This window comes from Amia ocellicauda, chromosome 20 (assembly GCF_036373705.1).
Source record: "Amia ocellicauda isolate fAmiCal2 chromosome 20, fAmiCal2.hap1, whole genome shotgun sequence".
NCBI lineage: Eukaryota > Metazoa > Chordata > Actinopteri > Amiiformes > Amiidae > Amia > Amia ocellicauda.
The window spans coordinates 21,036,616-21,179,014 of NC_089869.1; the positions used below are offsets into that span (position 1 = coordinate 21,036,616).

The following is a 142,399-nucleotide window of genomic DNA, read 5'->3' on the forward strand; positions in this document are numbered from 1 at the left end:
TGCAAACGTCACCGTTCATAGTTTACGAGTAAAGTGCTTTTACTAGAGGGTTAACCTGTTCCACACAAGTAATATCAAATGCATAACAGTACGTTAAACTGTTAAAATATTTAAAAACAACTGTTCTGCATAACTTATTTTATATTACAATTAATTAATTTTATTGATTTTGTTTTGAAACTTCGAGGGTGAACACTGACGCATCTGTGAGCAGCAACCTGGGGAAGGTGTTCTGCAGTATCATTAATGCCCGGATACTGGCCTTCCTTACCACACAGTGTCCCAAGTAAGGGTGGCTTCCTACCAAAACACTACACTACAGTGTAGTGTACACTCATATTTACTGCTGTGGTCACTGAGAGAAGAGAGGTGGACACAGAGAGGAGTGGCGCTGTGGTTACTGAGACAGGAGAGGTGGACACAGAGATGCACTGCAAAAAATATTCCCAAATTAGTGAAATATTCTTTAATAAAATAAATACCATTCAAACAATTTTGGGTAATGAATAACAGAAGAAAACTGTCAATCCTCATGGGGGACACAATGTGACGCTGTTCACGAGTCTGTAGACCCTGTTACTGGGATGTATTCTCTTGTTCTTCCTTGTTTGATAAAAAAAAAAATGTCTATATTAAGATTACATTTAAACTTTTTTCTGTGTTGTGGTTTTTGTATTTTATAAAAACACTGACTTTTATTTATTATTATTTCTCTTCTTTTTCCATACACGCGTAAGGCTAATGGCTTTGGCAACACTGCAAACCCGTCTGGCGTGCCAATAAAGCACCTTGAATTTGAATCTGACAGACAGGGAGAGAGTGAGTGAGGGAGAGAAAAACTTGAAGACTCTTAACAGATCTCCCCAAGTGTGTTTAAAAGTTATTCAGTGTTCCAGCCCCGCGCTGACGAGCACCAGTGAGCGCAGGAGTCCTACAATATCAACAGCCCGGCTCCGGTGTCCTCACTTCTTGCCCTTCTTCGCAGCGCCCCCCTTCCCTCCTTTCTTGGAGTACTTCTCCTCCAGGTTCGCCAGGAAGGAGTTGAAGCCCTGCTCCCGGGATTTCTGCCTCTTCTGTGGTCAGGAAACAAAACAAACACCTCATTAGACTTGTGTGTAACCACACTCTCCGTCTCTCCGTCCAGATCTTCAGTGACTGTGAACCAGTCGCTGTTTTAGAGAAGTGTCCACCATGTGTGTGTCAAATTCCCAGAATGCATTGAGTGATTGACTAAGTAAGACCAGTCTAGCCGAGAGTCTATCGTTATCAATTATACCAAGACAAGGACTGTGTTTATGCAACCAGGCCCTGGTCCTGCCGTTCAGCAGCTCAGGGCCGCACTGCCGAGGACAGGGCTCTCACCTGCAGCATGGCCACCAGGCTGTCCTCGCCGTCCTGCAGCCCCATCTCCTTCTGGACCTTCTCCGCCTCCTTGCGCTCTTTGTCAGCCTGGCAATGCAAGACATGGGGCCATCACAACGCAGCTCTCCGACACACTGTTCACACATTACTGAAACCCCCCTATGGATCCCTAAAGCGCTGTTCCTGGTTACGAGCCCGTCTACGCCAACGCACCACTCTCTTGCGTGCCTTCTTCTTGCGGTCGCTCTCCTGGACGAAGGCGCGGTGGGCCGGCACCTCCCCGGCATCGATGGCGCTCTGGATGATGTCGCGGACGCGTGGCTCGTCCTCCGGCCCAGCGCACAGCAGCGAGGTCATGATGTGGTCCATGTCCCCTTCGGCCTGCGTGTACAGCTGCAGCACGTCGGCCTGCTCCTCCGCAGAGTGCTTGTAGGTCTTCTCAAACTGCAGGATGTCCGCCAGCGTGATCTGGGCAGGGAGAGAGAGAGGAGTTGAGACCAAAAGAGAATTTAAATATTGGGATACGTTCTCTGCCCTGTTTGGTACACACGAGCGGCTGAGGCAGGTCGGCACCTTGGGGAACAGCAGCCTCCAGTACTCGTCCCAGCAGCGCTCCTGGCTCAGGGCATCTGCTTCCTCGTCCACTGTGCCCTGCTCATCGTAGAGCGCCCTCTTCTCCTGGTCACTCAGCACCGTATACACCTGCCCCAAAGTCTGCAACAGACAAGGGCAGTGATGTTCAGACTGTACAATGCACTAGTTAGAGCTCATCTGGATACTGTGGACAGTTCTGGGCTCCACACTTCAAGAATGATATCGCTGCTCTAGAGGCAGTTCAGAGGAGAGCAACCAGACTTATTCCAGGTCTGAAGGGAATGTCCTACTGAGAGACTGAGGAACTGAACCTTTTCACCCTGGAACAGAGGAGATTACATGGGGTCTTGATTCAAGTCTTCAAAATCATGAAAGGCATTGACCACATCAAAGAGGTGTAAACTATGAGCACTCCCTGGCCGGCGGGGGTCCATGACAGCATCCGTCCTCTCACCCCCTTCCTACCTGGAACTTCTCAGTGGCCATCTGGTCATCGGGAGCCCTGTCCGGGTGCACCAGCAGAGAGACCTTGTAGTATCCACGCCGGATCTCGGCCTTGGACGCCTCCCTGGTCACTCCTAGCACCTGGTACAGGTCGGCCGAGCTGAAGAGCTCCTCACAGCGCTGCAGGAGACCCATGGCACTGGGCTGGAAGAGCACACTGCTGTCAGGAAACATGTACAACACACACACACATAATGAACCTACTGTAAGGAAAAGTGTGCTCCTTCCACCAGCTGCACAGAGAACACAGGATCAGTGCATCAGATCTGCACGAAGCATGAGCGCAATCCCGGAAACCACCCATGTATTTACATTTCTACAGCATGCACCCCCTTCGTGTTCATTTCTACAACATGCATCCCCGTCTGTGCATGTTCCTAAAACATGTATCCCCCCTTCGTGTACATGTCTACAGTATGGACCGCTTCTGCCGCTCCGTCCTGCCCTACATACTGTGGGCTCTGTGCTGCCGTCACACACTGATGTACAGGATCATGGGCTCTGACGCGCTGCTACCCGCGCACCGCACCGATGCGTGATGTCCGTCCCCGCATACGAGCACTCGGGCTAAAAGCGCCGCCCGGTCCGGCCCGCAGCTCGCCATCCCCACGACACGGGCAATGCGGCGCAGCGCTGGCGCACTCGGGCTGTTTCCAGAGCCTCCGCCGAGCTCCCGAGAGACGCAACCGCATCTATTGTGTTGTTTTCGGACTCTGTGCTGCTCGGAGAAGCCAAACATGGAGCCCCGGGCCTCGATGCGCTCGACTCACCGGCTTCACAGGGACGGGCGGGATGCGGCTCTGGCGCTGAATGTGATCAGACGGTGGATGTGCGGAGCCCGGTGTGTTTCTCTCCGTCTCCCCGGCTGCTCTTTTCCCGGCTCCGAAATTTGGCGCGCTACGTCACGTCTTCAGCTGTGCGTGCGTGCGTGCGTGCGTGCGTGCGTGCGGGCTCCCGCTGCGACGTCCGTGCGCGTGCTCGTGCGTGTGCTGCGACGTCACAGAAGGGGACTCGGATTGGAAGTGTGTGAAGGTTGTGTGTAGGATTGTATATAATTGTAACAATAAAAACTCTGCTGCTTATTGTTGGCATTTCTCAATCCAGGCTTCACTTTCCCCCCAGGTCTGGTGTTTTCCCCGCTGGAATGTAACTTAAAAGTGTGCCTTAAAGCGCCGGTGATATGCGACACCAATATTACAGCACTGGACACAGAAACAGAGTCAGCAGCTTTATTGATCCTACACACATAGCAAACAAAATATACTATTTTATACAATTATTTAACTATGACATTAAATACCTTTAAACCATCAAACACATCAACACATACTCTATAATAAGCAGAAGCTGCCGATAGCCACAGAGAGAGAGAGAGACAGAGCTCATGGAGTGACTTTCAGTCTAACTAATGCAGACTGGCTGGGTATCACATGTGCGAAGGAGTCCTCTTGTGTGTGAGTGTGTCAGTGTGTGACTCACAGTGTAGTGTCCAGGTGGTCTTGCTGTGCTGTGTCCAGGTGCTCGGACTCCAGCGGACAGGTTACAGAGGAGGCTGTGCTGAAGTAAAGCCTGCACAACACTGACTGTTCTCATTGGTTTGCATTGCTCATGCATGTTCTCTCTATGTAGCGTGTACACTGTGTATGTAACATGTAGTGCGTTATTGTGCGTATCTGTGTGTGTCATGCACTGTGGGCTGTGTATCTCTGTGTTGTGTGTCTGTCATGTGATGTGTGTGTGTGTGTGTGCATGGTCAGTGCACAGTCAGGTCCGGCTGTGCTCTCACCTGCGAAGGCGGCCCAGGGACGGGTGGATGGGGGTGACCGTGCCAGTGGTCAGCAGGACGGAGGGGCACAGGGGCACCTCGTTCCCAGGGGCTGTGGCCGGGGGCCTGAGGGGCCACACCAGACTGCACAGCACAGAGACCAGGACACAGCAGTGGCCGTCCACAGCCATGCCTGGTGCTGTCCACTGGGACACTGGGGGCTGGGAGACATGCACAGGAGGGACACTGTGAGACAGGGGAGCACAGTACAGCACAGCTCAGCAGAGCACAGTAGTGTGCTGTGAACACCATGTGACCCGTTGTCTCATGCCCAGAACACCACACTGGACCTGGTCTAGTGGGAGTTAGAGGCGCAGAGAGGGCTGCCGTCACTATCACGAGATCACACACTGAGCGCCCCTCACACTACGAAATGCTTCCTTCACCTCCTTGTGCGTGAGGAACTATGCAGTTCCAGATAACGTCCCTGCTGAGGAGACTGCGTGGGGAAGCCAAGTCTTTCTAAAGTATTAAATATGTAACAGACTGTCCTACGATTCCAAAACAGCCTTTTATTTAAATCCTACTTACCCACGGCAGTTGTAGTCCGTTTATCATCTCTTTAATTTCACCCCTTTTATTGAATACTGCATCACTCACTTGTTTGCACGGGGTGCGGTCATGTCACACAGACTGTCAGAACCAAACTGCGGTCAGTCAGAGCCAAACTGTGGTCACTGAGAGTGACACTCCGGTCAGTCAGAGCCACATTGCGGTCAGTCAGAGTGACACTGTGGTCAGTCAGAGCCACATTGCGGTCAGTGAGAGTGACACTGCGGTCAGTGAGAGTGACACTGTGGTCAGTCAGAGCCACACTGCGGTCAGTGAGAGTGACACTGTGGTCAGTCAGAGCCACACTGCGGTTGGTCAGCTCGAGGACAACACTGCACAAACAAGGCCAATTTGACTAAACCAAATTATACAACACCTCAAACACTCACAACACTAAAACACAGAACAAACAGGAGTCTATTGAGGGTTCGATAGCAAAATACACCCTGGCAGAATACCTGGTGACAGCCAGAAACACAAAGCACAGGCAGATCCTGACCAAATACCAGCTCAAGCAACCTGGAAGACCTGGATGACTAGAGAGAACCGGTGCTTTGGACACTGAGACAGGAGAGGTGGACACAGAAAGGAGTGGCGCTGTGGTCACAGAGACAGGAGAGGGGAACACAGAGAGGAGCAGCGCTGTGGTCACTGATAGACAGGAGAGGTCTTTGTCTAACTAGTGGAAAATATTCCCAAACAAGGGACAAATATAATAATAAAATCACTCTCATAATCCCACAATTACCACGAATGAGACAGAAAAACTATCAGTCGTGCTGGGAGAGGGATGCACAACCTCACTGGCTGCCCAATACGTGTCCAACTGTCACAGCCTGAGGGACAGTTTATAGACACCATGCCAACTAGAGGGAGGGAGGGAGTAGAATGGAAGGGAATCTGTTCTGTTTATATTTGGGTTGTGTGAGGGTGGGTGGAGGGATACATATGTGTATATATAGGAATCTATGTGGACTCCTCACTTTCTCCATCCAAACAATGTGGGGAAGCAATAAAAAAGGCAAGCAGAGTGTTAGGGTATATTGACAAAAGTGTAGAATTGAGAACAAGGGCAGTGATGTTCAGACTGTACAATGCACTAGTTAGAGCTCATCTGGATACTGTGGACAGCTCTGGGCTCCACACTTCAAGAAAGATATCGCTGCTCTAGAGGCAGTTCAGAGGAGAGCAACCAGACTTATTCCAGGTCTGAAGGGAATGTCCTACTGAGAGACTGAGGGACCTGAACCTTCTCACCCTGGAACAGAGGAGACTACGTGGGGACTTGATCCAAGTCTTCAATATCATGAAAGGCATCGACCCCATCATACCAGAGGAGCTTTTCCAGATCAGCAGGGACACTCGCACCCAGGACACAAATGGAAATTGGGCTTCAAGGCATTCAAGACACTTCTTCACACAGAGAGGCGTCACAATCTGAACAAACTCCCCAGCGATGTGGCTGAAGAGACAATTTGGGAACATTCACAAACAGACTGGATAGGATCCTTGATCACTTAGTTATTAATGGACACCAAATGAGCATGATGGGGTGAATGGCCTCCTCTCCATTGGACACTTTCTTATGTTTCTTAAGTTCTAATACCCTACACTGTTGTTATGCCAATAAAGCAAATTGAATTGAAAACGCAATTGAATTGAGATAGATAGAGAGAGAGAGAGAGAGAGAGAGAGAGAGAGAGAGAAAGAGAGCGAGAGAGAGGGTGTGTGTTTAAAATAGGGCTAAAGCACAATTATTGACACGTTATAATTTTAGAACGTAAAACAGTTTAATACATATTATTTTATTAAACTTGAAATTTGAAATACATCTTTTACTTTACTGTTACCAACACAAGTGCTGGTATAAAAATAACAAGGTCTGTAAAAACATACAAACTTAGATACACAAGGTTAATAAAACAATGTAAGAACTAAACATGAAAAATGTCCTAATGAACTCTTTAATAATAACAGGCAATGTTTGATATAAAAGAAAAATACGCAATCTATATTTTTCTTTGTCACATTTTGTATAACATTTGTTTAAAATTAAAAGCAAACAGCACAAGTGGAAATCACTCAGAATTCAAAGCAATAAGCTAATCCCACGCAGAGTCTGGGTGTGGGTGCGGGTCCCTCTCATGTCAGTGACCGGGTTTTATTTACTGAACCGAATTACGTACTTTGGAAAAAACAACTATGACTGCCATGGGGAACTCTGCAGGATTCAATAAAAGGCTGTTTCGGAACCGCAGGACATTAAGAAGTATTCGATCTAAACCAAAAGAGGCCGTGTGTCATTTGTTAACGAATATGCAAATTAGTAATGAATTGCCGTTGATGGACTGTCCCTGGTGATGAACTGTACCTGGTGAGGAATTGTGCGTGATGAAATGTTCGTGCTGAAATGCCGTAGACCCGCCGATACTGCCGCCGCTCCTGCTCCTGCCACCGCCGCTCCTGCTCCTGCCACCGCCGGTACCGCGCCTGCCGCCGCCGGTACCACTCCTGCCGCCGCTGGGTACCGCTACTGCCGCCGGTACTGCTGCTGCTGCTGCTGCTGATACAGCTGCTGATACAGCTGCTGATACTGCTGCTGCTGCTGCTGATGCTGCTGCTGCTGCTGCTGATGTTGCTGCTGATGCTGCTGCTGCTGCTGCTGCTGCTGGTACTGCCGGTACAGCTGCAGATACTGCTGCTGGTACTGCTGCTGGTACAGCTGCTGGCACAGCTGCTGGTATTGCTGCTGGTACTGCTGCTGATACAGCTGCTGGTACTGCTGCTGGCACTGCTGCTGATACAGCTGCTGGTACAGCTGCTGCTGGTACTGCTGCTGGTACTGCTGCTGGTACTGCTCATCCAAGGCCTCCGCCTCCTCGTCCGCCTCCGCCTCCTCGACCACCGTGCCCTGCTCGTCGTACAGCGCCCTCTTCTCCCGGTCGCTCAGCACCGCATACACCTGCCCCAGAGTCTGCAACACAGGGACACCAGCCTTTGGTCACAGCACCTCAATGTACATCTTTATTTTAAGAGAGGTGTAAAGCACGTGTAGATGGATACTGCCTGACCGGCTCTGGGGGGAAGCCGCGCGTCATTGTCTACATATAGTTTCAAATTTGGTGGTACAGGTGGAGAAGAATACCAAACTAAGCCCCAACCAACCGTCGGCGCCTCACGTAGGCCTGTGGCAATTATTACATGATTGCCTGTGCGCAATTATTTGAGCTGACATCAATCAATTTACACATCTTTAGATTCCACAATCATACGTTTCCTTCCAAATAAGCAAATTTTATGCCAATTTTAGAAACGTCGCAACAAATAGAATGCGTGTCGGGTGCGTTTCCATCAGTTGATGTCTCCCCTTTGGGGCGGCAATGCGTCTGGCAACTCTGGGGAAAGTTGTGCTGCAGATAATTTACAGACAGTCCTTTGCTGCTTAATTTCAGTATTTAAACTCAGTTTAGAATTGTTGTGCGATGCAGTCGGACCAAAAAGCAATAAACTTTGTAAACTGGTGTATAAATCGGTACTCACATATCTAAGCAGACTGATACAATTATAAAACATAAATAACCAGTTGTAAAAATAGCATAATAGCATAAATATAACATCTCTTGCAACGTGAAAGTGCTTTGAAATGGCAGCTGTGTATCAATGCAGAAAACGTGCTTTTCAACACTGCACAGCTCTACACCTAATACAACTGAATTAGCACATGATCAAACAAGTGACTGATCCAGGCATTGATCCAGAGAGCCGGGTTTGCAATGAGATCAAGACTGAATTCCACAGGAGAGTCAGAAACTTGCTGAGCCGATCCGGACGAGAGCTATAGCAGGTGTAAATCTAATACAATAAATATGAATATATGATGTGTAGAAAATCAACATGATTATAACTATTTCACAATGACTAATGTTATTACAAAGACCATATTGTCAGCTATATTATATTCAGTTTAGCCTACCGCAGGTCCGACGGTTAGATAATAAACTTATTAACGTATTAACTTATTATAACTTATTAATTTTGAAGTGTTTACAGCTGAAACGCCCTATATGTATTTAATTCAAATATTTATGCGGGAGAAATTCACATACGCAGAGATATTTACTTTTGAATTGCAAAAGCCAATTAAATCCTTAATCACAATTAATCTCTCTTCCCCTTCTTACCTGGTACTTCTTGGTGGCCAGCTGGTCGTTGGGCGCCCTGTCGGGGTGCACCAGCAGAGAGACCTTGAAGTATCCGTGGCGGACCTTGGCCTCGGACGCCTCCCTGGTCACTCCTAGCACCTGGTACAGGTCGGCCGAGCTGAAGAGCTCCTCACAGCGCTGCAGGAGACCCATGGCACTGGGCTGGAAGAGCACACTGCTGTCAGGAAACATGTACAACACACACACACACACACACACACACTCACAAACTGTGGGTAACCAGTAAGACCACACAGACACACACCTGTTAGTAACCAGGCGGACACACACCCACCCCTGTGGGTAACAAGGCAGAAGTAGGAACTGCAGCGAGAACTGTAAATCACATTGCTTTGGTTGCTCTCTCATTATGCTGCTCATCCAAATGCCACGATAGCCTGCATACACTATTACTACTATGAACCTACTGTAAGGAAAAGTGTGCTCCTCACTTCACTGAAAACACGTCACACCGCTGCTACAGCATCAGTGCATCACAGGAAAAGTGTGCTCCTCACTGCACAGAGAACACGTCACACAGGATCAGTGCGTCACAGGAAAAGTGTGCTCCTTGCTGCACAGAGGACACGTCACACAGCATCAGTGCATCACAGGAAAAGAGTGCTCCTCGCTTCACCGAGAACACGTCACACAGCATCAGTGCATCACAGGTAAAGAGTGCTCCTTGCTGCACGTCACACAGCATCAGTGCATCACAGGAAAAGTGTGCTACTAGCTTCACAGAGAACACGTCACACAGCATCAGTGCATCACAGGAAAAGTGTGCTACTAGCTTCACAGAGAACACGTCACACAGCATCAGTGCATCACAGGAAAAGTGTGCTCCTGCTGCACAGAGAACACGTCACACAGCATCAGTGCATCACAGGAAAAGCGTGCTCCTCATTGTACAGAAGACACGTCACACAGGATCAGTGCATCACAGGAAAAGTGTGCTCCTGCTGCACAGAGAACACGTCACACAGGATCAGTGCATTACAGGAAAAGTGTGCTCCTGCTGCACGTCACACAGGGTCAGTGCATCACAGGTAAAGTGTGCTCCTCGCTGCACGTCACACAGGGTCAGTGCATCACAGGTAAAGTGTGCTCCTCACTGTACAGAGGACACATCACACAGGATCAGTGCATCACAGGAAAAGTGTGCTCCTGCTGCACGTCACACAGGGTCAGTGCATCACAGGTAAAGTGTGCTCCTGCTGCACGTCACACAGGGTCAGTGCATCACAGGTAAAGTGTGCTCCTGCTGCACGTCACACAGGGTCAGTGCATCACAGGTGAAGTGTGCTCCTGCTGCACGTCACACAGGGTCAGTGCATCACAGGTAAAGTGTGCTCCTCGCTGCACGTCACACAGGGTCAGTGCATCACAGGTAAAGTGTGCTCCTCACTGTACAGAGGACACATCACACAGGATCAGTGCATCACAGGAAAAGTGTGCTCCTGCTGCACGTCACACAGGGTCAGTGCATCACAGGTAAAGTGTGCTCCTCACTGCACGTCACACAGGGTCAGTGCATCACAGGTAAAGTGTGCTCCTGCTGCACAGAGAACACATCACATAGCATCAGTGCATCACAGGTAAAGTGTGCTCCTGCTGCACAGAGAACACGTCACACAGGATCAGTGCATCACAGGAAAAAGTGTGCTCCTCACTGCACGTCACACAGGGTCAGTGCATCACAGGTAAAGTGTGCTCCTCGCTGCACTTCACACAGGGTCAGTGCATCACAGGTAAAGTGTGCTCCTCACTGCACGTCACACAGGGTCAGTGCATCACAGGTAAAGTGTGCTCCTCACTGTACAGAGGACACGTCACACAGGGTCAGTGCATCACAGGTAAAGTGTGCTCCTCACTGTACAGAGGACACGTCACACAGGGTCAGTGCATCACAGGTAAAGTGTGCTCCTCACTGCACGTCACACAGGGTCAGTGCATCACAGGTAAAGTGTGCTCCTCGCGGCACTTCACACAGGGTCAGTGCATCACAGGTAAAGTGTGCTCCTCGCTGCACGTCACACAGCATCAGTGCATCACAGGAAAAGTGTGCTCCTGCTGCACAGAGAACACGTCACACAGCATCAGTGCATCACAGGAAAAGCGTGCTCCTCATTGTACAGAGGACACGTCACACAGGATCAGTGCATTACAGGAAAAGTGTGCTCCTGCTGCACGTCACACAGGGTCAGTGCATCACAGGTAAAGTGTGCTCCTCACTGTACAGAGGACACGTCACACAGGGTCAGTGCATCACAGGTGAAGTGTGCTCCTCACTGTACAGAGGACACGTCACACAGGGTCAGTGCATCACAGGTAAAGTGTGCTCCTCACTGTACAGAGGACACGTCACACAGGGTCAGTGCATCACAGGTAAAGTGTTCTCCTCACTGTACAGAGGACACGTCACACAGGGTCAGTGCATCACAGGTAAAGTGTGCTCCTCACTGTACAGAGGACACGTCACACAGGGTCAGTGCATCACAGGTAAAGTGTGCTCCTCACTGTACAGAGGACACGTCACACAGGGTCAGTGCATCACAGGAAAAGTGTGCTCCTGCTGCACGTCACACAGGGTCAGTGCATCACAGGTAAAGTGTGCTCCTCACTGTACAGAGGACACGTCACACAGGGTCAGTGCATCACAGGTAAAGTGTGCTCCTCACTGCACGTCACACAGGGTCAGTGCATCACAGGTAAAGTGTGCTCCTCACTGTACAGAGGACACGTCACACAGGGTCAGTGCATCACAGGTAAAGTGTGCTCCTCACTGTACAGAGGACACGTCACACAGGGTCAGTGCATCACAGGTAAAGTGTGCTCCTCACTGTACAGAGGACACGTCACACAGGGTCAGTGCATCACAGGTAAAGTGTGCTCCTCACTGCACGTCACACAGGGTCAGTGCATCACAGGTAAAGTGTGCTCCTCACTGTACAGAGGACACGTCACACAGGGTCAGTGCATCACAGGTAAAGTGTGCTCCTCACTGTACAGAGGACACGTCACACAGGGTCAGTGCATCACAGGTAAAGTGTGCTCCTCACTGTACAGAGGACACGTCACACAGGGTCAGTGCATCACAGGTAAAGTGTGCTCCTCACTGTACAGAGGACACGTCACACAGGGTCAGTGCATCACAGGTAAAGTGTGCTCCTCACTGTACAGAGGACACGTCACACAGGGTCAGTGCATCACAGACGGAGCACGAGCGCGCCCTGCAGGGAGTGGGCTGCACGTGCAATCCCGGGTCTATATAAACACGGAAATGACATCGATCCCATGATGCAGTTCGGCAAAGGAGCTGGCGCCATTATTGACGTCACGTCGTGTGGGGAGGATGTTAAAAACACTCACTTCCGCTTCCAGGTAAATACTACTCGTTTACTCGGACTTTGGAGATATAAACCAACAGGGCGACCCATGATCGACTGCAAATGTAATGAAACGCGAATGTGTGAATTAAATCACTTTTGCCTACCACGAAGGTTCATATGTTTTTCAACTTGTTTTCACCTAAACTGTCACTAGCCAAAATACCACTAACTCACATCAAAGACAATACATTTTGTTTTATACAAAGTAAGTGGTTTCTACCGTAATTGCCACATGATGTGAAGGCAGGTTATTCGGTTCCCGAAGTGCGATAAACACACGTCACTTCCTAGCCGTGTGAGACATTCCCAGTTGACCCAGATAAACCCAGTCATTTCACACATTTCTAAGACAAAAGAGCCCGGATGGCCACAATCCGCCGAGACTTTGCACCACTTCTGTGTAGAAATCTATTTAAATTGGTATTGATTGCTAACATTCCGTCAGCTCTGAACTATTTCATTAACATTTAAAAATAAGACGTGCATATACAAAATGATTTAGTGTTTGTTAGGCCACTTTGACTTAAGTACTCGAATAATATTGATTCAGCTCGATCTCAAGGCATATTCATAATGTCAGTTTTTATGTGCCTTTAAGATTCTTATTCTGCATGGCTTTTTCTACTAAAACGTAACTTACAAACTATAAAGTAACTTTTGGTTTGACCAGTAATATTTAACAGATCAACGATGGCACAAGAGCGTGTAGCAAACCCTTCAGGACGAGGTTTGCATGTTAACTATTTTGTGGTCAATGACTTTTTTTAACCAGTAAATCCATGTTAACAATTATCTTGTTAAACAATACGGGGGTGTTTTATCTCGGACACTGTATATTGATTTACTTGTATGAAACATGTTAAAGGGGGAGCTCTGAAAATCCATGTTTTCTATCAGTAGAGATGTATGATGTGGAGTAGTGTGCTTGATTGTCACCTGACGGACCTCCGAAGGTTTATAAACGCATCCGAATGTCTGGAGAGCAATCGAACCTTCGAGCGTTCGGAGACTATGCATTCGAACATACAGGTACCTATTGGCTGTTACAGCAAGCCAGATTAAACCAGTCACGGAAGACTGTGTTATGATGTCGGACGAAACAATTGCCAAAATATACGTGACTTAGCTGCAAGGTTTTAGTTCAGATCGCCAAGTCTCGGCAAACTGTCTGCCAGAACTTTCAAACCAAGATGTTTAAGGCTATTGGAGTCCATCAGTCGGATCATCGTGTGTACTAATGACTATTTTGAAAATCTCTGATTGCTAATTACGTCTTACTATATATTTGTAAACGCACTTTTTACAGAGTTAATCTTGAAATTGATGTCTGGAATTGTTTATACTTGATTATCTAATTAGCCGTAGTGTTGGTTTGTAATGATGGATTATTCAAATACAAATGTTACACTGACCACAGTAAATGCTAACGAACCTAATTTCAAGTGTAACTATAGTGTGTGTATATCTATATCTATATTAATATCTATATCTATAGAGATATATAGATATATATAATCGTACCCTGTATTGTACATCAGGTTTATATTATAACTATTAAATGCATTTAGTAGCGTATTGCCGGTAATGTTTTAATTGAATGTTATGGCCTGTTTAATACTGCTTCATGTTTAATAAAATGAAATCGCACTTTGTGGTTAATGTTTTTTTATTCATAACCCTAATACATTTTATTTTGGTGAATTTTATTATTGTGAAAAAATCCATAAAAGGATTGTTACTTTAGGCTACTGCAGCCATTCTCAGATGGGACAATGTATTCATTACAAAATCACACTAAGTACATGGATAACACCATCTAAAATCCATGTTCTAATTTTCATTTATTTTTGGCAAACATTTCCGACGGTGAAGTTGTATTTCTCGGCCTTAAAATAAACCCTGACTGCCTAGTAGAAGTAGTCATATGCTTGCAGGCCGAAGTTTGTTTTTGTCCGTGGTTACACTTCTCCCGTTAGCTGTCAAGGTATTGTAAACCTCGGATTCCTACCTTTTCATTTACTTAAGCGGATGAAATCTGAAATGGGGCCAACGTTGGTTATATAAAGCATAAACTGCGAGTGTGTTCACTCTCCCTTCCGGGCTCCATTGTTAGCCCCGCCTATCTGTGACATAATTGTCCTTTCCTTCTTTATATAGTCCTAGGCGCAATCCCGGAAACCACCCATGTATTTACATTTCTACAGCATGCACCCCCTTCGTGTACATTTCTACAACATGCATCCCCGTCTGTGCATGTTCCTAAAACATGTATCCCCCCTTCGTGTACATGTCTACAGTATGGACCGCTTCTGCCGCTCCGTCCTGCCTACATACTGTGGGCTCTGTGCTGCCGTCACACACTGATGTACAGGATCATGGGCTCTGACGCGCTGCTACCCGCGCACCGCACCGATGCGTGATGTCCGTCCCCGCATACGAGCACTCGGGCTAAAAGCGCCGCCCGGTCCGGCCCGCAGCTCGCCATCCCCACGACACGGGCAATGCGGCGCAGCGCTGGCGCACTCGGGCTGTTTCCAGAGCCTCCGCCGAGCTCCCGAGAGACGCAACCGCATCTATTGTGTTGTTTTCCGACTCTGTGCTGCTCGGAGAAGCCAAACATGGAGCCCCGGGCCTCGATGCGCTCGACTCACCGGCTTCACAGGGACGGGCGGGATGCGGCTCTGGCGCTGAATGTGATCAGACGGTGCTTCCTCTCCGTGGACGGTGGATCTGAGGCAGCCCGGTGTGTTTTTCGCGGTCGGCCCGGCTGCTCTCGCTGTCGATACAATGGCTGCGTTCACGACACTTCTGTCCCGGCTGGCTTGCAGGCGTGAGTCTGCGTGTGACGTCACGGGCGGTGCAGACGCAGCGTGGGCAGGAAGAGGAAGTGCCCGAGCGGAAGCGCGATGGCGGTGCCGGGAGAATTCAGTCCTAAGCGCGGAAGTGGCTGTGATCGGAGTTCCCTTCGTAATTTACTGTGCAATCAGAAGAGTGATAATTTTAATCGGTTTATATCAGATTAAGTAGCTTTACGACCCTTTAATTATCTTTCATTAGTGTAACTATTACTGCTCATGGTTGGGACACTTAAGGGTTAAAGACGCACACTTGTAATTACAAGTTTTTGCGTACAATATATTTACACTGATTTACAATCTACATTTAAATGTTTGATTTGAGAGAAATACATATGTAAAACATGTTATATGTATTAAGGATTTCTTTGCCAGATGTGCAACTTATGAATGTGCATAATACATGGAAATGAGGTTATAATGTATCCGTACACCACTATAACAGGCATATCATTTTATTGTTGAACTGTCAACTTTAAAATATTTCTGTTGTACTTCGCCATATGAAACGCATACGCTCCTCCATGCCATGACTCGCAGGCGATCCACACCCCCTGGCTAGGTGGCGGTGCAGGCAGGAGGGCTGTCTGGGGCCGCCGCCCCTCTTTGTCGCGCAGCGCTCGTTGAAGCTGTGGATGCGTGACCGGTTACGTCATCTACGTGAAGTCACGGATTTGTCGCTGTGGCTGCACGCGAAACCGCGTACTACACGTATGACATGCCACCATGTCAGTAGTGTGCAGTATGCGTATTGCAAGTAGCATATGAATGTGTAGTATGGTAAAAGTACCCGGATGGCGTGCAACGTTCGCCAAAATATGCGGTATATACAGCTCTGGAAAATAAATTAGACCACTACCAAATGATCAGTTTCTCTGGTTTTACTATTTATAGGTATGTGTTTGGGTAAAATGAACATTGTTGTTGTATTTTATTCTATAAACTACTGACCACGTCTCCCAAAATCCAAATAAAAATATGAATGGAGTGAAATGGCTGCCATACATTAAGAACAAAGTGCAGTTGTCTCTTAATTTTCCGAGCAGGGCATCGGGTTGTGTGTTACTGCGGTGTGGTCAGTGGACCAGCGGTCACATCATTTCAGCCACTAAACCGGGAACGAGAGGCCTCGTGGGAGAGAGTGGGGTCTTGATATGTTGCAGCGAAGTTAAATCAATTAAAATAAATTTAAAAGATGCATTACTACATTGTTTGTATTGTTTTAAAGTTTGACATTGCTGCTGTAAAATACAATTAAATTAAACAAACGACCTCTAGTATACATTGTAATGCAGTCTAACACGTTCGTCTATGTATAGATCTATTTTGTATGTTTTAAGTATATAACGTCTGGCATGCGTGACAGTAGTCAGCACTGTATACATCACAGTCCTGTTGGTTTATTATCTTTATTTATTGGCAGACGCCCTTATCCAGGGTGACTTGCAGGATACCGAAGCAATACAAAAGTGCAATAGTACAGTACAATATTACACATCGTGCCTAATAAATTCAAAATTACAGTGCAGGTAAAATATAGTTAATAATACAAAATACAAGACGTATCGTCTAGTTCTAATACTAATAGCTAACAAGTACAGAGGAGATGCGCTGAAGTCACAGGTAAGAGCTAAAGGAAAGCGGTAAACCGGAAGCTTAGGGGAAAAACATGTATCAACTGCAAAATCACTGGAACACTCATAATTGCCGTAACTACCGATGGCCTCAAGTTCTTGGTCAAAGTTGGCTTATTCTGGTTGTGTTCAGGTCCAATCTGCGCCCCGCTCGCCACAGTGTATACCCAGCATGCTTCACGTTCGGTTGACGTGCCATCACGTCATTTTCCATTTGCGTCATTTTTTTTTCGAACGCAGTTGTGCCCAAACCGCGCCCCGTTTCTGATAGGTACTCGGCTGAGTCTCTCAGAGTCTATCCAATCAGCACTTTCAGGCTGTTGACCAATGAGGCGGACCTATTAGGCTAGAACACGCACCTAGCAGGAACGGGGCGTGGCTTTGGCAAACTGGAATTGGAATGTAACGACATGGTTAATTTTATTGTTAATTTGTTACTTTTATTGATGTTTCCTGATAAATAAAAGTAGTTTTCAAAGGCATAGTTGTTTCTAACTTTAAATGATTCATCTTCATGCTGCTAGTTGCTAAAGGGTGTAAAGTAACTGTACATAAGTAAGTTTTTATGTATTATTTGTGCCTACTTTTACACCAGTACATTTATTAACAGAATAATGTACTTTTAATTTCACAAAATGTCCCACAGAACCCGCTACTGTTATGATAATGGAATAGAGGAATTACATGTTTCAGGTTGGCTGGACACTTTTGTCCAATCACGCTGTAGCATAATGACCAAAGATGGACTCGAACCCGCGGCCACAATTGATACACTGCGCGATACAAGTTCAGAGCGCAGGGTCTCTGTCCTGAAGGACTCAGTAGAGTGATGTTTTGGTTGTTTCAATATGAGTTTCGGTCTCCTGCACCAGTGCAATATATTACATTGTAACAAACGCGATCTCTACAGGGGTACATATCTGACATTGTTTATTTTGTTTTGTGTTTTATTATACAGCTCTTGTGGGTGTATGTGTATTTGTGTGAACAGTGAGTTGGGGGTAAGAACTCAAAATGGGCTATTATATAAATGACAAATTGTATTCCGTTATTTCAATCAATAATCTGATTTGTTTTTGTAGATTATTTTTGGTAGAGTATTTTTACTTTTACTCAAGTATAACTTCCGACTACCTCTGGTAGTGTGTACTGTACTATGTACATGTACCAGGTATGAAAATCAGTATGTAGCATGTAGTAAGTAGTACTTATGTAGGGTAATACAGCCTAAATTCAAAACTGCAAACTACATACTGCAAAAGTACTTACTACATGCTATATACACTCACCTAAAGGATTATTAGGAACACCTGTTCAATTTCTCATTAATGCAATTATCTAACCAACCAATCACATGGCAGTTGCTTCAATGCATTTAGGGATGTGGTCCTGGTCAAGACAATCTCCTGAACTCCAAACTGAATGTCTGAATGGGAAAGAAAGGTGATTTAAGCAATTTTGAGCGTGGCATGGTTGTTGGTGCCAGATGGGCCGGTCTGAGTATTTCACACTCTGCTCAGTTACTGGGATTTTCACGCACAACCATTTCTAGGGTTTACAAAGAATGGTGTGAAAAGGGAAAAACATCCAGTATGCGGCAGTCCTGTGGGCGAAAATGCCTTGTTGATGCTAGAGGTCAGAGGAGAACGGGCCGACTGATTCAAGCTGATAGAAGAGCAACTTTGAGTGAAATAACCACTCGTTACAACCGAGGTATGCAGCAAAGCATTTGTGAAGCCACAACACGTAAAACCTTGAGGCGGATGGGCTACAACAGCAGAAGACCCCACCGGGTACCACTCATCTCCACTACAAATAAGAAAAAGAGGCTACAATTTGCACAAGCTCACCAAAATTGGACAGTTGAAGACTGGAAAAATGTTGCCTGGTCTGATGAGTCTCGATTTCTGTTGAGACATTCAGATGGTAGAGTCAGAATTTGGCGTAAACAGAATGAGAACATGGATCCATCATGCCTTGTTACCACTGTGCAGGCTGGTGGTGGTGGTGTAATGGTGTGGGGGATGTTTTCTTGGCACACTTTAGGCCCCTTAGTGCCAATTGGGCATCGTTTAAATGCCACGGCCTACCTGAGCGTTGTTTCTGACCATGTCCAACCCTTTATGACCACCATGTACCCATCCTCTGATGGCTACTTCCAGCAGGATAATGCACCATGTCACAAAGGTCGAATCATTTCAAATTGGTTTCTTGAACATGACAATGAGTTCACTGTACTAAACTGGCCCCCACAGTCACCAGATCTCAACCCAATAGAGCATCTTTGGGATGTGGTGGAACGGGAGCTTCGTGCCCTGGATGTGCATCCCACAAATCTCCATCAACTGCAAGATGCTATCCTATCAATATGGGCCAACATTTCTAAAGAATGCTTTCAGCACCTTGTTGAATCAATGCCACGTAGAATTAAGGCAGTTCTGAAGGCGAAAGGGGGTCAAACACAGTATTAGTATGGTGTTCCTAAGAATCCTTTAGGTGAGTGTATATATTCTGACTAATAGTACAGTAGGCAGTAAGAAGATGAGTTGTTCAGTGTGCTATATAGGTCATGCAATAGGTCAAAAGTGTGGGAGTTTTTGGAAACCAGTGCTGTAGACTGTAGCCAGAGGTCTTCCATGGCCAGATTCAAGCCTGTGAAAACTAAAATAACATACAAGGACACATTAACATATGAGAATATATGTGGTAACACAGCCACAAATTACATTAAGATATAAAAATGTTTCCTTTGTATTCACTGTGATAATCCGGCACCAAAGACAGTCATTTGGACAACTCTGATTTATGTGTAATTATTAGTATTTATTTAGCTAACACCTTTATCCAAATAAGCCATGTTAGTATAATAATACTGTATTCTTGTATTTTAATGTATACTTGTATGTTATTTCAATGGTTTCCTAATTATTTTCACAGGGTTTAATCTGGCCATGAAAGACCTCTGGCTGCAGTCCAGAATACTGATGATCGCCTGTGAAAATAACTTGCAAATTCCAGTATTCTTTTGTCCCCCGTTTTTTAACTTTAAAATAATTCCCACTCTAGGACGTAAATCACACGTTTGATTGGGTTATTACTTCTTGGAGGTGGGATTTAGGCAAGTAACCAATCAGACGCGTCATCCTGTGCTGCCTCAGTTTAAAAAAATTCCCGCGCTTTTGTATGGCCGGGAACAATTGACTGCGTTCGAAACTGCGTACTACACATTCTACATTCCAAGATTTCAACCCGTTTCCGGTTCTGTGCCTTAGCTTTCTATGGACATGCGTATTTTTCTTTTAAAAAGAGAGAAAATCTCTTCAAGAGTTTGAATCTTAAAATTAAAAACTCTGGGAATACATTGTAATAGTGGAAGGACACTGCTGTAATAATACTAAATGTTAAATTAATGCTTACACATCGAAATAGAAGACAATTTCTGTTCTGAGCAACAATTTTCTTTTTGTATTTTTTGGATGATTGAAATAAATATGTTCACACCATTAGTTTTGTGTATTAAATTCGATTTTTTTGATGCCATTGCATGTATAACTTATTTATATAATAATCAAATTGAAGGGAGGCAGGTGGGGTGGAGGGTTATATTTAGATGTACAATTCATTATTACGGCCACAGACATGCATGTGGAAATATTTAAATTAATTTGAGTATAATAACACCCATTATTCCTAATTTTACAAAAAGGTGTATTCATTTTACATATAACAGAAGTATATATTTTAGTTAGTAATCAGCACCCATTTTACATATATATATATATATATATATATATATATATATATATATATATATATATATATATGAAATAATATATTCTACTGTTGTGTGTTGCCATTTCTCAATCCAGGCTTCACTTTCCCTCCAGAGGGCTTGTGTTTTCCCCGCTGGAATGTAACTCTGAGAAATGTTACAAGAAAAAGTGCCGATGATATGCGACACCAATATTACAGCACTGGACACAGAAATAGAGTCAGTGGTTTTATTAGTCCTACACACATACCAAACAAAATATACAATTCTAAATCACCATTGTATAAAATCATTTAACTATGACATTAATTACATTTAAACCATCAAAAACATCAACACATACTCTGTATGGTAATAATAATCATAATCATGATGATAATAAGAAGCAGAACATGCATTCAACTTAATTATTATGGAACATTGGCTTAATAATTTACTTTCCTTGGCTAATGTTTGTCCACCACACATACCATATAGTTTTTGCTGCTGTAAGATATGTATTGCCTGGAGGGGAGGCAACCATTAGCCCTGAACCCCCAGAGATTTATTTTCTCCTATAACAATCTGTCATCCATAGGAGTTTGTTTTTCTCTCCTCCATGCCTAATGGTTTATTTTATGTTGGATTACTTTATTTCAGTTTACTTCAACTGTGCAAGGTTTATTCATGTATTTTGTTTATTTATTTTGTTGTAGTATGTTTATCCCTCTGTAAAGCGCACTGTGGCTACCCTGCGAAGGGCGCTTTACAAATAAAAACTGATTGAAAAATTGATACAGACTTGAAGCTGTTCGCCCCTGTGTGAGAAGCCTCTGTGTGTGTGTGTGTGTGTGTGTGTGCAGGTGTGTTTGTGTCTATGTTTGCATGTGGGTTTGTGTCTATGTGTGTGTGTGTGCGTCTGCCTGTGTGTGGGTTTGTGTCTGTTTTATGTGTGCGCGCGCTTATGTCATGAAGAGTGCCATAGCAATCCCTGGAGAGCAGTGTAGTCCAGTGTTGATAAGTGCTTACTGCCTCGAGCTGGGAGGGGATGTCAGGATACACAGGGACGTCCCTCCACACCAGTCCAGTCAAGTGACATTGGAGCTCAGCTCGCTTCCCGTCGGAAAGCCTCGGACTCTGTTCCACGTCTATTACAGTCCTCCCATTGCCTGCATGCCAGTCTACCTGTTATTATTTCCCCCAGCAACAGCGTACAGTTGCTGGTGCTGCAGTGGGTGTGGGGGGGGGCATCGGTCCAGGGGAGGGTGGGCAGGGGACGGGGTGTGGGGGCGGTGGCCGTGATGTCCTCAGCACTCCTGGCGTGTGCGCACGGCCCTGCTGTGGTAGCGGACAGGGATGCCCCAGGGCCGCATCAGGTAGACGTCGAACAGGTAGGCCACGCCTGGCTCCAGCCCCCCGATGGTAGCGGTGGTTACTGCTCGCCGGGGGTTCAGCTCCTGGAAGTACTTGCAGAGCACCCTCTCTGCGTTGCTGCGGGACTCCGGGCCGGCACAGCTGTCCTCGGCTCCCCCCCTAGCCTTGCCCTTGCCCAGCCGCCGGCGGTACACGCAGTACAGGCTCCTCTCCTCCGTGCCCAGCCAGGCCAGCGTCACCGAGCGGCAGCCCCGCAGCTTGTTGAAGGACTTGAGCTGCAGGCTGGCGGGCAGCAGGGGTGCGGTCTGGCGGTGGTAGGCAGAGGAGGCCTGGATCTTCACCGCGGCGGCCGCAGGGGTGGAGGCCGTGGGTGGGGTTTCCAGCTGCACAAGATAGGAGGGCATCCCCTGCAGCCACACCTGCGCCACCTCCTGGGTCAGCAGCTGCGAGGCCAGCTGCTGCCCCCTGCTGGAGATGGTGAGCTGCACCGCCCCCGTGCTGCAGCTCTGCAGGGTGAGGAGAGCGCTCTGCTGCCAGCCGCGCGGGCGGAAGCTGAGGAGTTGCACAGCCCCGCCCCCCCCCAGCGACACCCGCAGGAGCTCCCCCTCCCCCAGGGGCAGCACGGCGGGCCGGGGCTCCGGGTGCGTATGGGCAAAGGTCCCCGTGTAGGCCGCACTGGTGCCGTTGGCCCGGTCCACCACGAACACGTCAAAGTAGTATTGCGTGTCTGGTGCCAGCTCTGACACCGTGCACACGCTCTCCTCGCTGCTGCACACGTGACGCACCACCGCGGCACCCACTGATGAGGTGACAGCCAACCCTCCCAGGCCGAGCTCAGAGGCATCCCACTGCTGCCACCACCACGCTTTCACAAAGGGCTTCACAGTGGCTTTCTCCCGCTCCCTCTCCCGCTCCCTCTCCCGCTCCCTCTCCCTCTCCCTCTCCCGCTCCTTCCTTGCTGCCTCCTTGGCTGCGCACAGGCTCCGGTAGTTGTGCCTCTGGTTGGCCAGCACGCAATAGTGGTAGCTCTTCTGGCTGGGCCTCAGGACGGAGGGGCTGGGGCTCCAGGCCAGGGTGACGCTGGTCATGCCCACACCCACAGTGTGAACGCGTGGGTCGGGGGGCAACTCTGGGAAGGCCCCCACGGGCCCGGCTCCCTCCTGCAGGTAAACAAAGGCCCGGGTATCCAGCTCCCCAGACTGCAGCTTGAGGACGTAGAGGGAGCCGGGTGCGCTGTGGGCGGCAGTGTAGGTATCCATGCTGTTGCCTGTGTAGCTGTGCAGCCGCGTCTCGGACCCGGAGCTCTTCCACCACACCTCAGGCATGCTCTTCTTCTCGCCCCCTGCAGGGAGAACAGTGCAAGCACAGCTTCAGCAATTCGGCAACCAGCTTCAAGGCCAGTCTAGTCTGTGCAGTGAGGCAGTGAGGCCCCGTTCCCCCTGCGGGCTGCAACAGTGAGTTAGTGTGGACTCACAGGGGCCAGGGTTCCTCTCGGACCAGCGTCTGTGTTGACATCTACTACTGTGTGGGCATGAGAGTGAATGTAAATATAAAAATCTCAAGTGTAAATGGAGTAAAGAACAGGACGAGCCAGGTCATATTAGAGAGGAGGCTCATATCGCTCATTCCAATAACTAACTGCTCCCCCACTGGTTACAGAAACCTTTTAATAAAACATGGGAACAGGGGATGGACCTTTGTCCATAAGGAGCATATTGCAGGACACTACAGTGCAGTGTGGTGCTCTCTAATACTCGGCACATCTTCCCACACGGGCCCGACTCGTTTCATCTGTTTCTGCTCTGCTGCCGCTGGCTCCCTGACCCTGGCCGGGCTTCAGGGAATGGAAAAGAGCAAATGAAAATAAAAACAGGTCGAGAATCTCAGAGAAGAAAGCTGACGCCAGGCTCTCAGTGTGTGTGGGGGGGTAGGGAAGTAGGGTGAGGCTCTGAATTAAGTGTGCTCTCATCCTGTCAGGAGCTGTCAGTGCGTTACGCAACTGCATATAAACAGCGCAGGGATCGCCGACAGCACCCAGATTCAGCTTGCAGCTACTCAGATATTCTCTTAAATGATGGCTAACTGATTTCTAAACGGCTTCTTTCCCAGCCTCCTATCTGGCTCTGGTGTTGTGGCGTCACCTAGCGCAGTCCCTTAATTACCCCGGAGGCAGCTTTGATCTGCCAGTGAGCGCTGCGGGGTAAACAGGACATCGTAGACTTTTCTCTCATCCCCCAGATGTAAGCCGTGCCGTCTTTAAATATTATGATTTGAAATGCATGTGACTGGAAGCTCAGTGCGCCTCCGGTCTGCTCTGAGGATTGGCTACGCACGGAGAGAGAGATAGAGCATGCACGCTCATGGAGTGACTTTTAAAGCTTTCTTGGCTTGCAGGCAGGATTTGCTCCCCCATGTGCGTGTGAAAAGTTTAAGTTTTTGAACAATCCAGCAAGAGACGAGATGTGGGCTGGAAAGCAAATAAATGAAATATGATGTATCGTCTGGAGTTCACTTTGCTGTTAGAAAACTAGGGATGTTTGACGTCTAGTGCAAAAGGAAACTTTCTAGTCAGGTTCTCGGGATCTTCGTGCAGTGTGCCGGTGTGTGTCGTGACTCACAGTGCAGTGCGTTGGTGTGTCGCCGTGTATTGTGACTCACAGTGTAGTGTCCAGGCACTCTTGCTGTGTTGTGTCCGGGCGATCAGACTCCAGTGGACAGGTCCGTCGCAGGGGCTGACTGCTACAGAGAAGGCTGTGCTGTCCCCATGCAGAGTGAAGTACAGCCTACACAAAATACAACACTGGCAATCACTCACTGCTTTCCATGACTATTACATTATTATTATTATTATTATTATTATTATTATTATTATTATGAAGTTTACTTCTCTTGGTTTGCATTGCCCATGCACGTTGCACATCTATCTATCCAGTGTACACTGTGTTTGTAACATGTAGTTTGTTATTTTGTCTGTGTGTCGTGAACTGTGTGTGTCATGCGCTGCAGGAGTCCTGCTCACTGCGTATCTGTCTTGTGTGTCTGTGTCACGTGCCGTTTGTCTCTGCGTGTGCGTGCATGGTCAGTGTCCGGTCCGGTCCGGCTGTGCTCTCACCTGCGAGGGCGGCCCGGGGGAAGGTGGATAGGGGTGACCCTGCCAGCGGTGAGCAGGACGGAGGGGCGCAGGGGCACCTCGTTCCCAGGGGCTGGGGCTGGGGCTGGGGGACTGAGGGGCCACACCACACTGCAAAGCACAGAGAGCAGGACACAGCAGCGGCCGTCCACAGCCATGCCTGCTGCTGTCCACTGGGACACTGGGGACTGGGAGACATGCACAGGAGGGACACTGTGAGACAATACAGCACAGCTCAGTACAGTATAGTATAGCACAGCACAGTTGAATACATGATGTCTGTCCTACGCCATCATATGACATCACAGTTGGTCCAGAACTGTGGCTGCTGTAGTGTGTGTGAACTTCAAACACTGAGTGCCTCTCACACTATGAAATGCTTCCTTCAGCAGTTCCAGATAACATCCCTGCTAAGGAGACTGTGTGGGGAAGCCAAGTTTTTCTAAAGACTTCTAGCATTAAATATGTGGCAGACTGCAGTTACACACCTTTGACTTTACAACTCGCTGCTGCTGCTACTCACTGCTGCTGCTGCCGCCTCTGAGTCTGGGCTGAGGATCGGATTTGGGCTCTGCAGCTCCAGCTGAAGCAGTGAGGGGCAGGATTGTGTTTAAAACGCAGCAAATGTGAATCTGATCCCCCCCCCCCCTGGTGTCTCGGTCTGCACACGAGAGAGAGGGAGAGAGGCTGGAGGGATCAGATCTGTCCTCTGTCGTGTCATTCAGTGATGTGAAAACAAGAACAAAAACAGTTTTAATCTACTTGCTAGTTTAAACCTACTCCCCCCAACACACACAGCCCTGTCTTGGAGTTGAGGGATTTGTTGGGTATCCAGTGGCTGCCAGCCTTACTGTCAAATTCCTGACGCCACGGTCGTTCTCCTGTCTGCACCCCCAGCTCCCAGCCCCCCTGTCAGGCCCTGGCTAAGTCATTACTCACTTGTTTCACCCCCCACACCAGGAAGAGAGGGAGGGTGAGATGAAGATGGAGATGGAGAGGTTGAGGGGGAGGGAAAGGGAGAGAGAGGGAGATTGTGAAGGAGAATGATAAAAAGGAAGAGGGAGCATGCAGAGAGAGGGAGAGAAAGTGAGATGGAGGGGGAGAAGGTGCATAGAGAGAGAGGTGAGAGAAGGAGGGAGAGGGGAGGGAGTGAGAAGGAAGGAAAGGGAGAGACCGGGAGAAGTAGAGGCAGAGGGATAAATGGGGAGAGAGAGAGAGAGAGAGAGAGAGAGAGAGAGACAGGGAGCCTAGGCTACAGAAATACCCACTTCTCCTGTATGGCTCTTCAGTAAAGCCCAGTGTGAGAAAGCGCTCCTCGAACAAAAGCCCATCTTACCCTGTGGGGTAATCCCCTTCTCGCAGGCGCAGAGAGGAACACGCAGGGACAGATGAGGCAGGTGGAGCAGGAGGATGAGGAGCGGATGACAAAGAAGAAGAACAAGAAAAAGAAGAAGAAATAAATAGAACAGTAGAGTCTTCTGTCCAAAACTGGTCGTGCAGCCGCTGGGTTTAACTCCCGCGCTGGGTGCCCTGTCCTGGGATGAGCAGAACGACACTTGCCCAGGTGTCAGCTGTGCCGGACCCGAACGGTCTGGGCTGGTTTGGTGTGGCTGTAGGTCCCAGTCTCTGCGTCTGGCAAACTCGGAGCAACTCTGCGCCCTGCCTGCCCGCCTGCCTCTCTGGTCGCTGTGACAGTCAGTCAGCCTGCGAGCCCAGCCTGCCAGCCGCGACTCCCCCCGCGGTGCAGATCAGGGCTGTCTGGTAAGTGAGATGCACAAATCAAACACAGAGCAGTGTGCGTGTGCTAAAGGGGGGTGGGGGTGTTATCATGTAGCAGGGGGGTGGGATGTGTGAGGGGGAGAGTGAGAAGAGAGAGAGAGAGAGAGAGAGAGACAAGATTGTTGATGCACAACTTCTCTTCATTAACTGTTTCAGAACCACACTGATGTAGAGACCTGGGGGGGTGCTGGAGAGACTGGAGAGAGAGAAAGTGTGTGTGTGTATATGAGTGTGTTTGTGTGAATCTCCCTATCGGCGTTTTCATTTGCTTGTTTATATAATTGTTAATGGGATATGTGCGAGTGAGTGTGTGCATATGAGACACTGTGTATCTATATATATATATGTGTGTGTGTGTGTGTGTGTGTGTTCATCCAGTGTGTGCAGCGCAGGGGGAAGGGAGCCCAGGCGTGGTCAAACTGGTTGATGACAGAGATGCGATACGGGGCCAGTAGAGCTAGGGGGTCCCCTGAGCTGTGCTCTGCAGACAAGCAGCCATATATCATCCTTCCCCAGGGCCCTGTCTCTGACCACCCCCTACCCCAACTCCACGGACAAGCAGAAGTGTGATGGAGCAGCTTGCATAGAACAATTCCAGCTGCGACGAAATCTCACAGCAAAACAACCGAGAGGAAAAACGCACAACTTACTCAGAGTGACTCTCACCTCTCGACTTTTCCTGCAGATTTGGTTATTTTATATTTGCAGGAGTTGCCTTTGTGTGGGAAGCTGAGGAATCCGGCAGAAAGATTCCTACCTGACCAAGCACCATGACAGTCCAGTCCAGCTACAGACCAGACCAGCCCAGCCTGGACCTGGCACCATCGGGCCATGTTGCTCATCAACAGTATGAAGCCTCTGTATTACTCACACACACCTGAGAGGGGGACGACGTGGCAGTCCGGTCCCCCGACGTCTCCACGGCGGTGAGAGCCGAGCCTACCCCACTTCTCCGCCTGTGAGCGGAGCTGGCCTGGATAATTTCCTTTTGATCACTCAGTCTCCTTCTCTCATGTTAGCGCTCAATAATTAATTGAAGAGAAGTTACTGGACGCCTCCATCCTGGGAGGAAAAAAAAAGAAGAAATGTATTTTAAATAATGGCATGAAAGAAATGCAGAATGCAAGTGTTTATTTATAATTTATAGCTCATTTAGTATCATTCATAATGCATCTTCCTTTTTATAATTATCATGTATTAAATATCATGTTTACCCGTTTAGTTCCCAGGCGTGCGCGGGCGGTCGGATCTGCGCAGTCTGCGCTCTGAGGCGCCGTGCCGAGAGCCTCGTGCAGAGAACGCCTCGCGCTCCTCACAGATGACAACGGGTTAAGAGAAATCTTTATTTTTAAACCCATATCAGAAATGGCCCATCTGCTCCCCGGCACACTGTGCGATCCGCTCGGCAACCCCGGGGGACCCCAGCACGGCACAATACCCCACCGTCTCCGAGCACAGGAGAGGGCTGCAAATGTGATAAGGGGTCTGTACTGCGACCAGAGAAAGTGTGTGTGTGAGTGCATGTGTGTGAGAGTGTGTTTAGGGAGGAGAATTACTTGGTGGGGAGGGGGGCTGAAATGAATGTAAATCCATTAGCTGGAGAGGAGGGGGTGTGTGGAGGGGCTGGCTTAGGGGAACAGGCCCCAACATTTCATTTTGCAGGAATAAAGAGGCCGGGTCCCAGGGGCAGATTGGTATTCAAAGCCCCCATCTTCCAGAGACGCCCCTCCGCTCCCCCGCTCCCCCGCTCCCCCCGCTCCCCCGCCGTCCCTGAGAGACACGGGCAGCCTGCACCCCTCGGTCCTCGTGCAGCCGCTGCACAATGGAGCAACTGCTTTGGGGCAACAGTGGTAGTAATAATGACGATTATTGTAAAAACAACAATAACAGCAGAAACACGAGAAAAGCTGATGCTCGACAGCAGACAGTTCAGCTTCAGCAGCACTGGGACACAAGGGGACTGTAGGGAGAAACATCAGTGAGAAAAAGGAGAAACGCAACAACAGAAACAACAACAGCAACGACAACCATACGGCACCAGAAGCAGTATGTAAGCTGGGACAGGCAGAGACCCCATCACAATCCCTGCAAGTCGTCTGCCGCCCTCGGTAATGCACACATTGTCCTACATTGTCCCTTTATCTGTGGACAGGTGGAGTGAAGGGGACGTGTCTCATCACACCTCTAAGAAGGTCAACACAAACAACCGGTGGCATTTTCCCAACTCTCTCAGTGTGCAGGAGTGTGCTGTTCAACACTTCCGTAACGCTTACAGTAACGGAGTGGCATCAGAGTTGCCAGTAAGTTACTGTCATTCTTACAGTATTAAAATATACTGCAAATATTACAATTAAATATTAAAGTATTGCAGTGGCCTGGCCAGTTTCTTTTAAATATATAATGTCTTGCTCCTTCTCCCCTTGGTAGCAAGAGTTGCTCCCTCATTGGGCTCAGTTTGTTGCTTTTTTTATCTCGCCCTGGGAGATCAATCTGGGCTGACCAGGATTCAAACCTGCAGTCTTCCACACTGCAAGTTGTCGAAAACCCATAGTGAATTACTGAAATGCCAGCCAACCAGTCAATACTGCAGCAAAGCATTGTACTGATTTTTGAAACACACTCTGACACTGAGGTGCTCGACAGCAGAGCTTTGCACTAAGTTTCATTTTTATTTGTAAGTATAAAACAACGCATGCCGGACAGATACAGATTTAATACAGTCCCACCCCCACGCCTGTGCCAAGACTGAGATTGAGGAGCAGATTGTACTGCTAGAGAACTGAGACTGTGGGGTCTGCAGACAGACACACGTGGGGACAGATGGATGGACGGACAGAGACAAAGGGCTGAGCTCCTCAGTGTCCTCTCTCCTGGTCAGAGTGGAAAATCTTCAGTGGTTACTGTCCCCTGCTGGACACACCTTACTGGAGCCCATCTTCATAGCTGAGAGAGAGAGTGAGAGAGAGAGAGAGAGGGTCGCCTGGTCATTCCCTTTGCAGTAGAGACACCACTCTGTTTAGCAGAAACACACACACACACACACACACACAAACACACTCACACATGAAGTCCTGGTACCAGTCCTCAGAGCGGTCCACCAGACAGCCTGTCCACTCCTGCAGAGTCACCTTCCTGTTCCTGTCACTGTCACATGACCTGCCCCCCCACACACAGAAACACACCCAAAGACACACAGTACAGTTTAGTATATTGTACACAGCATAGTCTGTGGGCTCAGGCTGGTCAGAACAGTAAATTATTATTATTATTATTATTATTATTAATGTCTTGGCAAATGCTGCTACCACAGTTACAGATTTCGACTTTACAGTTTTCACTGTAGTTTACTGTATTACACTATAGTTAATGTTGTTTTATGTAGTACAGTAGTGTATACTATATTTCAGTGCAGTATTGTTTAGTATACTGTACTTTGGTGCAGTATTGTTCAGTATATTGTGGAATGGTGCAGTATTGTTCAGTATACTGTACTGTGGTGCAGTTTTGTGCAGTATACTGCAGTGTTAGGTCAGGGTGTGTGGGATGCAGCTGGTCTCTCACTGGAAGAAGCGCAGGGCGCACTGCTCCAGGGGCATCTGCTTGTAGTGCAGCTTCCTCAGGTCCCGGCGGCTCAGCTTCCCGTCCCGGTTCCGATCCAGTCGCCCGAACTGCCCCTGAGAGATGGGAATACGGGGTCCAGGCGGGGTCATGGACGATAAGTAGCTCCCACACACACATCAACACCAGCCTGCCTCTGGCCTCGCTCTCCCCATTGCCTCCCTCTCCTGTCTCTTTCTCCCTACCCCTGTGCTGTACCTCAGCCAGGTCTCTGCGCTGCGTGTGGCTCAGGCAGCTCTGTGACGCCGCACTGCTGTCGGACTCTCTCAGACGGCTGATGAGCAGGAACCAGTCCAGCAGGCGATAGGGGAACTGGCCATACTCTTCCTCCGAGCACAGTGTCTGAGGGACTGACAGACACACAGACTCGGTGTTGCGTTGTGCTGTATGCTTCAGTGATATGTGATAGTGATAGTGCTATGTGTAGTGTGATGCAGTGTTGTGTAATATGGTGGCCTACGGCCGCGTGGCACTCAGTACCCTTGCAGCGCCCGGGGTGGGCCAGTCCGATGCGCCGTCTCTTGCGACACGCCTCCTTGTGCAGCAGACATGGACTCCCATAGGACTTTCCCAGCACACTGCACACCGGTGCCCCCTGCCTGCGGACACACACACTGCGGCTCTCACTGCCAGGGCACCGCAGGTCACTTACAACATGCGAGTGCAACAGTGCAGGGATGGGTGGAGACAAGACCCCTGGGTTCCACTCACCGTGGGCAGCGCTGCGGACACACGCACTTGGGAACCAGGACCCCACTCTCCCGCACCACCTGACACCACGAGCCAGTTGGAGAGTGGCACCGCAGCATCCGGCACAGCTCCTCTGGACCAAGCCAGATAGAGGGAAGGAGAGAAGGAGGGGAAAGAGAGGGGAGCTCAGAGTCAGTGTAAGCTGCTACACACATGTTCAGTGTGTAAGTAGGCCAATGTTATTTAAACCTCAGTATATCAGCAACAAGAGGGAATAGGGAGAGGAAGCCAGGGAGAGAGGAAGGGAGACTGAGAGGGAGCTTCAAAAGTAATGCGAGAGAGAGAGAGAGAGAGAGTGAGAGAGAGGGAGAGGGAGTCTCAGTGAGAGATGGGGACTGAACAGAGAGACACACAGAGCCCATTAGTTTAGACTGGGGAGAGATGGATGGATAGCAGGAGGAGGTGTCCAGGAGGAGGAGGAAGAGCAGAGTAAGTCAAGCAGAAAAATAAGACCGAGGCAGACAGTGGGAGAAGCAGTAGACAGGCAGGGAGGACAGGCACACAAGGGACACTCACCCGAGTCAACTCGCCCCACGTAGGGCTGCAGTGTTTCCTCCGCCAGCCGCTGCCTGCGCTGAGCCCGACCTGCCTGCAACGCAGTACAGCCTCAACACCCTGCGTCACAACACAGCACACTCTCAAACACACTCACAGACACACACACACTCATTCTCTTACTCTCTCACACACCCTCCCCGGTGAAGCTCCTGCTCCTGAGCCCCACAGCCCCAGAGAGAGGAGGACACTGAGGGAGGTGGAGGCGCTGCTTTGTAGTGAGAGCCAGAGCACATGTGCCTGGACTGAGCCCAGCACAACGAGAAACAGCTGTGCAGGCTGGACATGGAGTGAGTGTGTGAGTGTGTGATTGTGTGTGTGTGGTTCTCAGAGCAATATGATGAGTGAGAGACCAGCTCACTCACCGCAGGGAAGAACATAATAATAATATTAATACTAATATATTATTATGAGTTAGTATTGGAAAACCCTGTGCCCTGTTGACTGTGTGCAGAAGGAGTGTGAGCTCTCTGCAATGAAGATGTGGGGATTGAGGGGGGAGGCAGTGTCTCTGTCTGCCCTGGAGACACTGTGTGTGGGGGGCCGTTCCCCCCCAGCAGCTGTGACCGAGTCCCTGTCGGTGTGGGGGGCTGGACACTCGCACCTGTCGCTGGTCTCTCTGCCTCCCCTGTACCCTGAACTGCACTGAGAGTCTGCGCTGCTCGCTCTCTGCAGTCACATGTGTCACACTGTGTTATAGTGCACCGTATTGTGTTGTCTCAGCGCAGCGTGTCTCGTGTGCAGCCCTGAGACCTTCCCCAAACACAGCTCACGATAAATCATTAACATTTCTTTGCTGCTGTTTGAAATAGCAAATGTTTAATTCTTCTAGCCTTTTTTATTGACAGCTTTTAAGCGTTATGAATATTGTATATTTTTTGGGGGGAATGCATTCATCTTACATAGTTATCTGAAGCTGTGCTGTGTGCGTGTGTCTAGGGGTGTGCTACTCACAGTGCCAGGGTCCAGGTGTAGTGCCAGCAGCAGCAAGGTAAGAACCAGGGGCATCGTGGGACCCATAGGCTGCAACTCCCAGACAGCCCTGCAGACACAGCACAACAACAGCATCAGCACAACACAACACAATTACAACACCGCAGTATCACAACAAAGCACTGACACGAAACAGCACTATCACAAGACAGTGCTAACCTCCCAGGGACAGACCTACTTCTGTCTGACACTTCCTCTTCAACAGTGGTGTAAGGGGCTCGTCATCGCTCTCTGGGTGTTTTGGCGCAGTGTGGCAGGATTGTCGTTGTGCTGGTGAGGCTGTGCCGGTCCTATACCTGACACCAGGTTTGAACCTCCTCCTCTCCTCTCTGTCTGCATTCGCTACATCTGCATTGCACATGGGTGCACTTTTCTCTGAAGGAAACGCGTCTTGTGATTTGTCTTCATCTCTTCCTCTTCTTCCTCCTCCTCCTCTCCTCTCGCTATTGCATCGTGCAGAGTCTGGCGTCCCCAAGGCATCAGTGTTGGGTGTGACGATGTCATTGTCCTGTGTGGAGCCTGGTGTCTACACACTGTCCCTGAGAATCACACCGTGCCACGAGTAATAACAGCCAGACCTCACCTGAGCCACAGAGGCGGTGTCTCTCTCCTCTCCGCAATGCTCTCTCTCCCTGTCTCCGTCTCACTGCGTCTCTCCGTCTCTCTGCTGGTCTCTCCCCCTGCTCTCCGTCTCTTTCCCCACCTGTCTCTCTCTCTCATTCCCTCTCTTGCTCAGTCCACGCCTCTTCCAGCCCAGTCTCTCCTCTTGTTTTTCTTTATATTTCTCCAACATTCCCTTGCCCCCCACCTCCCCTCTCTCTCTCTCTCTCTCTCTCTCTCTCTCTCTCTCTCTCTCTCTCTCTCTGTCTTCTGCATTCTCATACATCCCCCTCCTTTATTTGCGTCCTGAAACTCAACCCCCCCACACATGGTTATAACACTGAACGGGGTAACAGGTAACAGCTGACATTAAAATAAGAGAACTCGATAAATAAAAGGCGTAGGACAGCCAAGCCTCTGTGCTCCATCGTTCCTCCTCTCCCTCTGTGGTGCAGACAGGTCTCTGGCTCTGTGATGGAGTCCATGTGGTCCGGCCTGCCTTGTAAATTACTGCGTTTATGGAGCCCAGCCAGCCTCCTCAAATGAGAAGCAGCCCTCACCAGAGCCGGGCTCCTGTCCACGGCCGGCACCTGCACAGTAACCTACCTGCACGGATACCTCCCAGCTGGGCAGCCAGACACACTGTGCTCACCTTTCAAGCCTCTGAGTGGTCAGGTAGGGGTTCACCTGACGGGGATCTCACAGCAGGGAGATCGACATGGTGGCCATGCAGACTCTGGGGAGGGATTTTGGAAGGAGCCATGACAGCATGTGGGTAGTTACAGGCATGTATAGATTTCACTACAAATAATAGTGTGCTTATCTGTTCACCATTTCTGTAGCTTAAGAACATAAAGTGTCCAATCGAGAGGAGGCCATTCGCCCCATCGTGCTCGTTTGGTGTCCATTAATAACTAAGTGATCCAAGGATCCTATCCAGTCTGTTTTTGAATGTTCCCAAATTGTCTCTTCAGCCACATCGCTGGGGAGTTTGTTCAGATTGTGACGCCTCTCTGTGTGAAGAAGTGTCTCCTGTTTTCTGTCTTGAATGCCTTGAAGCCCAATTTCCATTTGTGTCCCCGGGTGCGTGTGTCCCTGCTGATCTGGAAAAGCTCCTCTGGTTTGATGTGGTCGATGTCTTTCATGATTTTGAAGACTTGGATCAAGTCCCCACGTAGTCTCCTCTGTTCCAGGGTGAAAAGGTTCAGGTCCTCAGTCTCTCAGTAGGACATTCCCTTCAGACCTGGAATAAGTCTGGTTGCTCTCCTCTGAACTGCCTCTAGAGCAGCGATATCTTTCTTGAAGTGTGGAGCCCAGAACTGTCCACAGTATCCAGATGAGCTGTAACTAGCGCATTGTACAGTCTGAACATCACTGCCCTTGTTCTCAATTCTACACTTTTGACAATATACCCTAGCATTTGTGCGCTCAGCCCTTTTTCCCTACCAGTAGAATTTAAAGTATCTGAAGATACTATGTCAGTTTCTTACTATGATACAGTTACATCTTCTGACCAAACAAGCAAATGAAGTGTCATCTCATCTGCCCTGCATTGAGCTGCTGACATGGTTACACAGCGACACCTGGTGGCCACTTGGAAAAAGGCATCTCTCTCCTTGTTTGGCTCCCTCTGTCTTTATCTTCTTACTGCTCTCTCTCTCTCTCTCTCTCTCTCTCTCTCTCTCTCTCTCTCTCTCTCCATGTCTTCCCCTGTTTTTATTTCTCTTCTCTCTCTCTTTCTCTCACTGACGCTCTCTCTGGCTGGGGGGGAGGAGCCCGGGGTGCCAGACGCCCTGTTGCCAGGCTGCTGCTGTCGGGCGCTGGCAGACTGGCAGGGCTCGGGTTTCTCTCCCCATTAAACTTTCATGGGCTGCAGCTCAGCGTGGCTCTCCTGGAACACACTGCGTGAGAGCAGGAGACGGGAGACACTGGGCTGAAAGGGATCAGAGAGAGAGTGTGTGTGTGTGTGTGTTATCACAGCTGTGTGTGACTGTCCATGTTTCCATCTCTCTCTCTCCCTGTGTGTGTGCTGTAGCTTCAGCTCTCTGTTGTACTGGGGTGAAAGATGCAGTTATAGCTGCGATATTCTTAGATTAGAAAGAGGAGAAGTGACATTTAAACTTATTCAACCATTGATGATTAAATTAATGATTTTGCAATTTAGTTTCCTTAAACAATCTCTTGCAGAAGGGGGAGCTTGAACCCCCAGGGTCCTGGGGACAGGGATAGGTTGGCATGGGGATGGGGACAGGAGGATGTGGGCGTAGGGTTGAGTACACAGCAGTGATAGGGGACAGGGTTTGGGGTGGCAGAGGACAGGCTGTGTGGTAGGGGACAGGGTTTGGGGTCATGGAGAGGATGTGAGGTAGGGGACAGGATAGGTGGTAGAGGACAGGGTGTGTGGTAGGGGACGGTGTGGGTTCGGGGACAAGGCGTGTCATAAGGTAGTGCCAGTGTGGGACAAGATGAGTGTCAGTTAAATTTGGCATTTGGAGACTGTTTCACAACCTGTTGCTGTAATGCATGTTTCCATTACTGTACAGCAGGGGGCAGTAGTACCAGAGCCCTGCAGTGGAAAGCGCCGAGAATCAGTGCAGTGCAGAATATATATATCAGTGCTCTTACAACAAGGGCTGCTGTGAAAACACAGGGCAGCACAATGGCCCTGTCTCTAGGTCTCTAGACTAATTACTGATGGACATCAAATCAAACAGCTGCCATTCTCAGTTCTTTAGACCTGTAACTTGTTTGTGTGATACGAGTTATTAGGATTGACAAGCTTCTCCTCGACGTCTTTGTACATTTCAAATGGTGGGGACTCCCTTTAAAATGTTCTGGCTCTTCAGAACCAAACCGTCCCGTCCCGTCCATTGCACCGAGGATACACCTATGCGACGTGCGCGCACCCGGTCCCCAGAGCGTAGGCGCGCACGTCAGCGGTAGCGCGGCGGCGCATGTGATCACGGGTGACGTCAGTGTCAGCTGTGGCCGAGAGAGAGAGAGAGAGAGAGAGAGAGAGAGAGAGAGAGAGAGGAGGAGGAGGAAGGGAGATACCGGCGGAGAGACGCGGCGCACAGCGGTACGAGCAGGGCAGGAAGGAGCGCAGAGACCCGCACAGAGGCGCCTCATCCACAGGAAACGCGCACGGAGAAGGCCCGGCCGCGCTGTGGAGCCTGGAGAGAGAGAGAGAGAGAGAGAGAGAGAGAGAGAGAGAGAGAGAGAGAGAGAGGGGCAGCTGCTCCCGAACCATCCAGGTGACTCTGCGCTCCGCCCTGCCGATGGGGTGAGAGAGAGAGAGAGAGAGAGAGAGAGAGAGAGAGAGAGAGAGAGAGAGAGAGGGAGAGAGGGGGGGTGCTGCTGCTGCTGCTGCTGCTGCTGCTTCACAATAACACTGCCATCATCTCACAGCCGCGCAGCCATGTGAACTGACTCTGCTTTCTTCTTCTTCTTCTTCCTTTTCTCCTCCTCCTCCAGCTGCTGAAGACACGAGGGTCGCGGCGTGGATCCCGCATCTGATCCAGGGGGGGCACGGCACCCTGGCACCCTGGCACCCTGTGACCCTGTGACCCTGTGGACGCCAGGGCAGCAGGCACGCCAGACACGGCACACAATCGCACTCAAATCCCGGTGCAGCATCTCCCACTCCTGGACATCCGCACATCTGACCCCGGAGCTGCCTGTGATCTGTGCTGTGCTGCTGGAGCGCCTCAGCCTGGCCCTCTCCTGTCTGTGGGCACACTGGTGCCATCCCTCCGGCTAACGTCAGTCCTGTGATGGTCCCCCCCACCCTGCTGCTACTGGTATTGTGCCCCGACTGGTCCCACAGCATAGCTGGATAACTCATTCATTCCCCTCCGAGAGACCCGGGCCCAGCTTGGCACCGGGGCGCACTGGGCTTGGACCCGCAGGCTGCTGTCTCTGTATCCTGGACTGAATCGAGCCCATGCGGATCCCGGTTCTGTAAGGTAAGCTCGCCTCACGGATTAGAGCATCTGACACTGTCTCTTGCCCCTCTCCGTGTCTCTGGACTGCCTGTGGTCCCGGGCTGGTACTGCTACTTTACACCCCTGCTCCTGTCTGTAGGCCATCCCCCAAACCCTGACCTCTGCATGGCTCGGTTCCGTCCCTTTCTTTTTAAAATACTCCTTTATTAGTATGTGTTTTAGCTTTGCCCTCCTGCTCCTCCCATCTCAAGTACTTTAAAAAGCAGTAACTAATCTGCTGTGCACTAACGCCCCTGACGCACCAAGCCCTGTACCGACAGAACCAAGTGCAATCCTGCTGTGTTGGGGTCTGCTCTGTTACATGCTTGGGGTTGTGTCCCATGTATTCTGAATATTCTGGTGTCAGTGAGTCCAGCAGGCCTGGCTCTGCACAGTGCTGCCCCTCCGTCTCCCTAAGCTGTCCGCGCAGCTGTGTTTCTGCTGTACAAGCGATGTGTAAACGGGCAGCCCGCGTGTGGTGATGTAGCCCCAGCGGGGGTCGGGCCCGGGTTGTGACGGTGTCCTTTGTGCTTCATCACTCGGCCCGGCCTGTGTTTGTGTGGGAATATTCATCACAGTGGCTCGCTGGTCTGCTGATTCACGTTTACATTAGCAGGGGCTGCACACGAATGATCGTTCTTGGTCCAACTCGGCTTTGTCTTGTTTTGCTGCCTGACCCCCCCGGGGGCCCGTAATGCTCATTCAGTTGATTTACTGTGGCTTTTATCATATTTTCAGTAGAGCTGTGAGTGGGAGCTCTCAGGAGCCCAGTCCTTAAACATCCAAGGCTGCAATGGGAAACCCTTAACCTTTTACCTTCCTAAATCTCTCTCATACATTGTGTGTGTGTGTGTGTGTGTGTGTGTGTGTGTGTATATATACATGTGTGTGTATTGAGCAGTGCACAGGTCTGTTAGCTGTGTAGATCCGCAGACACGTAGTAGGCCGACCCTTGTGCTCACAGTGGTCCTCTCAGTCTGGCTCTGTAATCCCGAGGCTCTGAGGAACTCGTTGCTCCGCTCGGCTCTCCGCTATCGCCCCTCTGTGCCCTGCACCGGGAACTCACTCCCAGGCTGAACAGACCAGCTTCTAGCGACTTCCGTTTCCACCTCTCTCTCTCGCTCTCCATCCCTCTGGATCTCTATCCCTCCATTCTTTACCCCCCCACCACAAACACACGCTCTCTCCTTTCCCTTTGCTTTCTCTTTCTCTCTCTGACTCCTTTCCAATATCTATATGAACAGTTCTTACGGTGGGAATGACTTATAACACACACAGACACACAGGCCCTAGTCCCCTCTTCCCAGGAGCACGAGGAAATGTGAGATACGGAGACGGGCTGTTTCTGCACTCGGACGAAAACGGATCAATCTGTGCCGCCCGGTCAGCGCGAACAGCGTCAGGAGCTATACTACCAGCACCGCCTCCTCTACCTCGACTCAGTCCCTGCTCCTGTCTAGTGACTCGGCGTTGTTATCCCCCTCTGTTTACTCTCGGGGCGCCAGTTTGTTCGGTAGTGGGACTCGACTCTGACACCGCCTTGTGCACACTTTATTCAGCGCTGGGAGAGATGGTGCCAATTGACCTCTGCAGTCCTGTAGTTTCCACGGTTTTTGTTTTGTTTTTAACTGCTGATTCGTGATTCGTGCTCGTCCAGTCCTGCCCCTGCACGCTGCAGAGCAGACGCACCGCCCTGCCTCTGGACAGCAGGGTCCCGTCTCTGTTTGAACACAAGCAGGGCCGTGTCTTTGCACACCTGGCAGTGGATCTCCTTATAGATTGATTTAGCTTTTAGAGAGACAGATGGATGCAGGCAAGCTGGGACAGGGTGACAGCAGGCCCGATGGCAGCAGGAGGACACGCAGAGGCCCTGGAGGGGGCAGGGGGTCTTAGGAAGGGGTTTTCAGGCTGCGCCAAGTTTTGTGGCTCCATAAATCACTAGAGAGAGAGAGACTGTTCACTACTCTTCCTTTCAGTGATAATGCTTACACAGGAAGTGGGAGGGCATTAAAATGTGAGCAGCTGTGTGTGTGTGTGTGTGTGTGTAGGGGGGGGGGGGTACGTGCTCTGTATTCATGCTCTAGCCAGGCATGCCGTGTCAGGCTGTGCTGTTCCGAGAGACACGAATGTCAAACGCGACAACAGAGGCAGAGAAAGGAAGAGAGCCCAGAGGAGTGAAACTGGGCGCACATTGTTCTACTGAGTGACGGCCCGTGGCTCCGGCCTGCTGCCCCGGACCCACACAGAACAGCATGCCAAATTCCCCCCCTCCCCCCCCAACCCAGTTCTCCCAGAGGAGGGAGCAGAGGGGTACCCCCCCGCCTTGGACAGCAGCGTACATCTGTGTGGAGTTACAGGGGAGACCCTGCGCTGCTGCACTGTGTGGAGCCAGATGGGTATTGGCTGAGCCAGGGCTGCCTTACATTCGCCTCTCTCTCCTCTTTGGTGCCTGCAGACCGTGTTAAGAGCCTCTCCCCGCCCCTACCCACATCCTGACCCCGATTTCTGCTGCCGTGCTCGTCTGTGATTCTGCCTGGCGTTGTCTGTGCCGGCAACCAGATCTGGCACTCTCCGCCTCGCCCCCCCGCGGCCTCATCCTATATTTATGAGTCTGACCTCAAAGAGGCTGAAGGAAAGTGGATCTGTAGCGTCTGGAAGCAGGATCTTCACCGGTAGGGTGCAGCGCCGTCTCTCTCTCCGGTGGAAGATAACAATGAGAGAGAGAGAGAAAAGCTCTTGGATGTCATTGTGAAGCCCACCCCCCTGCTGGAGAGGGACCGCCTCAGGCCCCTGTTGCACTCCCATTACACACTGTCCTCCCGTGTTACGGAAGCAGACTTGACATGCAACCAACACAGCTGTCGCACAACGGCAGGCAGCAATGCACCCCTTTATGGGGATCTTGGACTTTGTTGATTTGTTGGTTTTCTTTTATTTCTTTTATTTGCTGTTCTTCCTTTAAAAGATTAAAAGATCATGTGGCAATGTTTTGAATAATGCAGCATCTCGACTGTACCCACCCGGCCTCCGCAATTGTGTGTGTGACCGTGCCTCGGTGAGCGCCGGCGGCCCGGAGCTGCGTAGCCGTGGCTGGGGGACGTGTGTACGGTCAGACGGCGGTGTCGAGCTGCACTGAGCCCGAGAAGCTCCTGCATTGCTTTAATTAGGGCTGGGATGTATGTGATTAGCAGTCTCACTGCACTCGTTAACAGGATTAATAATTAGCCTTGGATAATGTGCGCTGTTCCTGTTGGCCAGGGCCGCTGATCCCTTTCCAGCCGGGCTCGGAGTCGGGTGTGCGTTCCTGCCCAGCGGTGGGGCAGAGCTTGGGCCGGTGCGATCTGGACGCAGGGGGACGTGTGTGTAGCTGTGGTTTACTGCGTGTGTGCATGTTTGTGTTGTGCTGTTTACCAATCAATCAATTTTTATTTAGCATAGCGCCCTTCACACGACAGCCACAGAGATTGAAAACCGACAAACAATGAAACCAGTATGTTCCCCTATAACTTCCCTCCCTCGGCTGCCCCCCCTGCCAGCCGCTCTCCAGCTCCTTGCTATCGGAGGTAATTACCAGTGCAGTGTCCGTGCCCTCGGGCTGTGTGTGTCTGAGGCCAGGGTGTGGCCCGCCTGCTATTTTGAGCAATATTACTTGAGAGCACTAGGGCTGAGAGACAACCACAGCCCAACCCCCCAGCACAGGGAGAAAGTGCACTGGCACCGTACTATACGCAGTCTGTGTGAATCAGCCAGTGAAGAGTAACTGCCTATAAAAGCCTTATTCACGTGTGTTTATAAACTTTATTGATTTAACTTTATCGATCGTCTCTCGTCCGGGAAAGTGAGAGCACCAGCGCTGGAGGAGACCACCTGTTACCCTGCTGTTATTAACCTGTTGTTACCTGTTGCTTTGCCCTGTTAACCTGTTGCATTTGGAGGCCAGGAGGTTATTGTCACGGGACGACACTGCTGGGCTTCTGGTGTCAGGTCACATCTTGTTCAGAGCTGCACACAGGTTACATCCCACTGCGTATTAAGGGCAAAGCAAATAGTGTTTATAACATAGGCTGTCGTTCATCACTCGTTAAAGACCTGGATTTGCTTATTAACCGCTGTGGCTCGTGTCGTTGTTAAAAAGTGTCACAGTGAGCTCAGGCTGCGGTCTTTGTCGGGCTTCACCAGCCGCCGGCTCTCTGTGCAAATCGCACCAACGGAGCAGAAACGCAGCCCCCGGCTCGCTATGCAAATGTACACAAAACAAGGCAAGAACATCGCAACAGAGCATCAAACATCAAAGCAATGCATGGGACATCTTGCTCGGGCCTCTTCGGTTCAGTTCAGATGCCCGGCTCACGCTGGGCCCGAGCGGTGCGCTGTTTTGGAGCAGCATCACAAGGGAGGGGGCTCCAGCCCTCAGGATCTCATTGGGTGAGACCGGCTGACGGATTGTGGACCGGGGAGGTGTGTTAATGGAAACTTGGAGAGTTCTGCAGAATATTTCTGCCAAATATGGTAATTGGAAATTAACACGATGAAGGTCGCATGTCCGTTTCCGTTGGGCGTGTAATCTGACGAAGAAGCTGCCCGAAAAAGAACCTGTCACCTGGGTCGGGCAGTTGGGTGGTCCCTTATGTTGAACCATGGAGACTAGAGGTTTTATCAAACAGTGAGGCTTGTGCAAGACACAGAACGCGTGTTATCATCACTGGCAGGGGGGGCTGACTGTGAATTCGCACATGGATCCCCGCTGCTCAGAAGGCCACTGGGCTGCAGCAGCGGGTCCCGGCCCGTGTGAGGTCCGGAGGGCCCCCGTGCCGTTCCAGTGTGGGAGTGGGCTGCACTATCCTGTGGGTAATGACTGGTGACCCCTGCCAACCCTGACCTCTGCTTCACCCCATTTGCCAGGGCCTCCCTGACCCTCTCTCTCTCTCTCTCTCTCTCTCTCTCTCTCTCTCTCTCTCTCTCTCTCTCTCTCTCTCTCTCTCTCTCTCTCTGTCTCCAGTGCAGTGTGTACAGGCAGGGGCTCAGTGTCGTGGCTGAAATGGGCTACAGCTGTTTGCTTAGGGTTTGCCCTCAGGCATTATCTGACTTGCTTGATTATTAAATCAGCCTTGTTGTTTAATTGTCCATTGAGCTGTGACCATGCTGCCAGCTGCCAGGAGGGTGGCAGTGGGCATGGGGGCAGGACTGTAGCTTGCCACGCTGGCTCGCCTCCGGGAGGATGACCGCGACGGGAGAAGTCCAGAGCCCCTCGGGTCTCGCTGTGATGTCTGTTGTGCACAGTGTGTGTGTTTGTTTTTTGTTGTTTCTGTCCCAGGGCTGGGCTTCTGTGCTCTCCAGGGAAGGGGTGGGGCTGTGGTTAACTGTTAAAGGTGCGCTCTGAATGAAACGGCGGTTGATTGAAGTGCGGGGTAGTGTGGGTGCAGTGGGCTCCGCTGGGTCCCACAGGCCCAGGTGTTTCTGGGCAGCGCAGGGCTCTGTGTTCAGGGTCACCACCCCCCACTGCAGGTGTGTCCCGGGTGTCTGAGTTCATCAGGGCAGGTGTAGCAGACAAACCTATTAAGCACTCTGCACCCCCCCGGGCAACGCGCCCCTGCACCTCCCACACACCTGTCTGGATAGATTGCATTGCATTGTGCTCTGTACATCTGGTGTGTGTGTGTATGTGTACATAGGTGTTTGCGAGCGTGATTGTGTTTGTGTCACATGGCTGTGTGTGTCATGCCTGGAGATCATAAACCACTTTTAAGTTGTTTCCCCCCCCCCCCCAATGAGTTTGAAAGAATTGTTTACATATTTGTATCTTCATGCCTTTATCTGGGTCGATGGGTGGTGCAATACGAGTGAATCTGGCTCCACACCCAGCCTGTGGCGATTGATGCAACGATACATTACTACACATCGTGTTGTGCGGTGCAGTAGAAAGCAAGGCAGTTATTCAGTGTGGCCGAGCTAGTTTCACTGGTGCGTTTTGCATTGTTATTGTTTCTGTCTGTTCGGCCTGGTATTAGTGTGTGAATCAGAGTGCTCCTCTGATTCACGATTACACGATTACAAAAGAAACCGAAACACGATGATCTGATCGTCTGCAGAGAACATGCAAGCCTTGGGCGCTGCGTGAGAGTAGCTGCTCTTAGTAACGTTAGAGAAACGTAAGCTGCTCTATGGCCGAATGCAGGGAGTGGCAGCCGGAGAAAAAGCACATTGTTTGGCCGGAACAAAGCTCTGTCGGCTGTGCGAGCAGACAGAGCCTCATTGAGAGCTGCAGCCCTGCCCACAGCGGACCCCACACTGTCCTGCACCCTTCCGGCCCCCCAGGGTTCCCCTCTGACCTGGCTCCACGACGCACTCTCAGGGTCATCGGCCATGGGGGGGAGAAGACATTTCAAAAGCCCAAAATCCCTGACAAAAGTCTCCAAGTGTCTGTGCCCTCCTGGAAACCTCGGTGCGATGCATCCTCCACCTCAGCCTCCTAAGGCAGCGTCTTGGCCCCGTGAGAGAGGCTCAATTTTGTGTTTGATTCTTTGGCAGATCGACAGTGTTTATTGTGATGTTTTCTAGTCTGTGCCATATTAAGTGGCTTTTTAAAGCGGGCGGCACAGTGGGACCCCAAAAAGTCAGTGGGTTTGAGTGCTCTCCCAAGCCCAGGCGTTGACGTCACTGGGACGCAGCGGCCCGCGGTACAAGAACTGCCCTGAGCCGGTTTCTGCAGCACTGGCTATGAGCAGAGTTTTCAATATTGACATTCAGCTCTGTGAATCCTACAGCATCTCTATATTTATTTTGATAAAGGAAGTGCTGAAAGATGACGGCCTTTGTGTGTGTGACGCACGCAGCCCCGCAGAAAAGAGGTGTTCTGTGTCGCTGTCCCCGACGCGGAGCGATTCTCAGATTATCCTCCCGGGTCTCCTTCCTGAAACTGCGTTTGATATTGTTCAGAAACAGCTGGCGAGGGACGTGTGTCTCTGAATTGACTGGGGTGCCGTGGGGGGTGCGCTGGGCGCTTGCGTGGGTCTGTCCACCATGGGTGATGACAGCAGAGCAATCCCCGTTCCTCTCGACCCTGGGGAGAGTGAGAGAGAGGGAGGTGCTGAGTTCTGCTGCACAGCTTGTTAATCAGCTGATGCCTTCGAACACAGCGATGCTGCCCTGGACCGAGGAGCTCCTTCAAACGTCTTTCTGCCAGATCTGCACTTTCAATTCCTGACTCTCCCTCCCTCTTTCTGTCTTTCTCTGCTTCTCGCTCTTTCTATCCTCCTTCTCCCTCTCTCTCTCTCCTTCTCCCTCTCCTTTGCTCTCACTCCCTCCTTTTACCTCCCTCTCTTTCTATACTTCTCAGTCTCATGCCTCTATCCTTCTCTCTCTCTCTCTCCTCCCTCACCCCCCCTCCCTCTCTGTCTCTGAATGGCAGTTTGTGCCTGCCTTGCTGGTGCTCCTGCAGTATCGATCGCTGGTGCTTTATGATGGCGAGACGCAGCCCCCCCTGAGCCGAGGCTGCCGGAAGCGGCTGCTGGTTCATTACTGTAACTGGAGGAGCCGGGCCCAGGGCCCCATTACACTGAGTGCCTGCTAACCCAGTTAGGCCTTCCCGTCCGCTGGCCATTAGAGCTCTTCCTCGTCTCCTCGCGGCTGGCCCTGCTGCTCCCCCCACAGGCTCAGCTCTCCTCAAAGGGAGAGGAGTCGGAGGCGCGTGTCTCTGCGGCTTGGTGTCTGTCTCAGGTCAGCTGTAATGTTTGAAACCTGTCTGTGAAGCAGGGAAGCCGCAGCTTGGCCGCAGTACTGGGTGTGAGCGCCGGCAGAGAGGAACCTGGCGACACGTCTGCACACCTGAACAGCTGATTGTGTTCGCAGCCTCAGCAGCAACATCTCTAAGATGGGTGCTCAGGACTCCTCACTCTCTCTCACTCACACACTTCTCCGGCCCTCGTCTCTCTTCAGAGAGAGCGAGAGATGAACCCTGCCAGGGCCACTCATGCCATCACTCTCGTCTAGTGGTCTTTATGTGGGACCCCCGGTCTTGTGCTTCTCATGCAATGCCAGAGTGTGGTGGTGTGCAGGGCCGCGCAGTGTGCGTGTGCTTGTGGTCTCAGTGTCCATTAAATCAATGGCGACTGTCAAGTCTTTTTAATGGCGGTGAAGCTGGCGCTATGGTCTGTCCCTGCGTCTCCACACAGCCGGCTGCTGCAGGTCCAGCATCTGGCTTCTCCTTTTTCTCTCTCTCTCTCTCACTTCATCCTCTTTCACTCTTTCCTCTTCCTTTCTACTGCTTTATAAAAAAAAAAACATAATTATTTCTTCTTCCCGTTATCTGCATTAGGTTTTTCCGGCCTATCAACCGCTAATTTTTAAAGAAACAAACAACCTCTCTGTGCGTGTGCCTTGTGTGTGCTGGCCTCTTCTCCGCTCAGATCAATTTTCTCGCTGGATTCTTTCCACTGTCATGCCTCTGCACTCCGAGGTGGCCGGGGAGGCTTCTGTGTCCGGGTCACACGGTGTCCCTGCGGGGGATACATGAAAGGGACCTGAACAAACCATCCTGTTTACCATGCCAATTCACTGCAGTGGGCTTCATTAGAGAATTACCACAGAGTGATAAAACCTGGCCCCCTGCCACGCAGCAATGCTCTCCCTCTTTGCAGCCTAGGCACACACACACACACACACACACGCACACACACACACACACACACACACACACACACACACACGCACACACACACACACACACACACACACACACACACACACACACACACCATCTATGCCAAGGAAGGTGTTTGTGTATTCTCCCTTTTTGTGCTTGGAGCTGTGCCATGTTCAGGCTCGTGTTAATGTGACGGGCCCTGCGGGGAGCGTCTCTGTAGGGGGAGGGGCCTTGGCTTCAGATTTGCAGACCAGTGGTAAGTCTGTGTGTGTGTCTGCATGTGTCTATGTACGTGTGTGTGCACACGCACCTCTGTGGTTTGTTTCATGTGTCGTTGATGCCAGGGGCCTTTTCTGGGTGACCTCGGAGAGCTGGGCCTGTTTGTGAATTCTTAGATGTAGATAGAAGTGAAGAATAAACTCAAACAAATCCTCTCCTCTGTTCCTATCAGAGATCGGCCTGTTGGCATCACGAGGCTCAGCGCCGCCGCCTGACCCCCATCAGTGGCTCCGTTATGACTCCCGAGTTCAAAGCCGCAGCTCGGGGTGCGGGGCGCGGTCGGCAGGGGCCCCGGGGTTGATGGAGCCGCACGGGGTGACCGAGGCCTCATCCCCGAATCCGTGGGCTGGAAGTGTCTGGGGTGCAAATAGGGCTCCACGCCCCCTGTCAAACAAATTCAAACAACATTAATTAATAAGAACAGGAAGAAGAAATAAATAGCCTTTAAAGTCCGCGCCAGACGAGGTCTCTGTGTCTGTATTGTTTATAACAGGAGGCGGATTTCAGGAATTGGACACACAGGCAGCAATACGATCCCTGTGTACTGTGAGCAACAGGAGATGCGTCACGGCATGGCGGCTAGGTTTTGTTGCTTGTAGCTTCTTTTTACTTAAGGTAGGCGGTGGACTGTTTATAAGAACAAAATAAAAACATCTCCTGTATTCTCTGTGATGGCCTCTTACTTATGGGCTGCTAAAGGAAAGGAAATGTCTTCCAGTTGACCTGATCTCTCTCCGTTGAAGTCGGGTGGTTGTGTTTGATATCGGGACGTGCTGTGAATGGCAGGGAGGCTGCGTTGCAAGGTGGCAGGGCTGCAGCTGGAGAGCGCAGAGGACAGAAGCACCGAAGCAGTCATTGCTGAGTGAGGTGTCCTGACCTCGATGGCGGGCCCGACCTTGTGCTCTGCCGTTGGCACCGGGCACTGACAGGGGAGCTGAACTGGGTCAGTATGGGCACTATGTGGGTCAGAGGACTGTGCTGTGTGCGGTGTCTGTAGTGCGCGCCCTTTATTCCATCTGCCTCACTCACAACGCTTTGCCCTGGCTGCCCCAAGCTTGGCGGTGTAACAAGGTGAGGCCTGTAAAAGCCAAAAGAATCACCCACGGCTGCCCTCAGAGCCTCATCTTGTGTGTGTGTTTGTTGTATGTGGGCTGCTTCCTTTCTGCCCCATGGACGGCTAGTGGGGGGGGCAGGGCATTGTCAGGGTTAGGTCTACATATGTGTGTGTGTGTGGCCACATGAGACAGTGCCAGCGTGGTATTGATCCGCCCCGGGCCGTCACCCACAGCCGATACAGTTTCACACACTGCGCAGTGCGCTGCCCTTTGCCCTGGACTTCAGGCAGTATTTATTAATGGGGTAGATATCTGTGGAGCTGGCAGACTTTGCTCGGTGCGGCTGTGCCTTGCTGTGTTCTGTGCCAGTAACGCGTGTGTCAGTGTGTGTGTGTCAGAGCAACCTCAGGCCTGCCTAATCATACTCTGTTCCTCTGCAACACATCTGAATGACAAAAGAGCCCCCTGGCCGAGGATGGGGAACGAGGAAACATGGCCCACACCATGATTGTGGAGCCCCGACCCACACATGCTTCACGCATAGCACAGAGAGGTCCATGCGCTGGTGAAAGGGGAGGCAGTAAGATTAAATGATCAAATTGGCAGTGCAGTCGGGAGACCCTGAGAGAGGCTGAGAGGGGTCGGGGGGGCGCGGGCAGCTCTGGGTTGCTGGGCCATCAGTACAGGCGCTCAGTGTTCAAGCAGCTCATTGTGGCGCTGCGCTTTACTCTGTTTGTAAAGGGAGGCCCGAATGGGTCCTGTAGGGATTTTCTTTCTTTCTACTTTTTCCTCGCTTCCTTTTTTTAAGCTCAGGCCCTGAAAGTTGAATAGATGCTCACTTGTGTAAGAAGGACCGGAGACACTCTGCCCAAAGCCCGATGCCCTGGCTGCACTTTGCTTTTTTATTTGTGTGTTTGTTGCGAGTTGCCCTGGATAAGGGCATCGATTGATCGGTGGGAAGCTCACTTAAATAAAAGCTGCTTTGTTTTCATTTTGTTTTGCAAATGACGCACCTGAACCCTGTTGTGGTTTCGTTTATTGTCTGGAGCCACTGTCTACTGGGTTTAATTTAATAATAATTGAAAAGTAGCCACCCGGTGGTATGTTTCTATCGTGAGATTTGCTGGAAGTCCAGGTTCTGATATGTTTGCGTCTGTGATCTGTGAATCGTGGGGTCATCTGTGTTATCGTTTCTGTGGAGAATCATGTGTAGTCCTTTCTCGAAAAAGACAGGAGAGCTCTGAGACCGAATGTATGAGTTTCTCAGAGCTGGCGGGTCAGTACAGACTGAAGAGGGAGAAGGGAGAGGTCTGTTTGGGAGCGCGCTGTAGTGTGAGTCACAGCCTGGGACCTGCAGCAGCCGAGTCCAGACAAGCCCGGCACCACGCCTAGCGGTGCTGCCTCACACACACACCACGCCTAGCGGTGCCGTCTCACGCACACACACACACACACACACACACACACACACACACACACACACACACACACACACACCACACCTAGTGCCGTCTCACACACACACACACACACACCACGCCTAGCGGTGCCATCATATTCACACACACTGAGATGTCAGGGCTGTGAAACCAGGTGTGTTGATGTGGGAGGGGTAGCAGGCTGAGCTGTGGCCCAGCAGGACGAAACTGTGATGTTCCTGGAATCCTCCCTTGGGATCTCGTAGAGTTCAGTCTGTGCTCGTAACTCGCACACACACTGCACAGGTAACTATACAGTGTTAAGGGATACTTTATTTGAGTTGATTGTATCTATTTTTTCTTCTGCCTTTGCCAGAGTCAGGCTGGGTGTCAAACAACAGTGAAGTCAGGGGGATGGTTTTATTTATAGAGACTTTTAACAATGAAAGGCAAAGCTCCCGTGCTGTTAACATGGTCTAAAGACCCCCAGAGTTTTATGTGCATTATGTGCTGATTGGGGCCACACAACTGCCGACAGCCTGGGCAACTGCTCTGGGGTCAGAGGTCAGCAGCGTGCAGATTAGGGTCACAGGCGCAGATCCTGGTGTGTGGCTACTGCTCCTCAGGTAACCAGTTCACGATGGCAAACTTTATGATCTGATTGGATTGTGAAATGCAATGTTTTTAAAACGGGATTTCCTACGAAAAATGATGTGCCTGTGTGTGCATTTGACCTTGTATTTGAGATGTCTCCCAACAGGTAGCTACACTGTACAGACAGACAGACAGACAGACACACCTGAATCTAGGCACTTGGTGGCACACAGTGTCCTCGGCCATATAGAGTTAGAGAGAGAGAGAGAGAGCTGAGAAAACATTTGCTTCCAGACCTTTTACGTTTTTTCTTGCCGCATTCTTCAGATCATGTGACCGAGCACGCAGCCAATCACGCATGGGCTCCTTGTGAAGAGCCAATCGCTGAAGAAATAGACAATTAAAGATCACGACAAAGGTCTCGGTGCTCTCCTGTCCACACAGACCCTCAGCTCAGTGTGCATAGAAATGTGTGGCTGCCACTCCGCACACGCTTCTGGTCTCTCTGTCGTGGATCTCCGCTCAGGGCAGTTTTAAAAGGACAAACACCCCCCTGGCATGCAGGCCCATTTCTCTCATGCTGCAGTATCTGTCCCCGGCAGATACATATTTTTCCCCCTTTTTAAATGATGTCCAGTACCTGTAGGACGTCCAAGAAGCCTTCATCTGTAACATAAGCTCTCCTTCCCCCTCTCTTCCCACCCTCTCTCCCTCTACACTTCCCTCTCTCTCGCCCCCTGCAGAGCGTCCCTCTGTCCTGACGGATGACCCTGCTGGCAGCTCATGGAAGAGAAGCCACTGAACAAGCCCACCATGGTTTCCAGGCTGCCCAAATTCGGGGCCCGCGCCCCAGGCTCCAGCGGACTGCTACCCAATGGCTCTGGCTCTGGCTCTGGCTCCGTGCTGCCCGGCGGCGCCCCTGAGGGGAAGGGGTGTCCGGTGAGCCACCAGAACGGCATCGTGCGCATGCCCTCCTTCTCTCTGAAGTGGAAGCAGGGCAGCGCGCCCCCCGGTTGCCTGTCCAGCCCCGAGGAGGGGGCCGCAGCGACGGACCCCGCAGAGACGGCAGAGGACGGGGGCAGCGGGCGGACGTTACCCTCGGTGCGAGAGATCAAGAAGCCCTCCGCCCCCACCAGCAGGATGCGGAAGGCGCCGGCTCCTGTGGCAGCCGCCTCCGCCACCACCGCTGCCACTCCGAGGTCCGTCCCCCAGACGTCCGTCAGCGCCCGGGGCCCTTCGCGGGGCAGTGGGGCGCCCCCCCGCCGGCCCCTATCTGGGCAGAACTTCTACAGCGGCAAGATGGGCCTTAACGGGCTGGGCGGCGGGTCAGGGCGCAGTGGGTCGGGCCTGCATAGACCCAGGGCCAACTCGGGCTCGGCGCGCAGCAGCTCACGGGAGAGCCTGACCCAGTCCAGCGACAGCCTGCGTTCCGGGTCCCTGGAGAGCATCGTTCGCTCCCAGAGCTTCTCCCACGGCACGCAGCTGCCTTCACCGCCTGGCCTGGCCATGACGCGCTCCTACTCCTTCAACAAGGCTGCCGAGCTCGCCAAGGTGCCTGCCCACCCCCAGCAGCGTGGCAAGGTCCTGCCCGCCAAGTCCGCCCCCGCCCTGGGCGTCAGGGGTCCCAGACCGGCGGGGGGGGCCCAGGTCGGGACGGGCTCCCTGTTGAGGCCCGGTGGTGGGGTCGTGTCGGCGGCTCCCCTTGGCACCCTGAAGAAGCCGTTGCTGCCGAGCGCTGTGCTGGCGAGGCCCTCGGCGCTGAGCTACAAGCGGACGCGGCCCTCGCTGGTCAAGTCTCCGCGGCCCCTGCTCGCCGGGAGGGAAGAGGGTGAGGGGGCTGTGAACGAGAACGGCAGAGACTTGGGGGTTGGCGGTGCCCCCCCAGAGCAGCAGCCTCCCCCTCTCCTCTCCTCCGCACTGGAGGCCCAGCCCCTCTTGGTCGGGGGACCGGGGCCGAGGACAGCGGAGGAGCGGGAAGAGCCGGTGGAGCAGGTGGGCGGCCCCCTGGCTCTGAGGGAGTTGGACTCCAACCTGCGCTACCTGGGGGACGGCCTGGAGGACATGTCCCTGTCGTCTGCCTCGTCCCTGGAGCGCAACGACACCAGCGAGGAGTACCTGGACGACTTCGACAACCTGGGCGATGGTGGCGGGGGGGCGCTGCTGCTCCTTAACGGCCCAGGGGGGGCGGTTGCCGGCCTCCTCCAATCGTTGCCCTCCGAAGCCGTCGCCAACAACGCCCCCGGCATCCGGCAGGATGGCCCGCCCACGCAGACGCACCTGAGCAGCTTCCTGGCCGACGGCATGGACTGGGTGGAGGTGGGGCTGCCAGGTGAGGGTCTGAGTGCGTGAGAGAGTGACAGAGTGAGAGAAAGAATGGAAAGGTAGCCGTGTACTCCGCAGACTGCAGTCCTCACAGGTGTCTCTCTTCCCCCGCAGGCAGTGAAGATGATTTCGGGGTCTCGCACGTCCCCCGTGCAGCCCTGGCCCTGTCCCCAGATGTGGACTTCCCCGTGGGCTCATCGCTGGAGCTCTCGCCCTCCGACAGCTCGGGAGGAACCTACATGTGGGACGAGGAGGGCATGGGGGAGCCGCTGGGCACCGCCACCCACCCCTGCGGCAGCTACGATGACTCTGAGATCAACAGCATGGTGAGTCTCAAACAAACGCACAAACTAAACAAGACAGTGTAGAGTGACTTCAGTATTAAACATGGTGGCAGGTTTTCTCGTAACACTTTTTCTGGCGCTTGTTGATGATGTCACTGAGGTGCCTGTGTTCTTACTCGGCCTGTGTTGATACCTGAAATAAGCCTGAAATGAGAAAATAAGAGTGTCCAATCGAGAGGAGGCCATTCGCCCCATCCTGCTCGTTTGGTGTCCATTAATAACTAAATGATCCAAGGATCCTATCCAGTTCCCAAATTCTCTTCAGCCACATCGCTGGGGAGTTTGTTCAGATTGTGACGCCTCTCTGTGTGAAGAAGTGTCTCCTGTTTTCTGTCTTGAATGCCTTGAAGCCCAATTTCCATTTGTGTCCCCGGGTGCGTGTGTCCCTGCTGATCTGGAAAAGCTCCTCTGGTTTGATGTGGTCGATGCCTTTCATGATTTTGAAGACTTGGATCAAGTCCCCACGTAGTCTCCTCTGTTCCAGGGTGAAAAGGTTCAGGTCCTCAGTCTCTCAGTAGGACATTCCCTTCAGACCTGGAATAAGTCTGGTTGCTCTCCTCTGAACTGCCTCTAGAGCAGCGATATCTTTCTTGAAGTGTGGAGAGTTGTGTTCACTATGAATTGTTGTATCTCACAGCAGGACTGGTAGGCACCAAGTCAGATGGGTCCCAGAGGGTGTCTCTTACCTTTTGCACCAACCCCACCAATAGGGAGAGCTGCTGTGTCTCATGCATGCTTCACTAGGCCTTTATTTCCTCGCGGGCTTCATGTGATTTCTAGGATTACTGCGTTCTACTAAACTTTCACTATTGTTGAAAGCGTTGCGGTGAGATCTCCCTGGGAGAGTTAAAGAGATTATCAGATTTTCCCAGCTAATCAGCTTTCTCTCATTATTATCATTATTATTATTTCTTAAGACTCCAAAGAGCTCGCTTTGACACAGAAGTGCTGACCTTGTTACCATGCAGACCTGAGGAGCTTGTTGTTTACTTTGTGGAGAGGGTAGCTGTGTTAAAAAGACTTTATCCCTGTGGTTGTGTGTGTGATCGATCAGCACACGTGGGGGCTGCGAGTTCGACAGTACGGTTCCTCGGCACAGACCGCGACACTGTTCGTCACCAGAGAGCGTGCAGGTGGCCGTTTAAAACATGGAACTGAAACCACGCCCAGATTCAGGTCTAGTTTCTCCCTGTTCTAGCGTCCTGGCTTTATTTAGCAGCGGACAGGGTGGTGTTAAGCAGAGCTGTAGTAATTAACACCCGGAGCTCTCTGCTCTCTGTTGCTCCTCTAACGGAGCTGTGCTTCTTTTAGCTCCCTGGACGAGACAGCGGCTCCTCTTGCTGTGATAACCACGTTTCCTGCAGCTCCTGACCCTGACTCCGGCTGCTGCCACTGTGCCACTCTGGCCTGCCTGCCACAGCACACAAGGCGGGCTTTGGGGTTTGATGCTATAGGTCCGCCTGCGTGGGGTTTGTGTGCAGACGGCTCATTGATAATTGTTAGATTTGTTGATAATTAACAGAGCTGCTCATGTCAGAGACCTGAGAGAAGAGCTGTCTGTTTCTCCTCTTTCTTTCACTGCCTCTTGTGGTCCTCTCTCTCTCTGTGAGGAGCTGTGAGATGCAATGAGGCATGCTGCTTCCTGGAGGTGTGCCATCGCTCCTGTCGCTCAATTGAATGATGTCACCTTCCTGGAAGTTCACTGGATGTTGCCCCCGGCTTTTTCCTGTCACAAGCAGCGTCTGCAGCCAATTAGGTTCCCTCCTACGGTGATGCCCCCGGGTTTGGCGCAGCCGGGCCTCCTGTCTTTAGAAACTGTCTTTACAGTGAGGACTCTGGTGTCCGAGGGAGGTGTGCGGGTGGGTGGGGGTCAGTGTTCGCAGTGAAGGGGGTCCGGGATGCCGCTGCGATCCTTTGAATCACAGAGAGATGGACAACCCCTCTAGGTGTCCAGCAAGACACACAAGGGATCGGCTCTATTGCAAGAAGTGCAGCACCCATCCAGTGCTGAGCGTAGCTGCGTGGCCTGGTGACACAGTCCTGACACAGACACAGTTGCGTTTCATACCCACAGCCCCGCTGTGCCGTACCCATAGCCTCTGTGTCCCTGCGACGCAGCTGCTTGTGTCAGGTGACCGACTCTCGCTCTCCTGGCGCCGTGCTGCTGTGTTATTGTAAGGGCGTTAGGGGCTGCTTTGCCATCTCCCTCTCTCTCTCTCTCTCTCTCTCTCTCTCTCTCTCTCTCTCCTTGCCCTCTGTGTGCAGCTGCCTGTGGAGGTGAGCTGTCCCCCGCCATTCCATAGGGCCTCCTGCCTCTGATCGCTTGTGAACGGAGCCCACAGAGCCCATATTAATCTGATTAGAAAGGATTTTATTTTTCTTCTGCTCAATGGAGAGTCAGCTGTATGTAAATCCCCCTGAACTCCTTTCCTCACTTATATAATTGGGGGAGGTGAGAGGGACCTGGACTCATGCCCCCCCCCCCCCCGAGGCTCAGAGACGCATGAGCGACAGTAACGAGTGGGGGGAGGGGTTTGTGTGTGTTTGTGTGCTGAGGCAGACCTCTAGTGGACAGATGTGCTCATGGCAGTCGGCTCTGTAGACAGGGGAAAAAACAGGCATGTTACAAGCCACAGTAAAGGCGAGATGCTAATCGATACAAATCAAGACAATTAAAGGAAGTGCATTGATTCGCACAACACCCCCTTCCACATTCTTTATTATTATTTATCAGATGCCCGTATTCAGGATGATCTAGTTCACTCAAGAAGCATTTCAAAGCATTACCACAGTGCAGCAACACAATTCGTACACAACACAGTAAGTACACATCCCAGTGGAATGAGCTGAAGATGTCGTGTCCCAGATGTGTGCTACAGAAGGACACGATGCGTGTTGTTACAGCAGCATCGGGAAGCAGAGTTTAATGAGAAACTGAAGCCTGATCCCCTGCACTGTGACAGAGCCAGTGTGGACCAGTGTGTCTGGAGTGATCGGGCGCTCGGGGACTGTGGGGTCCTCGTGTCGTGTCTCTCTGCGATGTGGACGGGCCCAATGTGAGTGTGGACCCCCGGACTGAACCGCTCTAGCGCTTCAAGCCGGCTTTCCGTCTTCTCGGCTGCCCGCCGCTGGTGCTTGTGCAGTCAGTGTCTTTGTGTCCCTGTGTGTGTGTGGGGGTCAGTGTCTGTGTGTCCCTGTGTGTGGCGGTCAGTGTCTTTGTGTCCCTGTGTGTGTGTGGGGGTCAGTGTCTGTGTGTCCCTGTGTGGGGGGGGGGTCAGTGTCTGTGGCTCCCACTTACCTGTCCTTAATGAGACCCAGGCGGCTGTACAGACAGGCTTGGCTCAGTCATGCTCAGGCCCCTGTGTTTTCACTCAGTGGGCACTAGGGGGCAGCACCGTCCCTCTCAATGTCCCCATCAGGATTTGTTCTTTAAAAATGGAAAAGAAAACCCAAAACATGGCAACGCATTTTTAAAAATAAAAACGTGTTGGACGTGTGAATCCAGATCCTCTTTATTTCTACCCGGTAGGTATTTGAATGACTGTAGACATGCTCTTATGTGTCCACATACAGGACCTCCTCAGTGCACTGTCTGGCGCTTGTTGATGACATCACTGTTGCCCTCGTGTTAAAGTTATGTTATTAACCAGATAATTGTATTTAAAAACGTACTATGGGGAGGGAGAGATGGAGAGAGGGGAGGAAGGACCGGGAGGGTGAGTGGAGGAGGGAGGAGGTACCTGCTGGCCCCTGGAGGCCCCTGCGTCCAAGTTTTGTTCTATTTTAACCTGAATAAAGACATGCTTTTCCTCCTTTGCCTTGCTGATAGATGTGGACAAGTATAGAGAGTCACACACGGGAATGTACACGTCGTTTCTTACTGTATTTTCTATTCACTGTTCATAGCTGTTGTGATGCAGCTGCAGTGTGTGCTGGGGCCACCGGGGGGCAGTGTGTCCACACGGTGCATGGTGTGCCGGTGAGATACGGGGGGCTGTAGTGTGGGGTGGGGGCTGACGGGCAGCTCCATTCATGTCTTTGCGGAGCTGGCCGGCGTGTTACCCGTCTCCCTGCGCTGTGAGCACCGTGCCGGCGGTGCTGCGGACCCCGTGCCGTGCTCGGGCCCGGGGGTGGTGTGAGCGGGGAGGCGGCAGTCCCACACGCACTCGAGATGCTCCGTTGTTCTTCACGGAGATTCATCTTCATTTTCTCTGAACGAGTTTTAATAGAACGATGCCCCCCCACCCCCCTGAGAGGGGCTACCTGATGCGTTTACAGTAATTCAATCACAGCCCTGATGGTCCTGACCTTTTCTTTCTTTTTATTGATGGCTGTTGATGATCTAATTATCCTCCAGCTCCCTCCCTCCCTTGCTCCTTCCCTGCCTGCCCCCACCTCAGTCCTGCGTCAGACACCCAGCACCCCCCCCCCCCCCCCCACTCCCCAGGATGTTTAATTTGGCCTGTCTGAAGAGGACCTCGGTCTGCTGTCGGCTCCCTGAGGCTCCCTCACTGTTTCTCTCTCTCTCTCTCCCTCCCTCCCTCCATCCCTCCTTCCCTCTCTCTCTCCCTCCTTCCCTCTCTCTCTCCTTCTCACTCTCTCCCTCCTCTCTCTTGCTCTTCTCTCCCACCTCTCTCTCCCTCTCTCCCTCCTCTCTCTCTCCTTCTCTCCCTCCCTCCCTCCCTCTCTGTTGCCCTCAGCCAGCGAGCGAGACTCTGGTCTCTGATGAGCAGCAATGTGGATGTCAGGACTCTGAGCGCTCGCTGATTCATGGCCCATTTGTCCGTCTCTTTGCCCTCCTGTTTGGCTCTGGGCAGTGGAGGCAGCGGCTCTCCTGTCGATTACACTCCTGCCCCTCGAAATCAGCGTCTGTGTGCCCCCCACCCTCCTCCTCCTCCTGCTCTTCTTGTAGTGGGATTGATCGCTGACCGCCTGATCGCCGGTACTGTGTGTGATCAACCGCAATGCAGGGAGAAAACACAAACATTTTGATCCTGGAAGCTTCAGGAAAGGGAGAAGGTGTGAAGAAAGAGAGAGAGAACCAGAGGGATGCTTCTAGGTCGGGAAGCACGCTCAGCAGCCCGGCTAGTGGAAGAGCACAGAGACTGGCGCTTATTGATGGGTCTTGTCTGTTCGCTGTTAAAGCTGCGGTAGCAACAGTGACCTCTGGTGGCGGCATGAGGACACACCTGTGAAATGTATTATTATCTGGTTACAAATCTCTAAATTAACAAATAATCTGTAAACTGAGCTGTTAGCGCTGTGGTCACTGGCAGGGCAGCAGCGGGGCCCTGTGCTCTGACAGGCCTGCTAGGAATGAACACTTACATAGACATGATGAATGGATTGCGGTAAACGGCAAAGAAACGCAGCAAACAAACACAACGGCTGATCCTCAGTTTCAGATTCTTTGTGAAGAGAGGATTGATGGATTGAAGTGAACGCACTGGGGGGTCTGCGGTGTGCGGGGGCTCCTTCACTGCCCAGGGCTGGGGCTGTGTTGGCCCATTATCTGTAACTAATACCCCAGGAAGGACAACACATTTTTCTAGACCAAACCCACACCCTCCTCTCTTTTGTACTGTGCTGCGGTGTAAAGAGTCGGTTTGTCACTGTGCTGTGGTATAATGGGTGTCACTTCTTTCTGTTGTCTCTCTGCAGGACATCCTGAACAACCTGGAGAACCTTGAGTCCGGTGACCTGGAGGACGATGACCTCATGCTGGACATAGACCTCCCTGAGGACGGATCCCTGCACAGCGGTGAGGGGCAGGGAAGGGTCTGCCGGGCACTGTGCTGCAATATAGGAGCTCTGTGCTGTGCCACACTGTGCTGCGGTATAGGAGCTCTGTGCTGTGCCACACTGTGCTGCGGTATAGGAGCTCTGTGCTGTGCCACACTGTGCTGCGGTATAGGAGCTCTGTGCTGTGTCACACTGTGCTGCGGTATAGGAGCTCTGTGCTGTGCCACACTGTGCTGCGGTATAGGAGCTCTGTGCTGTGTCACACTGTGCTGCGGTATAGTGCTCCGTACAAAAAACTAGAAACACGCCAAGCACGGCACAGTACGGCACGACATGACACGATTAGACACAGCACAGGCTGATGTGGAGGGAATGCGTATTTTTCCTCGGAAGCACAGCACTGAGCCCAGGCCGACCTCCACAAAGCAGCCCATTGTGCTCTGGGGAGAATGCCAAGATGAGTATGCAGACAGATGTGCAGTGCTGGGAGAGGAGGCCCTGTGTGTGTGTGTGTGTGAGCGTCTCGCCAATGGAGGAATGTTAGCAGTTACCAGGGTCCCTCCTCCTGCCCTGGCTCCTGGCAGGGCAGGAATGCCTCTGGTATTTATAGCCGGCTGGGCCGGGGGGAGGCCCCTGCGCCGACACTGCGAGGCTGGGCTGTGGGAATCTGGGCCCTTTTCCCAGTGACAGACAGGCAGGCAGGAAGGAAGGAAGGCCTTTTCCATTTCCAGTCTGTGATCCGGACGGGCCTCTGCTCCCGGTAAGTGTGGGGAACGACGCACAGAGAGGAGAAAAGCACTTGGCAACTATGACAACAACAACGACGACGAGAGATTAGCCGACCCCCCCCTCTTCAGGATGTCTGTTTCTACTTTGTTTTCGTCTGAGTGTGTGTGTGTGGCGGGGGGGGGGGTGCTCAAGAGCGTCTGCCCAAGAGCGTCTGCCAGCAGGAAGGGGCTTCCCAGGCCAGGCTGAGGATCTCCGCTTCCATACGGGCGCGGCCGGACGTGGCTCTGTGTTGCTCCTCGGCGCCGCCAGGGCCCCCCCTCGGCCCGCTGTCATACGACTCCCGGCTCACCGAGGGGGCAGGGAGGCAGTGTTTTTGGGAGATGCTGTGCCCCCGGGAGGTGTGTTGGTCTTACTGTGTCGACCCAGGCTCTTGTTTTCCTCCCTCCTGGGTGCTCAGAGCTCCCAGACTCGACCACTGTCCTCCAGCCAAGACTGCTGTTGTGGAGAGCGGGTACGAGGAGCTGCTGCTTTTGAGGGCTTGTTTTATTCTTTCTTTTCTCCCGCCAGCGTGAGATCTCTTGGCGTGTCGACTCAGTGTGTGTTAGAGCCTTAGTGAGAAGTGTCTTTAATATATTTACTGGTTTTTGTTTTGAATATTTTGCATAATACCTTGCGGTGGCGTCTCTCCAGTCTGAGCTGCTCCCACGCCACGGGAAGCCATTCATCCTTAGTGTAGAGTGCCCTTTGCCGCGTCACTCTTGCGGAGAGCCCTGGTGTCAGAGCTGCCGCTGTGACGCTTGCCTGTGTTCCAGGAGACGCTGACGGCATGGATCGCTCGGAGCGAGGGGGCCGGCAGGGACACTGGAGGAGGAGGCATCACCGCTGGAGCGGCCCGGACCACTTCCACAACGACAACCGGTGAGTGGCTCTGTTCCGGCACTGTGCCACGGTGTTTCCCATCAAAGGTCTAGGTCTCTGAAGCAAATGTAATAATAATTATAATTATAAATCATCACTTGTGTATTGTTTTCTAGTTTGTTTGCATAATTTGATCTCACACAACCCTCCACCGGTCCGGCACCGCCCCTTGGTGTGACACCGTTTCCCTTCCCTCTGTTCCTGCAGTGCCGCTGGGTTCCTGAGCTCCTCTGCGGCGCAGTACGAGGGCTTCTCCGTCCCGGGCTCCGGCCACGCCGTTCCGCGCCCCCTGCAGCCCGCGGGCCGCCTGGAGAACTCGGTGGTTCTGGACGAGCTGACGCTGAGACACATGGCCCAGGACTGCACCTCAGTCAAGACGCAGCTGCTCAATCTCAGGAGGCTGCTGCAGGTCAGACACGCGCGCACAGACTGCACGTACACGCCCTGCATAGACACGCGTTCCACGAAGGGCCGGTTTCTTACAGGGGCTGCAGACCGTTTTTGGACTGTTTTACTGACGGGTTTAATTGGCAAATCTGACTCCGAGATGATGACCGAGCGATTAAGCCGCGTGCATGAGTTTATTTTTTTCAATCCTTTGTGTCACAGCGGCTGTGGAGGACAATCAGCTCCCTAGCAGCTAAGTCCATAATCACTTAATTAATCTTTGTTGGGTCCAACTAAATAATTAGTAGCAGTGAAACCCTTCTGGGCGAGGGCAGCGGATCGGCCTCGGCCTCACGGGCTCTGAGCCGCCGGGCACAGCAGACCACCAGTGGGATACTAGCATTGGAAAAAACCCACCCCTGAATTCAACTAGAAAGAACCGGCATCGGCTGGCAGTGGAGTGCGGCGCCTTGCAGGGTCTCACCCCTGACCTCTGACCTCCCTGTCCACAAGGCTGCACTGCTGTCCTCTTCTCTCCTCCTCTCTCCTTTCCACTTCTCCACTCTCCTTTTTTAAATGCATCTTGTACTGGTCCCCTCCCCTCCTCCAGACCGTGCTCTGGGCCCCGTCCACTCGTTATCGCTAATTAGTGCTCAAGAAACGAGGCGGGATTTCTCGATGCGCTGCTCGTTAAGCTCTCGGATCAGTCAATTAATCGATGGCTCTGCGGTCAGTGGGACTCAGCAGTAAAGATGTCGGGATCCTGGGACAGCAGGGTGGGGGGGCTGGCTCGCTCTCATTGGCTGTGTGACTGTGGGTGGTGGGCGCCGTCTGCGGGTGGCGCACTCAGAATGCAGGGAGAGAGTGAGAGAGTGAAGCGTGTGCGAGGGAGGGAGAGAGAGTGAAGCGTGTGCGAGGGAGGGAGAGAGTGAGAGAGAGAGAGAGCGACGGGGACAGGGAGAGACCGCATGTGCGAGGCGGAGAGAGTGAGAGACAAGGAGAGCGATAGGGAGAGACAGCGTGTGTGAGGGGGAGAGGGAGAGAACGTGTGCGAGAGAGAGAGAGTGAGAGACAGAGAGCGAGAGAGAGTGAGCAGCAGCTTGACAGTGCCGTCGCTGCTCAGGGAACCGGGTGGTCCTGACCCGTCACAGTGAAGAGACACAGGCCGGGCCCCTGTGCGCCGGCTGTGGTAGAAACTGCCGTTCAACAGCCGCCTCTGCACTGAAGTCAAGTGTTCTGGCTCAGATTCATTCATTCACTATCAGTGTCAAGGCTGAATTAAAAAACAGTGGCCGTGCTTTTCGCTCGTTACAATTAAGCCCCTGAAGGAGAATTGCTTATTGCCACAAACGGTCGGCCGTTACTCTTCATGCCCACGGTCTGTCTGCTGGTTTAACGAGAATGCTCTTCAGCGCTCTGAAGGTCCGGGATGATATTGTTATCGATATAATTGTATCGTTGTAAATTCTGCTGTGGGGGGATGAGTGTGTTGTGGTCAGTGCCAGCATTGAACTCGCAGGACAGAGAGACTTCAGAGAGGCGGTGCAGCTTGGGACTGACTGGACAATTGACTTCCCTGTCTGTCTGTCTGTCCGTCCAGATGGGAGATAGTGGCCGGATCCAGGACTCCCTTCTGTCAGGAAGCTCGAGCCCAGAGCCTCTGGAGGAGCCCAGAACCGCCCTGCAGGTGAGTCGCACTCCTCTGCCCAGCACACCTGAACACACCTGAGCTCACCTGTACTCCTCCGCCCCACATACCTGGACACGCTTGTTCTATTGACGCCACCTGGAGAGAAGCAGATTGATCTGCAGGTCAGGTAGCAGGTACCGGGGGCACGAGGTTCCCTTCGTTCAGGCAGCGCTGTGCTGCGGGGGGACAGGTGGACGCATGGCGCTTGTTTTCGTGTTGAACAGGACTTGTTTGCAGTCCTGCTGCGAGAGCAGGCTTCTGAACAGATGCCTCTATACATCGAGCACTGAGCTCCGTGCCCCCCAGGACGCCTGGGCCCGGGGGTCGACAATCATTGATGTAATAAAAAATATATATATATATTAGAGAAATGACAAGCAATACGCTGCTGTCCATATTTTCCTTGAATGGTTCTTCCATTAGAGGATAATCAGTTTCTTATATTCTCCCTGGGACAAGGGACCATGCATTATTAATACTCTTTTAGCGTTTGGGTTTGTACACTCCATCAGGGGCTCTCAGACGGGGTCTACAAACACAGAGGCAGGGGAGGATTTTGAGAAGTCGTGTATTTACGTGTGTTGCATGAGGATGGCATTCAGAGATGGCTCAAGAAAAGACCAAGGAATGAAAGATCTCAGAAACTGGGGTAGCCAAATGGATTTTCTCTTCTGCGATTTTTCCTTTTGTGTATACGTTCCTTTTTCCTCTTACACTGTCGTGAATAGGCCCTGCTGCGTTCCAAAATACAAACCCTTTTATTATTTTTGACTGTTTTCATTCTCTGATCACTCGACCTAAACACCTAGCTTTACTGTTCAATACTTAACGAAACTACAATTTGTAACTATACTTTATGTATAAGTTTAACACACATGGCTTAGAGCACACCAAACTCCATGTCCTCCCTCGGCACCATACTTTCTTCACTTTATTACTACGCAGTACACAATGCAATCCCATAATTCCTGCACACGTGTTTAATACAACACCATATTCTGTGTGCTGTGTACAGTCTAAACAATTAGCACAAACACTCATAACTACGCCTAGTGAATAGAAACGTGTGTAATGTAGAAATACAGTAAGGGCTCTGTCCCTTACATATATGTAATGTGTATATGTGTATACACTCACCTAAAGGATTATTAGGAACACCATACTAATACTGTGTTTGACCCCCTTTCGCCTTCAGAACTGCCTTAATTCTACGTGGCATTGATTCAACAAGGTGCTGAAAGCATTCTTTAGAAATGTTGGCCCATATTGATAGGATAGCATCTTGCAGTTGATGGAGATTTGTGGGATGCACATCCAGGGCACGAAGCTCCCGTTCCACCACATCCCAAAGATGCTCTATTGGGTTGAGATCTGGTGACTGTGGGGGCCAGTTTAGTACAGTGAACTCATTGTCATGTTCAAGAAACCAATTTGAAATGATTCGACCTTTGTGACATGGTGCATTATCCTGCTGGAAGTAGCCATCAGAGGATGGGTACATGGTGGTCATAAAGGGATGGACATGGTCAGAAACAATGCTCAGGTAGGCCGTGGCATTTAAACGATGCCCAATTGGCACTAAGGGGCCTAAAGTGTGCCAAGAAAACATCCCCCACACCATTACACCACCACCACCAGCCTGCACAGTGGTAACAAGGCATGATGGATCCATGTTCTCATTCTGTTTACGCCAAATTCTGACTCTACCATCTGAATGTCTCAACAGAAATCGAGACTCATCAGACCAGGCAACATTTTTCCAGTCTTCAACTGTCCAATTTTGGTGAGCTTGTGCAAATTGTAGCCTCTTTTTCCTATTTGTAGTGGAGATGAGTGGTACCCGGTGGGGTCTTCTGCTGTTGTAGCCCATCCGCCTCAAGGTTGTACGTGTTGTGGCTTCACAAATGCTTTGCTGCATACCTCGGTTGTAACGAGTGGTTATTTCAGTCAAAGTTGCTCTTCTATCAGCTTGAATCAGTCGGACCATTCTCCTCTGACCTCTAGCATCAACAAGGCATTTTCGCCCACAGCACTGCCGCATACTGGATGTTTTTCCCTTTTCACACCATTCTTTGTAAACCCTAGAAATGGTTGTGCGTGAAAATCCCAGTAATTGAGCAGATTGTGAAATACTCAGACCGGCCCGTCTGGCACCAACAACCATGCCACGCTCAAAATTGCTTAAATCACCTTTCTTTCCCATTCAGACATTCAGTTTGGAGTTCAGTAGATTGTCTTGACCAGGACCACACCCCTAAATGCATTGAAGCAACTGCCATGTGATTGGTTGGTTAGATAATTGCATTAATGAGAAATTGAACAGGTGTTCCTAATAATCCTTTAGGTGAGTGTATATTTAAGTATATTTAAAATCCAGAACCCGGAGCGCCTCGGCTGTGTGGCTGGGTAGTTTACCCCACCCCCCCGCACCTCTTTGTGTACAGCGTCCTTCGATTCTAAGTCTACAACACAACTTCCGTTCTTTGCTTCTGTTTGCATTTTGTATATATAGCACCTCCCCTCCCACCACGGCTCCCAGGCGGCTGCGCTGAGCTCGATCTTCTCTCCGCCGCTGTCCGCTGCCAGTCAGATCACCTTGACAGTAATTGCACTAACAAGGGCCCGGCCCCCTCCCCTCCCGCCGAACGCAGCGGCTGCAGCTCGATATTCCGCGGCCCACCGGGAGCAGAGGCCGCCATCCATTTTTTATGAAAGTGCTCGCCCCTCCAACTCACTGGCCGGGTCTGCCTCTGTAGCTGGCAGCTCCGGCCTGGCGCGCGCTCGTGAGACGTGGGGTTCGGCGCTGGCAGGCGGTCCCCAGTTGGCCTCACCGTGCATCAAAATGCAGCCGGAGTCTGAGCCCCGCAGGCAGAGCGCCGCCTTCCCAGCATCCTTATTAAAACTGCATGGCCGGCTCTCAGAAACGGTCTGAAGTGTGCAGCTTTATTTATTTATTATATTATTTGTTTTATTTGGATGTTCATTGAGAAGAGCCTTTTTTCCTCCCCCTCTCTTTTTTATTTTCGATGCACACGCTGTTTTCCACTGCGCACACATCCACTGCCAGGGTTTGAGAGCAGATCTCTCACTCTCTCACTCTCTCACTCACACACATCAATATGCCTAGTGCCGCCCATAGTAATTACACTTCTTATCCGTCTAAATCCACTTCCTTCTGTCTGGTAATTTAATTAATGAAATATAGTTTATTGATTTTATTATCAATGCCTCCGTGGTTCAGCCCCTCCGACACGTCAATCAGCGATTACACTATTGAAGTATGTCCCGTTGTCGGATGGCACCCCCCGCCTGGGCTGCCGGCGCACTGCGCTGGTCCTGCTCCTCACTATCCTCTGGGCTGCCCCTGCACCCCTCGCTGGGTCGGCACTTTCAGTTCTGCCTCTCCGAACACCCCCCCCTTAGAAGGACGCGGTGCGGGGCTTTGCCTGCGTCCTCGGGAGATCTGGGGGCCCCGAATCGAACCCTTTTGCTGCCGGTTTCAGGTGGAGGAGCTGATGAAGGAGGTGCAGCAGCTGAGAGAGGAGCTGAGGAGCCGAGACCAGACCATCCAGCAGCTGCGCCAGCAAGCGGTGAGCCTTTTTTTGCTCTGTGTGTGCAACTTTATTTATTTATTTATTTATGTTCATTAGCGCTGCTCCTCCAGACAGGAGCTTCTCCTCGGGAGGAGAGAGCGCGTTTTTTTTTTTTTTTTTTTTAATCTCTTTAATTGGTCTTAAGAGAACAACTTTTTTTTTCTCTCTCTCTCTCTCTCTAACCATGTTTCCTTTCCTTCTCCCTCTCCGTCTCTGTCACGCTTTCAATAATATATATAAATAAAGTGGTGTAAACATGTTGATATTGTTGTATTTAAACAGTTCATAGGGTGGTCGTGCTTAAACTACTCTTATGGTCCATTTTTACTCGATGATTCTTCCGAGTTGTATTCCCCGGTGCGGTGTGTTGGGTGTTGTATCGATCTGGTGTGTCCCTCTCTCCCCAGTCCGCCCCCCCCCAGCCCATGCAGTGCGTCTGTCAGCAGAGGCCGGCGGCCGAGACCAAGTCGGAGAGACGGTCCCACCACGACAAGTTCACGCAGACGCCCTGGAGAGGCAACGCTGTGAGTCCCGCCGCGCTCCTCGCTCTGCCGCAGTTTGATGATGACTATGCACACGTTTTTCGGTTGGGAACAGCAACTGAATATGATTATCATTATTATTACATGTATATAATAATAATAATCGCTTCTGTTCTTGACATTAAAAAGAAAAGGAGAGAGAAGTTTCATGCCGTCCGCCCAGGCGGTCACGGGAACACAGACACGTGTCAGAGCGCGTCTCACTGCTGTGTGCGGCCCGTGGGCGAGGTGTCTCTGTCTACATGGGTGCCAGTCAGCAGGAGGCGTGCTAGGCCGTGTTCCAGGCCACGTGCCTGGCGGGGGTGCCGAGGGAGCACCTGCTGGCTGGTTTGGCACTGTGCTCCGGTCAAGGGAGAGCTCTTTTCCCAGGCTGGGGCAGGCTGCTTGTGGGGCCCTTCGCAATGAACAAGTGTGCCTGTGGCAAAACGCTGGCATCAGCGGTGCATTCGATTATCATTCATTATCTGTGTATTTATATATGGTCACATTTTATTCACCACCATAAAACATCCTTATTTATATATTTTTATATATATATATATATATATATATATATATATATATATATATATATAATATATACATGTCCCCTTGATTTCATTTTTTTTCTTAAGCACAGTTTACAGGGGCTCCGAGGCAGCGATTTACAACCTAATTTACTGGCTCACCTGAACAGGGCGGTGAAATTATACATGAAGCCGTGCTGGGGTGGGGGGGTGGCGCCGGCGCTTGTTGGAGAGCCGCAGATAAGCTTCTGTGCGGCTGTAATAATGTGCAACAGCCGACGGCGCGCTGTTGATGCTACATTATTCTAATTGAATTCCGTGCTGCTCAGCTGTGCGGCTCCCGCGGCGCTCGGAGAGATAAGACAGGTGAACTGAGACCACGGCGGCGCTCTCGTTCCTTTTAAAACAACCGAGAAAACCCAAACTTGTTAACTTGATGTGTGAGAGGAGAGACGGGCCAGCGGGGGGTGGGGGGGGTGGAGAATGGCAACGGCACAGGTTCCGACTGTGATGACATTTAGTGCCGATGAGGCTGAGCGTGCTGGCGCCGCGAGATCAGGGGGGCAGTGGTGACGCGCCACAGTCACTGAGAGGAGAAGGAGGAGAGGAACAGAGTGTACACACACACACACACACACACTTCCTTCAGAGATCTGTGTCTCGCAGCACTGTAGCTGTTATCTTGGTGTCTCTGTCTCTCTCCCTGTCTCTCCGTGTCTCTACTTCTCTGCTTGCATGTGTGTGTGCACGGTGGCCGTGTGCTTCAGGTGCAGTGAGGGTGTGTGTGATTAGCGAGAGCAGGTGTGTGATGGTTTTTGTGTTGCAGACAGGAGCCGGACAGGTGCACCATGTTCCGCACGCTACAATGTACTTTTTCTTTTTTTGAGGAGCTGATTTAAAGCTGCTATTTTAACAAAGTGCCAGCTGTGATTATACTGCATCTCATTAACATGCATTAAACCGCTAATTAAATCTTAAGTTAATTTGTACCTGGCAAGTTTTAATTCCCTTTAATGTAAAAAGAATGAAAAAGAAAAAAAAGGAAAACCGCAAACTGCGACACCTCCTGCTGCCAGATCTTGGCATGCCCACCAGGGGGCTCCCGAGAGAGTGAGAGAGAGTGCGAGAGAGAGCGAGAGCGAGAACACACATAAATACAGGATTAGACAAAGCACTCCATGCTTTTCAAACCATTCATGTATTCATCCAGCCGTCTGCGGCCCAGCGTTGTTGAGCAGAGAAAATGGCCGACTGGTCGTTAACTCTTCTTGCTAAGCTTTCCACAGTACCTACGGTGCAGGGAAGTACGTGTGTTTGTATGTGCGTATCCATCAGCCGCAGCGGAGCCACAAACGCGCACGCACGCACTCACTCACACACACATACCTGCTTGTCCTCCACTTTGACTGCACGAGGACTGCAGGAAGCTGCTGGTCTCACAACTTGTATTTATTTTATTATATTTTGCAATCATCTTCAAAGCCCAGACTGGTCCTCTCCCAGTGCTACGCTAAACTGCGCTCCTGTCTGTGTGTCTGAAGCGATAAACTGGCTCCCATTATTGACCAGGGTGACCCACCGACATGGTGAGGGTGTCGTGTGGGCAGCATGGTGCCCCTGTGCCCGAGAGAGGAGTCGGTGAGTGAGTGTGCATTTGTTGCAGAGCTCTTGTGTCCTTTCTCTCTCTCTCTCGCTCTCTCTCTCTCTCTGGCACTGTGTCGGTGTGGTGCTGTGCTGGGCACTAACCCTGCGGTGGCACTGGTGTGGCGGTCGGTGGGGTCTGTGTGCTCTGTGCTGTGTGTGTCACGCTCTTCCTTGTGTTTTCTCTGCGCAGGGTGTGCTGCCTGTTCCCTTCTTCTCTCCCTGGCAGGCCTCGTACCAGGGGGCACCCCGGGCCAGCGCCCCACTCCGGAGACAGAGTGAGTCCACTAACACCCCCCCCATCCTTCTCATGCTGAGCCCTCGCCTCCACTCACCAACCCCCGCCCTCACGGCACACCTCCCCCCCACTGTCCCGCTGTCCTCCACCTCTCTCTCTCGCTCTCTCCATCCTCTCTTCCTGCTCTTGCTGCTCTCTGACTGTCGCTGCCCCGGCCGCTTGCACAGGCCGGTCCGGGCCTCATCTTTAGGGACCGCGCCAGGGAACAGACTGCGTACCTAACCTCCCAACTCTGACTAGACCGTAGCGCCTCCGTGCTCGTCTAGCGCCGCGCAATCGTATGATCGCTCATAATAATAATAATAATGATGGTGATAATAATAACGGTGAGAGTTTGCGCCACCAGAAATCTTAAAATAAATTATTAAAGCCACTTTGATTCCTGTGCAAAGGTCCAATTCTGACCTCCCTTTGTGTCGCTTAATCAAAACCTGACTGCTTCCACAGGGATCGCAGTAAGATGCTCTTCACTCATTAGTCCAGTGGCATATGTGTGACATTTGCTTTTAATATCACACTTGGACACGAGATAGTCTTCGCACAGTTGTGAAGAGTCATTAACCTGGTCGGGGAGTCTTTCGTTCCACAGATGTTTGTTTTACCCCCTCTCTGTTATTTCTTGTCTCGGTGTGTAAATTCCCCAGCCTGGCTTCCGGGTGATGTGGTCGGCAGTCCGGGTCACACGGCACACAGCTGGCCGGGCTCGGAGGCGGCCGTTGGGTTTCCTCCGTCCGCCAGCCTCCCTGTCCACTCACAGGCTCTGCTGACCGGGCCCGATCCCCAGACTCAACCCTCCAGTCTGCCCCAATCAGCAGCTGCAAAGGGTTCGGAAGCCTGGACCGTTTCACTCCTGGCCCGACTTGGTGGGTCAGACCGGGCGAGTGTGGAGTATGCAGAGTTTCTGTCCTATAGTCCCACCTGCACTGAGCCACAACCCGAGTCCCGCTCCCACATTGTTATGTGTTTTTAAACTTAGACCCCACATACTTTACTAGGGACAAACTATTCCTTATTATTGTTATTATTATTATAACTCTTGTCCTTGCCCAGTTTCATGAAAATGAGAAGTTGTGTGGACGTGTGCCTGTGCGTGCGTGGGTTTGTTTGTCAGTGCGTGCGTGGGCTCTGTGTACGTGTATCAGCGCATGTGTGGGCGTGTTCATCAGTGTGTGCGTGGGGTGTGTGGATGTGTGTCAGTGTGTGCGAGGGGTCTGTGTACATGTATCAGCGCATGTGTGGGCGTGTTCATCAGTGTGTGCGTGGGGTGTGTGGACGTGTGTCAGTGCGTGGGCGTGCTTGTCAGTTCGTGCGTGGGGTCTGTGTACGTGTGTCAGCGCATGTTTGGGTGTGTTCATCACTGTGTGCGTGGGGTGTGTGGACGTGTGTCAGTGCGTGCGTGGGGTCTGTGTACGTGTGTCAGCGCATGTTTGGGTGTGTTCATCACTGTGCGTGGGGTGTGTGGACGTGTGTCAGTGCGTGCGTGGGGTCTGTGTACGTGTGTCAGCGTATGTGTGGGCGTGTTCATCAGTGTGTGCGTGGGGTGTGTGGACGTGTATCAGTGCATGCGTGGGCGTGTTTGTCAGTGTGCGCGTGGGGTCTGTGTACGTGTGTCAGCGCATGTGTGGGCGTGTTCATCAGTGATCGCGTGGGGTGTGTGGACGTGTGTCAGCGCGTGTGAGGTGTGAATGCATAAGCTTTATAATGAGCTGGTGCAGAATGTTTAACATTCTTTGTCCATACTTACACGACCAGACTTGGGATTGCGTGTGCGTGTGGCAGTTTGCATGTGCACAGGTGTGTGTGTGCGAATATGTTAGTGCATGTGGTGGGTAGTTTGGGCTTGGAGTAATCCAGGAGCCCCTTCTCCCTCTTTCTCTCTCTCTCTCTCTCTCTCTCTCTCTCTCTACCCCACTCTGTAGCTCCGTCATGCCTCTGTGTGATGCCATTGTCCTTGTTGTTTTTCTCCCTCTGCTTCTCCCCCTAATGCCCTTGTCAAAGGAGTGGAGGAACTAGTGCATTACTTCTGTGATACAGCGTGGTACAGTACTGTTTCAGATCTCCCTCTTAACACCCCCTCCGTCACTTCACCCCTGTCCTGCACGGTGACGCATGCTCTCCTCCCGGCGCTGTCTGCATGGACCGCCGCGCACATGGGGCTGCCGGCCGACAACACCGCACCACCTGTGCAGCCGGCACTGTGTCCGTCCGTCTGTGTGTGCGTGTGTTGTGTGCGGAAATGCCCCTGTATCTTTTTATTTGTATTCTTTACTTTGTTTTCCTGTTCTCCATTACCCCTCCTTCCACAACTTGTCCTCCTCTCACCTCTCTCCTCCCTCCTCCCTCTGTTCACGGGCTGGAAAATAAACAAGTGCTCTGGATGTATCCGTTCCCTTGGAGTGCCAATCAATCAATCAATCAACCGCCGCTTCCTCACCGCTCACTGCTCACCGGGGCCCGAACACCTTGCCGTGTTTATTCATGTGCCTCCCTGACTTATTTATTTATGTGTGTTCGTTCGTAGGAGGACTGACCTTTACGAGGCGGTTTGTCTGGAACGAGATAAGCGTCCGTGAAGAGAAACTCTGCTGCGGGTTTCCCGGTGTGATGCTCTGAGGGTTAGTGAGCATCAATCCTTGACTGAGGGTTCGACTGAGGACAAGCAGGGTCCGCAGAGGGGAGTGGGAGTGATTGCGTGTGCGTGTGCTTAGGGGTGTCGGAGAGACAGAGGCCAACAACCAGAGCGCCACCTGCACTCCTGCTATAGATGCTACAGACGACCCGTCGAAGCTGGACGGATGAGAAGGATGTCTGATGTATGGAATGCCACTGCCGGGGTGAGGTGGAGTGCGTTCGTCGGCTAGATCGAGAGGACGCCGGATCAAAGAGACAAAGTGCGACAACACAGGAGGCAGAGGAGCAAGCCGAGAAGATCTGCAAAGTGGAAGAGTGTGCAGGAGGGAGCACAGAACCAAAAACACGGATTCACGGCAGAGTCGCCCGGCCTATTTGCAGCCGGCACTGACCAGAGAAGAGCTCGGCTCGACCCGCGGGCTTTGTGGCAGCGTTGCTCGGTGCCCTGGGTGGGTCCGTTACCAGGCCGGTGCGATTCTCTCCCTTTCCGTGACCGGGGAGGGTACAAATTATGATCGCACGATGCGAGTACGAGTAGTTAGAGCCGATGTGCAGCCGGCCGCGCTATGATGATGATAACGTGCGTCTCCTCTGGGATCAGATACGGCCTCTCTACGCGCTTGGAAAAGTGTTTTCTTCCCCGTCCTCCTCCCCCCTTCCCTCCTTCCCTCACATCACCGCCTCCTTCCTCCCGTGCAGGTGTGACTTCAGAGTGTTGTATCTGAGCTTTGGTTTTCTGTGGTTTAGTGCTGTGTGCTTTGTCTACATTGCTTGTGGATGCGTACCATCGTTTTGAAATGCCTTTTGTTTGATTGTTATTTATTTATTGCTCATGCTATCGGCACAGTAACCGCGTGAACTCCGGGTTGCTCGGCACAGTGACGTGTAGCCTGCCAGCGCCGAGCCACACCGGCCGCCGGCCCCTCTCTCTCTCTCTCTCTGAGCCGTGATGGTGCTCTTGCGCGGCAAGGTGACTCCCTCCTTGAAACACCTGCTGGTTTTTATACGTTTGGTCTTTAGCTGCCTCCGAGGAGCGGAGTCACCTTTATCAGCTCGTATTCCTAATCCTTATGAGGCGTTATAAATTATGTATGAAGCCCCACCAAAGGCCGGCGTTCCTCTCTTTAAGCCCTCCATCAAGACCGACTTCAGAAAGTTTCCTGAAGGTCCCAGAGCACCAGCCGCACAGAGGAAGTCTTTGTCAGGCACAGCTAGACAGGGAGACGCGGAGATAGGGAGCTGACGAGACACGGAGACGGACGGCCCCTAGTTTCACAGCCTTGTGGCGCCCAAGGAGCAGGAACACGCGATGCAGTGGAGGCCCTTGGTGGCGATGAGATGATCGATCACTAGAAGGGAATGAGACGCGGGGAGAATCAAGGGTTCCTGTGAGCTGTGCAATATCGGAGAGTGTATTTTCGATGCATATACATTTAAATATTTCCCACCGCCTCATGCAATGCAAATACTAAGGTGTAAAAACACAACCAGCAAAACAAACAAACCTAAAAACGAGATACTGCGCCCCCTGTGGCCCCAGGCAGTGAGGGGGGGTGCCACATTACACACAGCAGGTCCAAGGGCCCCTGCTAACGAGGGCCCGGGCTCGGCTGTTGCAGGTGTAGGGAGATATACTTATGATCTGAAAGAATGATTTGCTTTGAGCTTGACCATGGGGGGTGTGGGGGGTCAGCAACGGCCTCTCTGTGCTCTTAACGAGCCGCCTGCAGATTTCAATGAGGGTCTCGAATGCCCCGCATGGCCTGGTGTCGAATTGACCTTTGTGGTAATTGGAGGTGATCCTGGCAGCGTGTGCTCCGGGATTGGTGCCATGCTTGCTGTCGCCCTGCCCCTTTCGGCCACCCGGAATGAGTGTCTGGCCATGGTGGGTCCGGGATTGTGTAGAAGGAGGGGAGGGGCCACAGTCTCGCAGACTCGGGAGAGGGAGGCAGTGTCATTATATATTTTTTCTTTGGATGAAATTAGTCCACTTGAGTTAGGACGCTGCAGGCTGTTCGTGTGACTGTTATTTATTTTTAATTCCTAATGATGTGTACACGGAGGAGGCAGTGAGTTTGTTTTCATTCGTGGTTTTTGTGGTTTTCGTGTTACTGTGCCGTATCTTGTGAATCGCGGTGTGCCGGGCTCTCGCCTGCGGCCGACCACCAGTACGGCCCTAGTGTCGCCCGTGCCGCGCTCACAACCAGAAGGAGTAGAAATGAAAGAGGGACTGATTTAGCGCCACTGAAACGCTGATGTTGTTTCTTCCTCTTCCACAGCCTCAAATACTACAGCCTTCCAGCCCCTGTCGCAGCGAGTTCCTCGGCCCGGGAAGACTAGCAAGAACAGCCCCCACCGAGGGCCCCAGTGACCGCGCCTCCCTGGCCCTGCTCGAGGCCCGGCCCTGGGAACGGCCCGGCTCTGCTCCTCTCCGGGACGCCGCTGCTCCTGCTGCTATGCCCCCCCCGGCCCCAACGCAGGGCCCCCCCGTTGAGGTTGGCCGGCAGCCCCGTGTCCCTGACGCTGAGGCGGGGCCCGGGGAGGGGGGGTGCGGGGCCATGCTCTCTGGGAGGGGCGCCCCGGAACGAGCCGCTCCGGCTTCCCAGAGACTCGGCGTCAACGGGCCCCCCCGCGTCCTGCAGCCCCCGCGCTTCCACAAGAGAGTGTCCGTCCCCACCCTGTCCCCAGAGGGTGCCGCCTGGGTCCGAGGGCCCGCGCCGGGCGACAGAACTGGAGAGGGCCGGCCCAACCCCAGGCTGCAGATGCCGGCCTCCTCCGCCTCCACCATGGCTAAGCAGCAGCCCCATCCTCCCCCGGGAATCCAGCCCGGCCTCAAATCCCAGCCCCAGGCTTTGGGCCTGGTACAGGTCCCGGTCCCCTGTGGCCCCCACAGGCCTCTGGGGCTCAATGACCGGGAACAGGAGGGCAGCATACCCCAGAAATCAGGCCTGCTTCTCCCCAGCCACTCCCGCCTCCCCAAGCCAAAGATCCACTGACCTCCTGACCCCCCACCCCCCCGCCCACTGATAGGGCTGACACTGACACGAGGCCCTAGGCGGCCCCCGGGTGGCTCTGGGGGCCTGTATTTGCACTCATGGGATGAAACCTCTTACACGTGTAGCTTTTATTTATTTATTTATTTTGTCCTGAGCTGCAGCTGACTGAACAGATTAAAACTTGAAGTTAAATAGTTATAAAAAAATAATATAAATAAAAGAAAACATTTAGTCAGCTGCTTCAAACCAGTGGCGAGGTCTCTGTGTAAAAATATGTAATTCCCTTATTTCTAGTGCCTGGTAGTGTCAGTGCTGTGTTTCTCCCCTCAGTCGTACCCACGTCACACCCCTCGTGCGTTCCTGCGGGGGTCCTCACTACACGGAGGCTGAACTTCTCTCACCGTTTATGCAAATGGAGCTTTGCCTGAATGTAAATATACACGTATATATATAAATAATATATTATTTTTTTAAAGCGAGTGTCTGGGAGAGTTGTTTCAGCCTTCGGGTGTCGTTATAAAGTCCTGTCAGAATAGATTTGCCGTATGTCCCCCCCTCTCTCTCACATCCCAGACACAGACCCCACGCCACAGTTCGTATCGGCTGGAGGGGGCTCTCCACACCCAGGTCCACACGGCAGCATCTGCCCGCACATCTGGGAGAGGAAGCGGCACGGGGGGCATCCGCAGGCTTCAGAAGGGCAGGGTGGGCGCGAAAACAGACGGGCCCTAATGGGATTGCATCGAATCAAATCAAACGAGCCGCTCTCCTCTTCTCCGGGGGCTCGTTTCAGGTGCCGTGACCCTTTTAGGATGTGCTGAACTGTGAGTAAACCACGTTAGCCACGGCGCAGCTCAGAGCAGGAGGAGAAAACAAAAACCGCCAAACACACAAAGCTGGTGTGTCGGGGGGAATCGCAGCAATGCCGTGGTGAGACCAGGTCCTAATTGACATCGCGTTCGTGGCTACAGCGCTCCCAGAAGCGAAGAAAGTGAAGCCGGCGCCCAATTAAAATTCACGAGGCATTTCTGCACGGGGCACCGATCTGTGGACACAGACTCCTCTCGTGGCTCACAGCGACGCCGGTGTGTCTACGCCGCTTACACTCAGGCGTGTTAGAGGGCAGGGGGCGGCAGATAAAAAAACACATAAGATAACAGACAAAAATAAAGAGACAGGAGGTTTCACGGGAGACAGGGAAGGGGGTTTGCACGGCTCAGGGGCCGCGAGCAGCTCCGCCTCCCCGAGCGCGGTGGATGAAGGGTGGATTAAGCATGTGTTCTGATGGAGTTGTGTAGCGAAGTATGTAGTGAGGTCTGGAGGAGTTGTGTAGCGAGGTTCGTCAGTGTGTCCACAATGGGGCAGAATGCACATTGATTTAGTCGTCACATTGGGGAGTACAACACCGATATTATAATAATAAACACAAACGAAGAGAAGTATCTTTGCTCTCGCCCGTGTAGCCCATATTAGGCCGGTGTGGGAAGCTTGAATTAAAAATACTGTTCGCTAATGGATCTTAAGTTATAGAAAATATATTAAGTTGGTCTCGGCAAAGTTGGTCACGTGTGTTGTGTGACGTGTTGTCTGTGGAGGTGTAGGTGTGTAGAGAGTGGGCCGCTGCTCGGTGGAGGGTCAGGGCTGTGCGACACAGTGACGCCATTAGAAGCCGGAGAAGGGACATCGTCGGGTATGTTGTGCCCGTGGTTTTCAAGCGCAGACGCTGTAGTGTCTGTCCTCCACGGAGGCGCGTCTGGGCTCAGAGGTGTCCTTGTGCGATCGTTTAGGCATTCCTTCATTGATACAGCTGGCAGGCTAGTTTGTGTACAGGTTTTTTCTACTTAGGAAAGGCACACACTCACTTGTGCTCACTTACGTTCACACACACCTCCTCACGTCCTCCCCTCTACGGCATCTCCGTTACGCTTCCAGGTGACAGAAGTGTGGTCAGCCAGGCAGGCCGGGCCGGGGTAGGGCGCTGTGTTTTTGGGAGGCTGCAGAGACGCTTGTGCACTGCGCTGGGTCCGGGCGGCTCATACGTAACTGCGAAACGCTCAGCTGGAAAATCTGCAGTAATATGGCAAGAGCGTGAGGATAGAGTTGCTGAAAGCCGCTGTAATCTGAAATGGGATTTATTTATTTTCTCCTCAACCCTGCTGTAGAAGCGGGGGCAGACGTGGGGCGCCGCCGTCCTGCTCTCCCCACTCCGTCACCGACAGACCCTCACTGCTGCACTGAGAGGAAACGGAAAATCGATCCGCCTGTCTTTCGCACATGAGGCTGTATGTGCGTTTGTGTGTATATGTTTGTGCGTCTGTGTGTGTGTGTGTCGCAGCGCACTTATGTTATAACATTATGACCATTATATATGTATATTTTGTTGGTAGTTTTTGAATGGGTTGAAAAATAAATAAATATGTAAAAACTGCATTGATGCTGTGGAAACCGTAAACTTAGAAAACTAATATAAAAAATTATTTAAAAAAAACCCGATACCTCGCTGCTTCGTCTCGAGTGTCCAGTGATCCGCTCCTGACCCGGAGAAGCCACCCCTCCCCCATCCCAGCCCCCGACTCACTGGCCCTTCCGGGGCCCCAGCCGAGAGGAAGTGAAGTGATCCTTCCCCCGGGCGCACGAGAAATCGCACACGGTTATTTTTGTGTGGTAGCGGCTCATTGATGCGTATGTGTCGGCAACAGCCAGGGGGTCCGAGGGGTCGAGAGGGGCTTCTGTCGGTCGGGGGGGTGTGGCACGGCGTGGCACGCCCCTCGGGTCCAGTCGCCACCACACCGCAGTGTTGATTTGTGGCTCGACTGCTACACACCTGGACAGCTGTGCTATTAATGCTCACATCAGCCAGCCCTCGAGTGGCGCAGCGCACACTGTATGTGCAGCAGTGCCGGACATAGAGCCCCGTCTCCGTATGCGTGTCTCTGTCTCCGTCCGCGTGTCCGTCATGTCACACTTCCCCACTTCCTCTCCTCCCCACGCTGTCCCTGTATCGCTCCTCCTGCACAGGGACGTCAACGCTGGCTGAAGACCCGCTTATCGGCTCTCGACTACAATCCCCCCCGAGCGGACACTGTGTCCGCAGTAAGAAGAAATGTGTTGATTGGCAATGCATCTTGTTGTTATTGTTTGGTTTTGTTTGTTTTGTTTTGTTTTCACTCTAATTATTCATTTCAAACTGACAACCTGTATTGCTGCAGTCCTGTTTCTTCCTGTTTGTATAATTTGTGCAATACTGTATGAAACGAGCAAACGAAAAGAGAATATAATACTCCGTATATGTATATATAAAATAATTGTTACTAAATTGTAAAATGTACTATAGAGAAATTTGGTTATATTTAAGGAGGTTATAAAACAAGAAAACACAAAAAAATCAGTCCGACGTGCACTTTAAAAGCGATGTTCAGCCATTGCAGCTGACTGACGGCTGGCCCCCAGACTGCGCTGTGTCCTCCTGTGCGTTGACACAGTCCTCTCCTCCCTGTCTCAGCCGTCTCCGGGCCGGCATGCTTAAGGACATAATAAAGACCTCGCACAATCCACCGCCTGTCTGCCTCGTTCTTTCTGCTCGTTCACTCCTACATCCCTTAGTGTGCCTTTCTTTGGTCCTTCGGAGAAGACTAGCGAGAGGCCAAGTTCACTGTGAGTCTGACGCCAGTGAGAGAGACAGTCTGTGTGTTTGTGTGTTTCTGTGTCATTGTGCACGTTTGGACAGCTGGGAGGTCTCTGCTGTGCATGTGTCCAGCAGTGAGGGAGACGCTGAGCACGTGTGTGGACAGGGGCAGGGAGTGTGTGCGTCTCTGGAAGTGGAGAGAGAGAGATAGAGAGTGTGCAGTAGCGGGTGCTGGTGCAGTGGGCAGTGTGGCCGGGCCGCTGTGCTGTGTCACTGCTGTGCCGTGGGCAGGGCATCTTCGCTGTGGTTGGTGTGGCAGCGGGCCGTGGTAGAGAGACCCGGCACTCGCTCATGCCACACTGGGCGGCTGACGGCTGGAGGGGAGCGGTGGCACATGCTGCTGATGGAGACTTCTTTAATCCTGGTTTGTATGTTTGCTTGCAATCATTTGTATGAATGAATGCATACGTGTATATATTGCATCTTTATTACTCTAGTGGTGTCTTCACTATCTGAATCAATAGATTTTATTTTGGTGTTAATGCAAAATATTACAAAATAGATTCCGAAATATTGCAGCAGAGATTCTGGTCTGAAACTACCAAGAAGCAGCTCACAGACGCAACACGACATCACACGTACACGACGCATCTTCTATTCTGATTGGCCATGACTGGATATGGCATAATCCAGTAACCAAGACCCGATCCCCACTCTTGTGGGACCGTAGTTCGTTTTTCATGCGTGTAAGTGAGGAAAAAGTCGTTTCACGTAGAGACGTCGATGCAAAGTAATCGGTTTATCCAATGCGATTTCAGTGCATCTGCAATTAATGGTTGTGGGATTTCGTGTCTCGTCTTCACTTTTTACCAGGTCAGCTCTTTACACGTGGCACCCCATAGAGGGTCTTGCATGCCCCACAGTTTGGGAACCAGTGCTTTAAAGTCTTCCATGTGTAACTGTGGCTGTAAGCCTGGGTCCACTGTCCAACGCTGCTCCTGTAGAGCCAGAGTCCTGCAGGCTTCACCGCTCTCTCCAAACCACCATTCAGCACACAGGGAAATGTGGACTAATTAAGCACAGTAATGGAATCAATTAGTTTGTTAATGTTCTGGAGAAGACCCAAACCCACCTGGCACCGCGGTGCTCTGGGCGCGGCAGCTACAGACTGGAGTCTCCCAGCATGCTCTGAGGCTGGCGGTGCGCTCTGACCCGTCTCTGGGCCCGATCCGCTTCCACACGAGCCAGCTGTTCCCCTCCGGTGCTGTAGAGAGAGGGAGCCCAGACGTGAGCGGCCCACGGGGGGCACTTCCAGAGCTACAGCTACTTTAAAAGACATTTTGATTTTGTTCTTTATTTTCTTTCTTTCTCATTCTATCCCCTCTTCTAATAAGAAGTCAGACAGCTATGTCTAGATGCTAGATGATGACAGACACCTGCCTGGCCGGGGGCTAGGGGGGGGAACCACAGTCCACTAAACCTGTGCATCTCCGAGCCTAACTACACAATTGTGCGGCCGTTCTGAGCAGGACCAATGAAAACCGAAACATTAACCCGGCCTGTCTCCTCTTCCAGTCTGTTTCGTACGGTTGTGGTGCAGCTGACTGTGACTGAGGAACCCGGGGGCTGCGGTGTCATCCTGCAGCTCGTACGGGGGGGGGCAGGTCCAGGTGGGGAGCCTAATTTACGCACTTGGGCTCTCAGTAGGGCCCCAGTGTCGGGCCCAGCGGAGGAAGGTGGCTTGCCGATACGTTGGGGAGATGGCCTGTGGACTCGGGGGAGGGCTGATCTTCACGTGGTTAAGTGCGCCGCTCAGCTGCTCCTCATTGGGAGAGTCCCGTTAGGGCAGGGAAGTGTTTATTAACAGTGAGGACTGTAACCTGGAGGCACGAGAGAGAGAGAGACTCTTTAACTGCCTGTATTAAACTAAAAGGAAAGAACAAATAAAGAAAGCAACAGTCAAATATATATAGCTGTTCTGTATAAGAAAAACATCACCATTCTTTAAACCCCCTCCTTCCCATTCCCATAATATATATGAGGGAGAAAGAGAGGGAGAGAGGGAGAGAGATGCTATTTTTAAGCCCATCTCTTCCCGGGGCCCCACTTGGCCGGCCCTGATTGACAGCCTCTCGCCCGGCTCTATCGATCGCAGAAGGAAAAACAGCTCTGAGTCGAGAGGCTGGTTCATTTCTAAACCATTATACACATCACTGCGGCTCCGGGCTTCCTGGGGTCCGCAGCGGGGGGAGATACAGGGAGAGCAGATCTGCGGACGGGCAGCCCGACTCTGTGGTGGCTGGAGGCTGTTTTGGGCCGCGGAGGGGACGGCAATAACTGTCTGAGATGAAAAGAAAAAAAAACCTTCGCTCTGTTTTTCTTTAGTCATCCTTCACCGCGTTTCTTTTTCCTGGAGAGAGACAGAGAACCGAGAGGTGCAGTGTGATGTCGGCGATGTCTTTCACTGAACCGGTTCCTCACCTGCGCCATTCCTCCCTGCGCAAAGTGGCTCGAGTCTCACATGATTGACGGGATGCCACTTTCATTAGGGATGCCTGGAGGTAAAATTACTTTCCCCCCTTTTATTTCCCTGGCAGCCTCCGACTCTGTCAGAGTAACGAGGACAATCTTGCTTTCATTTTATCTTCTAAGAAGCAATGCAGGTCTTGTCAAATACTAAATTGGCGCCCATACCGTCATGCCAGGCCCATCCATGACAGTTCATTGACGGTGGGGGGGCGGCAACACACAAAGATGTCAGTTTCAATCTGCCTCCTCCCAGGGCTTCCCTGACACTTGTCCTGCACCACAAATGAGACGCGGCGTCGGCGTGTTTACTAAAGCGACAGCACCGATCTGTTCGACAGGGAGCAGTGTGTCAGGCATACACATATATATTCTCTCCCTGCTGCAGAGAGAGACGGGGGGCGTCCGCAGTAGTGCCGTTGAGAGGATTTCCATGTTTGTGCCATCGCCGTGTTTCAGGTTAGTACATAAGAAAGTGTCCAATCGAGGTGAGCCCATTCGCCCCATTGTGTTCGTTTGGTGTCCATTAATAACTAAGTGATCCAAGGATCCTATCCAGTCTGTTTTTGAATGTTCCCACATTGTCTCTTCAGCCACATCGCTGGGGAGTTTGTTCAGATTGTGACGCCTCTCTGTGTGAAGAAGTGTCTCCTGTTTTCTGTCTTGAATGCCTTGAAGCCCAATTTCCATTTGTGTCCCGGGTGCGTGTGTCCCTGCTGATCTGGAAAAGCTCCTCTGGTTTGATGCGCTCGATGCCTTTCATGATTTTGAAGACTTGGATCAAGTCCCCACGTAGTCTCCTCTGTTCCAGGGTGAAAAGGTTCAGGTCCTCAGTCTCTCAGTAGGACATTCCCTTCAGACCTGGAATAAGTCTGGTTGCTCTCCTCTGAACTGCCTCTTGGGCAGCGATATCTTTCTTGAAGTGTGGAGCCCAGAACTGTCCACAGTATCCAGATGAGCTCTAACTAGTGCATTGTACAGTCTGAACATCACTGCCCTTGTTCTCAATTCTACACTTTTGACAATATACCCTAGCATTGTGTTTGTCTTTTTTATTGCTTCCCACACTGTTTGGATGGAGAAAGTGAGGAGTCCACATAGACTCCTAGGTCTTTCTCATGCGTTACTTCTTCTAGTTCTATTCCTCCCATAGTGTAATTATAGTGGACATTTCTGTTACCTGCATGTATTACCTTGCACTTGTCCACATTGAATTTCATCTGCCAGGTGTCAACTGAATATTATCTGAGTCCCTTTGAATAACCTGTGCTGCCGTAAACTAATCTGAGTCGCACTCAAGCCTGTCAAATGCTTTTAAAATAAAGACATTTAAAGGTTCCAACACAGTTATAAATCTGAGCACTGAGCCTTTACAGCAACCCGTCCAATGAGCTTCACACCACAGAGGGGGAGCGAGTCGCAGAGTCACCTTTCGCGCATTCAGACGAAGGCCTTAAATCACGCTGCGGTTCGGCCTTTTGTTAATGTCAGGAGGGTGCTTGTAGGCGGTTGGTTGGCGAAATGAGACGGTAAATCAGAACTCGCAAACTTTTATCACAAGCCGCTGCGACGCGCGCAGCCCGACGTGGGGGGGATAACCTGAAAGTTTTGAGAAAAAAAAAACAGACTCGTGGACGGACGCGGAGATTGATGAGTCTTCTTAACGGTTTGCAGAGCAGCGGTAAATCAGCAACCTTTGAAGGAGGGAGTTATAAATAACATTGCTCTATAAGGGAGGATTTATATCCCCGGGCATTTGAGCTGTATTTTAAATAAAAATATTACGGCGCTGATGACACCACATGCGTCATGGGAACCTGCTGTCCCTCCCTGTCATTCCTCGTCCCTCCCTGGCACGTGTCCGGGCCTCTGTGTCGCTCAGGTGGCAGGTCTGGGCTGTGCGCTGAGGGATGGGGTGCTGGGGGGCGGCATGGCAGAGGTATATCAATAAATGGACTGCGATGGAAAACAACAGCTTCGAAACTCTGAGCGACTTGCTACGTGTCTGTGGTTTCCAGTCAAGGTTGCAAACCAGGTGTCTGTCCAGCAGCTCAGTTACTCATGCAGAAATGAATTAAGTAAATCCAAATAACACGGGGGCGTTTGTAGTGGGGGCGATCGTAGGGGATTAGAGTGCAGTCTTTGGCCCATATGGTCTGTGTGTGTGTTCGTGTGTAAATTATACCCTATTCTTACCATGCTTTACTGTGCATATTATAGAGGGTGTGTAATGTAAGAACAGCTTAATTACTCTTGTGTATCTTTCTATTGTATGATCAATACTAATAATAACACACATATACTTCTAATACCTGACATACTATCTTGAACACGAACACACCTGCTATTAGACTAGAGCTGCAAACCTACTTACTTTTACCCACTAATCCTGATGCACACGACTGCTAACCTAAACCCTACAGAACTAGTACTGCCTTGATTGCAAACTGTCACTGATATTAAGACCATAAAAATAATACATATCCAAACATATGCATGCAAAAAGCACTGTCACATGTAGACAGTCTTCAGATACTTTAAATCCTAATTATTATAGTATTATAGTTAGTAGTAGTAGTAGTTTGCAGTGACAGTTTATTTTTTAAATGATACCCACCTTGAACAGCATCAGTGCTGTTTTCCTGTTGAATAGCCTGTGTCAGAGCGATCTCACACTGGCATTAATGATTCAAGCGCATTTGGCAGGTGTTTGCAAAACTTAATTCTCGGATTTGGACAGAAACCCGCCAGTCCCTGAACGCCGGCTTTGTGTTTGGCAACAGCTGGCAGTGTGTCCTGTAAGTGCTCCACGTTCGGCTTGTCGTCGGGAGTGCGGAGAGAGAGAGAGAGAGAGAGAGAGAGAGAGAGAGAGAGAGAGAGAGAGAGAGAGAGAGAGAGCGCAGGGAGAGAGTGGGTGGGCGGCTGCGAGGGAGGGAGGGAGGGAGGGAGCCGTGGGCGAGGAGAGGGAGGACGCTGCGAGGCTCACATTCTTTATCATTTCATCCCTTCATTTCTTTAAAAAACAACATTTCGTGGCAAATCGCAGATCTGAAAATCTGCTGACTGAGGCCGTAGGTGATGTCAGTGCAGTGGACAGTCTACCCAGGTTTACCCCTCTCCCGTTCCTTGCTAAACAGCATCGCGGGAGATTAAAGTCACAGAACACAAGCCCCCGTGCCGCAGACTGCAGGACCTGTTCTCCATTCATCCACCTCTCCAACCCAACCCAACCCCACTGTTACTCCACTCCTATCCTCAGTCCTGAAGCCAACTCCATCCCTATTCGGACTGGTGTGCCTCCTGCAGGTCCCGCGCTGGACGAATGGATACAGTTAACAAACAATAAGTTCTCAGGAAGTGAGGGTAGGGTCAGACATCGAGGGGAGGCTTAAGTGAAGATGAGGTCAGCGATGATGCCTGAGAGAGACGGCTCCCCATCAACGGAAACCTCTTGTCCAGATGGAGGCTTCCTCCACACTCCTGACCTCTGCACCTTCACTTCCTTGGACTGGACTTATTCGTCCCTCTCATGGTTTTAAACACTCTGGTTAAGACTCCTCTATCTTGGTTACGAGCCCGTGTGTTTCTCTCTGCCTCTCTCTGCCGGTGCGTACGAGGCAGCTTTAAGAGGCGCCGACACCGGCATCTCCCCCCTGGCGATACTTTCAAATATTCACAACGCTGCAGGCAAGGAGGTTTGTTTGGAAGCAAAAGCAATATAACAGCAGCAGAACATTTCTATAATCAGCTCCCCAGACAGCCCACATTTCTCTTTCTTTCTTTCCTTCCCCCCATCCTTCGGCTTTTTTTTTTCTGCAAGTTTTGCAAAATTTACCGCGCAGCCTGTGGAGGGGAGACTCGCGGGAGCGGTGCGGTGGCGCTGGCGAGCGGGAGATAAGACGGGCTGGCGGGCAAACGCATTTACCCCTCGTCAGCTAATCGCATTCCGGAGACAATGGGAAGCATTACAGCGGATGAATCCACGGAAAGACTCTCTCCTCCACGGCCCGGGAGTGGACGGGTTCTGTCCCACAGCTCCATTAAAGGACGAGCGACCGGACAGCGGGCCGAGGGGAGACGTGCGTTGCCATCCTCGTGCACAAGGGCCGTGCCATGGCATTAGAGACGCATTAAGCAGAGGTGGAAATAATACTAAATCAACAACAACTTGAGGAACAGTGAACGCACCGAAGCTCGCGGTCTCATCTGCGGGGGGTGCAGCGACACGTGTGTTTGTCACGAGGTGCCGCACATTGGGCCGCGACGCAGGCGTGTCCTGGGAACGCGCGAATGCCTTTGTGCTGCATTTTCATGCATGCGTAGATCTCCGCGGGGAAAGAGACGTGAAGCATATCAAACGAGTGGAACAGTGTAAATATAAAACTGCTGTAAATAAATATGCTGTGTACGAGACTCAGTCAGACAAATGCACTTCAGACCATATCATTATGATTATGATTATTATGTATTAATTTCTTAGCAGACGCCCTTACCCAGGGCGACTTACAGTTTTCACAAATACAACAATAATATTTATAATAACGCTTCACAGCTGAAGCCTGTCAGTGGGAGAGTGGTCAGAGGTGCTGATGTGAGCGGTGCTCTCTGCCCTCGCCCGGGGCATTGTCTCTCACCCCAGTGCCGGGTCTGACCCCAGCGCCCGGTGCTGCCCAACAGAGTCCGGCTGCTCGCTCCCTCACAGCTGCACACACAGTCAAGCTGATTAATTTGCCAACTATATCATTTTCTGAATTAATGTACAGTGTACTAATTAAGAATGTTTTTTTAATGGTGCTTTGTATTTTAATCTTATAAGCTTGATTGCCTATAATTGGCTGCACTTCAGAATGCAAAGCTTAAAGGCTTAAATAATGAATTTTAGAAGGGGAAAAAAAAAGTAAAATATTGCTGCCATAAAAATAACATCCATATTCTCTGGATATATTGCAATCCCAATTCTTGATCTCTGTAATACGCAAGGCTGGGAAGACATCCCGAGTCTTTTGAAGTCCTTTAAATCTCCACACGTCTCCGTGCCAAGAGCCCGATTCAGCGTCTCCTCTCGCTCTTTCAATACTCATTCATCATTTTCACTTTCGTGCTGATCAACCCCTCCCCATCTAATATCTCACTGTTACAGTTTAAGAACTGGAATCAGGCATCCAAAAACAATACGGCATTAATTATTATTATACATTTATTAGCAGACCCAGAGTGACTGACACTTCAAAGCATCGTAAAGTGTAGTAAATACAATCAGTACACAACACAATAAGCACCCAAACACAATATTGCATGCGCTGAAGGGTGGAGCAGGCAGGCAAGCAATGGGACAGCAAAGGACAGCAATGCCACATCAGCCCTGACAGCTGCCTGTCATGTTGTTCCCAGTCACAACGTGTGTTTACACACATCTCTCACAGAAGACGTCACATTGCAGGGAGCTACAGTCTGGTGCGGCCGGGCGGCTCGGTGTCTGTCAGGACGAGCAGCTGTGGGAGAGGCGCACTGTAGATCAATCAATCAATCAATCTATCTATCTGTATAATTTGCTACAGAGAGCTTCACCAAAAAGAAGACTAGAGCATTAATGAATACAAGATGTAAAAATAAACCATCAGGCGCGTGGGAGAGGAAAACACAAACTCCTACAGAGGACAGACTGTTGTGGGAGAGAATAAATCTCTGGGGGGCCACGGCTGAAGGCCCAGGTCTAATAGCTGCCTCTCCTTCAGGCAGAGGAACAAACAGGCAGCATGGAGACCAGAAGGTCCTCATATAGAGCTGCTGGGGGGGGGTGCAGTTGGGGTTTTGGTTACAGTAGGTTCCCATTAATCTAGGTACCTGTGGCTCGGTGTCGAGGTATTTTGTGCAGGACTCTTCAGGGCGACTGTTTTCTTGTGACTGCTTGAAACGGAGGCTCAGATTCTTCCCTCGCAGGCGAGAGATGTCACCCCAGCAGGCAGGCGTGACCCCACATGAACGAAGCCTGATTCTCAGACATCTTTTTAACCTTGTCAGGATGCGAACGATGAAACAATCACTGGAATTCAGATTCCCTAATTCAGGTTCCTCACAGGCTGAACAACACGAGCATGTGTGCGCATTGTCCCTGAATCACTACCACTTCTGCCTCTTTGTCAATGTGTAATGGTGCATTTGTGTGTGTGTGTGTGTGTGTGTGTGTGAATGTTTCTAAAGCAGGAAAGTGTAACAAGAGAAGTCCATTTCTCTGCCCAGACAGGCTGTCACCCACAATGCAGTGCGTGGGGCTCCCAATGAGCGACTCGGACCTGCCCGAATAACGACTTGGTACCAAAGTGTCTCTGGAGAAACGGACTCTCCGGACGTCCTGTAGAAGGTAACGTCTTTCCCCCAGCTCTGCTCTGAACACTTCGCACACTGCACACTGCTCTGCCTCTCATCCCTGCTACCGTGCGTTTGATCGGATATTCAACAAAAGGATGGCTTTTTCCAAGTAAGTCCTTGGGGGATCAGCAGGGCTTCAGACAATAGTGTGTTCGACAGGCGCTGACAGCTGCTCCTCAGATGGTCCATCGCATTCTGACGGAGACAGAACAGAACAAAGACAAGAATGACAACAACAACAACGACCCGTCGGATCGCCCACGTCGGCGGAGGCACCCCAGAAGAGGTAAGATGCAGAGACGGATCTCACTCCAGATGAGTGGCGCTCGTATCAAACCGGTTTCAGCTGGGCTGGGGTTTCACACAATGAGTTTGCAGTAGGATTAGGCTCTGTATGTGCGAGTGAGACGAGCGCTGCCTGATTCCCGCCCTGGGACCCTTGCCCTGGGTTCTCTGAGAGTCCCCAATGCCCTGTTGTTTGTGCAAACCGAGAGCGCTGCTTCTGTCTGGATTTTTAACAGGTCTTGTGAAGGTAAATCATTGGTGTCTCATTTATTTATTTATTGTTGTTATTGTAATTGTTCTTATTGCATTATGCATAGTAATCGTCAGGTAATTTGAGACACATTGGAAAGATTACTCAGGTTGCCAGGATGTCTGTTCCTCTGCCGACACAGATGGCTGCCGTTGACATCAGATATCTCAGATCACAGCAGGCACTGGGATACAGGCGAGAGGAACGCCCCGCGATTTTAAGCACATGGCACATGTGCAGGTATACAAACAGAAAGAGAGAGAGACAGAAGAAAATAACAGCCTGAAAAACTGACTATGACTCTTGACATAAATCTTAAATCATCATGATGTGATTTAAATCTCATATTTAATGTGGCAAAGAAAAGCAATGCTTTGAGTGTGTGTCCGCAGGTAACTTTCTAACAAACCTGCATAACAAACCTGCAAACACTGCTACTCTCAAGACAAAGGCATTATTTTCTTCGTCAGCACTGTGCCACCCTGTCAATGGCAGTTTACAGCATTAACATATATCCTGGCAAGTGTGCGACGTCTCTGCATCTACCTCCGAGCCCTTTAATTCAGGAACTGAACTTGTCTGTGCTACAAGAAATAAGTAAAAAGTTTTTAAAGTTGACAAAGATATGGAAAGGTTTTTGCAGGCAGGCGCTGCGTCTCTGTGCCGGGCTGCCGAGACTCACAGTGCCTACCAAGTGCACCGGGATCTGACAACATAGCGTGCAGCCGCTGGCCCGGAGCGCTTTAATGCTCCAGTGATGCGGGAGAGACCGTCTGAAGTCTGTGGGGATCCTGCGGCGGCCCCTCCAGGGAGAGACCATGGTGCGACCGGGAACCGCTGCGCTGCATGGAAAGCGAGGGAGCAGCGTCTGGGGTTTTTCCCCAGGTCTGGTGTGAGGATGCCTGAAGCCATTCAAGGGTGATGATCTCTCCCCCTCTCTCTCTTCTCTCTCTCTTCTCTCTCTCTCTCTCTCTCTGCAGGGACAGTAGTTCATTTTAAGAACATAAGAGAGTGTCCAATCGAGAAGAGGCCATTCGCCCCATCGTGCTCATTTGGTGTTCATTAATAACTATGTGATCAAGGATCCTATCCAGTCTGTTTCTGAATGTTCCCAAATTGTCTCTTCAGCCACATCGCTGGGGAGTTTGTTCAGATTGTGACGCCTCTCTGTGTGAAGAAGTGTCTCCTGTTTTCTGTCTTGAATGCCTTGAAGCCCAGTTTCCATTTGTGTCCCCGGGTGCATGTGTCCCTGCTGATCTGGAAAAGCTCCTCTGGTTTGATGTGGTTGATGCCTTTCATGATTTTGAAGACTTGGATCAAGTCCCCACGTAGTCTCCTCTGTTCCAGGGTGAAAAGGTTCAGTCCGATTAAAAATGTTGCTCTTCTCCGTGTCCACAGGCAGGCTGGGGTTGCGGCGCTTCCTGACAAAGAACGATTCACCTCAAGACTTTTCCTTTTTGATTCATAAAAGAATGAACAACAAGAAAACGCCAAGCACTCACATTTCTAAGGACGACGGCAACAGAATATCAACAGCAGCTTAATGAGATGATACAATATGAGTGTAAAATGTGACTGTGGAAAGAGTTTCACTTTCCCTGAAGACCCTAATTCTGCACAATATTTCCATACCCATTTGCTGAGACATCAGAATTAATTCGGCATCAGACAAAACTAATCTTGTGATTTCAGGGCTTTTGCGGCGCCAGCAAAGTTAGCAGAAGTGATTCCCTTCCCCTGCAGCGAGGAGCGCTTCAATCGGCAGGTCGGATCGTCCCTCAAAGAGCAGGAACGTCACGGTGTGCTTGGCCGTCCCCTCATCACATACCTTCACCTCAGTGCATCCTTTCTGTGTTTTCACTTTCAACTCAACATCATGAGCTGTTTATAGGCAAGAAAAATCTTACAAGACTCAGAAATACGGAGCCGAGGTCTCCTGGAGGCTTCAAGGATGCAGGGAAATGCTGAGAATGGGGATTAATTCCTCATCCATCCCTCCCTACATATTCCTCTGAGCACCGGTGTCAGGAGTTGCTTGATCCGATCTCAGCCCCCTAGCGGAGATGGGTTCTCGTCCCAAAACACAGGCCACCCTGCGCAATCCGGCCTAGCAGGCAGCGTGGAGTTTGTATCTCGGTTAAAAAAAGGTCAGATTCTGTGAAATTAATACCTGATTCCCCTCTCAGTAATTGCCCCGGTTGAATATCCAAACTTCACAACAGAAGTTAGCGTTTACAGCCGCAGGGAATCTAGACACCGGGAGAGAACCGGCGAGGGGGGAGGGAGGAAACGAGGCCCAGTCTGCCACTGAGAGGAAGCTGTCTACAGAAGAACAGCGTTGTCGAGCTCATGGCGCTCAGAGGGAGATATTGACAGCTCAATACGTTGTTCACCACAGAGTGATTTCACACTCGCTGGCGTGTGAGCCTGTTTTAAAAGGCATGGGCTTCCCCCGGCGCTGAACTTGCCCGGGCCTATTACTGCTCACTCCACCCCAGACAGCTCTGTGCCCCCGCCGCGCACAGGGACCCGAGGAAACGAGAGCTGCTGCCTCCCTCCTCCACTTTGATGTGAAACTCTGATCAAGCTGCGCTCCACTGCGGTTCCAGCACAAAGGGAAGGATTACGTTTTCTTCACACAAATATCTCTAGCACAAGTGTTTTTTTATTTATTTTCCTTTGGATAGATCTATGCTCTGGTTTAATGGCGGAGGAGGGAAATATTACCCAACTGTAATTTATTGGAGGACATTTTACATTTGGGGGTGTAACCTGTACTCCAACAACAACAGCCTCTCCCTTCCTAGCAGGGATGCTCAACATTAATGCTGGTGTTTCCACGGCAGGGGTGCATGTCCGAGGGCCCGTATTCACCTGTGCATCCTTTTGCATGTCTACAGATTGATCGTGGTCCTCGGGAATCCTTGGGACCCCAGCAATTCAGCAAATTGGAACATCTAAAATCCTTCATGGGGGGTTTGCTGGAGCTGCATCACCATCACGGTGCAATATGGGCTCCCAGGGACGCAGAGTGGGAGGCAGAAGGTATCGCTGCTGGCATCTTTCCAGTGGGCCGGGTCTTCACAGGCTCTCCTGTCTGGAGGAAGAGGCTGGTGTGGGAATCGGGTCCGGCAGAGTCTGACTGAGCTCTCGTTTGCAAATACGAAGCACTGTTACTGCAGCATCTCAGAGCACTTCCACACCCAGGCAGGAGAAAGCAGTGTCGAGTTTGCACATGCACGGGCACACGCGTATACACAAGACACAGAAACTCATGGAGAAACAGACAATCATTGAAAGATCTGACAGTAATTGGTTTGTCGGTCTGAAAATTAAGCGCGGGCCCGGCTGGCCAGTGATCAAAGAGACGGGGGAATGGTTTGAAGTGAGACTGGATACAGCAGATGACTTTATTAATATCATAAAATAGCCTTGGAGCCAGGAGAGAGATTGCTCAGCCGCCTCTTAAAAGATTCTAGTGAGGCCGGGAAACGCTGCCCAGAGAGACGCTGTGGATCATAATGAAAGCGCTGATGTTCAATCTGCCTGCTGATGTTGCTAATTTACCCTGTGCTGCCTTGTCAAAGCTTTTGTTTTCCCCTCCCTCCCTCCCTCTTTTGAATGCTCTGCAGGTTTCGCTTCAGAGCGCTGCTCATTTATTTATCAAAATAGTTCGCTGAGCCGTGTGGACAATGCAGCGCAGACAGGAGCCACCAGCACAAAGCCACGTCTTCCCAGGTAAACCACAGTCACTGTCTGCCGGGGCACACAATCACGGAGAGCACCTGTACAAGCTAGACAGCTCGGCAGTGGTGGTGGGGATTTTTAAAAATTTTTTAAAAATATGTATAGAAACGATAAATGCCTCCACAAGTCTGTAGCAAAACCCAAAACCCAAACCAAAGCGTGCCGAATAGGGCAGCTTGCGTCTGCCTGACCTGCCGCATTGCGCTGAGATGGCTGGCCTCCTTGTCGATCAAAACTGAGAAACACTGGCAGCTCGTCAGTATTTCACTGCCAGGGTTTGGGTTAAATGCAGATGCTCTGTGTGGCATTTGAAGTGATTGCACTAACGTGCGCTGCTCCTCAGGGCTTGTGCTGGACACAGCTGGTCCTCCGTCTAACTGCAGGCCTCCATGCCAGCAAGCTCAGCTTTCTCATGGTGGACATCCAACCGGGTTTCCAAAAGCATCCGAGGTGCGAATTGGACACTCTTCAGCCGATGGTCCACTCCTAGCCACATGATTCATCTTGTGAGGGTGGGGAGAAGGCCCAGGGCAATGGGACGCAGTGCGTGTGGGGATAGGGGGATGGAGATGCAGTGAAAGAGAGAGACAGAGGTCAATAGACATAGATGAGTGACAGGAAGAGGAAGACATGGAGGGATAGATGAGCTGGAGATTGAGGAGACAAGGACAGTTGGAGAAAAACTGATAAATACGAAGAGAGCGGGGGGAGGAGAGAGTAAGAAGAGATCTAGTGGTGGTTGAAGATGTGGGTGGGGCTGGAAGCGTGTAGTGCTCGGCTCATGTCAGACACCATGAAGACATCAGGATTGTCGGGACTCAGCCCCCGCGCGCAGCTGTCTCGGTTATGAAAGAGCAGTTGCTGCGCTGGCTGCAGACGGCCGCTGTGCGCCAGGTGTTCTCAGAGAGCTGCCAAACGCGCTGCTCTGGTGAGCGCCGGGCCGGACAGCTGTTCTCCCACCTCAGGGCACCCCGGTTCAGGAGGAGTTTAATCAAGGCTGGGCAGTTACTGTCTAATCAGTAAAGCCCTTGCAGTTAATGAGGATTACAGAGCAGTGCCACGACAGCGCAGGTCACAATGTCGACACTTTGTTTACTGTAAACACTCTTAGATACATTTATTAAGCACTTTATTGTAGGAAAATGGTAATTAATACAGTAAAGAGTAATTCATATATAGAGAGAGAGTTATTCATATCTCTCTCTATATATATATATAATGTGACAGACCGGTAAGTAGGTGAGTTAAGAATTATTATTAGTATTCGAGTAACTATTAGCAAGGGTTTGGCGATTACACTCACTCGCCAGTATACACTCTTACCAACTATACACATGGGCAGTTTGATGGTACATATCCTTCTGTGAAGTGTGCAGCTTGCCACAGGTTCTAGCAGCTCCTCTTAGGCTTTTCCCAGCTCATGTCTATCCCTAGCTGCAACCTCCCACCAACTGCCCTGATTCTCTCTGCCTGCTCCCTTATATACACAAGAGCCCCCACCCCTTCCTGTCTCTACTGCAGGGGCTCCTGGGACATGTAGTTTTCTACCTTGGGCGGACAGTCCTTAAAGGGACGGAGCCCCGTTCCGTCACAATATATATACAAATGGCTAATTGGTTCTATGTATATGTGAATATATGTAAACACTATATATATAAGCCCAGTTAATTAAAAGTTGTCCTTTTTAAAAACAAGTTAATTGTGAGCGAGTGAGTTTTATATCTCCATTAACAGATTTATCCCCTTTCGGGAAGTCTAGTTTTAATTGAAATTCAATGCAAATCAGAAATCTGTCCTTTTGTTTCTCAGACATCTGTAGCTTAAAGGACAGCCTTCTGTGATGGCAAGAGAAAATAACAGTCCAGACAGGAGAGACATACCAACAGGGTCCCAGCCAGCTCTGTTTACACCATGGGCAAACGTTCGGTTTCCTTCCTCCCTGCTGCCCTTGGGAATGGCATTTCGGTGCAGCGATCCTGTGTCTGGAGTATTTGTTCCAGAGGTGTCTCAGGGTCATTGCGTTACAGGGCAAGGCTGTCACCTACCCTTCAACACACGAGACCCTGTCAGTGACCAGCCACTGTACAAGTGAGTGAAGTTTATACTTTTCCAGGTTAGGTAGTTCGCTGAGGGACTTTTTTAGATGTTTGCCAGAAGGACGTGGCGATTCTGGGCAGGACGTTATAACTGCAGGAGCGGAGAAATGACCTGCCTTACTTCCTCACCTCTCTGTAGGGGTGCGAGGGATACAGAGGAGGGTCCCTGGGTGTGGGCTCGGCAAATGGGATAGAAATAGTCCAGAAGCAGTCGACTGTAATTGACTTGTACATGGCAGGGCTGCGGTTTAGAGTTCACATCAACACCGGGGACAACTAGAGTGATTCTTGTACCGCTGAGCTCGGCAACAGATGTTCAGGATGAGTCTTCATTTGTCAAAGGCAGGAACTCAGTTTATATATCTATATGTATGTTTATGGCTATATCTATACCTACACACACACATATATGACACCTTTATTGTGTTATTTCATTTTATCCTGTTGAGGGTTTTTAAGCAGGCTCTCCATGTGACACACACACTTTTGTTCAGTGCCCTGGAGAACCTGGAGATGAGAGATGCGAGCTGCCTGTTCACTAAATCATCTGAGGCAGCATTTAGATCAGAGGCCTCACGGTCTCCGGCACAGGACCGGTGATGAATGATCTGGTGGAGGGCGACTGGTGGCAACACACTTAGCATCCCCACTCCATCATGCTCTCCAGCGGAGTGCCGGGCATCTCTGTGCCATGAAGTGGAGACACTGCCGGTTCAGGGAGACTGGCTCTTCGGCAGGACAGTGTGTGTGCATGTGTGTGTCGGGGGGGGTTAAAAGGAGAGGAAAGGCGGACTGGGCCGAGTTCTCCGCATCACTCCCCGCCGTCTCGCCACTCAACCTGCCCTGTCCTGCTCCCCTCTCCATCATCTCTAGGCCGCTGTGCCCGTCCTGCCAGCCGGTGTGGCTCTCCTGTAGATGTTGTAGCCCATCTCCGTGCTGCAGAGACCTGGTGCGTCCCAGAAGAGGAGGCGCAACTGGAAGCCCCCGCACGCTCCTGCCACGGCAGCCCAGGGGGCGCAGAAAGCACACAGAGAAAGACAAGCGCTCACTGTTTCCAAAACCTCCAGTCATTACTTCATGCCGGGATCACAACTCTCGTTTCCTCGCCTCTACACGTGGCTTTTATATTTCCCCCGTTCGGTTTCATCTGCTCTGATTCTCTCGTGAAGACTGGTGTGCTGGGGCCGGCAGCAGCAGTGTTCCTGGAAGTGTTTAAATTGGCTCAGCCGAGTTCTCCCATTAGCCTGATTAATCCTGAGCTAAAGTGGACTCCTCCTACGGCCGGCGGCGCACTGATTGGAGCCCCCCCTTGGCACACGGCAGAACTACTGACTCAGATGCCGTCACTGAAGCAGAGGAGAGATGGGCCTCTTCTGAGCGGGGAGAGGCTGGAAACACACGGGTTTGCAAAAGGATGAGTGGTCCAAAAATCCCCCAAAGCAGATACAGTATTTTGCCCAAGACATATTTTTAAGTCTTCAGTCCAGATAAAATAATCAAAGAAAAACAAACAAACACTCACCCACACAGGCACGCAAACACACGTTTACACACACATCCAGACACACATGCACATGCAGGCACATCCACATCCCCCTTCTCAAGCGGCCGTGTGCTGTTGCTAGGTAACCAGGACTTTCGGAAACATCAAGGTGAGCTGAGTGGACGTCTCGGGGCAGCGAAGGCATCTGAGCGGAGAAGCAGCTGGGGGGGATAATGAGTCTGTGTCGCCGGGCCCGTGAACCGAGGAGGATCGTCTCGGGGCCACTTGAGCAGGGGCCCCCATCCCGCGCTGATATCATAGAAATACTGCTGTCCAGAACTGGAGTAGAGAAATTCCTCATTCCTGTTGCATCAGACGATCAGCCGATCAGACACTCAAGCCTCACACCTCCAGCCATATAAACAAGAACATAAGAACATCAGAAAGTGTCCCATCGAGAGGAGGCCATTCGCCCCATCGTGCTCGTTTGGTGTCCATTAATAACTAAGTGATCAAGGATCCTATCCAGTCTGTTTTTGAATGTTCCCAAATTGTCTCTTCAGCCACATCGCTGGGGAGTTTGTTCAGATTGTGACGCCTCTCTGTGTGAAGAAGTGTCTCCTGTTTTCTGTCTCGAATGCCTTGAAGCCCAATTTCCATTTGTGTCCCCGGGTGCGTGTGTCCCTGCTGATCTGGAAAAGCTCCTCTGGTTTGATGTGGTTGATGCCTTTCATGATTTTGAAGACTTGGATCAAGTCCCCATGTAGTCTCCTCTGTTCCAGGGTGAAAAGGTTCAGGTCCTCAGTCTCTCAGTAGGACATTCCCTTCAGACCTGGAATAAGTCTGGTTGCTCTCCTCTGAACTGCCTCTAGAGCAGCGATATCTTTCTTGAAGTGTGGAGCCCAGAACTGTCCACAGTATCCAGATGAGCTCTAACTAGTGCATTGTACAGTCTGAACATCACTGCCCTTGTTCTCAATTCTACACTTTTGACAATATACCCTAGCATTGTGTTTGCCTTTTTTATTGCTTGCCCACATTGTTTGCCGAAGGGCTAATTGGTTAGTTCAGGCCCTGACCAGCAAACACTGGTCCAACTGTTCAGTTCAGTGTAGGGCTGCGGAGATGTGAATAAATAAGTCAAACCAAAGTTATGTATCTGTATCTTATTCTTAATATCAATGCTTTATTTTGAAAGGAGTGAAGCAGACTGGGTTCGCTTTCTGATAGTAAAGCATAGACTCTTCTTGGGAGGAGAAGGCAGGGAGCATCTGTCCTTGTGCGTCACCTTAAGGATTTTGCTGCAGAGAGGAGATATTGAGTACTGTTCACGCGACATGCCGATGGGACCTCATCCGTAACTCCTGACACTCCATCACACATAGCGGCCGAGTGTCTACACACTCGCTGTCTGGCATGGGAACGGGCCGAGTGTCAAGCCTGCGTTGCTGAGCTGTTAATGAAAGCATTTGGAGCGTGTGCAGACGGATTTGCGGCTTGACTGTTGAGTAGTAAGAAGAGGGGCCTCCCGTCTCGCATTCAGACGCCATTGCTGTGTTTCCGATCTGGTGTTTCAGTCCGACAGAACAAGACACGTTTCCTTTTTGTGCTTTTGTTTCTTTATTATAAAAGTGATTGAATTATAGTGCTGGGAGAAGGTACAGTGATCCAAGCATATATTTTAGATCAGGTCAAAAAATCTCTTTTCTTTCACAAGCAGAATGACTGCATGTACGAGCTTTCTGTAAATACTGAAGTGTTTTTGAGTGGAATGAAGTCTCACTTCTTGAATTACATGAATTAAATCTAAATTGCATACAAGTTCAGATTACATCGTGTTCAAAGTGACCCTCAAGTTTTGATCATCTCTCTCTTGAGCACTGAATGAAAGACTTGTACAGCGTGATTTTCAAAAGAGATTTATAACTGGTGTATTATATACTGTGTCCATTTTCTGCAGCCGCAAACAATATAAACTGTGTGGTTTATGTACGGCTGTCTCATGTTTGCATCCCCAGACTTAAGGACATAAGACAGTGTCCAATCGAGAGGAGCCCATTCGCCCCATCGTGCTCGTTTGGTGTCCATTAATATCAAAGTGATCAAGGATCCTATCCAGTCTGTTTTTGAATGTTCCCAAATTGTCTCTTCAGCCACATCGCTGGGGAGTTTGTTCAGATTGTGACGCCTCTCTGTGTGAAGAAGTGTTTCCTGTTTTCTGTCTCGAATGCCTTGAAGCCCAATTTCCACTTGTGTCCCCGGGTGCGTGTGTCCCTGCTGATCTGGAAAAGCTCCTCTGGTTTGATGTGGTCGATGCCTTTCATGATTTTGAAGACTTGAATCAAGTCCCCACATAGTCTCCTCTGTTCCAGGTTGAAAAGGTTCAGTTCCTCAGTCTCTCAGTAGGACATTCCCTTCAGACCTGGAATAAGTCTGGTTGCTCTCCTCTGAACTGCCTCTAGAGCAGCGATATCTTTCTTGAAGTGTGGAGCCCAGAACTGTCCACAGTATCCAGATGAGCTCTAACTAGTCTAACTCACAGTCGCAGTCTGATCTCTGTGTCTCTGTGTCAGGGTACAGGGACCCGACTGGAAATGTACGCAGAACTTTTCAGAGCCTGCTTGGACGCCTCTCAGAAAAACACCAAAATATAATTGATTTCTAACAGGATCCTCTCGGGAGATTAATTGCTACTTAAGTTAATTCTGCCCTCAACCCGAAATCACTTTGTTAAAAAGATTTCATTAGGAAGCTTTAAATGGGCGGAGGGGGGACTTATCCGGGGCTAACCGATTACTTTTTTGCGCTGGTTCAGGGAACTTTGCTAAAACGGCGGATTGTGCACTCAGTTAATAACGTCTAGACTGTGCAATCACTCATCTGATTGAATCTGCTCCAGTTTCGTTTCCCATTTGATTGGTCTGAGCCAAGCTATGTAGCAGAATAAGGCCATGGAGGTAATTGTTAAAAATTGCAGGTAGAAAAAAAAACACATTTTTTTGACTGTTTTCATGTGGATTATAATAGGGCCCAAAGCAGCCAGTTCAGCTCTCAGAGAGGCCATTAGTACAGTTGCCTGCTCCAATTATTCCGACTCGCTGAAGTGCTAATGCTCCTGAATGTAATTAATTATTATGGCAAATGTATTTATGTTCAATACCTGGCATCTTTCCCCCCAAAATAAAACTCGGCTTCATCTTCAAGGGCAAGGACGTGAGTGAAGGGAATACTGTAATCCATCAACACAATAAATGAAATTGCAGTATATTTCATCAAAGCAAAACAATAACCTGCTCTTGTGTGTGTATGTGCCTTCAGGATGTCTGTTCCAATGTTCACTAGAGGTCAGGGACTGTGAAGGGGCTGTTTTCTTTGATTGCTACAATGTCCTCTTATATTCTCGACAACGTCACACGTCAAGTGGTTCAAGTGCTAGAGAGGGGAAAATAAAGCGTTTCATTGCCATCTCAGAGTCCCGATTCAAACCCCTGCTGGTGCGGCCGTGTGGGGCGGAAGAAAACGGCTTCCGTGATGATGGAGGGTGAATGTGGAGGAGTGGGCAGGAGCAGCTGAGAAGAGAAAAGACAAGGTTTGTTTTGTGAGGGCTTCATCCACAACTGGATCGACAAAGACTGGGAATGATGACCATTTAAATATTTAAATTATATCAGCCTGCTGCGGTCACGTCACTCCCATCAACTTGGAAAAGTCAAGAGACTGGAATACTGTAGTGCAGTGCAGTGTAGTCTAGTGCAGTGTAGTGTAGTTTAGTGCAGTGTAGTGCAGTGTAGTGTACTTGGATGTGTTAGGGAGTCAAATCTGAGGTCTGACGCGCAGCGATATAGAATAACACCTGCAGCTGTGAGGAGACGTTCACTTCTACCCCTCATTTTTCCTGAGAGAATTGTTTTTCCTGGAGGTTTCCACCGCGATCCTGACCATTGTATCTTCATGGGCGAAGCGCAGGCGGGTGGAAGAGCTTCCCTCTGTTCGAACACGAAATGAGCAGCAACTTCGGCAAGAGCAGCAAATACACACTTCAGCAAATACGCCTCCCCCCGCCTTCATTCCAGATGCTGGGGCCCATCTGCTCGTGCTGGAGATGCTGACAGACCGTGTGTACAGATCACACACACACACACACACACACACACACACACACTATCTACATCCCTCTCCAGGGGCGGACTGGCACCAAAAAACGGTCCTGGATTCGTACCCAGGGGGCGACAGCTGTTGAAGTCTGGGTCCCAATAAAGTGCCGTCTTTGGGGGGGGGGGATAACTAAGTGATCGCTCTGTTGGCAATGTGCAGTCCGGGTGTCTACACGAGGCGGACCGACCCACATGGAAATCGACCGGTCCACCGAAATAAAAAATGGACTGGTCCTTCTGGATGGCCGGTCCACCATCCCTCCCATGTCCCTCTCTCACTCCATCTCTGTTCTTCTCTCAGAGCTGCCTCTTTCTCTGCAGAATTGACCTGCTTTTATTTTCCTCGGCACCTCCACTGTTTGTTTATGATTCGGTCCGTGTTGATTTGATCCGATCCCCCCTTTCTCCTCAGACGTCACAGAAACTCGACCCCCCGTCCCTCGGTAAGGGCACGTGGACCGGGACGTTCTGCCAAGGGAGACTGTAGTTGTGACTCCTTGTGTGTGTGTCTGTGAGTGTGTTAGTGCGTTACCCCCAGCCCTCAGTCAGCTCTCCCCCCGAACCCCCCCGCCCTCCTTCAGTGGGAGAAAACTGTGATGTTATTTCTAAGGATTGGCGTTGCCTTGGCAACCGCTGCAGGACAGGAACACAGGCTCTGTTTCCTTGAGCCTCTGAGCTAATTATAAAGTCAATGACATTTGCTCGCGCTGTGAGTGGGAGTAAGCGATCTGGAGGGGAGGCCGCACCGCTAACAATACTGGGGGGGGGAACTGCACCGCGCCGCTTGGGGTCCCGGGTGCACCAGAGGGGGGAGGTAGAGAGCTGCGTTTACCTCAGCCTTGTTAGTGTGACGGGATTGTGCAGGAGGTGTATGTGCGTGTGCGTGTGCGTGCGTTCACCTCCTGAAAACAACCATTATCTTTCACAGTTGTGTAGGAGATCCTTCTCTGTTACCAGATGTGTTTCAATAATCTATTTGACAAATATATTGGGGGGGTGCAAATGACTAAATCCATCCACCTATCCACCTATCCACATATCCACCCATGCATTCAGCCGCCCATTCACCCATCCACACAGCCATTCATCCACCCATCCATTCATCCATTCATCCATTTTTCATCACCTCTTAATCAGCCAGAGCCTGACCCTACTGACACCAGGCGCAAGGTAAGGAACCTAATCAAATAATCAAAGATAAAGCTAATAAGTCACACACACACAGAATTCAAAATTTACGGGCCGCTTCAGTCCGTGTGTCCTAGAGAGAGGCTTAGCTCAACAGCCCTATAGAGAGACGCAGCCCTCAGCACCGTCCCGCCTCTCTCGACACACAACCTTTGCCTTTAGTCTGTCTCTCCAGGAAGACAAAATGAAATGCAAATCCTGTCGATGATTTAAAACTGCGCTGAGAGGAGTCACGGATTTAATTGAATTGAATGCAACAGTTATTACTTTCCGTTCATGCAACATTAACCCGCCTCGTCTTTGTTTAAAGGTACAAACAAACCTCACTAAATTACGAGACAAAACACAACTGTTGACTCTGGCTGCAGAGATGGATGCAACCTTGTCATAATACTCCCAGATCATCTGGTCCGAACCGGAAAGTGTTCATCGTGTAATAGCAGGGTATGATTTATTACTTAATTATAACTGTGTAATTACATAGTCTGTCAAGCCTCCTGGGGTCTCTCTCTCTAAATTAGCTAATGAGCTGGAATGTGAATAACAAGTAGAACAGCAAGGCTCAGCCGGGCCTGACGCCACCAGCCCAACACAACTCCACGGAGCGGGTGGAAGACGGAGAAGCACAGATGGAAGAGTGCAGTACTCTTTAATAGGAGTACGGCGCGGTTAAACATGTATTTTATTAAGCAGACAAAGCCATTACTCCTCAGCAAGAGTTTGTGTACAAGAGTGGGCACCAGTTTTAATGCACAGGTTGCCTCTGTCACAGGCACACATTGGAGTGCCCTCTACAGTCTCCAGGGGCTGTGCAAGGCTGTGACATCACTGAAACCTGCTCGTGTCTACAGTGAGTTCTGTTACACACACACACACACACACACACACACACACACACACACACACACACTGCACACACACTGCACACACACACACATGACACCATGGGATAATAAAGGAAGTGTTGGTGCTCACATCACTACTCATACTCCGGCGGCTGCTTCTTCAGAGAGCTGTGGTACTCAACGAACAGACTGCAGATATTACGTTTGCTACGCTACACCACAATTGCACAGCAGGCTACACAAGCAAAGCAGCATCTGCCGCTACCCGGCCTTGTCAATCAAACAACTCCGGGCCTGGCGCAGGAGCGTGTGCACACAGCTGTGTGGGGGACCTGGCATTGCTATCTATAATACGTTTTATATTTCGAAAGGTCTTTAATGGAACACACGCATGCACACGCATGCTCACGCACACACACACTGACATGAACAAAAGAAAGAAGACACACTGATCTCATTTGCATTACTGTAGATTTCACATCAGAAAATAAATATCTCTTGAAGGTGCAATAACCCTCTTTGGTGCAACATCCAATTATTACGTAACAAAAAAATTATATCTCGGCAGAAATGACAGTAAAAGTAAATCGATATGGGCTGATGGTAACGATAATGATTTTATATATATATATACTGTATATATATATATATATATATATATATATATATATATATATATATAAGATATGTACAGTTTTGGTGTATTCAGGTGATTAACTCAGTAGCCACTATATAATTAAAGTATAATGTTGGAGTGAAAATGGAGCTGGAAGACTGGATTTAATTTGCAAGCAATTATAATGTAAATTTGAGGTTTGACCCAGTACTCTGTCTCACAGGCGCTGGCTGGTAATTAATTGTGACTGTATTAGACAGCATGTCGTCCTGCAGTCCTTCCCTCGGGAGGCACCATGGCATTGGTGGGCACTACCTCGGGAGAGAGCAGGGCGCCTGTTTAAGGATGACACGACGAGTGAGGAACGCGGCTGCATTGACAGGTGATGCTGGCTCTGTAGATGGACTCATGCTGCTCAGTGGCTCTAGTTTTAACACTATCTGTTCCAAGCCAATGCACAGACGTTGTGTTATTTCTGTTGTTATTTTCTTGAGAATTTTCACATTAGGAAAATAAGTGAGACGACAATGTTCTACACAACTGATTAAAGCAACATCAACCTACCGAAAGGCCTGTTTCTGATGATTGCGTTTCACTACAGTAACCAGTTACACCGATCGGTCTAAAGGTGAACAAAAACAGGATGCCGAAGCGTGACAATTAAATGAGTCTGCTTGTTTGTATTGATATAATTGATGTATGTTTAAGACTTGGAAATGAGACGTTTAAGCAACGGGTGCAGCTCCAGTTAGTGTGCGATCGAATGTGTCTGCAACTGTGGGGGTTTATCTGAGAGTGACCCCGAGTCTCAAAGGGGGTAACAGAAATAAGGAAGTACAGGTAACGCCCGACTTACATATCCCTACATTTACAACCATTTTTGAAATGTCAGATTGCCGCTGAAGACCCCCAAATTATGTCCGCAACTCAGATGATGGCGTATAATGTAGACTCCCAAAACCAGAAACGCACGTCAGTCAGACTGGCCAGTTTGCAGCTGCTGCCTGAACTGTGGCATCGCTCTTCACTTTATAGTTATTTTTGAGTGTTATTTATGTGCTCAAATTAGCACCATAAGTAACAAATTCTAAATAAAAAATATTGTAAACAAAAAAAATAAAGTTGAGAAAAAATTGATGTTGAGATGAAAAATAAAACAATGGAAAGCAAAATGTATAGAATTGTAAACAAAAATAATTATATCAAAAGCAGAAAATTAATAATTGAAAATAAATAATGTTAAAGGAGACACTGGATTTCAATTATTATTATTTTTATTTTGATATAATTATTTACAATTCTGTACATTTTGCTTTCCATTGTTTTATTTTTGATCTCAACATCAATTTTTTCTCAACTTTATTTTTTTTGTTTACAATATTTTTGCTTTTGAATTTGTTACTTATGGCGCTAATTTGAGCCCATAGTTATTTCAACAAGCTCTGCTGTTCACCATGTCTGAGAAACGGAAAAGTGATGCAGAAATTCCCCTGTATATATATTTGTTTAATTGTTTTTTGGTAATAAGTATTTGTAAACTACTGTTTTATTTAGCTTTCCTCCATTTATGTAGTCAATTTTGGTATGTTTAGGGTATGAAAATGGAACCGTGATTTATTACATTGTGCCTCTGGGAAACAGCACTTGCCCAGCCCAGCCCAGCCCAGCCCAGCCCAGCCCAACTCAGCCCAACTCAGCGCACCGAATGGATTCCACCGGATTAACTATGCCGCTACAAGTTCATTGTCAGAGGCAGATAAATCCATCAGCCAGAGTGCCTGCTGTTTCATTCTCCTGATTGGGTCCCTTGGGCCGCCATTGATCTCGTCCCTGGCTGGAAGGGAAGGGGAACCTCTGGAGCTGAGATGCAGCTTCTGGAATCCATTCTGTTGTTCCTCAATTCCTCCGCACACCCGCCCCCCCCGTCTGAAATCTGTCTCCGTTTACAAAGAGCGTGGGGTTTGCGGGATTCTCAATGAATCCCACAGAAGATCCGAGTCCCCCGTGCAAGGAGGAAGACTAAATGCATGTGAGACCCTGATAGACCAGTAAACTTGGACTTTCTATATACATAAGCATGCGGCACGGTGACCTGAAAGCCCCTCTCCTTTTCCGAGCCTTTACACCGCAGCCCAGCCCAGTGGTGTGCGGCACGGAGAAGCTCAGTGTCTCAGTGTGTGTAACACCACGTGTGTGTTGCCAGCAGTGGTCCCTGTGTGAGGCATGTGTTTGTGTGATAAAGGGCTGAGTATGAGAGAGGGGGCTCCCTGACGGCTCAGCGGAGGAAAACAGCCTCACCCCTGAACGATTCTCTTCACTGGCAAAGCTGCCACCTTCTCCCGTCCCTGGGCTGTTACTCCCTTCATTCACTAATAACAGAGCAGCTGCCCGGCCCCCCAAGCCCCAAGCCTCTCTACTCCACTACATTGGGGGCTTTTGAAAAATCATATGCAGTAAATGGAGTGAAGCCATATAATTAATTCATAAAGAAAGAAAGAAAGAAAGAAAAAGAATTGAGAAAGAATGAAAGAAGTAGCAGGCAGGAAGTGATGCAATCTTAAAACAAAAAAGGTGTCAGATATTAGTCAGATAGACAGATAGACAGGTGGATTATAATGACATTACAAATGCAGATACATCACACTTTACAGAGCTGTAAGAAATTAAAATTCATAAATGACCAAACAACACCAAACAGAACGAGCCAAAGTAAGTTATATCATTCATTTACATAAGTTATATGTAAAAAAACAACAACAACAACAACAAAGCAAAACATTTACTGATAAGAACAGAGAGACAGAAGAGGAGAGAGAGAGAGACTGGCCAGTATCTGAGGAAGAATAAACCCTGATAAAGGACCCTACATCCTTTCCTCATGCTTAAACCACATGGGTTCACATTGACACCTCTAAAAATTTATTTATTCATTTATTTAAATTGGGCTCAATGGTTAAACTCAACCAGTTAAAATAACAAAATATGCAAGCCATAAAATCGCCAGATTACCAAGGCCAACGGCATGTTTTGTAATATTTACAAGACTGATGCTCTGTTGGGATGTTAAATAAGTTCCTCTGGGGGGATCCTCGTGTGTGGTACACCACGCCCCACTCTATGTGTTTAGCACCATGTGACTTTATGCCGTGTGCTCGGATGCGTGTAACATGACCATGTCTTTGTACATGAGTAGCCACAGCTCTCAGCCACAGAGCAACATATCCCCCCTTTTAATTTTCAGCAACTGTCAACATTAAGAGTGGTATAATAATCCTAGAAAGAGGAATCAAATGTATACCTCACCTGCCTCAAACATCATTCTGGGATTATTAGTTGGATAGTAATGAGGATTTGTGGGAAAAAAATAATGAAACACAATTTTGCAACAGAGGTAACAAGCTTTGAATGTCACACTGTTGCACTGCGTCACAATACGGGCCTAAACACACCTGACCATCGAGTCACCATAGAGCCCCCAGCCAACTCCGCCTGCCCCTGCTGAATAACTGATGTCTATTTATAGAGAAGTATTTAAAAAACAACCTTGTGTTTTTAATGAAATACACCCCAAACAATGGAATAGTAATGAAAAGCCGCAGTGACTGGAGGGAATAGTGGCATTGAATTCTGAATGTATACCGAACTAGAGCCGGCTAATCTGTTGTATTAATCTTTTATTTTGTTATGTGGGGCTCACTTTACTTATTCTCTCAGGCTAGAAAAGATCAATCTAGTGGTGTATTGTTTATCTGTTAACTTATAATGCGCATTTACATAGCAAAGCTCTGTAGACTGTGAGACTTGGAGGAAAACAATGGAACATCTCAAATTTAATTATCAAAGCAGCAAATAAAGTCTGTATTGTTGAAGCGTCGGAGCCAGTGCAGCACGGCTCCCTTAATTTGTGAGTTGATTAACATAATTTAAGTGGCTTTGTATTTCACTCACAGCTGTGTATCAAAGTGTACGCTTTTGGGTGCTACGCAGTAATAATAGTTATAATAATAATAATAATAATAATAATAATAATAATAATAATAATAATAATAATAATAATAATTGGCTCACTTCAGCCATGCGTAGCACACGTAAAAAACATAACACCGCAAAGCACTGGTGGTCTGTACTTTTCAGGTTCTTTTCTACATTCAGAGTCTCCTGAGAACAGAGATCACTGTGGTCTGGTGTTTGTTGATTTAGTGAACATGTATCAGAGTTTGGGAACAAGGAGGGGAAATATTCCCGAATGGGTTGGTTCGTTGTGCAGATTTATTCGCGACAGAATCCCATGCAAACTTCCACGGGAAAAACAATAATTTAGTTTTCCATTTAAATTTTTTTGCATATATATTTAGTAGCGAAGGAAATCCTTGCTGTAGGATTTTGCTCAGATATCACAGGTAAATATATAAAACACAGCACTGCCTGTTTCTTGGCATTTTCCACATTGCTTTTGCATGCTTAAAAGGGTATCACGTGTGTGTGTGTGTGTGTGTGTGTGTGTGTGTGTGTGTGTGTGTGTGTGTGTGTGTGTGTGTGTGTGTGTGTGTGTGTGTCCAGGGACAGCCTGCTCTGTTGTACCGTTGCAATCACATTTATTTTGTGTCATTTGTTTTTGTTTTCCATGACTGAATTATTACATCTCCTTACCATTGCTCTCCGGGTTTGATGGATTGAAGGATTCGTACATTATTATCATCCAAACCCCTAGCTGACCATAAAGGGAAATTAGCACAGATGATCAAGATCTAATGAGACAAATGAAAAGGAGAAACAAACCCAGCTGCAATCCCTCAGTAGCCCAGACGAGAGAGAGACAGGCCGGTCCCTGGTTGGTGCTTCCTCCTGTCAGTGAGTGAACGAGCCCCCCCACCTGGCGATGCAGGACACAGGGAGACCAGAGACTCTGCCGTCTTTTTCTCTGTAATGGTGATTCTGCAGCTGCCACAGCTAGAATGTCCACTATGGGAGGAATAGAACTAGATGAAGTAACGCATGAGAAAGACCTAGGGGTCTATGTGGACTCCTCACTTTCTCCATCCAAACAATGTGGGGAAGCAATAAAAAAGACAAACACAATGCTAGGGTATATTGTCAAAAGTGTAGAATTGAGAACAAGGGCAGTGATGTTCAGACTGTACAATGCACTAGTTAGAGCTCATCTGGATACTGTGGACAGTTCTGGGCTCCACACTTCAAGAAAGATATCGCTGCTCTAGAGGCAGTTCAGAGGAGAGCAACCAGACTTATTCCAGGTCTGACGGGAATGTCCTACTGAGAGACTGAGGAACTGAACCTTTTCACCCTGGAACAGAGGAGACTATGTGGGGACTTGATCCAAGTCTTCAAAATCATGAAAGACATCGACCACATCAAACCAGAGGAGCTTTTCCAGATCAGCAGGGACACACACACCCGGGACACAAATGGAAATTGGGCTTCAAGGCATTCAAGACAGAAAACAGGAGACACTTCTTCACACAGAGAGGCGTCACAATCTGAACAAACTCCCCAGCGATGTGGCTGAAGAGACAATTTGGGAACATTCAAAAACAGACTAGATAGGATCCTTGGATCACTTATATATTAATGGACACCAAACGAGCATGATGGGGTGAATGGCCTCCTCTCGATTGGACACTCTCTTATGCCTTCAAACACAATTTTCTTATGTGAGGCCCCAGGTGGAGGAATGCTTGTATAGAGGTTTGCAGTATGACCCTCCCCAGAATGGACTGTCCTCAGGGTCCTGGGGTTGGAGCACAGTATCTTCACACTGGGGACCCCTGGACACCACAGGGCATTCTGGACTTCAAGGCTTGGCTTCAAAAGGAAACAGCAGGCCAGTGGGGGCCACCTCTTCCTGTAACAACCTCATTATAAAAAGGGTATCACCATTATAGATCCTTGCTCTAATGGGGGAATGGAAATGAAAGCCGGACATGGTAATTTCTTTAACTCTCAGCCCAGCGCCGGGTCCACTGTGTTCAAAGCAGGAACCATGCGGCTCAATGGGGGGCGGGGGGGAGCATTCAGACTCTCTCTGCTGCTGATTGTCCCCTGAGCTCTGCGTCCCCCTCCAGAGGCCACTTGCCACACAGAGCACGCCCCCCCCGGAAGCCGAAAGATTAAACACTGTGAAGTTTGCCTTCATTACTGCGCAACAAACTCTCCGGCTCCCTCAGAGCAGGATGGTAATGAGGCTGCTGAGAGCACCGGGCACGGCAGCCAATCAATACGGGACTCTATAAATCTCAGACAATTCGCTCCTGACGCTTTAATAAGGCCTTCTTCACTCCAGACGTGTGCCGGACCCAGGCCTGGAGTTGATGAGCCTTGTGTGACTCCAGGCATGCTCCCCACCCCCACTGCACTGCACTGCACTCCCACCGTACCGCACCACACCGCACCACACTGCACTGTACCAAATGGCACCGCACCGCACCGCACCGTACCGCACCGCACCGTACCGCACCGTATCAAACCACACCGCACTGCACCGCACTGCAACGGATCTCTCATCATTGCACACAGCTCCACAAACCTCTGGATCTGATTGGTTGTTATTTTCAATGTGAGTTTTTTTTTCAAATAATGTGGTTCTAAATATAACAAACAAAACTCTGTCTTCAAATTTTGCTAAAATACTAGAATTTTTTTTTTTTATGAAGCGTTTACTACTAAACTTATTCAAGGGTACTAAATGTGTTAAAAATGACCCTTGTCTTAATTATTATAAGTTATAGATCTCGCCTCTGAGTTGAAATAATCATTTGCAGTGATGGCAGATGTGTTACAGTGGACACAGTTCTTTTCACAAAATGATGCCATCTCAGTACTCATCTCATAGTTTATTGAGTGCTTGCCTTTGTGGCTGACAGGGTATTATTTTGAAGACACATTTATGAGTTATTTCTGTCCTGTCTGTGAATGAGTACCTAATGCAAAATAATTTGTAATTGTCATCACTATGTTCTACTCGTTGCTATATTACTTTTTTGCAACTATTGTATTAACCATCTTTTCAATGTGAATTAAGTATTTGTCACTCTGCGGAGGGCAAGTAACCAAAAAACTGTTCTACAGGTCAGCTTAATTTTTAAGTGCATGATGAGTCAGCATTAAAGTATTCATTGAGTGTCCCATGCTACACCACATGCTAAAACCAATGATTTTCCTTTGAAGTTTGTAATGCATTAGTGACAATTTTGACCTAGTCAGGGATCTCCAGATCTGTAATGGTATGTAGGCAGATGCGAGGACATAAGAATAAGAATAAGATCATAAAACAAAAGGAAAGATTGAGACAAGGGAAAATAAGGGAAATATTACAGACTACATATATGTTCGTTCAAGTCCACAGGGAGGTACATCTAAATTAATTCCTAATAATCAGGGAAAGAAGAAATCAGGAAGCTCTTTTCCTGAAAGTGCAGAAACAGTGTGACGAAATGTAGAAATGTAAAATACTGCCCAAGCTTTCATCAGTGGTGGTTTTATTCGGGCCTGTTGAGTTCCCTGGAGACGTATCATCATTTCCTTCAGGAGAAACACTTCGGAAACAGAGCTCCACTTTCTGCAGTCGGGTGTATGGATTTCCAAATGGAGAAAAGCCACGGAAGCAGGTAGTGGCGTCTGTGTGCCTTTCAAAGGCTGCAGCACGGTGTACAAATAGCTCGTTATGAAGCTGAAAGTAGGTGCCACTGGATACTGATTTATTTTCCTTTCTTTTCAGCTGTTGCTTGTAATATGCACACAAAGAGAAACAGTGACATTTTTAGCAACGGTGCCCATGATGCATATTGCTGATGCGTGGCGGCCTATTGCTTTAACAAGCTCTCTTTACAGTTGTGTTGTGTTGCGCTGACATCTATCCTGAGTGCTGAGCACACGATTAAATAGGTGCGCTGGCAGTGGGGTAGAGGACCGGGAGAGAACAGCTTTTATTAACTAATAGCACGAGTGCAGCCCTGCTGCTCACAGGAACACAGCAGGAGTGCGAGTGAAGGTGCCAGCAAATTACCAGCACTGCCGGGAAAGACCGAACCAGAAATCGCCCTTCAGTCTTCTTGCAGGTTTAACTGTCAGATCAGGTCTGCAGTCTTCCTCGTGCCTGTGTGTATGCGATTTTGGTTTTCACTGCTCCAATCAATACCACCAACACAAACAACAACAACAACACCAACTACAACCACAACCCCACCAACTCCAACCACAACACCACCACCACCAACACCAACAACCACAACACCACCAACACCAACACCAACCCCACCAACTACAACCACAACACCAACAACAACAACCCTACCACCACCAGCACCACCAACAAAAAAAACACTATCACCAACAACAACACTATCACCACCACCACTACCAACAACAACAGCACAACCATTCACAATACCACGAGCAAGAAGACCACCACCACCAACAACGACCCTAACACCACCACCACCACCACCACCACCAACAACAACAATAATAAGACACCAGCAACAACACCACCACCACCACCAATAATCATAATAACAATTATAGCCATAGTAATTAGTATGATTATGATGATGATGATGACGGTGATTATTATGAATGCGCTAATTTTCTTTGTTTAAAATTAAACCATAAAATAATAGGATTAATCATTTGCATTTTAATTTAGTGTTTCACTAGCTATTAGCAGCAGGAAAGGAAATCTCAGCGTTATGGAGCTTGTCCTACACTCAGACTGCATTATGTAACCAGGAAGTATAAATCTACTTCCCAAGGCACTAAAGCTAAAATAAACAGTTAATAAAACAAAATCAGGGACAGTATATTAATTAACAACTATAATTGGCATTTTATTGGAACTGCAAGCGAACAAAATACATACTAGCCACAGATTCAGCCGAAATCACGTAGAAATATCCACTTTCCACCCACCGGACCGCAGCACACTGGACTGCGAGTCAGTCTATTATGTTTTAATCTCTGATATATATATAGCTTTTTAAAACACCGAGAAGCTTTGTCTTTCTCAGTGTGTTTCCTTGAAGTGGGATTTTCTAAATCTGTCCCTCACTATGCCCTGAAGGAATGAGACAGAGAGAGAGAGTTTTTAAAAAAGCCTTTATAAAATATGGATTTAAAATACATAAAACTGGTTTAGGCATACTGGTACAGTAATTGTGTATTGATTTTTCTTTTTAGGTAAGGGAAAAATTATATATGCTGTGGACTGTACTGATTTCAACAGGTGCCGGTCGATTGCATAAACCATAGGACCAGCATTCTTAATTGTTAGAAATTAAGATCAATGAGCGAAAATAAAGCGCTGATCAATATCCTTTTCCTTCCCTCAATCATCCACAGTCATTGACAAACCTCCCATTATGGGCAGTGACGGACAGACCGCCCGAGAGCAGCGCTGGGCCACGCTGTGATTGCTGGTCTGATTTCAATGCACGCCAGCACTTCGCCCTTACTGATTTACAATATGCTGTCTGCTGGGGATTGGGTCAGATTGCATTTGGTGCTCAAGAAAGGCAATCACTTTCCAGCTGCCCGTTTTATTTATTTATTTTATTCTATTTTTTTTTATTACTATCTTGCACGAGTTTCTTAGAGGTTTGCTCCAGGCAACCTGTATTACAATTCCATTCCCTTTCATTGGCCGGGTGACAGACACTAAATGCGAGCGTGTAATTCTCTCCCCTTAGTTTTAATTCAAAGGCTTTATGTCAGATCTGCAGAATAGAAGCGCTTGTGATCGGAGGTTTAGCTCGGCACAAGTTTAGGCGATTATACGCCGGCCTCCTTGCTGACTGCAGTTGACAAATAATATCCGAGGAAATGCGCATTTATAAGTGTTCCAGTCATCTACAGACCCTGGGAGATTACTGAGCCTGGACTGCAGATGGGCCTGCTCTGACATGACAGAGGTGTTGAGTTGTGTGGCCTGTCGAGCCAAGACCAAAACTCTGCCCCTACTGCGCCCGGCCAGTTGCACATCAAAATCAGACAGAAAGGGCACAGAAGCACCGGGCCTGTCCTCTGAGATCGGGTCAAGGCTTCAACAGACTCTGGGCTGAAGAACGCTGTATTTGTTGTGAGTTAATTCATCCAGCTCAATACCTCGAGCACGTCTGCACTATAGCACCCTGATGTGAATTGTTTTAGTCATTTATGGGCACCTTGTCTTTTCATACTGATCTCTGATTTTGGAAAAATACTGGAAAAAGAAAGAACCTTAGCACTCTCCTCCCAGCTGCTCAAATTACTACAGCATCTTCTTTAACATCTCCTTTTGCAAAACACCTAATGAGCCTCTGTCACATCTAGGACCCCCCCAGGGGATAGCAGAAGACTGCCAGTGGGAGGGAGAGAGAGAGAGAGAGAGAGAGAGAGAGAGAGAGAGAGGGAGGGAGGGAGAACGGGAGAATGGGAGAACGGGAGAGTGGGAGAGTGGGAGAGAGAGGCACACCTTACTAGCCTCCTCTCAGGGCCCACTATGCTGACCCAACAGACTCAGCATTTGCAATTCAAAGTGTCTCTTGCAGAAAAACAGATGTATTTATGCACACAAAGGGTGTCTAATATGGTGACTACGAGTTCAGAGAGAGGAATTCAATTATTAGGATACAGTTCTGGGTATCTTTTATGCAGCCTTTAATATGTTCCAGAAAGTACAAGAGAACAAAGAGGAAAACAAAACCTTTATTGAGCAGCTGTGGGTATTCTTATGAGATCTTTATTATTGTACAAAGGCAGACTGCAACCTAAGAGCCCATTACCTGAGAAATGTCTGCTCACAGGATAGTTGTCTGAAAGCAAAATTAAATATACATGACTCACTAACATAAATCACATTGGCTAACTGCATCTGCTTTCTTTGAAATTCAAACTCTCACTAAAAGCACAATATTTATTATACATACAGCCCAAAGCCCATATTAAATTTGTAAAGTATATTTTTTCTTAACGGTGTTGGCTTTTCAAACTTGCAAATTAGTGGCATAAATAAAATAGCATCTGCGCTACCTTTCCCAGAAATAACCACAGCTTCCCTTTCAAATGCTCTTCCCTCGTCTGATCCCTGTTCTGCACTCGCTCTGAATGTAATCTCGGCGCTGAATATCTGTCCTGTTACAGATACTACACACATCTCAGCAGGTAATACTGTGGGCGTTGTAGTTTTACCCTCCTGGAATAGAAGCAAAACCTCTCAGCTTGATCCTGTTTTATGTAAATGGACTATGTAAATTGCCACGTGAAAAGGCGTCTTTTTTTATGCATGCCTCTCTTTGGCGTACAGTCAACTGGCAGTTCGAATGTACAAGCTCCTGTTTAACCGTTTCTAGGTGTTTAGTGACTTTAAGCAGCTTAGAATGATAATAAAATACAATAGAACTGGTTTATAGGTACTTTGTGTTAAATAACGATGACAATGTCTGCATTGTGCCGAGGGGTTATTTTATATTTTGGTAACACTTTATTATAAGGTTCTGCTTATTACTGTGTTATTAAATGTTTAATAGATTATAGTCAAACAGCTACATAAGAGAACATAAGAAAGTGTCCAATCGAGAGGAGCCCATTCACCCCATCGTGCTCGTTTGGTGTCCATTAATATCAAAGTGATCAAGGATCCTATCCAGTCTGTTTTTGAATGTTCCCAAATTGTCTCTTCAGCCACATCGCTGGGGAGTTTGTTCAGATTGTGACGCCTCTCTGTGTGAAGAAGTGTCTCATGTTTTCTGTCTTGAATGCCTTGAAGCCCAATTTCCATTTGTGTCCCCGGGTCCGTGTGTCCCTGCTCATCTGGAAAAGCTCCTCTGGTTTGATGTGGTCGATGCCTTTCTTGGATCTTGGATCGAGTCCCCATTTAGTCTTCTAGGTAGCTAAAAAGTATCCCTCTTATAAGTCATTTATAATCAAAAGTGTAAGATCATTTATTAGGAATGTGTCAAAGCAGTAGTGAAGTTTGCTTTATAACCTGTTCATAAATGATTTGAATGAGGGAAACTTTGTAGCTACCTGTTTGACTTTGTGACCATTACATGCATTGCTATAACTGAGTTATAACAAATGTATGATGCATTATTCATGCTTTATAGAGTATATATTAATACTCTATTAAACATTTATACATTTTGAAAAACACATAGATAAGCAGCACCTTATTTTTCACAGTTACCTATATTTTAATGTGCTGGGTGTTAAACTTCACAAAGTTGTGGCAAACCTACAAATGCTCCCAGACACCCCTTCCATGCTTCCACTGACACAAGTGTCAACAACGCACAGTGTTATAGCAACTCAACTTGAACTCGCTAAACCCAGGGCTGTTAGTACAGCTCAGCACTGGCAACGCTTTCAAAGAGAGACTATGGTGACCAATATGGTGACTTTCTATGCCAGAACTAAAAAATATATATTAAAATATATACAGCAACAGATAAATAAATAAAACAAAATACATAGATGTACATGTCTGTCTGTATGTATGTATGCATGTATGTGTTTTTAATATTTGAAGATTATTTAGAGCCAGGCATGTTTTTGAGCATCTGCCAGTTCCAGGGTTAAAATTAAGATTGTATTTAGATAAGCAATTAGTACAGGACCCTCATATGACCAGCCATACTTACTGCTCAAATCTTGACAGTTTATTATTTTGTATTTAATGTCAAGGGTCTATCACTTACAGTATCCCAGTGAATGTATGTATCTCAGCTATTTATTTCCATTTGTCTTTTAATAACTCTTGTGAGTCCATGCAAAGTGTTCAATAATGTGTCCCATTTTGTGTTCCATTTCACTGACTGACAGGTCAATCTTGTCTTTGTAGTTAGCAGTATCAGTACATCGAGTCCTATTTCTGGAGGGAAACACACGCATAGGCAGTGGCATATATGAGGGAAGAAGCATATAATTATGAGAGCGCATGAAAAAAACCAAAAAACACCACGATCTGACACGAGAGAGCGAGAGAGAAAAGAAACAACTTCTGCCTGCCCTGCGTTAATAATTGTACGCACTGAAGTGAAGTGATTTTATATGAGTTTGTGAGAAGAACAATTTCTGCCTCGCTTTTACGGGAACACAGCAGCTCGAGTGAGGAGGGCCTAATTATACAAGGGAGGAAATTAGACAACATTAGCGCCGAAAGACCATGCTTGGTGAGCAGCTGATGCAGGTATGGAGGAAAAGACTCTGCTCTGTTTTCAGCAGAAAGCGATGCCGTTCAGTGTGTAAATGGGGGGCCACACACACCACGGATAGCAATATAGATGCCATTTCATAGGGACTGTCTCTCTGGGGGTCTTTCCTCCACTCTGTGGGCTCAAATGTTTAAAACCCTGCCCTCCTGGACAACTTCCCACTAACTGGGACCTGGGACACGCAGGACCGGCACATTGGTGTTCATTATGAACTCTCTTGGTTACTGTGGCTTGACAGATCAAAGAAACAGACTTATTTAGTGTCATCTTTATTTGTACATTCGAGGTATTGCTGGCACTGTGTGAAGGGCTGATATCTGTGAATGGAAGACTACTGCTGTCTGTCTGGGCTCGCCTCCAACAAGCCCGACCCCGGGGACCCAAGGTGATGTCCAAAGATATGAAAAATACATATTTCTAGTTAAAGATATGCATAAATAAATATATATATATTTAAAACACCACATACAAAATGAAAAGAGAAGCTTTAGATGGTGATTATTTATATTTATGCTACATGCCAGCTCTCTCTCTCTCTCTCTCTCTCTCTCTCTCTCTCTCGCTCACCTAGACCGCTTTCAATTTTCATGCGTGAAAGGCGGCTAATTCCCTTTTTATTGCTCTCTGTTAATTTAATGCTTTGTCAGTTAACGCTGCGTCCCTTCTGTTTTTGTGCAACTGCTCAGCAGGCTCGTGTGTGAGGATCGCCACTGAGTTAATGAGCTTCTCTCTGCCTCACTTCGTGACAGGGTCTCCCGGATCCATTTCAGCACAGAGTGGATGCCACCGGACCCAGGGCCACAAACACACCGTCTATCTGCCGGTCGCAGCCCTCCTCAGTGCACGGCTATAATTAGTCCTGATATTGGTCCGGAAAATGTTCTTACGTAGGTTGTGTGCAACAGATTGGAGAGCTGAGGGGAAGCAGTTTCACCAGGATGACAACGATAACAGTGATAATACTTGAGAAAAACAACAACAGTGTTGAAACACAGACACCCACGTTCAAATCAGATGCAATTACTTCCTAATTCACAAAAGCACAGGTCTGTGAAAGCAATCACTCTGTGTTTTTTTTCCCTCTTTCTAATATATGCACATTCAGTGTTATTTATTTATTTACTAATGAAATTCAATGCAGTCTTTGAGTATTTTAAGAGATTTTCTTTCCTTCTCTTTGAAAAAGATATTTTTCTTGGACGCTGTGTTGGTCTCCTCTTCAGAGCACAGTCCATGCCGTAACCCCACAAGCAAAAGCTGAATTACCACGTCTGAGGAGGAATAACTTTCACAAAGTGGTTTAGCTAATGAACAGTGGGGTGTCTGCTGGGGTGCCTGCGAAAACACAGGGAGAAATAAACACTCAGAGACAAGTGGCCGCAATGAACAGCAGGTTATGAGTCAGATGAAATAACTTAAACCATCCAGCAAAAGGGTAAGAGGCAATCAAAGCAGCGGCTTTATGCTTGTGAGGGAAAACCATTTAACTCTGACTGCTGTTTCACACAGACCTCCAGGAGTCAGACGGAGTGAAGTCATGGGCAGAGGCACTAATCCTTCCTGCAGTGAGAGGGGAGAGTGGCGGGACTGGCTTACTGTCTCACTCGGCAAAAGCACTGGTGGAGAAGCCAATGAGGTAAAGGGGGCCCTGAGTATCCATCCCCTATATTATTATTATTATTATTATTATTATTATTATTATTAGAACATAAGAACATAAGACAGTGTCCAATCGAGAGGAGCCCATTCGCCCCATCATGCTCGTTTGGTGTCCATTAATAACTAAGTGATCAAGGATCCTATCCAGTCTGTTTTTGAATGTTCCCAAATTCTCTCTTCAGCCACATCGCTGGGGAGTTTGTTCAGATTGTGACGCCTCTCTGTGTGAAGAAGTGTCTCCCGTTTTCTGTCTTGAATGCCTTGAAGCCCAATTTCCATTTGTGTCTCCGGGTGCGTGTGTCCCTGCTGATCTGGAAAAGGAGAACAAGATGGACAGATAAAGGCATGTTTAGAATAATTTAATTATTCATTTAACAGGCAGAAATAATGAGGGGCCGGGTTGCCTTGGCCGCCACGTACAACAGCACTTAAAACAATAGTCTATGAATGGAGCAGAAGTTCACCTGGGATGCTTTGTATGCTGGGAGTGTTGTGTCCCATGCTAGACTCAATGTCGTGTTCATGCAACACAGTCAGCTGTACCGGCAGAGCATCTCTCCATCGCCCAGGAGAGGCTGAGCTCACCTGGCAGGGCTGTCACTCCACATCCACCAGGTCACCGACTCTAATTCAAAGGTCCCCTGGTGAGCACCTCATCTGGGACCAATTAAAACAGCCTGTCCACACCTCTCATTGTTATTTTGGCATTGTGTGTGTGTGTGTGTGTGTGTGTGTATCCCTTTCTCTACCTCACTAACGATTTGCATGCAGCTGGCGGTTTCATTACTTACACCATAAACCTTGCGCTCTGCCCCGGCACTGTGCCGTTATCTCTCCTGCTAAAACTGCGACTCCCTCCCTGTGATCGCATATTACAATTACAGCATCGTTATGACTACAGAGTGATTGCGGAGAGGACACGATTATAATGACAATAAATTTAAGGTACAGAGAACTCACAGCCCAGGCAGTGAGCGTGCTGTGAAGTGCCCGGCTCCTAGGTGCTGTAATTACACTCCTCTTTCCTGAACTTTCACTGAACTTTAACTACAGTTTTTTAAATGATTTCGTCTGCGCTCTTCCTTGCTTCGCCTCTCCCTCTTGTTAGGAGTAAACAGAGACAGATGGCCGGGAACTTTACTCTGAGGCAAGAAGAGTCTGCAGATCCTGCTGGCTGATGGTGAGATTCACTCTCAATTATACTACTACTACTACTGCTGCTGCTGCTGCTACTACTACTTCTACTACTACTAAATCCAGTTTTGATCCAGTTAAATGTAATGTTTTTGTGATTAGAGGCGACCCTGCTAGACAAACACAATCATGAGCCCCTCGTGATCTCATATTGGATATGTGCAGAATTAGTCCAGGCAGATTCAGGATTCAAGCAGAACTGCACTTTGTAACCATGTTGTCTCTTCTTTAATCTTTTGTGTTTGCCTAATTCCCCAGATGCGACCCAGGCACACAATATTGAATGTAAAGGAAAATCAAAGGAAAACAGACAAAAGATCCCGTTTCAAAACATGCAAAAACAAAATAAACTCAGTTTAACTCAGTGGTACAAGTTCCTCAAAGTCCTGCAGTTTTGTAGATGTCCATTATTGTTATTTTGATAGATACATTTCACTTAAAAACACGACAAATAAGATTTTATACTAAGTAGGGCGATCAAAAGGAGCCCACAGTCAAGAGCCAGGCAAAATTAAACAGTTCGCCATACAAGGCGGTTTGAGGAGAAACAATTTGGGATTATGCAGAATAATCCAATTTATTACACTGATTGCTGAGTGAGAAGCGAACCAGTTGTATAAACTCAGCAGCTGTTCGTGTGGATGTGCTCATCGTATCTTATTTGCTTCATCCCTCACAGAAAGGCATTGTACATTTTTGGAAAGGACCCAAGACAGATAGCACATCTTTATTCTGAAGCTGTAACCGAGGGGAATACATTGAAACCTGGTCCTGAACTGGGACACAATGGGAGGAATTGGAAGCGTTGACAAGGTGGCTGTTTATCTCCAGCGGAGGCACAGTAGGTAATGTGTATTAATGTCGACAAAGTAGCGTCAGAAACTTGACAGAACAGAGAAGAAATGGAGAGGATTATTAATCATTTGAGCTTCAAAGGCAAAGGAGAGAGAAAAGAAGAATTAAATGAACTGATGGATAAAAACATGAAGAACAGCTGCAGGAAATTCCAAAACAGCACAGACCAGCGACAGGAGAAACTACACGGTCTGCTCAGCCTCCCAAACCAATCCGTGACTCTCTGATTCTCCCAGATCTACTCTCCGAACTCTCCGTATTCCCAAGAGCAAACGGAAAGGGGTTAAAATAGCAGTGGACTCCTCTGTACTCCCCCGTGTCTCTCGCACACAACAGTTCAATGTCATGAAAGATACAATATGACATTGTCTGTCATATGCAGGGATGGATGAGTTCGGCTCCAACTGCAGAATTCTTCAGACCGTGCGCCTGCAAAGGATTCCTTTATAAATGAATGGATGAATGAGTGAATGAAGGAATGAATAAACAATGAGACAGACCTCTGTCCGGTGCTGGCAATGTGGCAGGATCCAACCAGCACTTGTTTATTCACTCAGTTGCCCCCTTGATTACTTAATTGATGCCATTGTTGGCGCTGAATGAAGTACGCAGCACTGAGACACTGAACCTCGAGTCTGTGGCAAGGATTCAGCACTCAAGTGTGTTAAGTGATTTAAAGAGGGAGTAAGAATGCCTCAAAATATTGTTATTTTTATAAGCAAGTCCAAACTGAATAAAACAAAAGCAAACAAACAATTTAAATGCTTCCAAACTCCTGTTGAGTGTTTTGCCACACTGAACTTTTCCCTCATTATTGCTGGCTCTTATTCCTCTGCTATTAGTTGGGGGATCTGTTTATCTGCCTCTCTAAGCACAGCCCTAGCAGCAGCACAGCGCTAAATAAAGCCTTCCTTTAACTGGGTCCAGAGACCAGCAGAACTCTTCCCAATCTCCGGTGCCCACTCACTGTGGGAACTGGGCTGGCTCCATGACCCAAAGACAACCCGAGTCCATGTAAACACTTGTCCCCTGGCATTCGCGGGGCTCATTTGCCTATCACTCGGTAGCAATCCTGGAATACATTACAGCTACGTTGACAGACAAGAGCTCGGGTCACAGGTCTGATCTCTACATATGCATGGTGGCTTTCCCTACATACACAAGACTTCAGTTGTCCCCAGGTCACTGTGCTTCACAGGTTGTGCCGCTCATTCCTCGCAGTCAAGATGCCAAACTGACATGGAGCTATCAATTGTAATGTAAAACATTTCGTTAGAAAAACAGCGCCTGGAAAAAGCAATGCTATGAGAAACTGTACCCTGCAAATGATGGTTAGTGTGATACAGTCTGAGAATATAATGGCATTAGACTGTTGCACTTACACAACATTTAAAATAGAAAGCATTAAAGCATTACAAATGAAGAGGACATTTTCAATAAGTCTATTTCTGAAGCATCACGAGAACAAATACAACCAATTTCACCAATCAAACTAAACAAACCACACTTTTCCCTTAAAGTCAAGTTGTTTTTAAAATAACTAAAAGTTAAATTAATGGCTGTCACATAAGATTAATCTGTTTAAAAATGTATGCAATATGAAATAATTAATAATAAGAAAGGAACACAAGCAGATGTTGGATCTGTGCATTTTTCAGAGGACAAGTATACAATGTCTTCATCACTCCAGTGCTTGTGCAAGAGTCACAGATGTTCGAGGAGTCCATTAACACCCAGGGACTGCAGATTGGGAGGGTATTAAATAAAATGTAATAATTTGTAATTAACATAATTACATAAATAAAATATTTTTTCCTGAGAGAAAATGGTGTGTCATTTTAAGCCTCCAGAGGTTTGCTTTCAAGAACAGCTGAGTGCGACTTTAGCCTGGAACCTGTGTTATCAACAGCTGTGGTCTGTAAACAACAATCAGTGTGAGTCACTGAGGTCTTTTGTGTTTCATTGTGTGCGCGTTGTATTTCCAATAATCTCCCCCTCTTTGTGAGGGTTTTGTGTGGTGTTACTAACATTCTTGAACAGAAAACATTATTTTGCTGAAACTCATTATTTATTAATTGAAAGCTCCCAAGAACCACAGAAAATCACACATGAAATGTGATCTGCCCAGGGAGTGCTATACATTAAACCACGGTGTGGTCGACTCCCAGCTTTAGTCATAGCTTATGATATATTTATACATTTTAATGTGTAGTTGAGGCTCAGGGACATTTGGTTTAATGTTTGCCGTTTTGGTTTCTGCATGAGCTCTGTACACAATCAAAGCCCGTCTTCACACTGTAACCCCTGACTATTGTTCCCTGAGTCCCGAACTGAGAGCCTGGACGCCACACCGTGTCACAATATACATACACGCACACGCACATGCACACGCACACACACACAAAGTAACTGCTTCACTTTACAAAGCGGTGTTACTTTTTCATCTGCTCTCAACAGCCTACAACATTCATTATCATACCAAACAAATTCTGCATAAACTGTCTTGAATGCAGCTTCAGCTCTGTGGGCGAGTTGCTCCTCACACCGCAGTAACTTGGGAACAAATTGCCCGGCCCTGATCGCAGAGAAAAGCAACCTGGCTCTGCGAGGCTGTCGTCTTTCCTCAGACTCACTGTGAGCCGTGGCACAACGGACAGTTTAACCTGGGCTTGACGTACTGTGCTCTGAATCATGCTCTCTGTCACACAAGCAGGTGACAGGGTCCTGTGTGTGTCTGTGTGTGTGTGTGTGTGCATGTGTATGTGTGTGTGTATGTGTATGTGTGTGTGTGTGTGTGTGTGTGTGTGTGTGTGTATTCTCCCAAGCACCACTGGGCATCTGAGAAGCACTAATTTGCTGTAACAGTAAATGAAACCTTGCCTTCATAAAATCATGCTTCCCAAACACCCTGGGGTCTCTGGACTGCTGAGGAGTTATGCTCTGATGTCACATCATCATCTCCACATATTCCTCTGAAAGCAGGAGTGTCAAAGCATTATTAATAATACAGTTGAGGTCTGTGCGTGCCTCCAAGTGTGTGTGTGTGTGTGTGTGTGAGAATGTGGGCTGGGGGGTGTTGCTGTGTGACAATGACGATATATATTTAAGAAGGACACAGCTGACCTCAGAGCAAAGAAGCCCATTATGCCTTTTTATGAGAAAAAAGGATTTTCGGTGGTGGAAAAGTCACAGGGGGATAAGGACCAGCACTGTATGGATCCTCTGAGGGAAATAAAATATACAACTCTTTTAAAACATTTGCATATCTGTGAAAGGCACTGGCAGTCAAACCATTATAATGCAGTGGTGTGGTAACATAATTTAAATAGATATTGAAACAATGATATTGTGATCAAAGATACACTCCTATTGGTGTGTGTGTGTTAAAAAACACCAGCTGTAAATGCCAATGATCTAAATCTTCCTTCATCAAGGTGCTGTTGTCTCTCCGGTGAGCTGTTTTGTCTGCTAACGACAGCCCACAACATTCACCGAAATAAAAAAACATTCCTGCATAAACTGTCTTCAATTAAATGACAATGAGTGAGACTGTGGGGACGTGCCTTTTCCTCACACCATTGTTGGAGCTCCTGGGAACAAGCTGTCCCAGGCCAATTACTGCTACTGTCGCTCCCACTCCTACTCCTACTAATGCTCTGTGTCTCCTTTCCTAACACTGCCATTCCTACTCCCATCTGTGTGCCAACCCGGTACGGCCCAGCCTCCCCTCTGAGCTCTGAAATGGGTCCGGGGTAGAGAGCATGCTGGGTAAATGCCTGGATGCCCAGCGGATCTGAAAGAGGCCAGCGAAGGGCAGGTAGAGACATGAAAGGAATCGAATTTGTTATATCACAGACAATTTTATAAATCATATAATAGCATGCACAGAAAGGCGATTTGCCGGGTACAACTGTAAACACCAATAGATATCTCAGTGAATAGTCAAATTTGGCAGCTCTTTAAGTTTGAAGAGCGGAGAATTACGGATCCCCATGAAAGCCCATTCTTCCCGGCGTATATAGGGTAATTTTGTATGGTTTGCAATGGCTCTATTATTGTCATCAAAGGTAATCTCTTTGGGTTATAATATATAAAAAGGGTACAAGAAAATCGCTTCTAAAACGTATTTTAAAAGTTTAGATAATGCGTTCCAGAAAGTTTGTTCCCAGCATGAAGCTTTGATAGATGTGCTCAAGAAAACCAATGATTCTGTATGGATTTCTGAAAAGTAACTATTTTCTACTTCTTTAAATGCATGAAACAGATTCTGTATCAATAAGGTTTACTGCATATAAGACCATCAGAAAAGCTTATGACAGAAAAACCTGAAATTCGACCACAATAATCTGCTTTTCCGCTATTATCAAGTGTTGATCATGATTTATAATGCGGGATAATTTCTGAGTGAACGTTTGCAATCACTACTGTTTGTTGTGAATGGTTAAAAATATCAAAGAAAAGAAGAAACAAAATAAAATCTCACTGAAAAATACATCACGTGATCTGTCTGAAGTTTAGCAAATAGAGCTGAAGAGCTTTTTGTTCTGTAATACACTCTTTAAATGTGCCAAATTCATGTTATCGGTCCTGGCAGCATCCGGACACAGCAGACACATTCATAGAGAGAGAGAGAGCTGGATCGTTTTAAAACCTCTTTCACTTTGACTTAAAAACATTTGTGCAGAAGAAAAGGAGATAAAGAAAAATACACTGTAAAGACAATTTATATTGTAATGACATCAATTAACCCTTAGGAACCCAGTATGACATATCATTTGCAGACGGAGGGTCAGAGAATTGGGATGATATGTTTCTGCAGGAGCCTCTTAATTGTTTGTGACACATAAGTCACACTGGGTTATTAAGGGTTAAGTCTTTAAGACCCGAGGTGGAATGAAAAGCAGAAACACCTTCGGCATCTCAAGGACTGGAATTATACACATCAGTTCTGACGTATACCTTACGGGAGACGGGACCGTTGTCTGCTTTGGCTTTGCCGTGCCTCCATGTTCCCCGTCTTCTCATGCAAGCAAAGGATATGTATTTCCTGCTTCCTTCCCTATTGTTACAGCTCCCAGTTCAGTCAATCAACCTTTGCAAGGTTATGCTGTGTATCAGTTTGTTTATCGGAGCGTGAAGCGAATGCCTGGACTTGAACCCCAGTGCTGAGAGCTGCTTTGTGGTTGTGTAGTTACTGAAAGATGTCCGTAGATCATCCTCCCTGCAGTGGGGCTAGTGTACCAGGCTTTCAGATAAACAACTCAGTGCTTCCTCTTAGCACACAACATCTGAAGACCCTGTAGTGCATTGTTTTCCCTTTAGTCTTGATATGGATTTGATTGTTGTTTGTCCACTGAGATGGGTGCCATGATGCCTGCACTAACAGGGAGGAGAGGAAGACAGCTGCACACGGCTTCCCAGACCAGCAAGATCCAGCCGAATGCTATGGCATGGGGGGGCACACCGGGGCAGCTCTCTTTGGCAGCACCGCGGAGCTCACAGGCACCTGGCAAGCCACAGAAATACACATGATCCCGGCAAGCTGAGGGACACCCTGGGCCAACTCAGAGCTAACAAAGCCAGGCAGTTCTTGACCAATTGCCACCGGCCCTGAGGGATTCTTGATCGCACGACCCATCGCGGACTGGAATCAGGGCTAACTTGAGACACTTGGGACTTTGAATCCTACAGACAGCAAAACAAAACAAAACAGACAAGCAAAAATGATGATTATTAAAATGATCTTCAGAACATAGATTTGAAAGGCGTCCACCAAATCAGAAGCAAAAACCCTAATCGTTTACCCTCAAGCCCCTTGCCTGCCATGTTGTGAAGGCTGTTGCCGTCTTCATCCTGGTACCTTGCAATGGAAGGGCATCGGGGGGGGGGAGGTGGATTCACAATGAGACGAGAGGAATCGTTTTGGCTCCGGATACCCAGCAGCCCCAGAACAGCATTCCTCTTGGCATGGCCCGGCGCGTCCAACGGTCAGGAACAGAAAGCTGTGTTCGCCGAGATTAAAAGCAGCAGACTCAATGAACTCGATATAATCTGCTCTCCGCAATGACTTCTGACAGCTACCACAAAAATGTGAGTTTGCGCGGGAGCCGTGGGATTGCAGACACAGTCATCCGCGGAAAGTTTTTACACGTTTGCCGGGTTTGCTCTGCTTTGAGACGATGTGTCACAGTCCAGTCCCGTCTTTGTGCTCTCGTTACTGAAATGCGAAGGAACTCCAAAGGGAAAATTACTTCAGCACTAAACATTCATTCCATTATGTATATCTGACAGGACAGTTAGAGCGAGATTTACATTTCAAAGCTGTTGAAGCTATTTTATTTTCGCTCTTGGGTCACATTTCTATTTCTAGGGCTGTCTCGCACATTTGAAACAAAAGGTCTTGCTCTGTACTAGTAATTACTTTCCAGGGCACTTCCCTCCTTGACTTCTCTTATCTAAAAATATTATCAAATTGATGCGATTCTCTCCATCCCTAATGCAAACCCTCGAACGTGTGCTGCTTGCGGGCTTTATTTTTAGTGCTCAGCCATCAAACTCAAAACGGGATTTCTAATATATTTACAAATCTGGCACGACAAACTTGCCCCAGGTAGCTCCAACTTGTCACTCATCGTACCAGCACAATGTCTAAAATAAGCACAGGGTATTAACAATCGAATCTTAATAAGAGAAAATTCTGTAAAATAAGTCTGATGGGGTTGACTGTGAGGGTCAGGGGTTGGGAGGTGTGTCCAGGAGCAGCGTGAATCCATGCAGGGCTCTGAACGTCCGTGCCATGATCACTCAGAGATTGGCGATGACGCCGTGGCCGGTCCCTGACCTTTGCAGTGACGCTCCTCTGGCTCCTCTCTAACACGGCACTGCTAAACACCCAGGAAGGCTTCCGACCGGTTCAATTAGTAATTAATTAGACCTATTAATGTAGAGTGTAAGTTGAAGAGCTGCCAAGACAGTCGTGCTCAGCCCTGGAGGACAGCAGCTGTGTGCCGCAGCATGAGAGCAGCGAAAAACCGGCGGCTCCTCTGGCAGGGGCATCTGCACACAGCTTAGGCGAGAGTGATGAGGGCGCATTTTCAATTCTACACTAATGGCCCTTTCTTTGTAAAAACGTCGGCACGGCATCGAGCAAAACGGCATCGGAGGGAACATTCATCTCAGACTGCGGTGGGAAGCGGCCATCTGGGCACCAAGCATGGGACCTGGTGTCACGTTTTCACTGTATTCACATTTAGGATAGAGAGATAGAGCAGTGCAATATCACACACATACACACACACACACGCAACAGCGCAGCACCCACTGCTTCTATGCGACCCCAGCGCCATACCACAGAGCAGCCTTATCCTGCAGGAATATCCCATTAGTATGAAGGGCTGATGTGCGTCTAGATCTCCACAAGGAAAAATAAACAATAGAGAGCATTTGCTAACTCATGAAAACTGTGAAAACTGAGATATTAAACCGCCAAAGGGTGGAGGAGATAGGAGGAGAGATCAGCGCGGGAGATGGGGAAAGCAATTTAATCAGGGCTTTTTAAGGTGAAGTAAAACGACTGTGCCACCTCATGTTTGGCAAATAAGGTGTACAGAGTCTCCTGGCCTCTTGTACCCCTCTGTACGCACAATCCGGGAGCCCTATGTCATCCTGACACCGTGCCGTGAGACAGCCACAGACATAGCCCACCCTGTGTTTATTTATTGATGTTAAAAATATGTTTATATACACTAACAAACAGGGACAGTGGAACTGATTTGGCCTTATCTACCCGTTTGCCTCGGGGGAAACATTTTTAACATCCTGATCAGGCAAGGTGACTCACCCCGGGCTGCGATTGGTGGGGCAGGCTCGGGGGTGCGGTCTGTCAGACGTCTGTTAAATCAGACTCGGACAGAACTCCCCATTCCCTCCTCCCTTCTCCCTTTTGCCTTAAATTAAAAATGAGAAACCTGCATTCCCTGTGATGTTTAAGAACAAGACTTCAAAACAGTTTTTCATTTTGAGTTGAGTTTTTTTTCTCTTTCTGTTTTGTTCTTCTCACAAGAAAAGAGAAAGACAACTTTGCCGCAGTCTTTCTGAGTACATCAGCATTCCTGTGTGATCCTGGAAAACGACCTGGTTAGAAACGGAAGTAAACAATAATAATTTTAATAAATATATCATAGAATATTGTATATTTATATATATGTAAACAAATGAAATGAGGAGCGCTTGTTCTCTTTGCTGCCTGAATCAGAGTCTGCCATGCGTCTTCGGGGCTGCCTCCTGGTACTCTCTCTGTAGGAGACTCTGCCAGTCCGGGTCCACAGGGAAGATCTTTCATGTTTTCCCCCGGTGCCGAGTGAGGTTTTTAGAAGTGTAAAGTACATGAAGATATGACAGCGATTAGAGGGAAGCGAATACTAACTGTCATTCCCTGGACGGTATCGGAGAAGTCTTGGATTGGATTAGATTGGATTGGACTGGATGCTCAGTCGATCGGTCACGGGGGCAGAAACAGCACAATAATGGTATTTGATTGCTATCATAGTCAAATTATCGGTTGCACAGCCTGACTACACAAACCCCGCAGTGCTGGGTCTCAGAGAAAGATCATCCCCTTTTTGTATCAATGGAAAGTGGTCGGGTGGCAGGTTAGAGGGGTGAAGACAACAATCGAAGCAGATTCGTCAGAGTCGCCCAGAAGGTGACGTGGCAGAAGGTGGGCGGCTTTCAGAGACATGTCCTGCAGCTTGGACCTGCTGGAGGCCTGGCCTGGACTCTCACACAGCCAGCTGGACTGAACAGCTGCGGTCCACCTTGATCTGGAAATTGTTATTATCTATTATTATTACTTGATCTTTATCCTTCATACAAGGAGACTTTTGGGGTTTTACACGTAAAGCCCTGCACGGGCCTCAAATCTAGGCCCTAGCCCGGCCCTGGCCTGAGACGCTCAGACCCTAGCCCGGCCCTTGTCCGACAGCTTATCAGAATTCTCGGCCCGAGTCCGACTGGAGCCCGTGTTTTTTGACAAGCTGAGGCAGACTGCTCTGCTGCTCGCAACGGCGTGCGGAAAAGCGAACGAGCGGGCTATACAATCTAAACAAATAAAATAAAAAAACACGCAGGTTATCTTACCTGACCTCAAAAATCAAGGCTTCACCACAGAACATGGCCATTCTTATTTCCAATAGTTTTCAACAATTAGACTAATGAAAATAAAGTCCAATCAAACAAAAAACAAGACAGCCTCCTAGTCTTAACATGGCTACAGCCAGAAGAACAGTCTCTTACAGAGCATCGTGGAGAACAAGCACAGCGTCCACAGTGGAAGGTTTCAGTCCAGTCCTGCTTTCTTCTGTGCTCTTCCAGCTGCGCTAAGGCGCTCGCTGCTGCTGCCGCTGGCGGGGACACTAACACCGTGCGAGCTGGTCTGGACAGTCGCGGTTGCTCTCGTGTTGTCCGTGGGAAACGTGTGTACGTGAGCAGACTGTGTCATGTGTGTTAGTGTGATAGGTTATAAAACATCTTTCTATGTTTGTTTTACCATCATCAACTTCTCATAGTTTCTTTTAATTAATTAATATCTAAAATATAAAAAGGAGGAGGAGCCTAAAACATGCCCGATGCCCGGCCTACGTGTGAACTAAATAAATAAATAAGTCAGGGCTCGTCGGGCTCGGGCTGAAATACAGAGCTCTAATTACACGTATGATGTAATAGTTTCTTATGTTTCCAGCACTGTAAGTCGTGTAGTGAGAACAGTGGTGTGAATGAAACACACCAGGGGAACGGTTGTGTCCTCATACAAAACAAATAAAAGAATAGAAAAGAAGCAAAAACATAGTTGAGAAACCTGTCAGAGTATTTAATTAAGCCGCGTAAAGCAGTGTCTTTGTTAAATGCAGTAGTGTCATGCAAGCTTGGAGGGATCACGCAGGTAATTCATTTTTCATCACCAGTCATCACCTCTTCAGCCTTGTGTCTCCGTCCCTCAGAGAGACTTCTAAAGCTGGCTCTTTCCCGCAGCTCCCCGCGGTCAGTTTTAGCAGGAGGAACACAATGAATTAAAGTACTGTGGTTATGAGCCGTCATAATGGGGTCTGACAGGATCCCATCAACAGCTAATGGAGTAGACAATGCACTCTGCAGTGATGATTGAGAGCTGAGACACAAGTTACACTTAAAATTACACTAATTAATTTCATACAACTGTGGCAAAGAGAAGATAGTTGTATTTTCTGGGATGTCAGGCTGTTGTACATAATATAATACAATACAAATATAATATAATAACACTTTTAAATGGCACATATATTTATATGTATGTTTATATGTATGTACCAATCAGTCAGGTGGCCAATCAGTCAGGTGGCCAATCAGTGCAGGTGACCAATGAGTGCAGGTGACCATTAAGTCAGGTGACCAGTCAGTCAGGTGCTCAGTCCTTAAACAGCGAGGCTGAAAGCAGCTCTTGTTAACAGTGTGAGGTGCTGAAGACACATGTGGGGTCTAACAGGTTAAGACATTGTTGTCCAGCTCACAGGTTTATCTCTGATCAGGTGATTACTGTTCATCTGACCCTACAGTAAACAGAGGTCTCCTTCCCAGGTCTTTGTCTTTCTGGAGCCACTTACTGGGAGATGTTTTGCAGGGAATCACAGATACTGCATATTTCTGGGCTTTCTGGAAAGGTTCAGAGTGTAGTTTGTCAATTTTAGGTACAGGAACGGAAGAAAATTGTGTTTTGTCCTCATCTCAAGAAAACAAAGCTCAGTTACCAAACTGATTATTGATTTTGGGTACAGTAGGAGATATGAGGTGGAAATGTCAGGATGATATTGTAGGGAGTCTTGAAGGAGGACTATTTCAACATGTAACCGGTTCCTGAAGGTCCTGTCCCATTCAGGAACATGCATAGATGCACATTTAACCTCTGATAGTCCACACCAACTTATGCAGACACTGGATTCAATGTATTCTCCAGCTGTATTTCATTATCATTACAACCGTGCCACGTTATAGGAAGATGACCATAATTTATACATCTTACTGTTCAGGGATTAAAGTGTATCCCAGGCACCAGCCGGCCTGCTGTGACAAGTGCCATCTTTTCATTGCCTGCGACTGCAGAGATGATATCCTTCTCAATCAGAAATAATGGGGGCTATTTTCACACTCTGTCCACTGGCAGATTGGATTTTACACTGAACTACTTTCTCCACAGGAAAGTGATGGATAACCGGGTCTTCCAGTGACCTTCTTTGAACATGTGACAATCGGGACACTATAATGAAAGAAAAGCAATATGAAAACCAACCAAAATATCCAACTAATTACGATAAATTAGGTATTTATTTTCGGAATATGAAATCTTATAATCTCTCTTTGAGTCAAGTCAAGTCAAGTCTAGATTTGTGTTTGCTTCACACAAGTCTATAACCCAAGATCCTTGGCCTGCTGCCATTTTATAGGTACTTTTCCATCAGTTGTTTTGAAGCACAGTGCCAGTTTTATTTTCCTTTCCACACATTTAGTGGAAATTGCAATTTGGCTCAAAGATCTTGATAGATTTGGTCTGTGGTCCTTGCCTCGCTTTTTACATGTTTTTTTCTCACCTAAAGGATTAATCTCAGTAACAAAACGGCCGTGCTGTTTCCTGAAGGGTCTTCACTCCCCACATCCCTGAGACACCATGCCCCAACCTCATTTTTCACCTCACAAGCAGATTAACTTAACAAGTGGAGCTGTCTCATTGTGACATTGTGTTCCACAGGCAATAACCTCTACAGCTGTGATAAATGCCCCATCAGACACTACATAACTCATGACAGATGAGATTCAACAGAAATAAATGTGTTATTAGTTAACCTGTTGTCAGGAAACACTCCCATGCTGAAAGAAGTTCGATTTGGGTTCAGTAATTTCAAGTTTATATATATAAATATTAAAAAGTTTTCATTCAGAAAAAAAAAGTTTAAAATAATCTGCAGGTGAGGTGGGAATCGGAGGCACAGACTGATCACCATTTTGCGCACTGTTTGAAATCCCGCACAGCAGTAAAACTCACACTCACAGATACATATGGGCTTGAAAGACAGAGTCTGACAGGCTGCCACAGTGATCGGAGTCGACTGAGAAGGAGCCACGCAGGAGAACATCTTCTCCACTGGACGTTTTGCTGGAAGGACCTTGTTTAAGGCCTTAGTGATTTTATCAGTAAGCAAGGGATTAGAAAATCAGAAGAAATACTGAGAGGGCTTAGCTCTGTCGGGCTTAAAAGGTTATGACCAAGGTCTTCAACCTGATTAGGAATTCAAGGGGGAGCTTTAACAGCACTGTACTTTTCAGTGCTGTTAACTGGTTGTATTTAGTGTGGTCATCTTGACCTGCTTTTCCAGTAGGATATTGCAAGGAAATTTCAGTGGTGTGTGTTGGGTTGTAAAAACCAACCAACCAATCAAAAAGCAAACAAACAGCACACATCCATTTGCAGTTGCTCTGTAAGCTTGTGGAGATGAGGAAGACTGGTCTGAAATGCACACAGTCGGAGCGTGGAGACGGGGAGTAAGGAGTGAGCAAGTCTCATTGGGCTGGTGGTTTATTCCCTGGCACGCCAGCTGTGTTTTTAGTTTCTCTCCTGCACTTTTCTGAGTATTTGCCTCGGCTGTCCTACTATTTCCCGGAGTTCGTGGGACTCGGTACTCTGGCTTCGGGGAATCTGTCAGGATGATGAAACCAGCGAGGCGCCTGGCTAATAGATTTATCTGTTTTTATCGGGCAGATGATAACACGAGATGGAGCCGTCCCACCGATCGCTGCGAAACGCAAAGCTCGGCAGTGCGCTCTGGCCTTTGTGGGCCAGCCGATTAACGCCGGGTGCTGGCACTGTTATCGGGAGTGACAGGTGAGCGGCTGGCTTCTCCTCAAAGGACAGACAAGACAAGAAAATCAACCACAAAAAAACAGAACAAAAACACCTTCCCTCTGCAAGTTTTCTGTGCATATTCTTTTAGTGCCGCTATCTTTAAAATCATTCTCCTCTCTCCTGTGTTTTATCGCCATCCTGCCTCTCCCATCACCTGCAGTTTTTCACCAAAGCTCATCCATTATCACCGCATGGTTTGGAGAGCGTTCACTACAGCCTGTATTCCCCTGGCGAGTGAAGGTTTTTGGGATGGAGATCGTTCCCGATGCATGCCCCCTGGCAGGCTGTAGTTTTGGACAGAGCCATCTGTCACTGAATCATTAATGCCGTTCACTTTCGTATGATCAGTCTGTTGAGATGCTGGCACACAAGTCGAACAGCGATATCTGCCCACTAAGCCACAAGAATCGCATTATGGATTTGCTGAAGCAAGTCGTCTTCCTTTGCTGACCTACAATATAATGACACTTGACAACTCGAAGCGCGGTTGAGTTTCCCACTCAGACAGCACGAGCACCGGGCTCCCGGGGTGACATCTGAAAAGACTTAAACGTGAGTCTCAAGGGTGTACGTGCGAAACAAATAAAACAACCTAATTGGCCTACTTTGAGTCAATCATCTGTATCATCAGTCACAAATTACTGGAACACCTCCCAGGAGGATACAGGATATTTTTATTTATAGAATTTATATATTTGTATTATTATTTTAATTATTTATTCATTCATTCATCTATTTATATTTAGCAACATTCAAATCACTTCCTCAGTTCCTGAACAACATGACAAAGGAACCCCTGATGAAAATTTTAAACGCATGGTGACGGTACTTAAAAAAAAACCCACAAATCTCAAAAAAAAGAAAAACCAAACTCGATTAATTATCAAGGATAACCCATAGGCATAGATATTATCCAGATGTCAGTTTGGCTGCCATAATCCCCCAGACCTACTTAACAAATCCCAGAGTTGGGAAACTTTATCTGAAACTTATGGGAGAGGAAGTACGTTGAGAGCTAATGATTAAAAAAAGCACGGCCCCTTTCTCAGCCAGCCTGCTTCAGTGTTTAGCTCAGAGCAGGAAATCGTTTAATTTCTCTTGACCTTCAGTCCCCAACGTCTTCATTACAGTATGTCTCCTTCCCTCCGGGTGATTTCACCGGCTTTAATATTTTAGTGCAACTGAAATACGACCATATGCCCTTACCAGATTGTTTTACAGCAAAACACATAAAAACTCTCCGGGAAGCGAGAATGGGATTACAGAAACAGAAACAAAAAAGTTAACTTGGGATGAAGTACGCTTCGTTTTCAGCGAGGAGACCTTTATTAGTTAGAGCTCATCTGGATACTGTGGACAGCTCTGGGCTCCACACTTCAAGAAAGATATCGCTGCTCTAGAGGCAGTTCAGAGGAGAGCAACCAGACTTATTCCAGGTCTGAAGGGAATGTCCTACTGAGAGACTGAGGGACTGAACCTGGGAACAGAGGAGACTACGTGGGGACTTGATCCAAGTCTTCAAAATCATGAAAGGCATCAACCACATCAAACCAGAGGAGCTTTTCCAGATCAGCAGGGACACACGCACCCGGGGACACAAATGGAAATTGGGCTTCAAGGCATTCAAGACAGAAAACAGGAGACACTTCTTCACACAGAGAGGCGTCACAATCTGAACAAACTCCCCAGCGATGTGGCTGAAGAGACAATTTGGGAACATTCAAAAACAGACTGGATAGGATCCTTGATCACTTAGTTATTAATGTTCTCATGAGCAATTCGGGAAGATGTTCACAGCCTCGAGTACTGGAGAAGGTCCCGGATACTCCCAGTCAAGTACGGTTGCGCAGTATAAGGGGCTGCACAGTTTAAGGTGCTTTTGTTGAGGTCGTAGAGGTCGCAAGTTCACTGCTGAGACTTCATGAACATGTTGCAGGTAAATGAAAGAGGTAAAGCTCTCCTGTTCCATCTGTTTGTGAATTTTGTATCTTTCCCACCCATTTTTGGCATTGAATGACATAAGAGACTCTGCTCATTCGGGAAGCATGCTATACGGAAGTGAGTGACGCAATGTAAAGATGTGATTAGACTAATGCATCCTTCCTGGATTGGGAGAAACTGACACAGAAACATTGTGTAATACATAAATACAAGATCTGACTGATGGTTTACTTGGCCCTGAATGGTCAGCAGAGAATACCTTCAGTCCTGATGGCACGCCACTGTTGGGATTGTATAAACAGTGTTTCTCAGACATTGGTGGCATGCTTTAATGCGGGTCTGGATAAGAAGCCCTGGAGAAGACGTTCCTCCACCCAGCAAGTGTCTGTGTCTGCAGATAGTGTTGAACTGATGACCATGTCTCTTGCGAAGGAAATCACGGCCATGTCGGTTGGACAGGTCGATTGCGCCGCCAGCATCTATCCTTTCATCTGTTTTTTATTTATTTTACTTTGGTTTACAATCTGTCACAACCGCCAAAGCAGACAAACTCTCACCCGAACCCAAATCTGCAAGACACACAGGGCCATTTCCACAAGATAAGAAGTACACACAGCCTTCAGATCTGCCGGGGGAGCGGCCTCAAAGACAGAAACGCTGCGGTGACTTGTAAAAATGGGACTGTGTTTGTGTGGGAGCGTGTTCCCCGTGGAGAGAAGCAGGGAAGATCTCCAATTCAGATCACAGCCTCCTCACTCAGGACCACACGTCTGCTGCAACCATGGAAACATGCAGCCATCTACAGGGAGTATTTTATTGGTTCACAAAAACAGATATAAAAAAAATATATTTACTTATGTAAGTTGGTTCTACTGACTTATAATACCGACGAAAAGTTTACCTTGAAGTGTTTTTTTAATTTAAGTTTTGACATGAGAGAATTAAAATTTTGGCTCATTAAATACATCCGATAGCTAACGCCCATCGATAATGATTATAATTATAATAACAATAAAAAGACTAATTCTCAGGTCTGACCTTGGATTCAGTCTAATTGATCTCCACTCGGCTCGCCGGTCCACGGCTCTCACCGATCACAGGCCGGCGTTTCTCATTAATCGGGTGCGGAAGCCTCTGCCCTGCAGCGCTCGTGTGGTCATCTGAACCGCGTGCGAACCACAGCAGAGACAGGCCTTGGGTTTGGAAGACACACACACACACACACACATGAAACAGGAAGCCCAGCCTGGGCCGACTCAAGAGCAGATAATTTCAGTTTCCACAGACAGTTCCTTGCTCCTGACTTCCTGTGACCCGGTCTTTTTGTGGCAGAGCACTGCAGAGCCAGTGGTCCAAACCTTTTGTAGACAGATTTAGAGGCAGCTTCTTCACAGAGACAGTGGTGCAGCAACACGACTGAAATCTCATTTTGTATGTCAATGCGTTACAGCTCTCTAGCCCGAGAATGGCTTCTAATTGTTGCTCACTATCGAGAGGGGAGCAGTTTCTCTCTCTCGTGTGCCAGCGCTCTTTGCTCCTTGATTCAGGGCGCAGACTTTCACACATCCCTGACACGACATGATGGCGGAGGACATTCAAACGACACGCTGCAAACTTCAAAAGCCCAGTGCGAATGAAGGGGGATTATTCCTCGCTTTTTAAATTGCTCTTAAAAGTCAGACAATGAGTGTTATATAGAATTCAAACGCATCTTAGAACCCGTTAACAAACCCACAGAAGTCTGGGAATTGTAGTTGTGTTTGCCTGTCAGTGGCTAAGTAAGGCTAATCTTCTGAGCGGTCCGCTCCGCTGCTAAGAGCCAGCTTTAATTACCATTGTTTCAGTGCTCAGCTGCAGCAGAATCCTAAGTGCCCTGGGATGAGGGATTCAGAAATCATTAAACCCGGACAATGGGCTGAAAGCAGGAGCTTTGACAGCGCTGGCTTGATGTAAATTGGGTTGTCAGCCAGGGGAACGATGTTGGCGAGTGGCCACTTTGGGATCCTTTTTATTTTAAGCACTGTCCCTTTCATAAAGCCGCTGTGCTCGAGCCGCGGGGAGTGGACTATTTTCAGCCGCCTCCCTCGGTCCGGACGCAGTGTGCATGCTTTCTGTGCGTGACTGTTATTGTGTGTCTGCCCTTTGGGATACACAAACTGGAGTGAATGGTTGTGCGCTGTAGTGCCGACGTAGATGTTGGCATAGCTGTTACATTTCACAATCTCTCCTCTCCTCCACGCTGAACCTAATGGATGTTTCCTGACCCAGTGCAGTTTGAACATGGGCCCATGGAGGCCAAACACAACCAGGGGCAGAAGAAAACTGAAAGAGAGCATTTCTGGCATATTTTAGAAATAAACTGCACTGCTTGATTTTGTCTGAATCAACACCTTGACCTTGACTTTATCAAAAGCATATTTGAGCAACGCAGAAGATTGCAAATGTAGCTGGGAAGAAATGAATACTGATTTTGTTGCTGGGGCGGATTGGGTTAATATGAATGTGGGTATGGACAGTATTCAGTGATATACAGTGATTGCAGGAGACCAGGATTGATGCAGGAGACATTCGAGAAACCATGGGGGGGGGGGTAGCAGAAAGAGCATCGCCTTTTTAAATATGTTCTTAAACAAGGCAAGAGAAGATGTGACACATACTGGGCTGCCCCTCTGGCTGTGGGAAATTAATCCAGTGGCTTGTGAACGAACTGCACATGCACTCAGCGCTACACAGCTGGAGGTCACAGTTTGCACATGCTTCAGAGAGTGACACCTTGATCGCTTCATCCTGAATGCCTCCTGCTTTTGATTTGCGAGAGAGAGATCTGCTGTGATTGGAGACGTTTCATTTTGTGGATCGGATTGATCTATCAAAGATACAAAGGATTGCACACAATGGGATATGTTGATCCTGAACTGCACAGCTGAAAATAACAACACCTTGAGTGTGATTTGATCTGAAAGTCGAATCAGATCCCAGGGGAATGTTTTATATGGAAACTCATGGCATTCACCCATTCAAAGCTCTATTATACACATACTTTTGTCATACTGTAACTATGCACACAGAGTAGCTTTTCCAGATCTGCAGGGACACACGGACCCGGGGACACAAATGGAAATTGGACTTCAGGGCATTCAAGACAGAAAACAGGAGACACTTCTTCACACAGAGAGGCGTCACAATCTGAACAAACTCCCCAGCGATGTGGCTGAAGAGACAATTTGGGAACATTCAAAAACAGACTGGATAGGATCCTTGGATCACTCAGTCAGATTCTGCTGACCCAGTCCATCTGACACTGTGATTGGTTCACCACAGTGAACCCCACATGTCTTGAATTATCTACGACTGACTTCATGGAGCATGTAGTGACCCACATGGCTCTGGTCCTTCACCACCTCTGTGAATTGGGGTCTTTTTGGCCTCTGCTTCTAGTTTTGTTTTCAAGTTTCAGTTGAGCCTTTGAAGCCTTTACTCCCGGTGTCGTTTGGTTGTCCCTGTTGGCTCCCTGCACCCTTTTATGCTATTGCTTTATTACTTTTTTCTGCGCACAGTTTGATAGATGGGGTTAACTGCATCCCTTCTCTTTTCCAATATCCCTTTTTAACTGCATTTTGTGTCGCATGTTGAACCAGGACTCCATGCTGAAAACCGTATGAAGATCCTTCCACACAAGTAAATGGATCCTCCAGCAATGCTGCCCCAGCCTCTGGTCAAATAGGAGCTGTCTGCATGGTCATGCCATGACTAGCAGACACAGTTAGTGTGCAAGAGACAAAACACCCAGCAGAAAACCGAGCAGTCCCAGACACAATGACAGTCTTAAGCATACTAATCCAGTGTCAAAGCTAATATTTTAATACGTCAGGGTTATGTCCTTTGCATTAGGACTGTCTGATGCAGTACACTATCTGACATGCACCACTCCTAGCTTTTAAAAATGAGCAGCTCCTCTCGTAATCCCGAGTGCTGCCCACGGAGTTCAAGGCACACAGATGTAAACACAGGGCTGAGCTTAGCTTCCTCTCCATCATCGCCGCTTGTGCCTCTAATAAAAGGGAGATTCATAAGACATACCCCCAGGGATGGATTAGAGGCAATCACAAGACAAACTTACAACCCCAGCAGGATAAACAAAATCCAAACAAATCAATTTCTGCAGTGGTCATCCTTCACAGGTGCTGGCCCAGGGACACAGAGCCGTCCCTGTCCAGCATGACATCTGCCTGCTGCAGGCTGGCTGTACGTACCTGAGACACAGAGAGGGGGAGGTCAACCACAACATATTTGAAGAAAGAGGCTTTAAGAAGCTTAGATAGCATGATTTCCACAGGAAAATAGTTTCAATTTAATCTAAGGTCTGTAAAGTAGTGGCTCAGGGGAGCAGATAATGCTGTCAATCTCTAAGCTTTTGAAAGCCTAGCGTGCAAACCGTCGCAAAGGGACCCGAAAGAAACGTTCTGCGCAGAGCTGGTAAAGTGCCGTAATCACGGTTTGAAATGGAAAAGATACAGAAGGTGTCCATGCTCTCCCCAGAGGAATTGGAGGAGAAGTATTAGGCTCAGGATGTTTTTTATTTGTTTGTTTTACTTTTCCTGACATTTGCATTTTAATGAGTGAGGATACAGACAGAGGTGCCAATTCACTGCACATCTTTCACGGTATGAAGGGGAATTTATTCCTGTTGCGTACTCCATTATGTTGCGTACATTGCTCCCAAAGCTGGCATGCACGCTGAATTAACTGTAATCTCATTTCTGGAGCTGCCAGCGTTGCCGTGGTGGGTGGATTCGATGCTCTGTGATCTCACCTCTGACCCTGCTTCCTGTTTGCTGACTTAGAGCTGCGCGATGGACAGGTTTGCATGTATAAACGCCTCAGATAGATTGATTTATATATATATATATATATATAGTTTTCCCCACAGAATAATACAGCACCTGAAGTTTTTGGTAGCAACCAACACAATGAAAACTTCCAGTGTGGTTTCAGATGCCTCCTTTTTGAGTATTTATTCCACTACAAATATAAACATCTTTGCTGAATAAAGGAACAAAAAAGAGAGAAAACACACCGGAGCTTGTGGGATGTGTAAAGGTACGAGCTGTTCACTGGGCATTCATGAAAGAAATGTCTGTGAATGTGCAAATCTGAAATGATCTTCTGCGTCTTTGCAGGTTTCTCGTGGAGGGCGACGTGCAACGCCTCTCTTTGCAGCACACCTCGACTGCAGTCAAGACCTGTCCCTGAAAGCGACTGATAATAAGTGGAGAGCTTGTGTGTTGGAAACAGATGGATTTGTAAGAGATACATTTTAAATGAGAGTAAATTATAAAATAGCACTGGCGGCGTGCCTGGGATAGCAAAGAAGGCGAGAGAAGAAACCAAACAGAGCTTTACAAAGTGTGGATAATTACAATCATTAAAACTAAGGCTGTGAAAAATAGATAAAACAATATTCATAAATGGAGGAAACAATATTCATAACTCTCTTGTGAAGTCGGAGGACGGATGGATAATTGAGTTGAGAGGAAGAGGAGACCTTCACCAGCATTGCATTTAAAATTAGACAAAACACCCTTTTCTCACCTCTGTAAAGTTAAATTTATTTGACTATGAAATAATTGGAATGTATACTGTTATACCACAAAGGCTTTATATTAAAAAACATTCAATTAAAAATTATTGGTCTCTCGTTTAATTAAATGTTTCTTGGAACAGGTCAGTGTGTGGATTCCACACTATTTATACTTAAAAAATTCTTACCCAGCTAATTATAAGGTTTTTGATGTGTGTGTGATTACTTTTTTAGATGTATACCTCTATACTACAGTGAAGGTCCTGGTAATCTATCAGAAATGTGGAAAACAAAGCAACACAAACCACCGATTTCTGGAGAGCAACAGATGCACCCTGTACACTGTTGAAGATTTATCCCCACACATATCGTTATTATTATTTTATTATTTGTCACCAGTGCCGTTTATTGAAACCTGCGGAGGCCATCGCAGAGGGCATGTTCAAGAGCAGCGAGGAGACGGACTCTCCGTCTTTACTGCAGAGGTGTCCATCTGTTAAACCCTGGATAGATGGTGCATTTTCCACCCAGAGTCAGAGAGACAGAGTGCTCTCCTTGACAGACGATTGTCCCCGGTCGGGCCTGGGGGTCTAGCATTGATAGGTGGAGGGTAGATAAAGAGATGGCACAGTTCATCCATCCCTGCCAGACTACGACCTCCACAGTGCTGCTGAGAAAGGAAGTTTTCTATGTGTGATTTGCACCCAATCTGAGTAACAGTGTAACTGAAACTCAATAAGAAGCGGGAAGACATGTCAAGTCATAGGTGAGCAGCAATCATTTATTTGTGATGTTTGATTATATTCCTAAAACATGCACTATTAAGCTTCTGTTGAGTTACAAGAAAGAAACAGATTTGTCTCTCTGCTCCTCACAGGCCGGTGTGGTCAGTGTCAGTCAGCAGAAGGCAGCCTGGTGTGTCTCTCATCCTCGTCCTGTCCTTCTTTAAAGGGAAAGTCCTACTGAGAGACTGGGGGAACCGAACCTTTTCACCCTGGAACAGAGGAGACTATGTGGGGACTTGATTCAAGTCTTCAAAATCATGAAAGACATCGACCACATCAAACCAGAGGAGCTTTTCCAGATCAGCAGGGACACACGCACCCGGGGACACAAATGGAAATTGGGCTTCAAGGCATTCAAGACAGAAAACAGGAGACACTTCTTCACACAGAGAGGCGTCACAATCTGAACAAACTCCCCAGCGATGTGGCTGAAGAGACAATTTGAGAACATTCAAAAACAGACTGGACAAATGAGCACGATGGGGCGAATGGCTTCCTCTCGACTGGCAAACTCTTATGTTCTTATATTCTTATGAGTAATTCGGGAAGGTGTTCACAGCCACGAATACCGGTGAAGCTCCTTCTTCTCCTTCTGCTCCTTTTTCTTCTTCTCCTCCATTGTTCAGCTTACAACTTTATAGCGTTTCCTCTCATCCAGTCCTAGTGGAACACCTCTATACCACGAGCTCCCTACATGATGAGACCATGTTTCACTCCTGTGCCCATGCCTAACAAGAGGGCACTGGACCCTATATGTCTGGATGAGTTCTTCCAGATGTACAGATCCCAAACGGACCGGTCCTCTGGCGTGGGGGTTGCTCACCCTGTCATGTCTAAGGCAGTGACTTCACCATTGTGGCCTCTTGTGCACCCGGTTCCACGGGTCTCATTTCATACCGTCCCGATCATTCAGCACCGTACTCCCTGGTAATATAGCTTTGAATACATTCATGATTGTTTTAAAAAATGTTTTTATGTGATACCATCATTTAGTTGTATTTGAAAGTATTGACAACCTTTTGTAGTTGTCAATCGTTTTTCATATGCCCTATATGAACTAAGCTCAATGCTATTTGAAAGGGTATGTATCAAACAGAAATGTAATTATGTTTATTGGCTCACTAAGAAAACACAACACATTTACCTATAGGGCGTCTCTCACCCTCCTAATGATCCATTCGTTGCAGGGAGTGTTCCCAATTACAGCCGCCTCTTTCAGCACACAGAAACTAAATTAAGGGGGGGGGACAATGACTAAATGATTTCAATGGGTCTGTTTGCTCTATTATTGGTAACTGTAACAGACATGCTTTCAGTAAAGCCGCCATCCGTTGATACAAAGCCAATATCCCCGGTGAGCAACGTGACAGCTGAGCTCTGAATAAAAACAGCGGCGAGGCGTGCGGTGACACTCTCTCTCTGTGCTAAACACCTGGGCTTGTTTGACCCTTTTAAACAGATACTAGAGAGGGCTGGCTGGGAAAGTGATGGCTTGTCACAGGTAAGGGAATCAATTCAGAGAGGTTAGGCTCTGTTTGCTCTCGGAACAAAATGAAAGAAATTTACTTTTCAGAGGCAGGCGTCTTCTCCTGGATGTCCCTGAAAACTGGGCTCCTGTTTTACTCCGTATAGAGACAAAAACCTATGTCTTGGATTCACTCACCTCCTTTACATATAATGCGATGCTGGACCTCGTTAAGTGACTCCTCTTCGTCAGCTGGCGTGAGGAGCAGTGTGGAGGAAAAGTGGTGCTGTAAAACTAAGAAGGCTCTGATGAGGCATAATGCACTGTTTTAATCATTAAAATGACCATATGGCACCTTGTAAATAATTACCACCTGTACTGCAATGCATTTGGAGCTATAAATATTATAAGAAAAACAGCTGTTTAAAACAAAACACATTGACACTATAATAAATCTCTGCCTTGCCCTGGAGTGATATGCAAAGACAATTTGTCTTAGTATGCTTGCAAGATTTATATACATTGCATAATTTGTTAACATTATGCGTCACAGACACACTTAGTTAAGCACTTCCGTGCCGCTCTCAATGGGCCATTACTCTGTGGGACTGTTCTGCCACAGCAGGTCCATTGAGGCCCACATGAGTGACAATGGAAACGCAAACACTGTGGGGGTGTTACAAATGGACACGAGACACAGCTTCCCTTGCAAGGTGGATTGCTGTCTAAGTTAGTCTCGAGGAAAAGTTGAGCTTGAGAGACAAATTTGCAATCATTAATTGAGTGCGGAGATAAGACGATGGGAAAGAATAATGATGCACCTCCTCGTCCCTCATGAACCGGGAGAACCGAATCACAGTCTGCACATGAGTCCTCCAGTCACACCAAAAGGTCAACATGGCAACTAGATCAGCATTACAAAACTCCTTGTTATTCTTATTTTTAGTTTTATAAGTGTTAGCTGGAGTGAGCAGGGGATGTAAATGATGTATCGATGTTGCGGATGAGAATTGCCACAGCGCAGGCAAACTATATATAGTCTCAACCACGTACTTCCCAGAGGTCTACAGGGGTCAGGGCTGGAATGAGTCAATGTGCTGTTTGTGCCGCGTATCAGCCAAACAAGTGCTGCTTTAGAGCTGCTACATATAACCTCCCCCCGACGATTAATCTCTTTCTCTCTCTTTCTTTCTTTCTATCTGTCTTTCTTCTCTTTCCAGTGGCTGTGTTTACTGTTTAGACAGAAAGAAACCAAAGAGGGTGAAGTGGACTGGTGAGGGTAAGCGCGAGTGAGAGTGAGAGTGCCGGGAGAGGGTCGGAGGCCAGTGAGACATCTCTGGGCAATCAGCCGAGAGTCAGGCAGACTGTGCCGTGTGTCCCTGGGGCCGGGAGTCAGCAGGAATACAATTTGTACTAATTAAGTCCGGCCAGGCAAGCTCAGTCTTTGCCAGGTAGCTGCTCTTCAACCCCAGGTAGCAGGTCAGGAGTGTCTAATTCTGGGCAGCTAGGATTACCCTAAAGACCACATCCTCGCTACGTTTTCCTCATTCACTCCCACAGGTCCCCACTCACCATCCCCCGCTGCCGGCAGGAGCGCTTTACGGGAGGAGGAAATAGCGGCTTTCATGTTTTCCCCCCAAGTCTCCATTGTGTCGGAAAAAATATCTAAATAAATAAATAAATCGCACAAAAGACTCTTCCTTTAGATATTGCTGATGCACATGTAGAAATGTGTACTTTTCTCGATTTGCCTTGACGTGCAGGAACCTGTGTGCTGGCAGCCTCTTGTTTCTCATCAGTCTGCAGTTATCTTGTCGTCTTGT

At 48.8% G+C, this 142,399-nt stretch overlaps 5 protein-coding genes across 10 annotated transcripts; 1 reads left to right on the top strand and 4 right to left on the bottom strand.

Moving 5' to 3' along the window:
• Positions 1-451: 451 nt before the first annotated feature.
• LOC136715940 (dnaJ homolog subfamily C member 9) lies at positions 452-3,384 on the bottom strand. Of its 3 annotated transcripts, none has more exons than XM_066693356.1 (6): positions 3,231-3,384; positions 2,422-2,617; positions 1,936-2,076; positions 1,576-1,830; positions 1,363-1,449; positions 452-1,073 (listed from the first exon to the last, which is right to left on the bottom strand). In XM_066693356.1, the coding sequence occupies exons 2-6, from the start codon at positions 2,593-2,595 to the stop codon at positions 963-965; spliced, it is 768 nt and encodes a 255-aa protein (XP_066549453.1). In that variant the 5' UTR covers positions 2,596-2,617; positions 3,231-3,384; the 3' UTR covers positions 452-962. The 3 variants fall into 3 exon arrangements, with proteins under 3 accessions (XP_066549453.1, XP_066549454.1, XP_066549455.1); XM_066693357.1 differs by having other exon boundaries at positions 2,422-2,604; positions 3,231-3,374; XM_066693358.1 differs by having other exon boundaries at positions 2,422-2,620; positions 3,231-3,372.
• Positions 3,385-6,621: 3,237 nt separating this feature from the next.
• On the bottom strand, positions 6,622-15,280 carry LOC136715942 (dnaJ homolog subfamily C member 9). 4 transcript variants are annotated; one of them, XM_066693360.1, is made up of 3 exons: positions 15,083-15,280; positions 9,019-9,214; positions 6,622-7,811 (listed from the first exon to the last, which is right to left on the bottom strand). In XM_066693360.1, the coding sequence occupies exons 2-3, from the start codon at positions 9,190-9,192 to the stop codon at positions 7,368-7,370; spliced, it is 618 nt and encodes a 205-aa protein (XP_066549457.1). In that variant the 5' UTR covers positions 9,193-9,214; positions 15,083-15,280; the 3' UTR covers positions 6,622-7,367. The 4 variants fall into 4 exon arrangements, with proteins under 4 accessions (XP_066549457.1, XP_066549458.1, XP_066549456.1 ...); XM_066693361.1 differs by having other exon boundaries at positions 9,019-9,217; XM_066693359.1 differs by having other exon boundaries at positions 9,019-9,201; positions 15,083-15,279.
• Positions 15,281-21,971: 6,691 nt separating this feature from the next.
• On the bottom strand, positions 21,972-25,442 carry ndnfl (neuron-derived neurotrophic factor, like). The gene is made up of 3 exons (XM_066693200.1): positions 25,158-25,442; positions 24,704-24,828; positions 21,972-23,387 (listed from the first exon to the last, which is right to left on the bottom strand). Exons 1-3 carry the CDS (start codon positions 25,331-25,333, stop codon positions 21,979-21,981), a joined length of 1,710 nt encoding a protein of 569 aa, XP_066549297.1. The 5' UTR covers positions 25,334-25,442; the 3' UTR covers positions 21,972-21,978.
• A 3,701-nt stretch (positions 25,443-29,143) lies between these two features.
• On the bottom strand, positions 29,144-37,218 carry sparcl2 (SPARC-like 2). Its single transcript, XM_066693183.1, has 12 exons — positions 37,130-37,218; positions 36,901-37,038; positions 32,832-32,919; positions 32,482-32,546; positions 32,013-32,035; positions 31,839-31,928; positions 31,284-31,395; positions 31,053-31,171; positions 30,771-30,922; positions 30,516-30,628; positions 30,016-30,110; positions 29,144-29,897 (listed from the first exon to the last, which is right to left on the bottom strand). The coding sequence occupies exons 1-12, from the start codon at positions 37,216-37,218 to the stop codon at positions 29,845-29,847; spliced, it is 1,137 nt and encodes a 378-aa protein (XP_066549280.1). The 3' UTR covers positions 29,144-29,844.
• Positions 36,502-77,331, top strand: ccser2a (coiled-coil serine-rich protein 2a). The gene is made up of 11 exons (XM_066692881.1): positions 36,502-36,724; positions 36,945-37,435; positions 50,184-51,769; positions 51,877-52,088; positions 57,768-57,867; positions 59,390-59,495; positions 59,703-59,904; positions 61,483-61,569; positions 65,076-65,162; positions 65,573-65,689; positions 73,063-77,331. The coding sequence occupies exons 3-11, from the start codon at positions 50,224-50,226 to the stop codon at positions 73,777-73,779; spliced, it is 3,174 nt and encodes a 1,057-aa protein (XP_066548978.1). The 5' UTR covers positions 36,502-36,724; positions 36,945-37,435; positions 50,184-50,223; the 3' UTR covers positions 73,780-77,331.
• The last annotated feature ends 65,068 nt before the right edge of the window (positions 77,332-142,399 follow it).

What these genes read in the sequence shown, in the direction of transcription:
- LOC136715940 (XM_066693356.1), bottom strand. Translation starts at nt 2,595, where the DNA reads ATGGGTCTCCTGCAGCGCTGTGAGGAGCTCTTCAGCTCGGCCGACCTG. An exon ending in GGAGGCTGCTGTTCCCCAAG is followed by an intron (nt 1,831 to 1,935) that starts GTGCCGACCTGC and finishes CTCCCTGCCCAG; the next exon opens with ATCACGCTGGCGGACATCCT. An exon ending in AGAAGGCACGCAAGAGAGTG is followed by an intron (nt 1,450 to 1,575) that starts GTGCGTTGGCGT and finishes TTGCATTGCCAG; the next exon opens with GCTGACAAAGAGCGCAAGGA.
- LOC136715942 (XM_066693360.1), bottom strand. Translation starts at nt 9,192, where the DNA reads ATGGGTCTCCTGCAGCGCTGTGAGGAGCTCTTCAGCTCGGCCGACCTG. An exon ending in TGGCCACCAAGAAGTACCAG is followed by an intron (nt 7,812 to 9,018) that starts GTAAGAAGGGGA and finishes CCTGTGTTGCAG; the next exon opens with ACTCTGGGGCAGGTGTATGC.
- ndnfl (XM_066693200.1), bottom strand. Translation starts at nt 25,333, where the DNA reads ATGGCTGTGGACGGCCGCTGCTGTGTCCTGCTCTCTGTGCTTTGCAGT. An exon ending in CCCCCGGGCCGCCCTCGCAG is followed by an intron (nt 24,829 to 25,157) that starts GTGAGAGCACAG and finishes TATTTTGTGTAG; the next exon opens with GCTGTACTTCACTCTGCATG. An exon ending in GAGTGCCTGGACACTACACT is followed by an intron (nt 23,388 to 24,703) that starts GTGAGTCACAAT and finishes TTCTCCCTGCAG; the next exon opens with GGGGCGAGAAGAAGAGCATG.
- sparcl2 (XM_066693183.1), bottom strand. Translation starts at nt 37,218, where the DNA reads ATGGCACCAGTGTGCCCACAGACAGGAGAGGGCCAGGCTGAGGCGCTC. An exon ending in TACACCTGGACCCTGGCACT is followed by an intron (nt 32,547 to 32,831) that starts GTGAGTAGCACA and finishes ATGTGACTGCAG; the next exon opens with AGAGCGAGCAGCGCAGACTC. An exon ending in AGCGCAGAGACCTGGCTGAG is followed by an intron (nt 30,629 to 30,770) that starts GTACAGCACAGG and finishes CCCATCTCTCAG; the next exon opens with GGGCAGTTCGGGCGACTGGA.
- ccser2a (XM_066692881.1), top strand. Translation starts at nt 50,224, where the DNA reads ATGGAAGAGAAGCCACTGAACAAGCCCACCATGGTTTCCAGGCTGCCC. An exon ending in AGCCCAGAACCGCCCTGCAG is followed by an intron (nt 61,570 to 65,075) that starts GTGAGTCGCACT and finishes TGCCGGTTTCAG; the next exon opens with GTGGAGGAGCTGATGAAGGA. An exon ending in AGCAGCTGCGCCAGCAAGCG is followed by an intron (nt 65,163 to 65,572) that starts GTGAGCCTTTTT and finishes CTCTCTCCCCAG; the next exon opens with TCCGCCCCCCCCCAGCCCAT.